The sequence below is a fragment of the Gorilla gorilla genome, chromosome 18 (assembly GCF_029281585.2).
Source record: "Gorilla gorilla gorilla isolate KB3781 chromosome 18, NHGRI_mGorGor1-v2.1_pri, whole genome shotgun sequence".
NCBI classification, from domain to species: Eukaryota; Metazoa; Chordata; class Mammalia; order Primates; family Hominidae; genus Gorilla; species Gorilla gorilla.
The window spans coordinates 19,035,201-19,136,416 of record NC_073242.2 but is presented as its reverse complement, the minus strand read 5'-3'; the positions used below and the strand labels follow the sequence as shown (position 1 = coordinate 19,136,416).

The 101,216-nt window shown below is 44.9% G+C and overlaps 2 protein-coding genes and 1 non-coding gene across 5 annotated transcripts; 1 reads left to right on the top strand and 2 right to left on the bottom strand.

The window, feature by feature from the left end:
- Nucleotides 1–787: 787 nt before the first annotated feature.
- TMC5 (transmembrane channel like 5) lies at nucleotides 788–90,076 on the bottom strand. Of its 3 annotated transcripts, none has more exons than XM_055365366.2 (22): nucleotides 89,431–90,076; nucleotides 69,653–69,880; nucleotides 59,857–60,723; nucleotides 56,429–56,601; nucleotides 51,018–51,107; nucleotides 40,300–40,399; nucleotides 36,311–36,398; nucleotides 35,654–35,902; nucleotides 33,444–33,595; nucleotides 29,857–30,001; nucleotides 27,456–27,611; nucleotides 25,431–25,582; nucleotides 22,181–22,259; nucleotides 20,177–20,274; nucleotides 18,245–18,340; nucleotides 12,678–12,753; nucleotides 12,372–12,505; nucleotides 9,208–9,381; nucleotides 7,603–7,681; nucleotides 5,469–5,573; nucleotides 2,989–3,031; nucleotides 788–2,232 (listed from the first exon to the last, which is right to left on the bottom strand). In XM_055365366.2, exons 3-22 carry the CDS (start codon nucleotides 60,642–60,644, stop codon nucleotides 2,186–2,188), a joined length of 3,024 nt encoding a protein of 1,007 aa, XP_055221341.1. In that variant the 5' UTR covers nucleotides 60,645–60,723; nucleotides 69,653–69,880; nucleotides 89,431–90,076; the 3' UTR covers nucleotides 788–2,185. The 3 variants fall into 3 exon arrangements, with proteins under 3 accessions (XP_055221341.1, XP_030858924.2, XP_030858928.2); XM_031003064.3 differs by having other exon boundaries at nucleotides 89,028–90,036; XM_031003068.3 differs by lacking the exons at nucleotides 51,018–51,107; nucleotides 56,429–56,601; nucleotides 59,857–60,723; nucleotides 69,653–69,880; nucleotides 89,431–90,076 and adding an exon at nucleotides 43,619–44,174.
- On the bottom strand, nucleotides 1,403–1,542 carry LOC115931173 (U4 spliceosomal RNA). Its single transcript, XR_004067715.1, has one exon. It is a non-coding gene; the product is annotated as a U4 spliceosomal RNA (small nuclear RNA).
- Nucleotides 88,177–90,303, top strand: LOC129527583 (uncharacterized). Its single transcript, XM_055365367.2, has 2 exons — nucleotides 88,177–88,290; nucleotides 88,906–90,303. Exons 1-2 carry the CDS (start codon nucleotides 88,253–88,255, stop codon nucleotides 89,624–89,626), a joined length of 759 nt encoding a protein of 252 aa, XP_055221342.1. The 5' UTR covers nucleotides 88,177–88,252; the 3' UTR covers nucleotides 89,627–90,303.
- The last annotated feature ends 10,913 nt before the right edge of the window (nucleotides 90,304–101,216 follow it).

Sequence of the window (101,216 nt, the reverse complement as noted above, 5' to 3'; positions counted from 1 at the left end):
CGGATCATCTGAGGTCAGGAATTCAACAGCAGCCCAGCCAACATGGCGAAACCCCGTCTCTACTAAAAATACAAAAATTAGCCGAACCTGGTGGCACGCTCCCGTAATCGCAGCTACTCGGGAGGCTGAGGCAGGAGAATCACTTGAACCCAGGAGGGGGAGGTTGCAGTGAGCTGAGATTGTACCACTGCACTCCAGCCTGGGAGACAGAGGGAGGCTCCAACTCCATCTCAAAAAAAAAAAAAAAAAAAAAAAAAAAAAAGCAAAGAAAAAAGCACAAACAGCACTAAGATGACCCCAAGGGGAATAAAATCACTTCCATGGGTTGCCTGCACCGACCCCACAGACAAGTCTCCCTTAGTCCCTGTGCTTCTTCAGAGCACCTACTACAACTGTAATTAATTATTGCTTAAGAATTAAATTCATGTCTAAACCTGCTAGACAGGCAGCACCATGAATTGTTCACCATCTTGCTCACCACTATTTGGTCCATATTTGTTGAATGAAAGGATGGATGAATGGATGGATGAACACTACATACAACTGTTACCAAACATGACACCAAAAGAAATTAATTCCTCCGATGAAGTGAATTAATGAAAAAAATAAGTGAATGAAAAAGTGCGTGGTCAAGTGCAGTGGCGTGTGCCTGTAGTCCCAGCTACTTGGCAGGCTGAAGTGGGAGGACTGCTTGACCTAGGAGTTTGAGTCAAAGCTGGCAACACAGCCCAGCCTTATCTCTTAAAAATAAAAAAAAAGGGAATAAATGACAGCACTGGTTGGGTGCTTGTGTTTCGAATGTATCTTAACTGCTTTCTAAATTCAGTTCCAATTAGGTTTTATGCGAGTGATTACTAAAGAGGAGGCTCCTCTCCCCTGAGTAACTGCACCTTTCCGCTGGACCTTTCAGTGTTAAGAACAGCCACGTGGCTTGTGAATCATTTGGCAAACCTGCAAAAACATTATACACACACGTATTCATTACATATGTGCACACACACACATTCCACACATCACCACCAGTTTCATATTTGGTTTGAATAAGACTTTTAATTTACTTAATTAATTTATTTATTTTTTTGAGGCAGAGTCTCACTGTTGCCCAGGCTGGAGTGCAGTGGTACAATTGCACCTCACTGCAACCTCTGCCTCCCAGGTTCAAGCAATTCTCCTGCCTCAGCCTCCCGAGTAGCTGGAATTATAGGCATGTACCACCACACCCAGCTAGTTTTTTTATTTTTAGTAGAGACGGGGTTTCACCATGTTGGCCAGGCTGGTCTTGAACTCCTGACATTAAGCGATCCGCTTGCCTCAGCCTCCCAAAGTGCCGGGATTACAGGCATAAGCCATTGCACCCAATTAATTTCTTTTCTTTTCTTTTCTTTTCTTTTTTCTTACTCAGTCTCCGTAGAAACTGTCAAAAATTGCCAGCGCTGATTATATTTCAAGTCATCACGGTGGGGTATTGGGAAAGTTTCCAATTAGCAATAATCGCGTCTCGGATAAATCTCATTGGCTACGGTACTGCCACTGTGCAAAGCTAGCTTGACGTAGGACTTTGATGGTCATGTATAACACCTCACAGGGGCAGAACCTCCTCCATCCCCGACTCCAAAGACTCATGTAATCAGTACGCAAGAAAGTTCAGAGATGAGACCTCTGGTTGTATTCCACCTTTGGGACATGGGGGATGTCTTTAGTTCAAAGTCACAAATAAATGCAGGTTCTACAATTCAGAGGCTTCATATCCCTGCTGGAGTATTACATGTTTATTCAGGATGGACCACTTTTCTTAGCAACAGTTTCTAAACCTTTGCCAGGTCTGGGAAGGCTGGCAGGAGAGATTTCTAAGAACCAATCATTCATGCACACATTTCTTGAAGATAATATACATTATTCCCTAGTTATCTCTTCCTAGGTTTTTGTAGGCTTATTTCAATATTACAACAATCTTTATTGGAAAACCCCAAGTATTTTGTCTTGAAAAATCAGCAATCCAGGTATTGAAAATAGCATGGAATGCCCAATTTTACTTTGATAATTACATGGTAGTCAGTTTCCGCTCCTGGCTAAAGCCTTGGATTTTCTTCTGGGCAGTTCCTAAAGGCACAGGTGGCATGGAAGAAATCATTCCATTTTCATCTCCTCTCCTTATTTGATTGGTGTCTGGTTACCAAAACAGTCATCAGGCCCTTGGATTACCTTCTTGAACTGATCTTCTAAATCGCAAGTCTAGGTTTGACACAGGAAAGAGAAGTTAATGCAGGCACACTCTGCCCCATCTCTACAAGGGAAAGACCAACTTGCCTTCAAGATTCCATAGCTTCTCATGCCTTCTTTGCCTCCTCCTTTTAGTTTCTATAATCCTTCCCTTGAACTCCCATCACTGGAAGTCATCAGTAAATGCTATCCCCCAAAAATAAATGGGTTTGCTTGTTTGTTTCCTGCCCAGAATTCACTCTCCTGGCATCAGCCCCAGATTTTCTTTAGGAAGTCACCCTTCCCTACTCTCGGTCCCTATGGTCTTCATGGTTGCACCACCTGCATCTACAGATGAAATCATGTGATCAAGGGAACTGCCACGTTTTTGCAGCCACAACAATTGGTTCATAGACGGGGACATCACCCAGTCAGATCCTATGAAACACCATGAGAATCCTGGGTGCCTCAGTCTTTCCCACCAGACTGACTCTGAGAAGATATAAGAAGTTGATAAAGCTGTCTTGCACTTATTAGGAAGAGTCTATTGCAAAAGGAACTAACATGGGTAAGAACGTAAGTGAAAGAAACCGGGTTCTGGTGACATTGTGAGTTCCTGCGTTAGGCAAGGCCCAAAGCAAGAATTATTCTTGGAATTTTGCTTAAGCCAGTTTGGATCCAATTTGCAACTGAAAAAGTAACGGACACATGAGCAATTCTTACACTTGTTTTAGGATATTTCACCGGAAATAAATTAGTGTCTTATTCTGTCCCGGTTTAATTACTCACCAAGACTGCCATCATGTTCCCCCAAATGCAAAGAGCCTTGTTGCTGAAAAAGAAAAATACGAGCAGCCACATCACGGAGGAAGAATGCAGATTCTGGGTCTTGTCGCATATTTGGCACAATTTGTGAGACCCCCACCATTTTAAAGAAGTTAAGGGATGATAGATTAAGGCCAAGTCTCTGCCATAGAAATATTGAACATGTTTTGTTTTTTAGGGAGAGTGATTCCATTCATTCATTCCACAGATACTCTTTTTTTTTTTTTTGGACAGAGTCTTGCTTTGTCTCCCAGACTGGAGTGGAATGGCATGATCTCGGCTGACTGCAACCTCTGCCTCTCAGATTCCAGCGATTTTCCCGCCTCAGCCTCTGGAGTAGCTGGGATTATAGGTGCCTGCCACCACGCCCAGCTAATTTTTTTTTTTTTTTTTTAGTAGAGACAGGGTTTCACCATGTTGGTCAGGCTGGTCTCGAACTCCTGACCTCAAGTGATCTGTCCACCTCGGCCTCCCAAAGTGCTGGGATTACAGGCGTGAGCCACCGCACCTGGCCGTTCCACAGATATTCACTGAGCATTCATATTATGCCAGGTAATAAATTAGGACCTGGGGTGACAAGTGCACAGACGTGGTCCTCACCTTCAGAGAATCTACCTTTAGACCTCTAGATCCCTTACCTAAATTGTGCTGACAGTATAAATTTGCACAGATGGTAAATTACTTGTCAGTCACTTCTGTCAAGATCACAGTTTCCAACATGAGTGGTATTTGCATTAAGGTGGACTTACTGTTCATCTGTATTTTCAGGACACTCAGGAAGCAAGCAAGGCTTTGGAATTAGAGCAGGGTTTCATGTATCTTTATATTCTCTTGGTAAGAATGAAATTGATTAAATCTTTTTAAGGGAATGATATAGCAATATCTATTAACATTGTCATGTACGTGCTTTGTGGCAGAAATATTCACAAAAAATAACTTTTTAATTTTTTTTTTTTTTGACACGGAGTCTTGCACTGTTGCCCAGGCTGGAGTGCAATGGTGTGACCTTGGCTCACTGCAATCTCCACCTCCTGGGTCCAAGTGATTTCCTGTGCTTCAGCCTCCCAAGTAGCTGGGATTACAGATGTGCACCACAACACCCAGCTAAGTTTTCTTCTTTGTTTGTTTTTGTTTTTTATATTTTTACTAGAGATGGGTTTCACCATGTTTGCTGGGCTGGTCTCGAACCCCTGACCTCAAGTGATAAGCCCGCCTCGGCCTCCCAAAGTGCTGGGGATTACAGGAGGGAGCCACTGTGCCCAGCGTAATTTTTTTTTAGAGAGAGGGTCTTGTTCTGTCTCCCAAGCTGGAGTGCGGTGATGGGATCATAGCTCACTGTAGCCTCAAACTCCTGGGTTTGAGCAATCCTCTCACCTCAGCTTCCTGAGTAGCTGAGGCTACAGTTGCGTGCCACCGTGCCTAATTATTAAAATTTTTTAAGGGATGGGGTCTCGCTATGCTGGTCTTAAACTCCTGGCCTCAAGCAGTCCTCCCCTCCCACCTCAGCCTCCTGAGTAGCTGCGATTATAAACGCACAAAAAATAATTGTAACAAAATGTTTCATTACCTACTGTTTTAAGTATTTAAAAACATAGAAACAACCCAAATATCCAAATATGTACAGAATTAAACATCGTTCAAGATATAGTATTTAGTGGTGGGCTGCGGGGGAGGGAAGTTATGATACTATTTGTATAATATAGCCTCACTTTTGTAATAAACAAGTAAATTAAAGTGTTGGTAGATACAGGTATGTTTGCAGATGCCTAGGGAAATAGATTTGCAAGAATAGACACTGAAGTATTCATAGTGAGATGAGATTTCAGGGCCCTTTTCATCTCAGTGGGATCTACTTCTGTATTATCGGGGTTGTGAAAAACAAGCGTGCAAGTTCCATGAGGGCGGGGGCTTTGTTTTGTTCACCGTAACCCCAGCACCTAGAAAAAGTACAGGCATGAAAAGTGCTGAAAAAATGAATATTACCTTTTTTTTTTTTTTTTTTTTGAGACAGAGTGTCACTCTGTCACCCAGGCTGGAGTGCAGTGGCATGATTTTGGCTCACCGCAACCTCCACCTCCTGGGTTCAAGCGATTCTTCTGCCTCAGCCTCCCAAGTAGCTGGGGCTACAGATGCGTGCTGCCACACCCAGCTAATTTTTGTATTTTTAGTAGAGACAGTGTTTCACCCTATTGGCCAGGCTGGTCTCAAACTCCTGACCTCTTGATCCACCCGCGTAGGCCTCCCAAAGTGCTGGGATTATAGGCGTGAGCCACTGCACCTGGCCATGAATATTACTTTTTAAGTAAAAACCACAGAAATACTTAAGACAGAGAGTGAAGGGCCCTTCCATGATCCCAAGAGCTTGGTCTGTAGTTCTCTGATGCGCTTTTTATATGGAGGCAAGCTCGTGTCCCAGGGGTCCCCAAGGCAGCCTCCAGACTCACCTCCACCTCTCTCCTTTCCAGAACAAGTGAGCTGGGGTTTGCTTTCTTCTCCATATCCTGCAGCTTGATCAATTTTTCTATCAGGAACATTTTATCTTTGCCCTCCTACCAAGAAGGAAAACAAAACCAGAAAGAAACAAAAATATGAATGAATGATGGTATGGAATTGAGAAAGCAATTGATGGGAAGAACGTCGGTTTTCAGGCAGCTAGGATCCTAGAAGTTGGATGGAGGTTACTGCCATCTTTTGGTGAAAGAAAAGAAACATTTCACAGTAAAACCAAATTATCCCCCAGAGCCTTCCTGCACTGTAATATTCTCCTCTAAAGCAATTCCCCTAACAGGCTTGAGAAAGTAGCCTCCAGAAGTCGGCTGCTGGAAGCAACTTACATGCCACGTCTCAATAGCCAGGAAAAATGGTTTCCAGTATCCCCCATAGGCACGTGCCCCAGAGCGAGACTCCATGTCAAAACAAAAAAAAAAGATATATGTAGGATATGGAAAATATGAAACAGATGACCTGCATTCTTTAACAATAAAAAGAAAAGAGGAAGTGGGGAGGGGAAGTGGTAAATGGTTATAGAGTAAAAGAAAGTTAGGCATATTGGCTGGGCGCAGTGGCTCACGCCTGTAATCCCAGCACTTTGGGAGGCCGAGGCGGGTGGATCACTTGAGGTCAGGAGTTTGAGACCAGCCTAGTCAACATGGTGAAACCCCATCTCTACTAAAAATACAAAAATTAGCTGGGCGTGGTGGCACACACCTGTAATCCCAGCTACTTGGGAGGCTGAGGCAGGAGAATCACTTGCACCCAGGAGGCAGAAGTTGCAGTGAGCCAAAATCATGCCACTGCGTTCCAGCCTGGGGGAGACAGTGAGATTCTGTCTCAAAAAAAAAAAAAAAAAAAAAGAGAGAGAGAGAGACATTAACCAAATGCAACATGTACCCCCTTTTCAGATCCTGATTTGTGCAGTTCTAGTATAAAAAGACACTTAAGGGGACAATTGGGGAAATGTAAACATTGGATATAAGATGATAATAATAAATTATTGGTGAGTTTTTTAAGTGTGATGATGATATTGTAGTTATTTTTAAAAGTCTTTATCTCAGCTGGGGGCGATGGCTCACACCTGTAATCTCAGCACTTTGGGAGGCCAAGGCGGGCGGATCACCTGAGGTCGGAAGTTTGAGACCAGCCTGACCAACATGGAGAAACCCCATCTCTACTAAAAATACAAAATTAGCCGGGTGTGGTGGCGGGCGCCTGTAATTCCAGCTATGCGGGAAGCTGAGGCAGAAGAATTGCTTGAACCAGGGAGGTGGAGGTTGCAGTGAGCCAAGATTGCTCCACTGCACTCCAACCTGGGCAACAAGAGTGAAACTCTGTCTCAAAATAAATAAATAAATGAAATAAAAGTATTTATCTTATATATAGAGAGATATATATATAAGTTTTAATAGATAAAAAATAATATAAAGCCTAAGATTTGTTTTAAAATAATCCAGGGAGCCAGATGGAGTGGCACCTGCCTGTAATCTCAGCTACTCCGGAGGCTGAGGCAGGAGCCCAGGAATTTGAATCCAGCCAGGGCAACATAGCAAGACCCCCACCTCTAAAAAAATAAAATAAGGCTGGGTGTGATGGCTGTAATCCCAGCACTTTGGGAGGCAGGTGGATCACCTGAGGTCAGCAGTTCGAGACCAGCCTGGCCAACATGGTGAAACCCTGTCTCCACTAAAAATTCAAAAATTAACTGGGCATGGTGGCAGGCACCTGTAATTCCAGCTACTTGGGAGGTTGGGGCAGGAGAATCGCTTGAACCCTGGAGGCAGAAGTTGCCGTGAGCCGAGATTGCGCCACTGCACTCCAGCCTGGGCAACAAGAGCAAAACTCTGTCTCAAAATAATAATAATCATCATCATAATTAAAATAAATAAATACTAAGAATAAAAATAAGGGATTTGCTAGGAAGAGAAAGTGTAGATGAAATAAGAATATAAAAACATTGATGGTTATTAGGGCTGAGAGCAGGGATATGAGAGTTCATTGTAGTATTCTCTTTATTTTGGAGGATGTTTATACAGCGTTTAAAAAGGGTGAGGGCGGACATCAGAGGGATCCAAGGGGACTTACATTAATGATCTGCTCATGGAGCAGCCTTATCATAATCTTCCTTCCCTCTGTGATCTGCCAGTAAAGATAGGTGATGATTCTGGAAGAGGAGAAAAGAAAGAATGACACTCTTGCGAATGTTTTGCAGGCTCTGAATTTCCACTGGATGCAAAGGAACTGGAATCTGTGCTTGCAGATGGATTTGGCCCAAACGTGTTTCTGAAAAGTCATGTCAGGGAGAGTTATAGGTTAAATACATTGGAACAATGGTTCCTGAAGGGGGAAATAAGCCCATGCCACAGCCCCTCTTCAGACCAATTAATTGAGCATCTCTGGGCATGTCATCTCCTTAAGAGGAGAAAAGCAGGTATTGCTTTCTTAATAGAATAAGTTAAAAAAAAAGTCCCTAAGATGACCTGGCGTGGTGGCTCATGCCTGGAATCCCAGCACTTTGGGAGGCCAAGGCAGGCGGATCACTTGAGGTCAGGAGATCGAGATCATCCTGGCTAACACAGTGAAACCCCGTCTCTATTAAAAATGCAAAAAATTGGCCGGGCGTGGTGGTGGGTGCCTGTAGTCCCAACTACTCGGGAGGCTGAGGTAGGAGAATGGCATGAACCCAGGAGGCGGAACTTGCGGTGTGCTGAGATCGCGCCAGTGCGCTCCAGCCTGGGTGACAGTGTGAGACTGTCTTAAAAAAAAAAAAAAAAAAAATCCCTAAGACAAGAAGATAGTATATATAACCTTTCCCCCCTTCCCCCAGTGATGGGGTCTTGCTCTGTTGCCCAGGCTGGAGTGCAGTGGCACGATCAGAGAACACTGCAGCCTCAAACTCCTAGGCTCAAGCAATCCTCCCATCTCAGCTTCCCAAGAAGCTCGGACTACAGGCACAAGCCACTGCACCAGGCTAAGTAACTTTCAAATAAACTATCAATGCAAGCTTGGGCAAGGTGGCTAACACCTGTAATCCCAACACTTTGAGAAGCTGAGGCAGGAGGATAATTTGAGGCCAGGAGTTTGAGACCAGCCTGGGCAACACAGGGAGACCCCATCTCTCCCAAAAATTTAAAAATTAGCCAAGCGTAGTGGTGCACACCTGCAAGCCCAGATACTTGGGGGCTGAGATGGGAGGATGGCTTGAGCCTGAAAGGTTGAGGTTGCAGCAGGCCATGACCATGCCGCTACAGTCTAGCCTGAGTGATAGATCATGACCCTGTCTCAACCAAAAAAGAAAGAGAGAAGGAAGGAAGGAAGGAAGGAAGGAAGGAAGGAAGGAAGGAAGGAAGGAAGGAAGGAAGGAGAAGGGGAAGGGAAGGGAAGGGAGGGGAAGGGAGAAAGAAAGAAGGAAGGAAGGAAGAAAAAATGAAGAGGAAAGGAACGGAACTGAAAGGGAAGGGAAGGGAGAAAGGGAGAAAGAGAGGGAGGGAGGGGAAGGGAAGAGAAGAGAAAAGAAAAAAGGGAAGGAAAGGAAGGAAGGAAGGAAAGAAAACTACCTATGCAAGGGTAGAGTCACCCAGAACACTGAGCTATGCTATAGCCATTTGCTTTCCAACCAAACATCCCTACTGCTGTTTCCCCCGAGAGCTCCTGGCTTTCCCTGCTAGATTCCCCAAGTACCACACTCACAGCACAATGAGGGTGAGGATGAAAAAGAAGTGCACACTTCCAATGAGGTTCCGATAGATCCAAACAACCCACAGGTAGCCAGGCCGTGTACTTAGGGTGTCGATCCAGCTGTAGATGGAGTGAATGAAGAGAGGCAGACCTCGAAAAGGGCCACAGTCAGCTGAAGGCTTCAATCTGGTAAAACAAAGATGGAAGAACATCTCTAGCACAAGACTCAGGGATGGTTATTCTAGAATCAGGGTGTCCCTTCTGGGCTCTGGGCCTGAAAACATCAAGTCTTGCCTGATCCAATCACACCCACTTCCCAAAGAAACCCTCTTGCTCTCAGCCTTGCTGGGGTGACCTATACTCTAAGGACCGGCTCTCAGATCAGAGCTGACCCAACAGCAGCCAATCCAAAGGCCAAGCAGTGACTTCTGCAGTAACTTGGCTCAATGATATGAATGGGGGCAGTCAGACTTTTTTTCTTAAGAAGTTGAATTAAGGCCAGGCACTGTGGCTCATGCCTCTAATCCCAACAGTTTGGGAGGTCAAGGTGGGAGGATTGCTTGAGCCCAGAAGTTCAAGACCAGCCTGGGCAACATAGTGAGACTCCGTCTCTACAAAAAAATAATTAGCTGGGCATGGCAGTGCATGCCTGTGGTCCTGGCTACATAGGAGGCTGAGGTGGGAGGATCACTTGAGCCCAGGAGGTTGAGGCTATAGTGAGCTGTGATCACACCACTGTACTGCAGCCTGGGCAACAGAGCAAGACCCTGTCTGAAAAAAAAAAAAGAACTGAAATTAAAGACAAGTATGGTGGCTCGCCTGCAATTCCAGCACTTTGAGAGGCCAAGGCAGAAGGATCTCTTGAGGCCAAGAGTTCGAGTCCAGCCTAGGCAACATAGCGAGACCCCCCCCCCCCCATTTCTAAAAAAAAAAAAAAAAAAAAAAAATTAGCCAGGCATGCCAGGCGCGGTGGCTAACGCCTGTAATCCCAGCACTTTGGGAGGCCGAGGTGGGTGGATCACAAGGTCAGAAGATCAAGACCATCCTGGCTAACATGGTGAAACCCCGTCTCTACTAAAAATACAAAAAATTAGCTGGGCGTGGTGGCGGGCGCCTGTAGTCCCAGCTACTCAGGAGGCTGAGGCAGGAGAATGGTGTGAACCTGGGAGGCGGAGCTTGCAGTGAGCCGAGATTGCGCCACTGCACTCCAGCCTGGATGACAGAGTGAGGCTCCGTCTCAAAAAAATAAAAAATAAAAAAATAATTAGCCAGGCATGGTGATGTGTGCCTATAGTCCCAGATACTCGGGAGGCTGAGGTGGGACAATCACTTGAGCCCAGGAGTTTGAGCTGTGATTGCACCCCTGCACTCCTGCCTGGGTGGCAGAGCAAGGCCCTGTCTCAAAGAAAGAAATTGAATTAAGAAGCATAAAGAGGGAAGCCTGTTAGCTATGGAGGAATGAGCAGAAACTATAGGGCAACAAGGAACTGGTGAGGAAGAGAGAGAAGAGAGTGGATATGCCAAGAGGAGCAAGGGCGTTGTGGAGCAAGGAACTGAGAGCCCCAGTTTCACGTGTGTCCTAAAAATCATCTCCCTTGTTCATTAATTCATTCAATTATTCATTCAACCATGGTTTATTCTGGTAAGCACTGTTCTAGTCAGGCTCTGGGGACTTCATATTAAGCAAGTTCCTGCCCTATTGGGATTACATTCTGGTGGGAAAAACAGACAATCATTGAGTAACAATTAAAGACTCACACAGAGGCATTCCTGATTATGAATGATAGAATGAAGGAAAGAAACTCAGGTCTGAGAGAGAGAAGCAGTGGGGAACTGAGAGCAGACAAGGAGGGCTGTGAAGATCAGATCTTGGAGAGGGCCTTGGAGCTGAGAATCAGAGGGTGGAGAGGAGGCAGCCAAGCAAAGGGAGTGGGAAAAGGACTTCACTCAGAGGACTCTGCCCATGTTGGGAGGGGCTTGCTGGCTTCCAGGAAGGGGGTAAGGGTGGTGGGGCGGGGAACAGTGGAGCCAAAGGCAGGTGGGGTTGGAGAGGTGGGAGGAGCCGGATCAGTCCTGCCTTTCTGTTAATTTAGATGAAGTTCTGTTCCGGATGTGGAGGAACGGGGTGGGGGGGCATCTCCCCATTCTGGGAAGCTTCAGCTCTTGGCTGAAGTGAGAAAGCTACTCCTGACCATGGGCATCGGATGGGTGGTGATCAAACTAGGATGTATTCCCTCCCTGGCTTTTAGTGTCTGTTGGTTAGCCAGGGAACTTAAGTTAGGCACTGTATTAAGCATGTCTTTTTATTCTGATGTTTTGACATCTGGGGTCTTACTGACTCCAGCTCCCAGGGCTAGCTGCCCTTCCCTGGGCTAGCTTACAAAGCACACCTTTCAAATGCAAACCAACCAATCCAGATCCCACACCCGCAACCGCCCCCTTTATCAGGCTCTCACACTCTGGGCCACCACTCCCCTGCCCTAATCACCCCAGGGCCAGGTGCCAGACAACTCAGGGCGGATCCATATCCCACAGCCTACTGACAAACCAGCCAACCCTAAACCTGCTTCCCCTGCCTTGCCCATTCCTTACCATAGAAAACCACAATAAAGGCTCTAGCCCACATTTCCCCTCACTCCCTCTGCCTCCTGAACAACCCTGATGCTTCCCTGTGTGGTCCCTTGTGGCATAGAGTGCCCCCTCTTCTCAGGAACTGTGAGTAATAAACTATCTTTTTAGTGATGGTCATTCCTGACCTGTTGGGCTTCACCATACCTACATTATTTATTTATTTATTTATTGAGACAGAGTCTCACTCTGTCACCCAGGCTGGAGCGCAATGGTGCAATCTTGGCTCACTGCAACCTCCACCTCCCGGGTTCAAGTGATTCTCCTGCCTCAGCCTCCCGAGCAGCTGGGATTACAGGCATGCACCACCACACTTGGCTAATTTTTGTATTTTTAGTAGAGACAGGGTTTCACCATGTTGGCCAGGCTGGTCCTGAACTCCTGGCCTCAAGTGATCCACCCGCCTCGGCCTCCCATAATGCCAGGCTCATAGGCGTGAGCCACTGCGCCTGGCCTCACCACACCTGAATTATAATAAAACCTATGTTTTAAAACACACACCCATCCACCCAGTCTCTAAAACCTCCCCCAAGGCCACCTTCTCCTACCTCCAGATGGTGATGGCCAGGGTGCACAAGACCCCGGTGAAGGATGGGAAAAAGAGCAAGAAGATGAAGAAAGTCATCATCTGTGAGGCCCGCCAGGCTTTGCTCGGAGGCTGGAAATTCATCATCAGGCTGATCTGAAGAGAGAGAGGCAGCCACCTCCCATCTGCAGCCGGAGCAGCGGCAGAGGGACCCCAGCCAGGCCCGGCTTCCTGACACCTTTGCAGAGCCCCCTTCCCCAGCTTTAAGTGCCACCAGGTCACAGGCGACTGAACAAAGCTGATTGATGGCAATGTCAGACTGACTCACATTTTTGGAGTAGAACATGATGAAAAGCATAATCATTTGGATAAAGGGCAGCAGGGGGCAGAAGAAGATGCCAATCCTGTGAGGGAGAGAGGGTGAGTGTCAGAGGCTGGCAGAGACACAAGGAGTCGGGGTGAATCTGGGATGGTTGCGGGGAAGAGAAAGAAGATATTGTGGCCTGGATTATGTGTCCCCAAAATCCATATATTGAGGCCTTAACCCCGAATATCTCAGAATGTGACTGTATTTGGAGACAGGGCCTTTGAGAGGTGATTAAGGTAGAATGAGATCACTGTAGGAGGCCCTAATCCAGTACAACCGGTGTCCCTAAAAGAAGAGATTAGGAGGCCAGGAACGGTGGCTCATGCCTGTAATCTCAGAACTTTGGGAGGCCAAGGGGGGTGAATCACCTGAGGTCAGGAGTTCAAGACCAGCCTGGGCAACATGGTGAAACCCCATCTCTACAAAAAATACAAAAATTAGCCAGGCATGATGGTGTATGCTTGTAATCTCAGCTACTTGAGAGGCTGAGGCAGGAGAATCGCTTGAACCTGGGAGGCGGAGGTTGCAGTGAGCCGAGATTGCGCCATTGCACTCCAGCCTGGGTGACAGAGCAAGACTCCATCTCAACAACAAAAAAAGAAGAGATTAGGGCATAGACACACACAGAAATGAAGACCATGTAAAGACATGGGGAGAATATGGCTGTCTATAAACCAGAGAGAGAGGCTTGAGACAGATCCCTCCCTTATGACCCTCAGAAGAAACCAAACCCACCCGCACCTTGATCTTGGCCTTCTGGCCTCCAGAACTGTGAGATATGAAATTGATGTTGTTTAAGGCACTCAGTGTATGGGACTTTGTTATGGCAGCCCCAGCAAACTAATACAGAGGGGGCCTGCTTCCATCCCAGCAAATTAGGCAGATTCCCACCATACCCAGTATCCTCAGCTGCCTTCTTCCCAGCTCTGGAAAAGAGATTTTATAGAGAAATCACCCACCCAACTATTAAACCAACAGATGGTATTCAGCATGCCCTAAGCTAGCATGTCCCACATGCCTTGCCCCTCTCCTTCTTCCTCCCCCACGGTATTCAAGGTCTGAGGTCCTGTAGGGACAAGGCATTGAATGGCACTGAGTTCCAAATGAGAAAGGCATTCCCTTTCCAACCCTCCCGCGGTGCTCGTGAGCAACAAAAAGGAGAAAATCTCAGTGTGGTTCTAGAATGCCGTAACTCCTAACACATGCCAATCTCCCATTTTTTAACAAGAAAGGAGTAGGCTTCGGGCTGAGAGCCTTGGCAAACTGTAACATCTCGCTAGAATTTAATGACTTTTTGGAATGGGATTGCTTTTATTTTTCCAGTTATTTGTGATTTCTTTCAAATGGCACTGGTTTTCCATTTATGACTGTAAATAAAGACTCCCTTAAAAATATATGTGAGAGGCCAGGCGCGGTGGCTCACGCCTGTAATCTCATCACTTTTGGAGGCCGAAGCGGGCAGATTACCTGAGGTCAGGAGTTTGAAACCAGCCTGGCCAACATGGCAAAACCCCCATCTCTACTAAAAATACAAAAATTAGCTGGGTGTGATGGCAGGCACCTGACGTTTTGACATCTAGGGTCTTACTGACCCCAGGAAGATTGCCGATGTTGGGAAAAGCAGTCTGGCCATTTACAAAGGCCTTTCTTCTGCATTATTTCAACTAGGATGCCGTTGGGCAAGTTACTTAAACTCTCTCTAAACCTTAGTTTTCTAATCTTTAAATGGTGGACGTACTAGTACCTACTCACAGGGTTTTTTGAGAGGAATAAATGGACATGGTGGCTCACTCCTGTTATCCCAGCACTTTGGGAGGCTGATGAAAAGCGGTTATCATCTACCACGGCATTAAAAAAAAAAACATATTTGAGTAAAAAAAAAAAGGCAAATAATAAAAAAAATTAAGTAGATAATGGTACAGGTGAAACGTCACTATACCAAAAATAGGCAGGCTAGTGTACAATAGACTAAAACTTGGGAAACATGTTCCTCACTTCATCGCTACCACTGTCCCTAACATATATCCTTTTCTGTCATTATATTATCTTCTTGTAAAACTCATCATCAAAGGCAATATTCTCCTAAAACCCGCAAAGGTTAGAACTGAAATAACCATGGAGAAAAAAAAAAAATGTGTTTTTGATGGTGCTTATTCATGATTTATCAACAAAAATCTCAAAGGCCCAGAAGTCATAATGGTAATTTCTTTTTTTTTTTCTTTTTGAGACGGAGTGTCGTTCTATCTCCAGGCTGGAGTGCAGCCAGTGGCATGATCTCGGCTCACTACAACCTCCGCCTCCCTGGTTCAAGTGATTCTCCTGCCTCAGCTTCCCAAGTAGCTGAGATTACAGGCATCTGCTACCACAGCCAGCTAATTTGTATTTTTTAGTAGAGTCAGGGTTTCACCATGTTGGCCAGGCTGGTCTCGAACTCCTGACCTCAAGTGATCTGCCTGCCTCAGCCTCCCAAAGTCCTGGGGTTACAGGCGTGAGCCACCATGCCTATTTAATCCCCTCGAAAACCCTGTGAGTAGGTATCTCTACCATTTAAAGATTAGAAAACTAAGGTTTGGAGAGAGTTTAAGTAATTTGCCCAATGGCATCCTAGTTGAAATAATGTGGAAGAAAGGACTTTGTAAACTGCCAAATTGCCAGCAGGTGATCCAGCAGCATGCAAACACATCACCTAAACTACCAAAGAAAGGTCCTCACTGTCTCTAAAAAATAAACTCATTAACTTTGAGTTATTTGCAGACAGCCAAATCACCCAGGGCAACTTTAAAGAGTCAGAAAATAAAACACTTTCCCGTTGTATGACATATTGGTGTTTGCAAAGCGTTTTCATCTACCATGGCATTTAATGCTCAACATGATTCAAAGGCAGCTATTCTTTTCTTTTTTTTTTTTTTTTTGAGACAAAGTTTCACTCTTGTCGCCCAGGCTGGAGTGCAATGGCATGATCTCTGTTCACTGCAGCCTCCACTTCCCGGGTTCAAGTGATTCTCCTGCCTCAGCCTCCCGAGTAGCTGGGATTACAGGCACTTCCAACCACGCCCGGCTAATTTTTTGTGTGTATTTTTAGCAGAGATGGGGTTTTGCCATGTTGGCCAGGTTGGCCTCGAACTCCTGGCCTCAGGTGATCCGGCCTCCTAAAGTGCTGGGATTACAGGCGTGAGCCACCGTGCCTGGCCTTTTCTTTTCTTTTTTTTCTTTTTTTTTTTTTGAGACAGAGTTTCACTCTCGTTGCCCAGGCTGGGGTACCATGGCATGATCTTGGCTCACTGCAACCTCTGCCTCCCAGGTTCAAGCAATTCTCATGCGTCAGCCTCCCGAGTAGCTGGGATTACAGGCATGCACCACCACGCCCGGCTAATTTTGTATTTTTAGTAGAGATGGGGTTTCACCATGTTTATCAGGCTGGTCTCCAACTCCTCACCCTAGGTGATCCACCCACCTCAGCCTCCCAAAGTGCTGGGATTACAGGCATGAGCCACCGCACCTGGCCTTAAAGGTAGCTATTCTTATATGCATTTACAGATGAGTCTGAGGCTCAGACAAGCACAGTGATCTCCATGAGTGGCAGAGCCAGCCTCAGAATTCAGTTTATCCAGTTCCAAATCCAATACTTTCAAATTAGCAACACCCCATCAGATGGAACCTGGGAATGTGATTCACCACACAGAATTCCAGCATTAACTGCATCATGTTAAAATAAATAAGGAAAATTAAGGCAGGAAGATTGCCTTAGCTCAGGAGGTTGAGGCTGCAGTGAGCCATGATCATGCCACTGCACTCCAGCCTGAGCAACAGAGTGAGACCCTGTCTCAAAAATAAATAAATAGGCTGAGCATGGTGACTCACACCTATAATCCCAGCACTTTGGGAGGCTGAGGCAGGTGGGTCACTTGAGGCCAGGAGCTCAAAACCAGTCTGGCCAACATAGTGAAACCCTGTCTCTACTAATACAAAAATTAGCCAGGTGTGGTGGCACATGCCTATAGTCCCAGCTACTTGGGAGGCTGAGGCATGAGAATTGCTTGAACCCGGGAGGTGGAGGTTGCACCACTGCACTTCAGCCTCAGCAACAGAGCAAGACTCTGTCTCAAAAAAATAATAAGAAAATAAAAAATAAATAAATAAATAAGGAAACACAGCCACTGGCTAATTGTTTGCAGTGTCTAGGTGAGTTTGTAAAAATATTTGCTGCAACCAGTTGGCTATTCTTAATGCACACAGAGTTTCTAAAACAGATGTCACAAATCCTAAAAACTATAGAGAACCCGCCAAATGGTGTATCAAATATAAGAAACACACAGCCCTCTCTGTGTGTTTCTTTATTCTCCCATTGCTGTGGAGACATGGATGCAAAGTAAAGTTTGCATTGAAACAACCTAAGGGCAATGCAAAATGGCAAATCAATGCTAACAGACAACAGTTAAAGGTGGAGATTGTGACAAACTGGAGATGCTCAGTTTGCCACAGATCTTTGTGGAGAGAAGCCACATGTTTCTGGAGAGAAGTCAGAAATTTAGGTGTTATGTGAGATCTCCTGAAGTTTAAATATAGGTGGTGTGTTAGTCCATCAGGCTGCTATAACTATAACGCCATAAACTGGGTGGCTTATAAATAGCAGAGGCTGGGTGTGGTGGCTCATGCTTGTAATCCCAACACTTTGGGATCCGCCAAGGTGGGCGGATCACCTGAGGTCAGGAGTTCAAGACCAGCCTGGCCAACATGATGAAACCCCATCTCTACTAAAAATACAAAAATTGGCTGGGCATGGTGGCACATGCCTGTAGTCCCAGATACTTGGGAGACAGGCAGGAGAATCACTTGAACCTGGGAGGCGGAGGTTGCAGTGTGCCGAAATCACACCACTGCACTCCAGCCTGGGCAACAGAGGGAGACTCTGTCTAAAAAATAAGAATAAATAAATAAAACAGCAGAAATTTATTTCTTATGGTTCTGGAGGTTGGGAAGTCCAAGATCAAGGTGCTGGTAGATTCAGTGTCTGGTGAGGCCCTGCTTAGTGATTCCCAGATGTTGCCTTCTCTCCAGGTCCCCACGTGGTAGAAGGGGCAAGGGGTCTCTCAGGCCTTGTTTATAAGGGCACTAATCCTATTCCTAAGGGCCATGTCAAAGATCAAATCACCTCCCAAAGACTCCACCTCCATCACATTGGAAGTAAGTTTTCAACATATGAATTTGAGGGGAGACCCAAACATTGAGACCATAGCAGTGGTTAATTCATATTTTTAGGGACAAAAGAAACACACCTGCAAAGCTGGACACGACCTGTGGGCCTCCAGGTTGCGATCCCTGCTCTATGCTGATTCTTGTCTGAAGTCCTTAAGCTCTCATAAAGGAAAATGATAGTCTAAATGCTAAATTCATGGTTCTCAGACTGGCTGGATGGGGTATCACCCCTGCAGCTTTAAAAACAACAGATTCTGGGACTCTGCCACCAGAACACCAGCTCCACAGTCATGTGGGAACCACTGGGCATTTTGCTGAGTCACAAAACTTACCACACCAGAGTTTGTGCATAGATCAGTTCTAGAACGTTCCTGGCAATGTCAAACTCCTGAAGGCCAAGACTTGTGATCAGTTGCATCCCAATGATTCTGTGAAAACATACTGAGTTTAGTACCCAAACCATAACTCCCACTTTCAGAAGATCCCCCACAGACTAGGACAATCAACAAAAGAGACCCTCCCCAGCTTGAAATAAAGTCATAAGTTCCCTTGAAAATTTTTCAAAAGTTCTAAATCTATAAGCATGTTTTTGAAGAATTAATTGAAGGGATTGAGGGAAAACTAATTTAACACAATGCAGTCTAGTGGGGGTACTGCTAAAGTGATTTAAAAAATTCTAGAGAACATTTGTTACCCTGAACATTTAAATTATCCCACTATTATCTTATACCCCTTTGCTAATTAAACCTTATTTTTTCATGAACCGGATGAACTCAGCACCTCTCAACTCAAATAAACATTTTTAAATTTTTGGTTGCTGCTATCAAATTATGTTTCCCTGTGTTCTAAATCCACAAGAAGGAAACCAAGTTTCCATTTACTCTGGGGAAACTTGATTTCATATTAATTTATTCATAAAGATGAGTTGCCAATTAAAAAAAAAGATATGTCAAAAAAAAATCTTTTCACTTTTTTTTTTTTTTTTGAGATGGAGTCTCGCTGTGTCACCCAGGGTGGAGGGCTATGTCACCCTCTCAGCTCACTGCAACCTCCATCTCCCGGGTTCAAGCGATTCTCCTGCCTCAGCCTCCCAAGTAGTTGGGATTATAGGCACACACCACCATGCTCGGCTAATTTTTGTATTTTTAGTAGAGACAGGGTTTCACCACATTGGCCAGGCTGCTCTTGAACTCCTGACCTCAGGTGATTCACCTGCCTTGGCCTCCCAAAGTGTTGGGATTACAGGTATGAGTCACCGTGCCCGGCCAAACCTTTTCACCTTTATGTCCAGGCCCTCGACAGAGGCTAGAATAAAAGCACATTTTGGCAAAAATGAATGAGGAAATTTGGCATTGAATCTATCCACTGAGAAAATAATCAACATCAGACCATCTTATTACTAGAGCAGCTTGCAGAAATACATAAATGTCTATAAGGAATGAGAGGCTCATCATATTATTAAAAAAATGAATTACTAAATTTAAAAAACCAGACATGGGACAATGACAGCGCCTCAATTCTGTATAGATAGATAGATAGATAGATAGATATCTAATATAAAATTAATACATTAATTCAATTAAAACAATGAGATAAATCTACATGTACTGACATGGAAAGATGTCAAGGCATAGTGACAGATTAGTAAAAGCAAATTCTACAATATGTTGCAGTGTGACTCCATTTTTGCTTTTGAAAATTATATAGCATTATATAGTAAAGACACACACAGAGCAATGTGTGCATAGAAAAATCTGGAGGAATATATACTAGAATATTGAAATTATCTACAGTGGATAAGATTTCTTTTTTTCTTCTTTCCTTTCTTTGCCTTTTTCCTCTTCTTCTTTTTTTTTTTTTGGATAGAGACAGAGTCTTCCTATTTTGCCCAGGCTAGTCTCAAACTCCTGGCCTCAGGTGATCCTCCTGCCTCGGTCTCCCAAAGTGTTGGGATTACAGGCGTGAGCCACTGCCCTCGGCTGGATAAGATTTCAAATGGCTCAGTTTCTGTCTTTTATTTTTAGAATTTGTTTTCAAAAGGTTGTAAAAGGTCAACTGAACCAAGTGAACTATGACAACAGAACTGTCAGGTTAAGGTGAAATTTTAGCTAATTTAGAAGTGAACAGTATCCCCAAGGACAACAGGCAGACTTGGAACAACGCACGCTTTGAGTATGTCAGGGACCTGTATGTCCCACTCAGCCAGGAATCAGGTTCTGGTTACAGCATCAGGCCCTAATTACTTAAGAATGGCAAATATTTACCTCCTCAGAAACTCCCCCAGGAAGGAATTGACTAAAGAGAATACAAAATCCATCAGAAGGAGCCGGTAGATGTCCTGCCCAATGAGGGTTTCCCAACACTGGAAGGCAAACAAGAGTCAGGATGTGGGAAGGGGCTGTGGCCTCAGCTTAATTCTCCTCTGTTCCTGGCTCTATGTACCCATTAGAACATAGCTAATGGTTGGGTTTGACCAAGTCCTTGTGTACTCAAAAAAGTAGACCCACTCTGAAAAAATGCAGCTGAGTTTGTTCCCAGGGATGTTGTTCTCTTTTGGGTTTCCTTCTTTCCCCCATTAAAGCTTGCCTTCCACACATACCCAAACTTTCCCTGTTCATTATCTCTGCCCGTAAAACTTTTCTTCCCTGCCCTATCCCCTCTGGATCCCATTTCTCAGCCAAGGGTAATCAGTTTCTTCAACAGAGCCAGAATTGCCAATGGCTAAGAATGCCTTCACTCTTTTTGCTTATTTACCTTACAAAAAATCAATTAATGTCTGCTTGATTAAGAAAGTGGCCTAGAGGTTTAGTAGGCTAGTGTAAACTGGAAGTTCAAATTAGTCAGTTTATGAAACTAGTGGCTAGGAACTTCTGCAGGAAGTCAGTGCTATCAGCTGATAGACTGGGAGCTTTTAGATTTGGCTGAAGGAGGAGAGGAAACTTTTGGGTGCACGGCCCAAGGATGGATGGATGATGGATGGGTAAATGGATGGATGATGGATGAATGGATAGATGGGTATATAGATGGATGGATGAATGGATGGATGAATAGATGGCTGGATGAATACATGAATTGATAGATAGATGGATGCATGCATGAATGAATACGTGGATGAATAAATGGATGGATGGTTAGATAAATGGATGGATGAATACGTGAATGAACAGATAAATATATGGATGGATGGATGGATCCATACATGGATGGATAAATGGATAAGTGGATGGATGTATGAATGGATGGATAGATGGATACATGGATGGACGGATGAATAGATGCATGGATGGATAAATGAATGATGGAGGAATGGATGGATGGACGCATGAATGGATGAATGCGTGAAAGAAGAATATGGTATCTGCTCTAACCATACTAACTTGGAGGGCTGATTTTGAATCTCTTCGACAATTAGGGAGAGAAGTTGAGGGTGCCATGTTCATGTAAGATGGTTTGAGTCTAGACACAGCAGAGCTATTTTAGGGCCCAGGAATAATGGGTGACAGAGAAATAGAGACTCCTGATTCCTGACTCTACTTCCAACCCCGGGGCATCCTGGGTATCTGAGAGCTCACAATGACCATCAGCTAAGGATTGCTGTGTGATGTGAAGGCACATTCTCATGGGGGATGCAGTAGCAGGGGCAGAGGCATCCCAATGAGAAGGCCAGGGAGGCTGGCTTGTTCCTAAATCCACATGGGACACCACCCTCAGGCACCCATTCTCTGAGGTCAGTGAAGACTAGAAACTGTAGTTAAGTGAAGGAGGGCCAGAAACAGTCAGCATTAGGACATAATTGTTACTGCCAGCATTTATGAGTTTACAGATTGGTAAAGCCCAGGGTATCTAGGTTACAGGAAAAATAGAACATCAAGGATCAAAAAGAATTTTGTCCAACCCCAAAGCTGTTAGGACAGACTAGCACTAAAATTACTAGTGTCCACTGCATATGCTGGGCACTGAACTTATACTACACATGATATCGTTTAATCCCAATTTTACAGATGAGAAAACTGAGGCTCAAAGAGATTAAGTGACTCGGAAGATGACACAGCACAGCTGGCCTTCGAATCAGGTCCTCCTTGCTCTAGAACCTGAGCTTTTTTGTTGAGACCCATTTTGCATTATATTGCTTTCCAGATTAGTTTTCATTCTCTTCCCACAAGGGATTAATACCAAATACGGAGTGTGATGGCTCTTGAGAAACCCATCCTCCCTGTTGGTCAAATGCTAAGAAACCAAACTTAAGGCAGAGAAGCGTAGAATCTCACCTCTTCACCAGACAGGGCCACGGTGTTGAGCCAATAGTAACAAAGAATGCCAATGATTGATATTTTCAAAAAGATGTTTCTAAACAGAAGAGACAACATTTATGATTACCTTCAATGGCAGTCTTTCATTCTGTCTGCAAATAGCTCCTTTGGGGCACATGGTAAGATAGAAATTCCTGGCCCCTGTGATTGGAGGGGGGCACATGGCTAGTTCCAGTGAATGAATTGTGAGCAGAAGCAATGTGTGTCACTTCTTTTTTTTTTTTTTTTTTTTGATTCGGAGTCTTGCTCAGTCACCCAGGCTGGAGTGCAGTGGCGCGATCTCAGCTCACTGCAAGATCCGCCTCCCAGGTTCACGCCATTCTCCTGCCTCAGCTTCCCGAGTAGCTGGGACTACAGGTGCCCGCCACCACACCTGGCTAATTTTTTTTGTATTTTTAGTAGAGATGGGATTTCACCACGTTAGCCAGGATGGTCTCGATCTCCTGACCTCGTGATCCACCCGCCTCAGCCTCCCAAAGTGCTGGGATTACAGGCGTGAGCCACCACACCCAGCTAATGTGTGTCACTTCTAAGCTGGAGCACTTAATGCCCCTGTGAGACTCTCCAGAACCCCTCATCTTCCCTTTGGAATGGCGATCAACGATATTCAAGATGGCTGCTTCTCTCTGAGCCTGGATCCCTCAGTAACTAACATAAGAAGGTCCCTCCTGCTAATCCACACTGTGTATGTAACACTAGCAAGAAATAAACCTTTGTGTTCCAAGCCACTGAGATCTGGGGGGTTGTTACTGCAGTATAACCTAATTTATTCTGACTGATACATTCTCTTTTGTTGCATCTCCAAATGATCTGATTTCACTTCCCATTATAATGATAGTAAATGTACATAATGTTTATTGGGTGCTGACCCAGCATACACTGCCAACCTCTTTATTGAATCATCCCCCTCAGTCTTTACAATTCCATCATCTAGTAGATGGTATTTTATGCCCATCATACTCAATATGCAAGGTTATGGGGTGCAGTGAGACCTAACATTTCCCCTTCTATACGAACTTTTAAAAGTGGCACCATGGATCGGTGGCTGGGATGTGGGGAATAATGAGGGCATAGGAATATGGTCAGAGTTTTCTTTCTTTCTCTCTTTCTCTCTTTCTTTCTTCCGACAGTGTCTCACTCTGTTACCCAAACTGGAGTGCAGTGGTGTGGTCATGGCTCACTGCAGCCTTGACCTCCCGGGCTCAAGCACTTCTCCCACCTTAGCCACCTGAGTAGCTGGGACTACAGGTGCAATCCACCATGCCTGACTAATTTTTAAATATTTATAGAGATGGAGTCTCACCATGTTGCCAAGGCTGGTCTTGAACTCCTGGGCTCAAGCAATCCTCCCACCTTGGCCACCCAAAGTGCTAGGATTACAGGCACGAGCCACTGCACCTGGCTGGAATTTTCATAATATGAATTGGATATAATCGACTGACTGACCAATTTGCTTATTCATTCACCAATCATTCTTGGACACCTATGATATCCCAGACACTGTGAACAAGGCAAAGATTTCCCCATAAACTGTGGGAGAGGAAGATAATAAATAAATACAAATATGTCAGGAAGTGGTAAGAAAATTATACTGCAGAGATCATGCCACCGCACTCCAGCCTGGGCGACAGAGTGAGACTCCATCTCAAAAAATAAAAAAAGAAAGAAAGAAAATTACACTGCAGAGGAGAAAAGGTGGTAGGGAGCTGTTATTTTTAATGGGGTGTGCAAGGAAGAGTGCAACACAAGGGTGATGTTTGAAGAATGCAAAATGCAGTCAAGAAGCAAGCCATGTGGTCATGTGTGGGAAGAACATTCCAGGCCCACGCAAAGGTCCAGAGGTGGGAATATGGTTTGGCATATTTGTGAACGCTTAGGAGGTCTGTGACGGGGACAGGCAGTGAGCAGGAAGGACAGGGGGAGAAAATGAGGCTGGAGCACTGGCTGGGAGCCGGATCTCACAGACCATGATCTCACAGATCATCAGTTCCAGGCAAGGGCTCTGGAACTGATCAGCAAAACTCAGTCTGCATTGTACAGACCTACACTTTTTTTTTTTTTCTGAGATGGAGTCTCCCTCTGTCACCCAGGCTGGAGTGCAGTGGCAGGATCTCAGTTCACTGCAACCTCCGCCTCCCGGGTACAAGAAATTCTCCTGCCTCAGCCTCTCAAGTAGCTGGGATTACAGACATGCGTCACCACACCCAGCTAATTTTTGTATTTTTAGTAAAGACGGAGTTTCACCATGTTGGCCGGGCTGGTTTCAAACTCCCAACCTCAGGTGATCCACCTGCCTTGGCCTCCCAAAGTGCTGGGATTACAGGCATGAGCCACCATGCCCGGCCTATAGACCTGTACTTATAAACCCCACCATAACCAGGAACGAGTCAGGGAAGAAACTAGAAGGACAAAATTTGGGTAGTTCCAGGCTTTGTGTATCAAAACTCTGGGATCACTTCTAGCACGTATGATGCCTTTGTGGGAATCACAAAAAGGCACCCCGTGGGTGCCAGTGAGTTGCCCAAAGCACTCCTCCCACCTTTGTTTGGGTGGTGGAATTACAAAAATGGGCCCTTCCTCCCACCTGAGGCAGTGGGTACCAGGACTCACAGCTTGACTAAGGGGAACGCTGGATGATTTCAGTCCCGTCCTCAGCCCAGGAGCCTTTGTGCGTGCACTGCCTGCCCATCTGTACATCCCATACTTGAGAACTACATCAATCCCCTGCTGGTAGCAATTAGGAAAGCAATCAGGCCATGACTTTGAGCAAAAGCCCACACCACACAAACACACTTCACTCTTTTGTTGTTGTTTAAGACAAGGTCTTGCTCTGTCGCGCAGACTGGAGAGCAGTGGTGCAATCATAGGTAAGCTCAAACTCCTGGGATCAAGTGATCCTCTCACCTCAGCCTCCTGAGTAGCTGGCACTAACAGGTGCATGCCACTGCATCCAGCTTTTTGTAGAGCCAGCATCTGGCTATGTTGCCCAGGCTGTTCTCGAACTCCTGGTCTCAAGTGATCCTCCCCACTCAACCTCCCAAAGTGCTGGGATTACTGACATGAGCCACCACACCCAGCCACACCTTACTTTTGAAATTCCTCCTCTCTGGAGAAAAAACTTTGATACTAAAGCATAATCCTTTCTAGCTACCATCCCACTTCTCTCCGTGGAAATAGAGGCTGGTGTTGGGCGTGACACATCACCTACCGGATCAGGAGAACGTAGACTTCGTGCCGCGGCATCTCGTACCTCTCCACAAGCCTGAACGTGGAATAGATGCATGGCACGGCCAGATTAATGCAGGACACAACGAAAGGCAGTAACAGCACCGCCCCAGGGTTACTGTGTGTCTTCAGGAACTGCAGGGGATGGGGGAGAGAACGGAGGGCTGACTTGTACACTGTACCCCTTTCTGCTTCACTCAAAAGTCTCCCATGATAGAAAACCCAAGAAGTAGCTTCTCTGCTTTTAACTATTTATCTATTTATTTATTTTAATTTTTTTGAGATGGAGTCTCTCCGTGTTGCCCAGGCTGGACTGCAGTGGCGCGATCTCAGCTCACTGAAACTTCCACTTCCTCGGTTCAAGCGGTTCTCCTGCCTCAGCCTCCAGAGTAGCTGGGATTACAGGCACGCACCAACATACCCAGCTAATTTTTGTATTTTTAGTAGAGATGGGGTTTTCCCATGTTGGCCAGGCTGGTCTCTAACTCCCGACCTCAGGTGATCCATCCACCTCGGCCTCCCAAGGTGTTGGGATTACAGGCATGAGCCATCGCGCCCGGCTAGGTTAACTATTTTGTTAAGCTACCATTAATTTGCTTACCCCGTGCCAAGCAAACTGAGGCTCAGGGAGGGGAAGACACTTGCCCAGGGTCACCCGGCAAGGAAGTGGCAGATTGGAGCCTAGGTGCGTCTGACTCAGGAGCCTGAGCTCGAACAATCATTCTGTGGCTTTCCCTTTTTTACCAAGATGACTGGGGCAATGAGGATGTGCTCCCTCCTGTTTAGCGTAAGTGGCCTTGTTCATTTTCACCAGGCTTCACCTCTCTCTGAGTTCTGAATTAGGGGGTTGGCGTGTCTCTGCTAGCCTGTGCTGCCGTTTTTTGTTGTTGTTGTTTTTTTTTTTTTGAGCCGGAGTCTCGCTCTGTTGCCCAGGCTGGAGTGCAGTGGCATGATCTCGGCTCACTGCAACCTCTGCCTCCGAGGTTCAAGTGATTCTCCTGCCTTAGCCTCCCAAGTAGCTGGGATTACAGGGGTGCACCATCATACCCAGCTAATTTTTGTATTTTTAGTAGAGACGGGGTTTCGCCATGTTGGCCAGGCTGGTCTCAAACTCCTGATCTCAAGTGATCTGCCTGCCTCAGCCTCCCAAAGTGCTGGGATTACAGGCGTGAGCCACTGTGCCTGGCCCTGTGCTGCACTTTTGTGTGAGGCTGGGAGAGGCACTGGGCCTCCAGGAGGAGGCAGCACTCTGGCATTTGGCTGGGAGTGGAGCCGGGACTGCACGTCTGCTAGGCATCCTTCCATGGGCCTTGGAGTCAGGGATTCCAATGAATTTATCTGATATCTCACATTCCCACATCCTCCCTGCATGTCCTCACCCTACCTCCATCTACCTCTGGATGGTTCAAAAGCACCACTTGCATTTTTGGTGGTAGTTTTGGAGCCAGGGTAACCTGGGTTCCAATGCGGCTCCCTCCCCACACGTAAGCTGCAAGGTCTGGGGCCAGATCCTTAGCTTCTCTGAGCCCCTTTTCTCCATCTGTACAATGGAGAGATGATCACATGACTCAGAGAGATGTTGCAAGAATTAACTGAGATCAAACAAGGCAAGGCCTGGCGCCAGGGCTGTGAAACAACACAGCTAAGCTCCATTCATGTGAAACTGTAGTCACCAATGAATGACCACCACTGTAGCCAGAACTACAGGTGCACACCGCCGTGACAGGCTAATTTTTAAAATTATTTTAGCAATGAAGTCTCCATGTTGCCCAGGCTGGTCTCGAACTCCTGGGTTTCAGGTGATCCTCCCGCCTTGGCCTCCCAGAGTGTTGGGATTACAGGTGTAAGCCACTGTGCCTCACTCCTGCATTTTTAACAAGTTCTCTGCTGGTGCTGATGCTGCTGGCCATAGATCCTGGGTTGAACCGTGGGCTGCACACCACCCTTCCCCTCCAGCATCTCATCCCTTCACTTTGTTCTCTCTGCCCTGGACCCTGGTGTTGGTTACCTCTAAGTTGTACTCAGCCAGGTAATAAACGGCTGCACAGCAGGCTATGGCCACTCCTGTAGAGACAACCCAGGCCACCATGTAGGCAGAGAAGCGGGTCAGCTGCTGATTGAACGTCAACTTGGAATTCTCCTGACGGAGCTCTGACAGGTTCTCCTAGAAACATAAGAAAGTCAAGTTTATGGCTGGGCATGGTGGCTCACGCCTGTAATCCCAGCACTTTGGGAGGCCAAGGTGGGTGGATCACTTGAGGTCAGGAGTTTGAGACCAGCCTGGACAACATGGTGAAACCCCGCCTCTACCAAAAATACAAAAATTAGCCAGGCATGGTGGTGCACGCCTGTAATCCCAGCTACTCGGGAGGCTGAGGCAGGAGAATCACTTGAACCCGGGAGGTGGAGGTTGTAGTGAGGAGAGATCGCACCACTGCACTCCAGCCTGGGCGACAGAGTGAGACTCTGTCTCAAACAATAAATAAATAAATAAAAATAAATGAAAGTCAAGTTTATCCAGAGATCCCTCTCCACTGCTAGCAAAGATCCCCAGGGAATGCTTGCCACATCCAGAGACATGAATCCAGCCCAAATCCACAGGTGAGAGAGAGGGGGAACATTCATGATGAACATGGATTATGGGAGACCCATAGCGGACTCTGAAATGGGCCAAGAATCTCCAAACACTGCTTCCATCTTACAGAAACAGTTGGAATTAATAGATTGGGACCATGTTCTTGAGAAAAGCACAGTGAGGTCACAAAATTCTTTCTTGAAGAATAAGGTTGGGTATCTACACTGAGAAAGAAGCTCACATCTGCAACCCTCTTGTCGAAGTCCCTTTATTTGGCTGGGTTTGGTGGCTCACACCTGAATTTCCAGAATGTTGGGAGGCCGAGGTGGGAGGATCACTTGAGCCCAGGTGTTCAAGACCAGCCTGGGCAACATAGTGAGATTCTCTCTCTACAAAAAATTTAAAAATTAGTTAGGCATGGTGGTGTGCACCCATAGTCCCCGCTACTCAGCAGGCTGAGGTGGGAGAGGCTAACTGGAGCCCAGGAGGTCGACACTGCAGTGAGTTATGATTGCACCACTGCACTCCAGCTTGGGTGACAGAGCAAGACCTTGTCTCGAAAATCATAAAAAAAAAAAATTTAAAGCCCCTTTATTTATAAAATCAGCTTGCTCTTTTTTTTTTTTTCTGGAGATGGAGTTTCACTCTTGTTGCCCAGGCTGGAGTGCAGTGGCGCGATCTTGGCTCACTGCAACCTCTGCCTCCTGGGTTCAAGAGATTCTCCAGCCTCAGCCTCCTGAGTAGCTGGGATTACAGGTGCCCGCCACCACACCCAGCTACTTTTTTGTCCTTTTTTTAGTAGAGATGGGGTTCCATCATGTTGGCCAAGCTGGTCGTGAACTCCTGACCTCATGATATGCCTGCCTCGTCCTCCCAAATTGCTGGGATTAGAGGCATGAGCCACCAGCTGCTTTTTTTTTTTTTTTTTTTTAATAAGTTTGTGTCTATAGACCAGGGTTTCTCAACCTCTGCACTATTGACATGGTGGGCTGCATAATTCTCTGTTGCGGGTGCTGTTCTACGCATTGTAGGATTTTTAGCAGCATCACTGGCCTCTACCCACTGGATACCAAGAGCACCCTCTTCCCAACTGTAACAATCAAAAAAGTCTCTAGAGGTTGTCAAATGTCCCCCTGAGGGGCCAGATTTCTCTGGGTTGAAAATCATTGCCCTGGCTGGCTCACATCTGTAATCCCAATACTTTGGGAGGCCAAGGCGGGTGGATCACTTGAGGCTAGGAGTTCGAGACCAGCCTGGCCAATATAGTGAAATCTCATCTCTAAAAAATTCAAAAATTAGCCAAGTGAGGTGGCAGGTGCCTGTAATCCCATCTACTTGGGAGGCTGATGTAGCAGAATCGCCTGAACTCGGGAGGCAGAGGTTGCAGTGAGCCAAGATCATGCCACTGCACTCCAGCCTGGGCGGTGGAGTGAGATTCCGTTAAAAAAAAAAAAAACAGCTGGGCGCGGTGGCTCACGCCTGTAATCCCAGCACTTTGGGAGGCTGAGGCGGGTGGATCACGAGGTCAGAAGATTGAGACCATCCTGGCTAACACAGTGAAACCCCATCTCTACTAAAAATATAAAAAATTAGCCGGGCATGGTGGCGGGCACCTGTAGTCCCAGCTACTCGGGAGGCTGAGGCAGGAGAATGGCGTGAACCTGGGAGGCGGAGCTTGCAGTGAACCGAGACTGCGCCACTGCACTCCAGCCTGGGCAACAGAGTGAGACTCCAATTCAAAAAAAAAAAAAAAAAAGAAAAGAAAAGTTACAGGTATACTGGAGAAGGGAAGGAGACCAGCCGATGGCAAATGAGTAAAGTGAGCTCGCCTTACCCTTATCTCAGTGCTAAGATTCTTCTGTTTTAGCTTCACAGCTTTTTCTTGAGTGACAGTGAAGTCCCAGCAAAAGATCAGCTTGGTGATCCCTCCGGAGTAAATGTGGGGATTAATGAAGTTGTTCCGGAAATACTTGGCCATGCTAGAGAAGGCAGAAAGCAGAACACCTGAAGGTTATTATGGACGTCACTGGGAGTGCAGGGCTTCAACAAAGGGCAGCCCTATTATTAATGGTGAAAGGCAACGTGAAGACTTAGCCCCAAGCTGTTGGCCTGGAGGAGTGTGGTCACCACACAGTGGTTAAACAAGCACTGGCTTTGGGGCCGCACAGGCCTGGCTTGCAACCCTGGATCTGCCAACTGGGGGATTTTTGTCTTGTGAATGGTTCTGATTCTCAGCCTCAGTTTCCATATCTGTAGAGAGGGAATAACAATAAAACACCTCACAGAATTTTTTTTTTTTTTTTTTAGACAGAGTTTCACTCTTGTCTCCCAGGCTGGAGTGCAGTGGTGTGATCTCTGCTCACTGCAACCTCCACCTCCAAGGTTCAAGCGATTCTCCTGCCTCAGTCTCCCAAGTAACAGGGATTACAGGTGTCCATCATCACGCCCGGCTAATTTTTGTATTTTTAGTAGAGGCAGGGTTTCACCATGTTGGCCAGGCTGGTCTTGAACTCCTGACCTCAAGTAATCCACCCAGTTCCCTGTTGCTGCTATAGCAAATGACCACCAACTTAGCGGCCAAAAACAACACAAATTTGTTCTTTTACCCTTCTAGAGATCAGAAGTCAGAAAATGTTTTTTCTTGTTTTTGTGTTTTTTGTTTGTTTAGGGACGAGGTCTTGCTGTGTGGCCCAGGCTAGAGTGCAGTGGTGTAGTCATAGCTCACTGCAGCCTCCACCTCCTGGGCTCAAGGCATCCTCACGTCACAGCCTCCAAATTAGCTGGAACTACAGGCACATGCCACCACACCCAGCTAATCAGAAAATGAGTCCACAGAGCTAAAATGAAGGTGTTGGCAGGGCTATGTTCCTTCTGGAAGCTCTAGGGAAGAATCCATTTCCTTGTCTTTTCCAGCTTCTAGAGGGTGTCCTCTTTCCTTGGCTTGTGGCCACCTCCTCCAACTTCAAAGCCAGCAGGGTAGCATCTTCCCATCTCCCTGCTACTCTCTGACCTCCTGCCTGCCTCTTATAAAGACCCTTGTGATTCCATTGGGCCCACTGGGATAATCCAGGATAATCTCCCCATTTAAAAATCCTCAGTCACATCTGCAAAGTCCCTTTTGTTATGCGAAGTTACATATTCACCAGTTCTGGGGATTAGGATGTAGACTTCTCTGGGCGGGGGTCGGGGGAGATTATTCAGCCTTCCAAAGAGTCTATGCAGTGCTTACAGCAGCAAGCACTTGATGAAGGCACTGTTATGGTCATGGGCTGTCTCAGGCCCAGGAAGCCCTGAGCACACACACAAAAATGCTGCACAAGATGGACGGATGCTGCTGTTCTGAAATTTGCCACCACTCAGTAACAGCAACTTTAGAATCATTTCTGGCCGGGCATGATGGCTAACACCTACAATCCCAGAACTTTGGGAGGCCCAGCAGGGGGGATTACCTGAGGTCAGGAGTTCAAGACCAGCCTGGCCAACATGGTGAAACCCTGTCTCTACTAAAAATAGAAAAATTAGCTGGGTGTGGTGGCATGAGCCTGTAATCCCAGCTACTTAGGAGGCTGAGACAGGAGAATCACTTGAACCCGAGAGGCAGAGGTTGCAATGAGCCAAGATCACACCACTGCACTCCAGCCTGGGTGACAGAGCAAGACTCTGTCTCAAAATATTAATAATAATAATAATAAAATCATTTCCTACTTTGACAGAACAAAACAAAATCTCACTTTAGTTTGAATTAGTATGCTGGCAGTCAGGTTGCTATGGGTTGGACTGTGTACTTCCCAAAATTCGTATGTTGAAGTCCTAACCCCCTAGTACCTTAGAATGTGACCGTATTTGGAGGTAGGGTCTTTAAAGTGGTAATTACAGGCTGGGCGCAGTGGCTCACGCCTGTAATCCCAGCACTTTGGGAGGCTGAGGCGGGTGGATCACTTGAGGTCAGGAGTTTGAGACCAGTCTGCCAACATGGTGAAACCCCGTTTCTAATAAAATTACAAAAATTAGTCGGACGTGGTAGCGCATACCTGTAGTCCCAGCTACTAGGGAGGCTGAGACAGGAGAATCCCTTGAACCTGGGGGACAGAGGTTGCAGTGAGCTGCGATCACACCACTGCACTCCAGCCTGGGCAACAGAGTGAGACTCCATCTCAAAATAAATAAATTAATTAATTAAAGTGGTAATTACATTTTTAAAAAATGGGGTCATTAAATTGGGTCCTAATTCAGTAGAAATGGCATCTTTATACGAAAGGGAGATTAAGACACAGAGGGATAACCATGTGAAGACACAGGCAGGAGACAGTGGCCGTCTACAAGCCAAGGAGAGAGGCCTCAGAGGAAACCAAGCCTGCTGACACCTTGATCTTGGACTTCAGGCCTCCAGAACCATGAGAAAATAAATTTCTGTTGTTTAAACCAATGGTCTGCTGTACTTTGCTAGGCAGCCCTAGCAAACTAATACAGAGATTGCATGTTGCTTTTCTTTCTTTCTTTCTCTCTCTCTTTTTTTTTTTTCTGAAACAGGATCTCCAGTTGCTCAGGCTGGAGTGTAGTAGACTGATCTCAGCTCACTGCAGCCTCGACCTAATGGGCTCAGGTGATTCTCCCACCTCAGCCTCCCGAATAGCTGGGAACACAGGCGTGAGCCACCAAGCCAGGCTAATTTTTTGTATTTTTAGTAGAGATGGGGTTTTGGTATGTTTCCCAGTCCAGTCTCGAACTCCTGGACTCAAGTGATCAGCCTGCATCAGACTCCCAGAGTGCTAAGATTACAGGCATGAGCACCGCGCCCAGCCTTTCATATGTGTATTTTCCATTTGTACCTCCTCTCTGACAGTTATCTATCATGTTCTTCCCTTCATATCATTGCTGGGGTAACTGCACCCTTATTATCAGGCTGACCAATTTCTTTAAAAGCACAGAAAAACCTCTCTTCCTCTGTCCAAGCTCCTATTTTATATTGCAGGACAAGGAATAATTGGACAGCAATAGAAAGTCAAAACAGCAGGCTGGGCACGGTGGCTCATGCCTGTAATCCCAGCACTATGGGAGGCCGAGGCGGGTGGACCACCTGAGGTCAGGAGTTTGAGACCAGCCTGGCCAACATGGTCAAACCCCATCTCTATTAAAAATACAAACATTAGCGGGGCGTGGTGGCAGCTGCCTGTAATCCTAGCTACTCGGGAGGCTGAGGAAGGAGAATCACTTGAACCTGGGAGGTGGAGGTTGCAGTTAGCCCAGATTGCGCCACTGTACTCCAGCATGGGTGACAGAGCGAGACTCTATCTAAGAAAGAAAAGAAAAGAGAGGAGAGGACTGCAGAGAAACTGTTACCTGGGTAATTTTTGAATTTCTTGGATTTTTGCAGAAATCTAACATGACCCTCAGAATCAGGAAATGCAGATGCTTCCATACCTGAACAGCAAACTGAAGAAGCAGGTGGTCAAGCATGCTCCGATTGTGAAGATGTAGGCCAGCTGCATGTTGTAGGATGCCCCGCTGTTCCCGTGCTGGATGGTGGAATTGGTGTAAAAGCCATAGTACATCACTGTGTCCCTAAAATAACCCTGAAAGGTACAATAAACCATAGGTCAGGTGGATCTCCTGAAAAAAAAAGGTAAACGATTATGGTCATGAGAGTTGACCTCTCCTGAATACAAGAAGCCTGGGCGAGTCAGTTTAGACATTTTGTTTTCCAGGAAAGGGGCACTGAGAATTTGGACATTGTGTCACTGGGCTCTCAGACTTGAAAAGAAATCCAACGTAACTTTACAATGGGGACACTGAGCTGTTACCACCTGGCCCAGTGACCAAGTGAAACATAAGAAAGAACACGACAGCCAGGCCTCTCGTGTCACCAGTATTATGTGCCTCTGTCACCAGTATTATGGCTAAACATGCTTAATAGGAAACAAATCAAGCCTTTAGGCCTACATTTCAGTGCACAGGAAATAAGAAGCCAGAGAAACAAATTCTAGAAACCACTAGGAAATCATCAGACAATTCCAGAAGGTAGGACATTGGAATCTACATAGCAGTAGGCCCAATTTCTGCAATAAGCCAATGTCAAGAAAAAAGGGGCTGGGCTGGGGAGATTTATTTATTTATTTATTTATTTATTTATTTGAGATGGAGTCTCCCTCTGTCACTCAGGCTGGAGTGCAATGGCAAGATCTCAGCTCACTGCAACCTCCTGGGTTCAAGCAATTCTCCTTCTCTCAGCTTGCCTAGCAGTGGGGATTACAGGCTTCCGCCACCACATCCAGCTAATTTGTGTATTTTAAGTAGAGATGGGGTTTTGCCATGTTGGCCAGGCTGGTCTCCAACTTCTGACCTCAAGTGATCCACCCGCCTCGGCCTCCCAAAGTGCTGGGATTACAGGAGTGAGCCACCGTACCCGGCTGATTATTTTAGATTAATAGAGATTTAAGGGGGGAAAAAACACAGAATGTAAAATCTGATTGTTGACTGAATCCTAGTCTGAATAACCAAGTTATGAAAGACATTTTGGGGTCCAGGGAGGGAGGGAGGAAGGAAGGAAGGGAGGGAGGGAGGAAGGAAGGAAGGAAGGAAGGAAGGAAGGAAGGAAGGAAAGAAGGAAGGGAAAGAAAGAAAGAAAAAGGAAGGAAGGAAGGGGAAGGGAAGGGAAAGGAAAGGAAAGGAAAAGAAAGAAAGGCTTGTAGTACAATCCTATCCTCTGTTTATTTTTAAAAGCATAATAATCTATGTGCCTGTCATCTATTTGGTTTTTTTTATCAAGTATGTATCTATCAACGTTTGTACAGGAAGAAAAAAACAGTCTACAAAGATATATCTCAAAATGGGGAGTTGGACAAATAAAAAAATATAAAATGAACTTTCTCTTAGTTTTCTTCTATAGTAGGAATTTTTCAAAAGGAACATTGTATTTTGTAGAAATAAAAATAAAAAAGAAAGAAAGCATAGATCTATAAACACCAACACAAGAAAATGCGCACCACATATTGCTAAGTAAAAAAAAAAAAAAGCAAGTTGTAGATAATATACAATGAATAATTCATCTTTTGTAAGAAAAGAAAAGAATGCCTCTGTACGTGCACAGAAGTGTCCGTATGTTTGCCAAAAAAGTGTGTGGATAAAAACAAACTGTTCAAGATGGTTGCCTCTGGAGACAGAAATTCCACTACGATGTGTGTATGTTACTTTGCAGGAAAACACTTGATTGATTGATTGATTGATTGATGATTGAGACAAGGCCTCGCTCTGTTGCCCAGGCTGGAGTGCAGTGGGGGAATCTTGCTTCACTGCAATCTCTGCGTCCTGGGCTCAAGCAATCCTCTTACCTTAGCCTCCTGAGTAGCCAGAATTACAGGTGTGTGCCACCATGCCCTGCTAATTTTTGCATTTTTGTAGAGACGGGGTTTTGCCATGTTGCCCAGGCTGGTCTCCACTGCTTTGGCCTCCCAACTTGCTGGGATTACAGGCATGAGTCACCACACTCAGCCAGGAAAACATTTCAAACATCCACTTTCCCCATCAGTTGACCCCCAGGCAAAATGAGAAGTGTGAGTGGGTGACTGGCAAGGCACGTCCCTGGGTTTCCGAGGTGATTGGTGCACTTGGGGTAGGGGAAATGGAGGACTTACCACCCCAGTGAAAAACTCCAGCCCAGTGAACTGGAGGGTGTTCTTTTCGGCCACGGTAAACTGAGGGATTATGATGAAGCTGAAGTTCAGGATGAATGAGAAAATGTTGAACTTCAAAAGCCATCTCAGAAAGTTGAAATAGGAGAGGACACTGGTTCCAAACTTGCCTCCAATGATCTTCAGCGTCTTCTGCCACAGGCTGATGGAATTCAGAATTTCCGACAGGCTGTTCTTGGATCTCCGATAAGCCTGGAATCAGGATTCAAAGCAGGTGTGGCTTGCTGTTGCCTCAACAAATATCGACTGAGCAGGTGCCATAAAAGCAGAAACAGCCACCACGTCTGGAGTATTGTTAAGTGCAGGCACCATGCTAGGCATGTTTACAAATGTTATGTCAACTCTAAGGTGGAGCTATTATGACCTTCCCAGGTTTGCTGTTGAAGGTGCCACTCACAATGGCCAACTTGGCCAATGAACTCAGCAACCTCTTAGTTCTTCCCCATGCCCACCTCGCCTTCCCACACCTGTACTAACCGTTGGCTCTGGGCAATGAAATCGCTCTGATTTTTGGTTCGTCTTCCCCTTGAGTCCCCTTTCATCCTCACTCTCCTCCCTCCCTGTTTTCACCCTCTTGCTGTGCCTGTTTTACTGACTTACCCGGGAAATGGAGTTCAGACACTGAATACAGCAATTGAGCTGAAGGATACGATGGGTCTGTTTGCTTTTTTCTTGGTCAACTATTTTCCTGTAGGGAACAGCAAGAGAAAATGAGAGATACAAATGTTGTAACTCATTCATTAAAAAAATAGTTACATGGTGGCTCATGCCTGTAATCCCAACACTTCGGAAGCTGAGGCAAGAGGATCACTGAGGCCAGGAGTTCAAGACCAGCCTGAGCAAAATAGTGGAACCTTGTCTCTATTAAGAAAAAAATTAACAAAAAATAGCTGGGTGTGGTGGTAGTGCCTGCCTGTATAGTCCCGGCTACTCCAGAGGCTGTGGTGAGGGGATTACTTCGGCCCAAAAGTTTGAGACTGCAGTGAGCTATGATCACACCATTGCAGTCCAGCCTGGGCAACTGAACGAGACCTCATTTCTTTCTTCCTTTTTCTTTTTTTTTTTTTTTGAGATGGAGTCTCACTCTGTCACCCAGGCTGGAGTGCAGTGGCCTGATGGCGGCTCACTGCAGCCTCTGCCTCCCAGGTTCAAGCGATTCTCTGCCTCAGCCTCCTGAGTAGCTGGGATTATGGGAGCACATCATCATGCCCTGCTAACTTTTGTATTTTTAGTAGAGACGGGATTTCACCATGTTTGCCAGGCTGGTCTCGAACTCCTGGCCTCAAGTGATCCACCTGCCTTGGCCTCCCTAAGTGCTGGGATTACAGGTGTGAGCTACTGCACCCAGCCAAGACCTCGTTTCTTAAAAAAAAAAAAAAAAATTAGTTATTAAACTCCTATGATGTGTTGGACATCATCCCATGTGTTAAGACAACAATTTCCCTGGTTTATAGAGCTGACATCCTAGTTGTAAGCGAAAGACAGTAAGCAATAAATATAATAATAAAGTAGGGAAACTATGTAGTATATTAGAAGGTGATTTGTATTATAGGAAAAGAAGAAAAAACAGAGTGGGGTAAAGAGATGGGAAGTAATGGGGTGGGGACAGTATTACAATTTGAAATAGGGTAAAATCTGAGCATCACCCTATTTGAAGGAGAGGAGGGATTCATATAAAAATGTCTTGTGCATGGGGAACAGCCAGCACAAAGCCCCAAGGTAGGCAGCATAGCAAAGGAGGCCAGGGTGGCTGGAATGAAATCAACAAAGGGAAGGGAGGAGGATACGAATAACATGCATGGGGCAAGTGTTCCTATATGTCAGTGGTTCTGATATGGCTTGGCTCTGTGTCCCCACCCAAATCTCTTGAATTGTAATAATCCCCATGTGTTATGGGAGGGACCCAGTGGGAGGTAATTGAATCATGGGGGCGGGTTTTTCCCATGCTGTTCTCATGATAGTGAAAACGTCTCACGAGATCTGATGCTTTTTGTATGTGTTTTTTGTTGTTGTTGTTGTTTTTTTTGAGATGGAGTCTCGTTCTGTTGCCCGTGCTGGAGCGCAGTGGTACAATTTCAGCTCACTGCAACCTCTGCCTCCCAGGTTCAAGCAATTCTCCTGCCTCAGCCTCCCGAGTAGCTGGGATTACAGGCGCCTGCCACCATGCCCAGCTAATTTTTGTATTTTTAGTAGAGATAGGGTTTCCACCATGTTGGCCAGGCTGGTCTTGAACTCCTGATATCAGGTGATCCACCTGCCTTGGCCTCCCAAAGTGCTGGGATTACAGGCATAAGCCACCACACCCAGCCGATCTGATGGTTTTATAAAGGGCAGTTCCCCTGCACATGTCGTCTTGCCTACCACCACGTAAGATGTGCCTTTGCTCTTCCTTTGTCCTCTGTCATGATTGTGAGGCCTCCCCTGCTGTGTGGAACTGTGAGTCCGTTAAACCTCTTTCCTTTATAAATCACCCAATCTCGGGTATGTCTTTATTAGCAGAGTGAGAGCAGACTAATACAGGTTCTCAACCTAGGGGGATTTTGCCCCCACACAATTGGCAATGTCCGGAAACTTTTCTGGTTGTGAAACTAAGGAGTGGAGAGGGGGTGATATTGGCATCAAGTACATAGAGATCAGAGATGCTGCTACACACCTTACAATGAAGAAAACAGCCCCCCACAACAGAGAAAGATCCAGCCCTCAGATGTTACTTGTACTGATATTGAGAAATCTTGCTATAAGGTCTTTGGAGCCCATATTCAGTGACAGAGGCAGCCATACAGAGTTCGAAATGGAAGTGTTTTCAGAAAGACACAGTCACAATTGGTCTCCTTACCCTTCCATGAACTCACCACATCTGCTTTGTTCTGGTTCTTTCCTAGCTTTCTTTGGTCCACCTCGAAGGCCCATCCCAATGTCATGGTCAATTGTCTTTCAAGGCCCAGCTCAAATGCCCCCTCTCTCCATTTTCCCAGCAAAGTCAGGGAGGGCAGACCTTTCTGGTCCTCCCATTGCAATCTCTATTTTGACTTGGCCTGATTTACTTTCTGCCATTTGTAATTTACTTGTTGACAAATCTATTCCACCCTGCCAGGATTTGAAATTTGTCTTTGAAACCTCAGAAAATCCTACATCCATGAATCACTTACTAGTAATTGTTGTTGCATCCACTCTATTACTTTCTGCCAACTATATCAAATTGAAAAAAAGAAAAAAAAAGATTAAGCAACAATTAATGTAAACTCTGAAGGCTAAAACAGCCCTTACCCTCGGGTTTTGAATTCCTGAGCTTATAAAACTCCTAAGGTCTTTATGTATTTTTTCTTTTTTATTTTAGTTTATTTTTTTTCCGATACAGAGTCTTGCTCTGTCACCCAGGCTGGAGTGCAGTGGTGTGATCTTGGCTCACTGAAACCTCTGCCTTCCAGGTTCAAGCGATTCTCCTGTCTCAGCCTCCCCAGTAGCTGGGATTACAGGCGCATGCCACCACACCCGGCTAAGTTTTGTATTTTTAGTAGAGACAGGGTTTCACCATGTTGGCCAGGCTGGTCTCGAACTCCTGACCTCATGATCTGCCCGCCTAAGCCTCCCAAAGTGCTGGGATTACAGGCATGAGCCACTGCACTAGTCTGATCTTTATTTTTTAAGTAAAGATTTTATTTAGCATAGTTTGAGATTTACAGTAAACTTGCAAAGACAGTAAAGAAAACTTCCATATACCACTCGCTAATTTCCCCGTTAATATTTTACATTTCCATGGTAGGTTTATCAAAACTAAGATACCAGTACTGGTACGTTACTATTACCTAAACTCCAGACTATTCAGATTTTACCAGTTTTTCCACCGATGTCCATTTTCTATTCCAGGATCTCATCCAGGATACCACATTGCATTTACTCGTCATGTCTCTCTTTTTTAATTTTCATTTTTTGTAAAGATGGAGTCTCACTATGATGCCCATGCTGGTCTCAAACTCCTGAGCTCAACTAATCCCACCACCTTGGCCTCCCAAAATGCTGGGATTACAGGCGTGAGCCACCACACCCAGCCTGTCATGTCTCTGTAGAACTTTCCACTCTATGATAGTTTCTCAGACTTTCCTTGTTTTTGATGACTTTGACAGTTTCAAGGGGTACTGGTCGAGTATTTTGTAGAATATCCTTCATTTGGGATTTGCCTAATGTTTTTCGCTGTTTAGACTGGGGTTGTGGGTTTTAGGAGAGAGTAGCACAGAGGAGACGTGTTTCCCCCATCACATGACTTATCTTTGGGGATGTTAACCTTGAGTCTTGGCCAAGGCAGTATTAGGCAGACTCTCCACTGGAAAGTTACACCCCTCTCTTCCTTCCACGCCCTACTCTTTGGAAGCAGCTCACCAAGCAGAGCCCACACTCCAGCCCAGGAGCAGGAATCAAGCTGTAGCCCCTGGAGAAAGGAGTACCTACAGAGGGCATTTGAAATTTTTCTGTCAGGAAGATTTGTCTCTTCTATTGTGCTTATTTATTTCTTATCTTTTTGAGATGGGGCAAAAGTAGAAGATTGAGGTTCACATGAAATCTGAGAAAGAAGAAAAGCCTTTGGTCCATACCTAAGGTTCCTTTTCTCTTCCATGGTCCTTGGCTGGTTCCTGATGGCTTTAATTCTGTCTCTGGACGTCATGGGTATAAGAGATGCGATTAACTTCTGTCCTATGAAAGAAATTAATGGAATTTAATTTCTTTTTTCTTTAACAGAATCGTAACACTGAAATGTGGTGCTGAAGTCAGAGCACGTAACACAAGGGAAGAAGTTTATGGAGTTGGGGATCTCAAAGATCACAAAGGAAAACAACAAAAAAACACATATATGTGTTAAAGCTCAAAGTCAGAGCAAATGAATAATGGCTGCACTTTATTCCAATTCAGTGTTTTTCTCTTTCCTGTAACAAAAAACATTTAGCAAAGTCAATAAGATCCTGCGTGTTTGGTCACCCTACCTCTTCTCTCTTTTTTTTTTTTTTTTTTTTTGAGACAGGATCTTGCTGTGTCACCCAGGCTAGAGTGCAGCGGCACAATCACAGCCCACTGCAACACTGATCTCCTGGACTTAAGCGATCCTCCCACCTCAGCCTCCCAAAGTGTTGTGATTACCACAATGCACCACCATGTCTGGCTAATTTTTTAATTTTTTTGTAAAGCTGAGGTCTCACTACATTGCCCAGGCTGGTCTTGAACTCCTGGGCTCAAGCGATCCTCCCACCTCAGCCTCCAGAGTAACTGGGACTACAGGCACACACCACGACAACCAGCTAATTTTTTAAAATTATTATTTGTAGAGATGGGGTCTTGCTATGTTGCCCAAGGTGGTCTCAAACTTCTGACCTCAAGAGATTTCCCACCTCAGCCTCCCAAACTGCTAGGATTACAGGTGTGAGCCACCACGCCTGGCTCTCTTGCTTTAATATCCCACATCACTTCCTTTTGCCCCTGACCCCAGGTTCAAGAGACTTCTCACATTCCTTGACTATTGCTGAATGCCCTTCCACCTCCCTAGAAGTACACCCTCCTTTTCTCCTGCTAACTCATATTCACATTTGCAGTCAATGTGGCAGATGCTATTGATTGTCTACCCCAAATTCATTTCCTCCTTGTTAATGGAATTCCAATTGTGTTTAGGAATCTACCTGCCTCCCTCCCTCACATGGCCCTGAGCTTCCTTGAGGTGGAGCCTATCTCTAGGCCCAAAGAGCAAGTTTTAGTCTGAGTGAACCAATCCTCACGGTCCTGTCCCCTTGCAGGTGACTGGTTTAAGCACAGGCATGTGACACAGCATTAGCCAATGTCCTCTGAGAGGTGGTGTGCTGAGAAATTTCTCGGAAAATATTTCTTCCTTCTCAAAAAAAAAAAAAAGGCAAAAAACAAGAAAAAGACAGATGCCTCTTCCTCTGATTATTGTTGTGTCTGCATGTGATGTGAGAAGTGCTATTGCTATCCTGTAGCAAAGAAGCCAGTAGGCGGGGCAGCGATACCGTGCTGAGGGTGGCTGAGGGATGGAGGGAGCAAGCTGGCTCCTTGGTCACAGCACAGGGTTAGAATGGCCCGCGGGGAAATACAGTGTTCATCGTAATGACATAGTTGAGGTGTAAGGGGAATTCCCAAAAGAGGACCACCAAGTCTCTCTGCTGAGGATGAGGAATTTGTGTCTCTCCTGGGTAGGAAGGGTGAGTAGATTGAAAGGAAGAAAGATGGAAGAGGAAAACATACAGAGATCCAGGGAGCCAGCAGTGTGAGAGGTGATGCCCCAATCTTCTTCAGTAAAGGGGCTAAACCTACTAAATGCTTTGTGTGAGTAAAGGGATATTTTTCTTCTCCCTGAAATCATTGAGAGCTGCTTGACTTTATGCCTGGAATACTGTGGGGGTGAAACAGAAACAGCATCTCTGGGCCGGGCATGGTGGCTCACACCTGTAATCCCAGCACTTTGGGAGGCCAAGCCAGGCAGATCACTTGAGGTCGGGAGTTCAAGACCAGCCTGGCCAACATGGTGAAACCCTATCTCTACTAAAAATACAAAAAAATTATCCAGGCGTGGTGTCAGGTGCCTGTAATCCCAGCTACTTAGGAGGCTGAGGCAGGAGAATTGCTTGAACCCAGGAGGCAGAAGCTGCAGTGAGCTAAAATCATGCCATTGCACTTCAGCCTGGGCAACAAGAGTGAAACTCTGTCTCAAATAAATACATTAAATTAAATTAAAAGAAACTGCATCTCCATTGGCCTCAGGAGCAGAGAGGCTGGAAGGTCTCAGCTAAGATCTGGTTTCCTGATGATCTTGCCAACAAGAGACATCCTATCTGTTGCCTGACCAGGGTGAGGAGGAATTAGCCCCAAGTGAGACAGTGTGGCGATTAAGGATGCAGGCTTGAGGCTGGATGTGGTGGCTTACACCCGTAATCCATCCCACCACTTTGGGAAGTCAAGGTGGGCAGATCACCTGAGGCCAGGAGTTCGAGACAAGGTTGGCCAACATGGTAAAACCCCATCTCTACTAAAAATACAAAAATTAGATGGGTGTGGTGACATGCACCTGTAATCCCAGCTACTCAGCAGGCTGAGGCATGAGACTCACTTAAACCTGGGAAGCAGAGGTTGCAGTGAGCCAAGATTGTGCCTCTACACTCCAGCCTGGGCGACAGCAAGACTTTGTCTCAAAAAAAAAAAAAAAAAAAAAAAAAGAATGTAGTCTTGGGAATCAGATAGACCTGTATTTGGGCCCCAGATCTTCCAGGTCACTAAATTTATCTGAGCTTCAGTTTCCTCATCAAGCAAATGGAAATGCCACCTCAAAGGTGTGGAGTGCAGGGAGTACATAAAACTCAATTCGATGGATAACAAAAAGCAGGTGCTCTGCAGAGCACAAGGCATACAAAATAAGCTTGATAAAAATAAGCTCTTGTTAGGGATGTCTTAAATTGATCCCTTCCTTTGTCCTTGGCTTCCTTAGTTCAACCACAAAACCTTCCGCCCTTCCATATTACTCAATGTCCTTCTTTTAGAGACAGGATCTTACTCTGTCACCCAGGCTGGGTTGCAGTGGTGCCATCAGAGCTTGCTGCAGCCTCCAACTCCTAGGCTCAAGTGATCTTCCCACCTTAGCCTCCTGAGTAGCTGGGACCACAGGTGTGCACCATCATGCCTGGTTATTATTTTTTAAATTTTTTTGTAGCAATGAGGTCTCCCTTTGTTGCCCAGGCTAGTCTCGAACACCTGGGCTCAAGCGATCCTCTTATCTTGGCCTCCCAAAGCAGTAGCATTATAGGTGTGAGCCACCATGCCTGGCCCCACTTGGTATCTAAAAAGTAAAATATGCTGTGGACAACGAGGAAGCCTTTTTTCCTACTCCCCTACTTCTCTTCCCCAGCATTTCACTACCTTGAACAGTTTCATGTGAAGAACCAGGAGTGTCTATGCCCATGCATTCTAGGCTATGAAGGGTCTGAGACATCGATTCATTCAAAGACGTTGAAAACCGCAGCACCTGGTTACCCTTTTGGTCATTCCTTTTGCTGACTGTCTGAGAGTCTATCACATCAATGTCAGATATTGATGAAACCATGTTGATGCTTGAGTCTAGCAGCACCTTTTCTTGAAAAATCTGATTTGAGGATGGGTGGCTTTGGACCCCAGAGGAAACATTCTCAACCTGTATGATGATTTCATTCACGTGGTCATCGGACAGCATCTCCTGCCTCCTGCAAGCCTTCTTCTCCACTGGGGTGGGCTTCCTGAGACTTCATACAGCAGTCACGCCCGCACTGATTGGGACTCGCAGGGAAAAAGTGATGATGATCACAAAGGGATACACCATTCACATTATTTTTAAAATGCCAGGATGAGCTCACCAAAGCCACCCCTACACAAATCACAACATAACTCCCTGCATCTAACCCCTGAGGAGTTTTCTCAGGAGAAGGAGTGTTTTCCTGCAGAGAATTCTGTCTTGGTAGCTAGGCAAGAAATCAAAAACAGAATCTTTCATTTAAGACAATGGGATTCTAGAAACAGAAGGAAGATATTTTTCTAAATGACTCATAGTCAAAGGGCAAGATTTTTTTTTATAATTTAGTGCCTCTGGCCTAGAACTTATATATATACATATATATATATGTTCTAAATATACATATATATGTTCTAAATATACATATATATATATTCTAAATGTGTATATATATATATTTTTTTTTTGAGATGGAGTCTCGCTATGTCACCCAGGCTGGAGTGCAGTGGCACGATCTCAGCTCACTGTAACCTCCACCTCCCAGGTTCATGCCATTCTCCTGCCTCAGCCTCCCAAGTAGCTGGGATTACAGGCGCCCGCCACCATGCCCGGCTAATTTTTTGTATTTTTAGTAGAGACGGGATTTCACCATGTTAGCCAGGATGGTCTCGATCTCCTGACCTCGTGATCCTCCTGCCTCGGCCTCCCAAAGTGCTGGGATTACAGGTGTGAGACACAGCACCTGGCTGAACTTATATTTTATATCTGTAGTTTTATCTGCCATGTAGAAATCCACATGGGTTTACAGTGATACAATTATTATCTCCGGATGCCTTAGGTAGTGGACTCTGCTATTTGTCCGGCTCTCAGTCTCTAGTCTCCTTCTTTCTCAAACCAGCAAAAGCTCCATTTCCTGTGCAGACATAGTGCTCAAAGTCTCCCAGTGTTCTTTGCGGCTAAGGGTGGGCCTGTGACTCAGTTTTAGCCAATGAGACTTGTGGCTTCCAGGAATGCTCTTTCAAAGGGGACAGTTTGCCTAGGTTCACAATTTGCCTTTCACCAGTCTTCCTCCAGACATTTTGAAAAGAAGAGAATGAACGTTCACCTGCTAAGGATGGTAGAGAAAAAGGCTGCAGAAGGGGCTTCAGTCCTTGAGGGCATCATGGGTGGAGCTGCTGCACAAACTTTGCACTTCCTCCTTCCATGCTTCTTGTTTTTTTACTTTTTAAAAATTTTTATTTATTTATTTATTTAGAGACAGAGTCTCGCTCTGTTGCCCAGGCTGGAGTACAGTGGCATGATCTTGGCTCACTGCAGCCTTTGCCTCCTGGGTTCAGGCAATTCTCCTGCCTCAGCCTCCTGAGTAGCCTGGCAAATTTTTGTATTTTTTGTAGAGACGAGGTTTCACCATGTTGGCCAGGCTGGTCTTGAACTCCTGACCTGAAGTGATTCGCCTGCCTCAGCCTCCCAAAGTGCTGAGATTACAGGCATGAGCCACCGCATGTAAAAAAGAGTACAAATTTTTAAACATTTTTTTTAGAGATGAGGTCTTGCTCTGTCGCCCAGGTTGGAATGCAGTGGTGTGATCATAACTCACTGCAGCCTTGACCTCCTGGGCTCAAGTAATCCTCCTGCTTCAGCCTCTTGAGTAGCTGGGACCACAGGGGCACCACCATGCCCAGCTATTTTTTTTTTTTAAAGACATAGGGTCTCACTTTGTTGTCCAGGCTGGTCTCGAACCCCTGGTTTCAAGCAATTCTCCCACCTTGGCTTCCCAGAGTGCTGGGATTACAGGTGTGAACCATTGCACCTAACCCACACTTCTCAGTACATGAGAAAAATAAACCCCTTTATTGCTAAGCCACGTTTCTGTTCCAGTGCCAGGCACATAAACACAATTCCTATCCAATAGATCTAATTTCAAATCACCTAGGTCTAGTTGTTTATTTAATAGTTGTAGAAATTGAGGTGCAGAGAGCTGAACGGACACTGCTCCTCCTCATCACACTTTCATTAAATGTCAAAATTGAACTAGAACCCATGTATTCCTTCTCCCGACAGTGATAGTTAACAGTAATGATACCTGCCATTACTGCAGGCCAAGTACTTTAAATAGAGCACAACATTTACGCTATGAAGTAGATATTAAAATCAACCCCATTTTATAGCTAAGAAAACTGATGCTCCATGAAATAATTTGTCTGTCACAAAACCAGCAAGCAGTAGAGCTGGGGTGAAATCCGGAATGCTCTGAACCCAAAGCAGAACTCTTAGTCATTTCACTCTGGCCCCTTCCTGTAACAAGAGGCTGGTATATCATTCATTCATTCTTGCCAGGTGTGGTGGTTTATGCCTCTAATCACAGCACTTTGGGAGGCCGAGGTGGGTGGATCACTTGAGGCCAGGAGTTCAAGACCAGCCTGGCCAACATGGTGAAACTCTGTCTACTGAAAATACAAAAATTATCCAGGTGTGGTGGCAGGGGCCTGTAATCCCAACTGCTTGGGAGGCTGAGGCTGGAGAATTGCTTGAACTCAGGAGGTAGAGGTTGCAGTGAGCCAAGGTCACTCCACTCCACTCCAGCCTGGGGGGCAGAGTGAAACTCTGCCTCAAAAACAACAACAAAAAAGATGCTGGTGTATCATTCATTCATTCTTGCCAACTGAGATGGTGGCTCACACCTGTATTCTCAGCTACTTGGGAGGCTGAGGCGGGAGGATTGCTTGAGCCCAGGAGTTTGAGAACAGTCGGAGCAATATAGTGAGATTCCATCTCAAAATATTCATTCATAAATGAATGAATATAAGCACGCACACTATGTGGCAGGCGCTTCCTAGGGACACAGCATAATTAATTCATCAAAGCTATGCTTTATCAGGCTATCTTTTGTTTTTCTTTCTTTCCTTTTTTAGGCTAGGTCTCACTCTGTCCCCTAGGCTGGAGTGCAGTAGGGTGATCTTGGCTCACTGCAGTGTCTGCCTCCTGGGCCCAAGGGATCTTCCCATCTCAGCCTCCAGAGTAGCTGGCACTGCAGGTGCACGCCACCAGGCCTGGCTAATTTTTCTTTTTTCTTTTCTTTTTTTTTTTTTTTTTGAGACAGAGTCTCATTCTGTTGCCCAGGCTGGAGTGCAGTGGCATGATCTCAGCTCACGGCAACCTCCGCCTCCCGGGTTCAAGTGATTCTCCAGCCTGAGCCTCCTGAGTAGCTGGGATTACAGGCATGTACCACCATGCCCAGCTAACTTTTGTATTTTTAGCAGAGACGGAGTTTCACCATGTTGGGCAGGCTGGTCTCAAACTCCTGACCTCAAGTGATCCACCCGCCTAGGCCTCCCAAAGTGCTGGGATTACAAGCATGAGCTACCATGCTTGGCCAAATTTTCTATTTTTCATAGAGATGGGGTTTCACTGTGTTGCTCAGGCTGTTCTTAAACCTCTGAACTCAAGTGATCTACCTGCCTCAGCCTCCAGAAGTCCTGGGATTACAGGTGTAAGCCAGTGCACCCAGCCTGGGCTATTATTTAATTGCATGTGGTTTGTGAATCAGATTCAACACAAAGCAAAATGATGAAGACAGCCAGGTTCATCTTTTGGTCCTCTATTTCTTTACTACTCTCTGCCTTTTGGGGACTCCTCTTCTACCAGGGTTCCTGTGATATATATATATAATATATATATATAATTTTTTCCCACCCGTGGTTCCTGGCTCATAACTACCATAGCCCTTGTTATAATGTTAGAATTTTAAGCCTCAGAAAACAGAATCTCTCTCTCTGATCTCCTGCCTCTTTTCATTTGCTCTATTTTCTCCCCAAGGCAGGATTCCAGTCTTTCCCCACCTTTCTGTCTTGGAGTTGGCCATAAAGAAATTCTCCCTCATTTCAGAAGGGGTCCTGCCCCAAACCCTGGAGGAAGGAATGCTGCACAGAAAGCCCAAGAAGGATCTGAACAGACACGGCTTTCTGGGTTTCCCCAACCTGTCTATTAGTATGAGATCATACACCCTTTGATCTCGGCTCACTGCATTCTCCGCCTCCTGAGTTCAAGTGATTCCCCTGCCTCAGCCTCCCAAGTAGCTGGGACTACAGGCACATGCCACCATGCCCGGCTAATTTTTGTATTTTTAGTAGAGACGGGGTTTCACCATGTTGGCCAGGCTGGTATCGAACTCCTGACCTTAGGTGATCCACCTGCCTCGGCCTCCCAAAGTGCTGGGATTGCAGGTGAGAGCCACCATGCCCGGCCATCCAGTCTCATTTCTACATGCTTGTCAATCATGTCTATGTAATGAAGCCTCCCAATAAAAGGCCCAAGAGGACTGGGTTCAGGGAGCTTTCTGATAGCTGAAGATGGGGAGATTCCTGGAGGGTGGCTCACCCAGGGAGGGCATGGAAGCTCTGTGTCCCTTCCCCTATACCTCACCCAATGCATCTCTTCATCTATGTCCCTTGTAATATTCTTTGTAATAAGCCAGTAAACATAAGTTTCCCAAAGTTCTGTGAGCTGCTCCAGCAAATTAACCAAACCAAAGGAGGAGGTCGTGGGAACCCCAACTTGAAGCTGGTTGGTCAGAAGTTCTGGGGCTGGGTGCGGTGGCTCATGCCTGTAATCCCCAGCACTTTGGGAAGCCAAGGTGGGCAGATCAGTTGAGGTCAGGAGTTTGAGACCAGCCTGGCCAAAATGCCGAAACCCCGTCTCTACTAAAAATACAAAAATGAGCTGGGCGTGGTGGCGCATGCCTGTAATGCCAGCTACTCAGGAGGCTGAGGCACAAGAATCGCTTGAACCTGGGAGGCGGATGTTGCAGTGAGCTGAGATGGTGCCACTGCACTCCAGCCTGAGTAACGGAGTGAGATTCTTAAAAATAATAATAATAATAATAAAAAGAAGAAAAAGTTCCGGCGGCCTGGACATGTGGCTGGGGTCTGAAGGAGGTATATAGTCTTGGGGACTGTGCCTTTGTCCTTTGGGATCTGACACTATCTCCAGGTAGATAGCGTCAGAATTGAATTGGAGGACACCCAGCGATGTCCGCTGTAAAACTGATCGCTTTCTTGGTGTGTGGGGAGAAACCCCCACCCATTTGTTCACAGAAGCCTTCTGTGTTGATGGTTGTTGAGTAAGAGAACAGAAAAAACACTCTGAGTGTGTTTTTTTCTATACAGTCTCCAAACCTCATGCTGGCAAGACAGAGCAGTCATGACATTTAAACATATTTATTCTCCCTGATGATTAAAGCCATTCTGTCCCCCAGTGGGGACCAAATAGACAGTGTGATCATTTATATCCCAACGGTTTTCCCTTCCAAGTAGCAATATCTAACCCTCCCTGAAAAGGCATACATCTCTTGAAGGATGAGGTTAACGGTTATCTTATAGGCGATGGGGCTGAAAGGTGAGAGTTCTAAGTGGCTTCTCTCCACATGCATCATTGTATAGAGGACCTCATTACTTTATTCCTTGTTGCTCACAGATTTGCCTTGTGGCTCCAGCATTCCCTAGTCTAGTCTCTCTCCTCTGTTGCTTCATTTTTTGTTTTTGTTTGTTTGATTTTGAGACAGGGTCTCACTCTGTCACCTAGGCTAGACTGCAATGGCGTGATCACAGCTCACTGCAGCCTCAACCTCCCAGGCTCAAGCAATCCTACCGCCTCGGTCTCCCAAAGTGTTGGGATTACAGGCATAACCCCCGTGCCTGGCTTGTTGCTTCCTTTTTATTTTTCAGTCTCTGCCTCTGATTCAACCTTCATCACCACACACAGTGATCCTTAGAGAGCTTCCTAACTGATTGCAGTGCCTTCTATCTTTCACCAGTCCGACTGCTTCCACACTCCATTATCATAATAATTATATGAATATTCACAAAAACTTTGATCAATGCATCTTGTCCCCACCAACACAGACATTAGCCACAGAATAGACAGGTGACCCAGTCTTGTCCCCTGTGGTAAAAATGATTGGCTCAAGTGTGGGCATGTGCTCCAGTTAGACTGGCCAGAGTCCTTCCCCCGCATTAGAGATGGACCCAGGGAGGAAGCAAGACTTCCTAATGTGGTGGCTAAGCAGAGGGCTCACGTGGGCCTGCTATTGGTCATGTTCTCTGGCCTGTGGACAAGTCCTGACTCTGATGGAGATGAATGAGGTCTAACTTAAAGAGGAGCTGAGGATCCAGGACATACCTATACATACAGAACTGAAAAGCAAGTTTTACAAAGATGAGAAATGGTGGGAAACCAGAGTCCAGGTGACATTGAGTTCCCTGATGTCAAACTGAGGTCCTGATTTCTGTACTCATTCAACAAATTAATCTAACAAATATCCCTAAAATACCTACTACGTGCCAGGCACTGTACTAGGTGCTGGAAGGTACTAATATTTCTACTTTCATTTCTTTAAGTTTCCCCCATACGCTTCTACCACATGAGCCAACGAATTCCCCCTGGGCTAATGCCTGTTTGAGTTGGGTTTCTGTCACTTGCAACCAGAAGATTCCTAATGAAGACACCCTGATCCCCAGAAGACAACAAACTATACATCTAAAAGAAAACTCCATTATGATATGTTAAGCAGGTTCTGCATTAGTAACCACACTGGAGGTCAAAGGAAATGGCAATGGGTGGATTGTCTTGGACATGTTCCTTCTCCAGGGTTGACTTTTTGGTCACTGTCCTTTAAGTCTTACTGTATTAGTCTGTTTTCACACTGCTATAAAAATACTGCCTGAGACTGCATAATTTATAGACAAAAGAGGTTTAATTGTCTTACACTTCCTCATGGCTGGGGGGCATTTCTCAGGAAACTTACAAACGTGGTGGAAGGCATAGGGGAAAGAAGGCACATCTTATATGGGGGCAGGAGAGAGAGCGGGTGCAGGGGAAGCTGTCACTTTTAAACCATCAGATTTCAAGGGAACTCCCTCACTATCATGAGAACAGCATGGGGGAAACCACGCCCATGATCCAATCACCTCCCACCAGGTCTCTCCCCCGACACATGGGGATTACAATTTGAAATGAGAGTTGGGTGGGGACATAGAGCCAAACCATATCACTTACCTTGGGGTGACTTGTGCCAATCACATTCAGACAATGGTGGGTTTCCATAAGCATGGACAGGACCACTTTCACCTACATAAGCAGGGTTCACTGGAGGGAAGAGGAAGGAGACATTGCCGATTAGTCTCACCACACTAGACATTCCTGGCATGCAATAGTTATGATGTGCTAATAGTGGTTCGTAACGGCTAATAAGACTGAGACCTGGTCTTTGAGGTTCTACCAGACTACTGATTAAGAACTTGGGTGGAAACTAGGACAAAAATACAAAAACAGTACTGTTAAATATAATCAGCCTGGATCAATGGTTTTTCATTTGACTAAGCCATAGTTAAAAATAATTGTTGGCAAGGTGAGGTAGCTCACGCCTGTAATCCCAGTGCTTTGGGAAGCCATGGTGGGAGGATTACTTGAGCCCAAAAGTTCAAGACCATCCTGGGCAACATAATGAGACCCTGTCTCTAAAAATATATGTATATGTGGCCGGGCGCGGTGGCTCACGCCTGTAATCCCAGCACTTTGGGAGGCCGAGACAGGTGGATCACGAGGTCAGGAGATCGAGACCATCCTGGCTAACCCCGTCCCTACTAAAAAAATACAAAAACATTAGCCGGGTGTAGTGGCGGGCACCTGTAGTCCCAGCTACTCGGGAGGCTGGGGCAGGAGAATGGCATGAACCCAGGAGGTGGAGCTTGCAGTGAGCCAAGATCACGCCACTGCACTCCAGCCTGGGCAACAGAGCGAGACTCTGACTCAAAAAAAAAAAAAGAAAAAAATACATATAAACTACATGATATAAAAATAAATATATATTTTATACTATATATTTTATATATTTTTTGTATTTCTAACATATTTATATATTTTTATATGTTACTTATAATCTATATTTTATATGTTATATAATATAAAATATAATATATTAAAATATAATATATATTATCTATAAATATATATTTTAATATAATATATAATATAAAAATTACATTAAATATATATATTAATATATATTTTAAGACAGGTTCTCACTCTGTCACCTAGGCTGGAGTGCAGTGGTGCGATTTCAGCTCACTGCAGCTTTGACCTCCCAGGCTCAAGCAATCCTTCCACCTCAGCCTCCTGAGTAGCTGGGACTACAAGCATGCACCACCATGCCTGGCTAATATTTTGTATTTTTTGTAGAGAGGGGGTTTCACCATGTTATCCAGGCTGGTCTCGAACTTCTGGGCGGCTCAAACAATCTGCCAGCCTTGGCCTCTCAAAGTGTTGGGATTACAGGCTTGAGTCATGGAGCCCAGTAAAAAAGTGTGTGTGTGTGTGTGTGTGTGTAAATAATGGTTGCACTGAGATCCAGGACACACCTATACATATAGAACTGAAAAACAAGTTCTACAAAATAATACTTTGTTTGACTATATAAACTGCACTCTAACATAGCCTTACTCTAGTCCACTCTTTTTTTTTTTTTTTTTTTTGAGACTTGCTCTGTCACACAGGCTGGAGTGCAGTGACACAATCTCGGCTCACTGCAACCTCTGCCTCCCGGGTTCAAGTGATTCTCCAGCCTCAGCCTCCCAAGTAGCTGGGAGAAATGGAGAAAATGGAGCACATTTTAATGGGGACAGTATGCAAAATTACATTGCAAGACCTTCTGGAGCTTCTTGCCTGGGAATCAACTCCCAGCCCTGTTACTTCCTAGTTGTGCGCCCCCTGGGTGTGTGTCTTAGCATCTCTGAGTTTCAATATCTTAGTCTCTAAAATAGGGATAACAGGCTAGGTGTGGTGGTGTATGTCTGTAATTTCGGCACTTTGGGAGGCCAAGGTGGGACAGTCGCTTGAGCACAGGAGTTTGAGACCAGCTTGGGCAACATGGCATAACCCTGTCTCTACAAAGAATAAAAAAATTGGCTGGGCATGGTGGTAGTGTGCCTGTAGTCCCAGCCACTCAGGAGGTAAAGGCTGCAGTGAGCTGAGATTGCACCACTGCACTCCAGCCTGCGCGAAAGAGTGGGCATTTTGTCTCAAAAATAAATAAATAAATAGGGATAATAATAGGACCTTCACATAGGATTGTTGGGGGAATTGAATCAGTGAACACGTGAAATGATTAAATAATCCTCGAACATATTAAACTCTAATATATATTAACTGTTATAGTAGATTAATTGTTATTCAGCAAATATTACACTTCCCCTACCTTGACTACCTCCATTGATATTGGGCTTAGTCGTGTGACTTGCTTTGAACAATGGAATATGGCAGAAGTGACAGTGTGCCAGTTCCAAGCCAAGGCTTTTAAAGATATCGTGTGTTTCTGCTTGCCATTTTGAGAACTTTCAGCTTACGGCATGGGAAGACATTGCCCTAGGTCGCTCAGTGGTCCAAGAAGAGGGACACTAGAACTAAATAGAACCCATGACGTAGAGCCAAGCACAACAAACTCAGCGTAGTTCAGCCAAATGCCAACCAACCTTGCAGACCCGTAAGAAATAAATGCTTGTTTATTGTATGACTCTGGATTTTTGGAGTTGTTTGTTACGCAGCATTCCTGTGGCAATACTAGCTGATACAACTCTTATAGTTGTTGTTGTTGTTATTAACTCAGTTAATATTTTTCAAGCACCTACTGTGGGCCAGGCACTGTGACACTAGGAAGAGCACCTAGAGCCTTGGAGGGTACATAGATGAATACAGGTTCTCCTTAAGGAATGAACACTTTATCAGCATGGGGTGACACTGGACAAGTGATTGCCAAGGGCTGCAAACTTTGCCCTATAAAAGATCCCAGAGAAGTGAGCTATACTGACCTGCTTTTTTTGTTTTTTAAGTATTTTATCTTCCAATGTTCTATAGAGCTTTGTGGTCGGGAATCTGTTTGTGTTTGCCCTGATTCAACCTAGCAGTAATGCAGGGTAAATAAGAGGTCAGGTTTTGGGTAGAGAGATGGGATTCAATCCTGGCTCTGTCAATTTAGTGAGTGAGTGACCTTGTGCATGTTTCTTTCTAAGTCTTAGTTTTCCCATCTGTTAAAACAGGGAGAGTGGCAGTGCCTGCCTGAAAGGCAGTTGTACAGATTAAATGAGATAATAAAAGTCAAGTGCGGGACAGAGACTCCAGGGCATAGGAAACACTCAAGATTTGCTTGCAGTTATAAGTTCCACTTGCACTGGAGTAGCTCAGTATGTCTCAATCTTGTTTCATTATCAGCCCCTTAAGCAGGGGAGACATTTTTTCCTCATTGCCGTCCTCTAAGAAGTTTTAATACCAAAGATATACTGTATCCGTTTGTGTACTACATGTGTATCCCTGCTTTATACATCAAAAGAGTGAGATTTTTTTCTGGCCTTTCAAGAGCAGATATTCCCCCCTTGGGATTTCTATTGTCCCTGTGGAGGAATGCATGGAATAAAGGTTTGGAATAGCCCTGGGCTATCTGATGTCTGTGCTCCCAAAGGAATATTCTCTTTTCTTTTTCCTTCCTTCCTCCCTTCCTTCCTTCCTTCCTTCCCTCTCTCCCCCTCCACCTCCCCCCAACTCTTCCCCTCCCCTCCCCTCCACTCCCTTCCTTTCCTGTCCTGTCCTGTTTGGTCCTTTCTTTTTTTGCGACAGGGTCTCGCTTTGTCACTCAGGCCAGAGTGCAGTGGTACAATCATGGCTCACGGCAGCCTCAACCTCCCAGGCTCAAGTGATCCTCCTGTGTCAATCTCCCAAGTAGCTGGGACCCCAGGTGTGTGCCACCACGCCCAGCTAATTTTTAAAATTAGGCCCGGAATGAAAATTTTCTATGTGTTAACAGTCAGTGTTTTCATTAGTACACGGCTACGCATCCTGTCCCCTCCTCTCTGCCTTCTTCCAGACCTGCCCCATCTACTCCTCAAGGCTCATCAGTCCTCCATCTGCACCTCCCAGCACTTGGATCTCTTGTTCTCTTCTTATTGGCTGAACACTTTCTCCCTTTTCTGACTTCCACAGGCTCCAGATTCCTTTAACATGGCCTGGATTTTTTTTTTTTTTCTCTTGTGCCATCCAACGGCTTCCTGGAACACGTCTCTTTTTCCTCCTAGAAAGTAAGAACTGTTCAGAATTGGCCCAGGCTCAAGCCTGTAATCCCAGCACTTTGGGAGGCCGAGACTGGAGGATTGCTTGAAGCCAGGAGTTCAAGGCCAGCCCAGGCAACATAGCAAGACCCCATCTTTCTCAAGCATAAAAAAAGTGCCAGGCATGGTGGCATGCAACTGTAGTCCCTGCTACTGTAGTCCCAGTTAGCATGGTGGCATGCTAACTGTAGTGGGTAGGCTGAGGTGGGAGGATTGCTTGAGCCTAGGAGTTTGAGGCTGCAGTGAGCTATGATCAGCCTGGGTGACAGAGCAGGACACTGCCTTAAAAAAAAAAAAACTGTTTAGAATTTCCTTTGCCTCCTGGAGCTAAGCATCTTACCTATACACACAACAAATTATGAGGACAACATGATTTTTCAAATTTTAATAGTTTGCTTGCTAACTTTCTTTAGTCTTTTTTTTGTTTGTTTGTTTTTAACAGAGTCTTGCTCTAGTGCCCAGGCTGGAGTACAGTGGTGCGATCTTGGCTCACTGCAACCTCCGCCTCCTGGGTTCAAGTGATTCTTCTGCCTTAGCCTCCCGAGTATGGCATTACAGGTGCCCTCCACTGTGCCTGGCTAATTTTTGTATTTTTAGTAGAGACAGGGTTTCACCATGTTGGCCAGGCTGGTCTCGAACTCCTGACCTCAGGTGATCTGCCCGCCTCAGCCTCCCAAGTGCTGGGATTACAGGTGTGAGCCACCACACCCAGCCTTTTCTTTAGTCTTGATGTGGCACTTTTGTTGACCTATTTAGGCTTTAAATAACATGAGGGCAGAGCTACCTCTTAACTCCCTTTTCCCCCAGTAGGTTCTGAACACATACGTGCTGACTGCCTGAATGCCTTTAGGATATGCTAAACTACAGGTGGCCACTGGCAGCTAACAAAAAATGTGGTTTTGTTTGCCCAGCTCACTGTTTTTACTTTTAAAAATTATTTTGGAACAGATCAACATCAGGTTTCACATAAAACCCCAAATAGATGGCTTCTGAAAAATATGACGATCTTGCCACATTGAGCCCACATTGCCACATAACCACCATGGACTGAGCTTCACCAACTCTGGTAGGAACAGAGTGCACAGGTCCCCATTTTCCACAACTCTTACCTGGCATTTTTTTTATAACTGATGACGATTAACTTGGCTTCTCTAAACACTGAATTCTCAACTTTTGTATGTTAAAAAAAAGGGTCTCTGAGATTGGAAGGATACACCAATTCTCCTATTGCCAAGTCTCCTTAATGATTGTACCCCTAAATCCAGTGATTTTAGTTTTTTCCCAGGATATGATCCTGGCTTAACAAATGCTTACCATAGCCACTTCCAGGAGCACCTGGCAGAGAGTGGCCATATGAGTTTGCCATCTCCATGGATGCCATTTCAATGCCTTCAGGGTAATCTTCATTCTCTCCCCAAAGGTTGCCCAAGGGGCCATCACTCCTGTGACGAAATGAGGGCTGGATTGAAGATGTTCTGCTGAGCACCCTAAAATCCAAAATGATGGATCACTATCCAACCAAGAGTATAGTAAGGATTGTCATCCATCCATCCATCCATTCAATCATATATTCATCCATTTATTTATCCATCCATCTGTTTATCCATCCATACATTCATCCATCCATCTATCCATCCATGTATCCATCCATTCAATCATGTATTTATCCATCCATTTATCCATCCATCCATCCATTCATCCATCCATTGATTCATCTGTTTATCCATCCATCCATGTACCCATCCATTCATTCATGTATTCATCCATCCATTTATCCATCCATCCATTTACCATCCATCCATCCAACCATACATACATTCACCCATCCATCTATCCATCCATGTATTCATCTATCCATCCATGTATCCATCCATTCATTAATGTATTCATCCATCCTTCCATTCCATTCCATTCCACAAATGCAGACTAAATGCCAACCCTGAGTTAGGCATGGGCTAGAAGGTGAGAATACAAAGAGGAAAACATGGGGTATCTGCCCTCAAGAAGCTCACAGTACAAGTTGGTACAGCTTCTTAGACACAGCTATGAGCAATTATACTACAAGTAGAAACTGGTGAGTATCTGAAGACAGGCCCAAGGAGTTCGGAGGAAAGAGAATTCTTGCTGAGAGTTTTGGGAGAAATCTGCATGGAAAAGATACATCTGAGCAGGGATTGAGAAGACACATTCATACGTAAAGAGAGGGCATTCCAAGGATGAAGAACAGCATAAAAAAAGGTGTGAGGCCAGAAAGTGCTGAATATATAAAGGAAATGCTATGAAAATCAACTGATGAGTAATGATTCTCAATTTACTACATACACCACTTCCCAAGCCTTGTCCTGGAGAATTGAATCAAAAGTTCTGAAGGTTTGGCTGAGGCATCTGTATTATTTTTAAAGTTCCCCAGATAACTGGGTAATGCTAAGGATCAGCCAAAGTCAAGAACCACTGACCTAGAGTATAAGGTCAAGGCAGGGGGCAGACAGGAGACTTAAGAGGAGATCAGTCAGGCTGGTCTTTGGCTGGCATCTTACATTAACACGACGTATCCTTATTCATAAACATTCTATAAGTGAAGTTGGGTGGCCTTTCTCCAAAGGTTATGGGGACCCATGGAAGATGAAAAGCAAAGGAGTGATAGGATCAAAGGTGGGCTTTGGAATGATGAATCAGGCAGTGGGTGATAAGACCAAGGAGGACATTTTCACCTGGTCCTCTTAACCCTACTATTTGGGTTCTAAAGACATCAGGACTGCTGCAGGCCCAAGTCCTATATCCTTGTTCCTAGAGATAAATACAAGCCACCAGTTTTTTATCAAATTCATAAATATTACTAGTAGAAACAGTAAATGCAACATCAAACTCATATTGGTTACAACTTCACATGACAAACATTGTTACTGATTAAACCACAAACTGACTTTAAAAAATCACATCTTAGACTGGGCACAGTGGCTTATGCCTGTAATCCCAGCATTTTGAGAGGCCGAGGCAAGCAGATCATTTGAGGTCAGTAGCTCAAGACCAGCCTGGCCAACATGGTGAAACCCTGTCTCTACTAAAAATACAAAAACTAGCTGGGCATGGTGGTGTGTGCCTGTAATCCCAGCTACTTGGGAGGCTGAGGCAGGAGAATCACTTGAGCCTGAGAGATGCAGGTTGCAGTGAGCCAAAACTGAGCCACTGCACTCCAACCTGGATGACAGAGTGAGACGCTGTCTCAAAAAAAAAAAAAAAAAAAAATTACATTTTGTTGGCAACATGAACATGAAAAAACTTAACCCAGGAAAAATTAGATTTGGTAGAACTAAGTAACCCAGACTAATGCTGTCGGTGTCCAGAACTGCATTTGGTAAAATTTGTCAAGGAACAAAAATTGACAGAAGATCAAAATCTTTTAGACAAAATTTAGATCTACAGAATCTAAACCTGGAAAAACTGGACTTACTACTTAAAAATGGCCTTAGGCCAGGTGCAGTGGCTCACGCCTGTAATCCCAGCACTCTGGGAGGCTGAGGCAGGTGGATCACCTGAAATTGGGAGTTTGAGACCAGCCTGACCAACATGGAGAAACCCCGTCTCTACTAAAGATACAAAATTAGCCGGGTGTGGTGGCGCATGCCTGTAATCCCAGCTACTCAGGAGACTGAGGTAGGAGAATCGCTTGAACCCGGGAGGCAGCGGCTTTGGTGAGCTGTGATCATGCCATTGCACTCCAGCCTGGGCAACAAGAGTGAAACTCCATCTCAAAAAATGAATGAATGAATAAATAAATAAGTAAAAAACAACAACAACAAAAAAACGGCCTTAAAGGAATACTGAAAATGGTGAAAACTATAATTGATAAAATTAGATTAAAATAGTGCAGATAATCAGTGAATCAAATCTGCAGTAAAGTTTTGGTGAAAAGTCATCAATTCTGATAATCTCAGTAAAACAGAAATAAAAGTGTAAAAATCAGAAGTGGTGCAAACATGGCCGGGCATGGTGGCTCATGCCTATAATCCCAGCAGCTGGGAGCCTTCTTCAAGACTAGCCTGGGCAACATGGCAAAACACCATCTCTATAAAAAAATAAAAAATTAGCCGGGCATAATAGGTGCACACCTGTAGTCCCAGCTACTTGGGAGGCTGGGGTGGGCGGATCAATTGAGCCCAGAAGGTTGAGGCTGTGGTGAGCTATGATTGTGCCACTGCACTCCAACCTGGGTGACATAGCAAGACCCTGTCTCAAGAAAAATAAAAAAAATAAGAAAAAAAAAATGACCAAAAAAACAAAGAAGTGGTGCAAACATCTCATATAAAAAACTAATTGACTTCACGGAGTTAGATCTCCAAAAGATTTTCTGGATAACAATTCATTACTGTTGATGTAATTTTGATTAAAGTGTTTGGATTTATGAGTGTCAAGCCTTAACCTTGTTGGCTATGTAGCAGGGTCAAAACAGTATGGATCTAGATGTCTTACAGGGATTGAATTAGCAAGAGGTGGGATAATGGGAAGGTGATCCAAGGAAGAGATGGTGAAAGATTAAGTTCAAGTAAGGGCTTGAAGCCTCAAACTGAGAGTCCATGGCCCAGGTAAGGTCTACAGATAGGTATGCGCATTTCACCACAACTTCAGGTCATGGAAACCATCATATATATCCCTAATCTAAACCACGCCAACCAAATTCCATTGACTTAATGATTCAGCACTCAGCATCCACTCCCAATGAAGGGATATATATCTGAACTTACCCCCTGGTCATCTTTGGGGTCTCAGAAAAGCCATAATCATGACCATTCTCAGCATCTGAATAATCAGGTTCTCTCCAAGTGCTTGGCAAGTTCTGATTGTCCTCAGCACCGGGATAGTCTGGATCCCCAAAAAAGGGTGGAGAGTTAGGTTGAATGTCAGCGCCTGGATAATCAGGCTTTCCCAGAGAGTCTGCATATGGATTGATTCTAAAACTTGTATGTTCTAGATTCTTTCTGGATCCTGGATGGTTCAAATTGGCTCTGGGTCCAGGATGATCAGAGTTGCTCTGAGCTCCAGGGTAGTCCGGTTCTAAGGAGCCAAAATGATCTGGATGTGTTCTGGAGCCTGCATAGTTTCCACTGCTGCTGAAGCCTGCAAAATCAGGATTTCGTTGAGATCCAGGGTAGTCTGGTTGTCTGGATGATGCTCGGTGGTAGGGATGACTCTGAAATTCACTATAATCTGGCTCTGGTAGAGAGGTAGGATGGTCTGGGCTTGTTCTAGAGGCTGCAGAGTATGCATTGCTTCTGGTGCCAGAATAGTCTGGATTACTCAGAGATCTAGGATAATTTGGTTCTGCCAGAGACCCAGGATAGTCTGGACGTGTTCTGGAGGCTACAGAGTATGGATTGCTCCTGGTGCCGGGGTAGTCTGGATTGTTCAGAGGACCTGGAACATCTGGATAACTCTGAGTTTTCAGATACCCCTGCGTACGGTTCTGAGACCCTGAATAGTCAGGGTAATCTGGGTCTTCCTCAGACCCGTTATTCCTGTAGTAGGCAGACATGTTGGTATGGACTCTTCACCCTGGAGTGGTAAACTGTCCCAGCATTTGCAATTACTCAGGGATCTTTTTTCTTTTTCACCTGAAAAACAAGAAGAAAAGAAAAAGTCAGATTTTTTTCCCTTTCTTCCCTGCAGAGATTGCTGGTTATCTTCCAGTATCTGTTCTCCTTTCATTCGTAGTCAGGTACACAACTGCCTAGAATAAAGACTATGTTTCTAGATTCTCTTGCACCAAGGTATGAACATGAGGATGGTCAATGGGATGAGAGCAGCAGTGATACCAGTGATACACACAACTTCCCAGCTGTGCTGTTAGAGGAAAGAGGTTATTTCTCCCTTTCTCCATCTTGCTTCCTCTGGGCCGGAATGCGGAAATGACGGTGCACCATCTTGGGTCATGCACACAAAGCCAAGACCTGCATTTGGAATAAATGCACAACAGAAGAAAGGATGCTGGGTTGCTGGTGACTTCACAGAGCACAGCCATTGTATCAGCTAAGACTATTATGTGAGAGAGAAATAAAATTATCTTGTTTAAACCACTGTTTTTGTGGTCTTTAACACATGCAACTAAGCTTACATCTTGAACAACATATTCCCTTGGTTATGGGGGAGGGGACCAGTGAACCAAAGGATTGAAAGAAACCAGGACTTTTTGTGCTTTTTGATTACACTTGAGGTTCTAGGGTTCAAAGCATAAATTAATATAAGTGCATAAAAGAAGAACGGTTAATGGAAACTAGAGGACTAGGGTAAGTAGACAATTGCTATGACCCCTTCCAGTTTGAAAATAAGATTTTATGAGCTCCATAAGCTCTGATCCACAGACCACAGCATACTTTTGTCAAATTTAGCCCAAAGCTACCTCCTAACATATTTTAAGTTTGGCCTAAAGATTTCTCTGTACATAATGAACTGTGACCTAACTAGAGGTGTCAACAGACTATAACCTACTCTTGTACCAATCACTGAATTTTGGCCAATCACAGGCAACGAATTGTTCAAACTGTGTTCAAATAAGGCAAATGCTGAGCTGTAACCAATCCATTGTTCCTGAACCTCACTTCCATTTTTTCTATGTCATCTTCCTTTTCTTGTCCATAAATCTTTGACCCAGCATGTGGCAGCACCTAAGTCCCTCAGAACCTATTCTGGCTGGGGAGGCTGTCCCATTAGCAAATCATCCTTTGTTTGATTAAACTCTGTTACCTCTAGTTTGTCTAAAGTTTTTCTTTTAACACTTTGAAATAAGAGGTGATGCAGTTTTAATTTTCTTTTCCTTTTGTTTTTCTTTTTTTGAGATGGAGTCTCACTCTGTAGCCTAAGCTGGAGTGCAGTGGTGCAATCTCAGCCCACTGCAACCTCCGCCTCCTAGGTTCAAGCAATTCTCCTGCCTCAGCCTCCTGAGTAGCTGGGATTACAGGCGTGCACCATCATGTCCAGCTAATTTTTGTATTTTTAGTAGAGACAGGGTTTCACTATGTTGGCCAGGCTGGTCTCAAACTCCTGACCTCAGGTGATCCACCCATCTCGGCCTCCCAAAATGCTTGGATTATAGGCATGAGTCACCATGCTTGGTTGAGTTTCTTTCTTTCTTTCTGTCTGTCTTTCTTTCTTTCTCTTTCTTTTTCTTTTCTTTCTTTCTTCTTTTTTTTATTTTGACAGGGTCTCACTCTGTCACCCAGGCTGTATTACAATGGTACAATCATAGCTCACTGCAGCCTCGATCTCTTGGGACTCAAGCGACCCTCCCATCTCAGCCTCCTGAGTAGCTAGGACCACAAGCATGCATCACTATGCCCAGCTAATTTTTTCATTTTCTGTAGAGATGGGGTCTCCCTATGTTGTTGCCCAGGCTGATCTTGAACTCCTGAGCTCAAGTGATCCTCCTGCCTCAGCCTCCCAAAGTGCTGGGATTACAGGCGTAAGCCACTGCACCTGGCCTCCAGTTTTCATTTCTAAGTGTGCTGGATATCTGTTGTTTTTACTTGCCTACTCTCCCTCGCTCTTGGTCCAGGTGATTCAGGAAGGGCTGACTGCACTCCTAACCGGCTGGTCAGGATGGTCACATGACTCAGGTGTCCACCATCCCCCTGGCCACAGAGTTTGGCTCAAGAATGGGCATGCAAACCCAGTCAGTCCTCCAGGACCAGGACAAGTCTTACTGGGAAAGAGGTGCTCTTATTTCACTGGGGTGGCTAAGGGGATAGAATATATACATAAGCCTGGAGCTTCCGATGTCATGTCAGAGGGAATAGAGAAAAAGAGTAATTAGTAGGGCAGAAAATTTAAAGAAAGAATCAATAGGATTTGTTGGCTGATCCAATAGGGAAAGGGCGAGAAGGAAAATAAAAGACAAGCATATCTCTACAGTTTCAAGCCAGCATGATGAGATGAACGGCAATATTTTTGAAATAAGGAAGTAGAACATTTTTAAAGCTCAGCCAACTTTTACAAGTTTATCTCTATGTAAATGACAAGGGTTAGATTTGAGTGATCAGAGCTATGATAATATTAACTTTCTGCCAACACCTACAGTCTCAGAATGTCCGTGTGCCAACCCACATCCAAATTTCTCAGCATAGTTGACATCTGTGTTTCATTATTGTGTCCCTGCACGGCATTCATTTCTCGCTTTTGTGGTTAACACTTTTCCCTGGGTAACACCTCTCCCACGCAGTCAGTCCCTGTGGGCCAGGTGTGGAATATGACCCATCAGAATTATTTTCTTCCTGGAGACGGTGATTCTGTCAGAGCATACAACCCAGTTAAAGCCAGTGAGATTCAATTCTGGGAGTTTTATCAGAACTGTAGGGAAGAGAGAAGCTCTGTCTTCTGCCGGCCTTGGAGCTAGGAAATTTTACTTTATTTTATTTTTTGAGACAGGGTCTCACTCTGCCATCCAGGCTAGAGTGCAGTGGCATGATCACAGCTCGATGCAACCTCGACCTCCCAAGCGTAGGTGAGCCTCCTCCCTCAGCCTTCTGAGTAGCTGGGACTACAGGTGTGCACCACTATGCCTGGTTAATTTTTGTATTTTTATAGAGACACGATTTCTCTATGCTTCCCAGGCTGGTTTCAAACTCCTGGGCTCAAGCGATCTGATCTCGGCCTCCCAAAGTGCTAGGATTACAGGTGTTAGCCACTGCAACCGGCCAGAGTTAGGAAATTTTAAACCTGAAGCTGCCAGTGGTCACCAGTAGAGAAGGGCCTAAGAGTGATGCCAACAGGGAGGAGAACAGAACCAAGAGATAAACAGAAAGAGGAGCCAGATGTTGATGACATTGTCAGATGCTGATGACATCATTTAAACACCTGAATCCAGCCAAACCTGAAGGCAGCTGGATACTTGAGTCATTACATTCTCTTTTTGACTAAAATTGGTTTGAGTTGGGTGTCTGTCATTTGCAAATGAAAAAAAAGAATTCTGACAAATATGCCAGTTTTGCAAATAAGAACACCTATATAAATTGTAGTGCTAAGAAGACTAAATGCTGTGCTTTATTGCAAATTACTTTTCCTAACAAGAAAAATTATCCGATTTGTTTACTTTTATTCTAAGACTAGAAAGTTACATTTATGCTCCAGAAACTTCCATAGCCTAACAAAGCCCAAAGCTATTACATCTAACCAGCTAAACGATGCCTAGTGTATTCAAGAAATTGAAAACAGATACAGCTGTATTGGCCTAAAATAAATGAGTATTTCTACCAAAAGATAAGAAACATGTTCACAGAAACTGTTTTTCTTTTTCTTTTTTCTTTCTTTCTTTTTTTTTTTTTTCTTTTTGAGACGAAGTTTTGCTCTTTCACCCAGGCTGGAGTTAAGTGACGCCATCTTGGCTCACTGCAACTTCCGCGCCCTCATCCCCGGGTTCAAGCAATTCTTTGCCTCAGCCTCCCGAGTAGCTGGGATTACAGGTGCCCGCCACCATGCCCTGCTAATTTTTGCATTTTTAGTAGAGATGGGGTTTCCTCATGTTGGCCAGCCTGGTCTCGAACTCCTGACCTCAGGTGAAACACCTACCTCGGCCTCCCAAAGTGCTAGGATTACAGACGTGAGCCACCGTGCCTGGCCAGAAACTATTTTTCATAAGAGCCAAAAGTTGAAAACAACCTGAATGTCATTCAACAGTGGAATAAGTAAATGAATTATGGCATATTCATCCCATGAAATACTACAGAGAGGCAACAAAGACTGAACTGCTGCTGCATGCAGCGTCATGGATGAATGTCACAGATGCAAGGATGAGGAAAAAGAGTTGGACACAACAGAGTTCATACTGCATAATGTTTTTACAAAGTTCAAAAGCAGGCAAAGTAATACATGGTGACAGAAGTCAAAATAGTGGCTACCTTGAGGAAGGAAAGAGGTGAGTGATGACCAGGAATTGCATGAGGGAATCTCTGGGTTGCTGGCTGATGATCTTGAGTGGTGGTTAAAGGGAGGCATATATGTATGTGTGTGTGTAAAAATCCATCAGGTTGCACATTTAAGAGTTGTGCACATCTCTGTAAATACATACTCCTAAATTTTTTTTTTTTTTTGAGACAGTGTCTCACTCTGCCCCCAGGCTGGAGTCCAGTGGCATGATCTTGGCTCACTGCAACCTCTGCCTCCCGGGTTCACGCCATTCTTCTGCCTCAGCCTCCCCAGTAGCTGGGACTACAGGTGCCCGCCACCATGTCCGGCTAATTTTTTTTTTTTTTTTTGTATTTTTAGTAGAGACAGGGTTTCACCGTGTTAGCCAGGATGGTCTCAATCTCCTGACCTCATGATCCACCCGCCCTGGCCTCCCGAAGTGCTGGGATTACAGGTGTGAGCCACCGCGCCTGGCCTATACTCCTAAATTTTAAAAAGAAAATGAGAAATCAGAAGCTGTAACATAAAACCTTCTGATTCTCCCAGGAGCCATTATACCAGTCGAAAAAAGCGGTAGGGTTTTGGCTCACAAATATTTCCGATTTTCTTATACATAAATCAAAGAAAATTGGAACCAATGAAACAAAACCTACGTGAAGACAGGTCTTCTAGGTGAATATACGTTACCTGAATGGAATCATCTGTCTATGTGATGCTATGAAATGAAAGTGGTTGGGAACCCAGCCCTTGGTGTCAGATAGAACTGGGCTTACTTTCCATTTGCTGGCTGTGTGGACTTGGGCAAGTCACTTAACCCCTCTGAGTCTGTTTCCTCAACCATACAATACTGACAATAATATCTCATAGGATTGTTGTAAGGAATGAACAAGATAAGGCACAGAAGGTGGCCAACATCAAGGAAGCAGTCACTGAATGGAAGCTATTATGTGATATTATATTTATTTATGTACAATGTAAACCCTGGCAACTTCCAAAAGAGATAGGAGTGAGTACACAGTAAAAGTCACACACTCAACCAGGACATGATTAAAGAAACAGGAAATGGGCCAGGCATGATGGCTCACATCTGTAATTCCAGCACTTTGGGAGACCAAGGCAGGAGGATTCCTTGAGGCCAGGAGTTTGAGACCAGCCTGGGCAACATAGCAAGACCCCCATCTCTCTCTCTCTCTCTATATATATATAGATAGATATCTATATATCTATATATATATCTATATCTATATAGACATAGATATATAGATATATATATAGATATAATATAGATATAGATATATATAAAAATTAGCTGGGCATGGTAGTACATGCCTGTAATCTCAGCTACTCAGGAGGCTAGGCGGGAGGATCGCTTGAGCCAAGAAGGCTGAGGTTGCAGTGAGCTATGACTGCACCATTGTACTCCAGCCTGGGCAACAGAGTGAGACCCTGTCTCCAAAAAAAAGAAAGAAAGAAATAGGAAATGTCTTATAATCAGGTAGAGGAAGGAGCAATCCTGCAAAATTCCCAGGCCGACATAGTGACTGTAACTGAGAACTAAATTTTGCCCTGAGCTTCTTATTAGCCAAGACTAAAAGGGAATCATGACAAGTTATCTAATACTCACTATGTGTGGGAATAAAAAGGAAGTATACCAGTTTTTCAAGAGGACTACACTTCCTCCCAAGATCAATTTCTGAAAATAATTTATCATGAGAACTCTTTCAAAGGGATCGAATAACAATGTAATGAAAGCCAGGACTCAGGGTCACCAGCAAACAAAGCACTCAGAAGCTCTAACTTCAAGAGGGGCCGCAGGAGTGGAGTTGGGGAGAGACTCTGGAGTCCCCTCCAGGTCATTGTGATGCAGGAAGACAATCGCATATGGCTATCTTTGGCCAGTGGGCTGTGAGCATAAGTGACTGTGTCACTTCCAAGAGAAAGCATTCAAAAGCCAAAATGAGACCCTCTAGCTCCCCTTCCACTGCCATGGGAACCAGTGATATTCCCAAAGGGGACCCAGTCACCAGCCCGGGTTCCTGCATGACTGCATGGCTCACAGCCCACCTGCACCTACCCACAGTAGCTTTTCATGAGCAAGAAACAAACTTTTATGTTTTAAGACATTTAGATTTTGAGATAGTTTATTTTGATGCAGCAGAGTTTAGACTAGCCTGACTGATACAAATCATTTTGGTCTTTGTTTTGAATCTTTGACAAATTTATATATATGTATGTATGTATATAACTTCATATTGTATGTGTATATGTGTATTATATGTGTATATTATACGTATATACACAAAAAGATATGCATACAATTTATGTATATATTTATTCATATCTACATATATAATAGACCTACACATATAATATACATTATATATACACATTCATAGAACACACATACAAAAACACACATAGATTAGATAGATAAATAGATAGATAGATGGGTAGATGGATGATAGATAGATAGAAAGATGGATGTTATATGTGATCAGGCAACAATTAGCTTCAAGTCTGTTGGACAGTTCTCTGTTCCATTGCCATTTGACAAGAGCTTGTGTATTGCACATCTGTTTCACAGTTGGGAACAAATGCTGTAACCATACCACCTGCACTGCAACAAATACCTAAACAAACAAAGAGCTAAACCCACAGAAAAGGATTGGGAAAGAGAGAGGAGGAAATGGCCATAAGGAAATAGTCTCTCACACTGATGTCACATGAAGTGGGAGTGGCCTTCTGAGAACCTTACCCTTAGCTTCCTGTTAACTATTAGAGGAGTAAATGAGATATGCTGCAGGTTCAAAGGAATGATACTGTTTCCTGTTGCCTTGGAAAAAGCACAAAGAGGGTACTATCCTACTTTCTTTCTTCCTTCCTAGTTTTTGTTTCTCTAGCACCTCCTCAATAAGGGCTATTGAACCATCTATTTCAAGTCCTCCTTTCCATATCCCATTTAGGGTTTCTCACTTCACCATTTGAATGGTTTTCAATCACATGCCCAAGCAATGACATGTCTTCTAAGGCTGTTAATTGAGGACTCCTTACTTGATGTTGCAAGGCTTCCTGGTTTGAATGGGTCATCTAAGTATCTTGTGTTTGTCATTCAGCTAATTCAGAAATCTTCAAGGGATCAATTACATCCTAGAATATGGATGAGGTCACAGTCAAGCTATTTACCTGGCTCTCTGCCGCCTCCCACTTCTCCCCGCCTCAAGCTAACATAAGGCCAGGCCAGCCACCCACAAGTTCTGTTCTGCACCATCAAAATGATCTCACGAAACCCAGACACTCAGCCAGAATCGCTAAGGATTGTCAGGCCAAGCTTTGTGTATAATGACAAAAAACTGGGAGCAATTCAAAAATTCATCAACAGGGGATGGGCTGAATCAGTCACAGGACATCTGCACAGTGGAATACCATGGAACCGTCACAAAGAATGCTTTAGATCTACAGGTGCCAGCAGAAGATGGCCAGCTATGATTCTTGTCTTTAATCTCCTTTTCCCATCTCCTGCCCCGGGCCTGGCTAGAACATGCGATCATGAAGCCTGTGAATTGTCCAAAGGTTAATTTTTCTAATTGAGGCCATTTATTACCTGAAAGACAGGAAAGAGAAACCAGGGCCTTACAAAACAGCAAATTGACCAGCACCAAGAGCAGGAAGTTGCCCCGAGAGAGGCAAAACAAGGCCACAAAGTCCAATTTCAGCCGTACATTTTGTCTTCTTCTTCTTTTTTTTTTTTTTTTCTGAGATGGAAGGTCCCTCCTGTTGCCCAGGCTGGAGTGCAATGGCGCGATCTCGGCTCACAGCAACCTCCGCCTCCTGGGTTCAAGTGAGTCTCCTGCCTCAGCCTCCCAAGGAGCTGGGATTACAGGCACCCGCCACCACGCCCAGCTAATTTTTTGTATTTTTAGTAGAGACGGGGTTTCAGTATGTTGGCCAGGCTGCTCTCGAAGTCCTGACCTCAGGCGATCCACCCACCTTGGCCTCCCAAAGTGCTGGGATTACAGGTGTGAGCCACCGCGCCCGGCCCCCACGTTTTATCTTCTAATGGGGTGAACTTTGTCATGAAAACCCATGATTAACCTCTTAACATAAATGAAATCAATGTTCTATATGCTAGTAATGATCCTGTAAATAATATAAGATCCCTACATACTTAAGACCCACAGTTAAAATTATGAAAATGATTCTACAGAAGTTTTTAACTAGTTCCAATGAACCATCATTTATTTGACTTAAAACAGACCAACTAATTTTTAAAAAATTGTTTTTGTTGTGGCGCGTGCCTGTAATCTCAGCTACTCGGGAGGCTGAGGCAGGAGAATTGCTTGAACCAGGGAGTCGGAGGTTGCAGTGAGCTGAGACTGCGCCACTGCACTCCAGCCTGGCAACAGAGCGAGACTCCATCTCAAAAAAAAAAAAAAGTTTTTATTGCAGAGAGTGGAGAGAAGGAAAGAAATTAGTCCCACTAAAATTCTGTTTTGCCATCTAAGGATATTAAAGGCAACGGCAGCTATCACAATTGACTATCACCATTATCTCATAAAACATTTTATGGACTTAAAAGAGAGGGAGACCCCATCTCAAAAAGAAGGGTAGTTTATTTAACTGAATAAATTCAGCTGTATGAAAACTTACTTTTTTGCCCTTATTGTTCTTGCTTTGTCCCAATTAGATGCAAACGTTGTGCAAACCAACTTGATCTTAAGATGTTGTTGAGAACACTGGAGTCACGTGTCCGTGGGTCTTTCAGGCTGGCTTTTGATGGGAGCTGGGATGCAGGTGATTTACGGAGGGTTATAATCTGTGATGCTGATCTGAAGTCTGAATATTCCAAGTTGCTGACTGCAGGCAGAGCCTCATGTCCTGAAAATCAGAAGACAGAGGACTTAAACTTCCATAAAAGATGGGCTCATACTGTACAACCCAATTCTGTGCATTTGGAAGCAGAAAACACTGCCTCAAATGGCTTCCTGTTTTCTCTTCTCTTAAAAACATGAAACATTAGACTACAGTGAAGCATAGAGAAGAAAAGGTCAAATATTAACTCATACTAATCTTTTTCATATGAATTCCAGACTTGCATTTGTTTTCTTAAGGAAATAAAACATTTCTGGTGAAGCTCTCTAATACCTCTTCCTAATCCAATTTTCCACAGTGTCCTCTTCCCTGTCTGGAAGGTACCACTATCATAAATGTGGTGTGTGACTTTCCAGGGCATGCTGTTCATACCGTGACCACTGTTATGAGTTGAGTTGCACCCCCTCAAAAAGGTATGTTCAAGTCCCAGTCCGCAGTACTTCAGAATGTGACCTGATTTCTAAGTAGGATCTCGGTGGAGGTAATCAAGTTAAAATAAGTTCACTGGGGTGGGACCTAATGCAACATGACTGGTGTCCTTATAAAAAGGGGAACTTTGGGCCAGGCACAGTGGTTCCCGCCATAATCCCAGTGCTTTGGGAGGCCGAGGCAGGTGGATCACCTGAGGTCAGGAGTTCAAGACTGGCTAATTCTAAAAATTCTTGAAAGGCAATGAAAAAGAATTTAAAAAGAAGAAATCGCTCATTCCCAGGCATCTCATTTCAACCAAAGTTTCACATTGGCAGTTCTGGAAGCTCCCATTCTTTTTGCAGGCACCTGATCTTGGACAGACAACTCCAACACAAGGATGATGGCCCCCACACATGGACGAGTGGTTGCCAGAGCACCAGGTCATGGGACACTCACACACAGGCACATTTCAGCAGAGACATTGATTTCGTTTGCTTGCCTGCTCTTGATTGCTCTTTCTGGGTTTGCGTATTAGTGTAATGATTACTTTGGCTGTCAGCCTCGATGCCATGACAAATAAATGCCAGGAACTCCTTTATCTGCAGTGTGTAATGTTTAGGACCAGGAAATAAAGGTAATGTCAATAGTCTCTAAATAGCAAGTGAGGGCAATAGCTTCCATCACTCAGTTAACAAAGCCTTCCTGTAAATAAACATTTATTAGTGTTGAGATCCGTGTTGGCTTTTCAGAGTGTCAGGCACATTCACAGCCATACACTTAGACTCCTTAGAGCCTAAGAAAATGAGGTCTATGCTTAGAAAATAAGGTCTATGGTTTCAAGACAGCAAGATCAAACCTATGAATAGGAAAATAAAAATACTGGTCGGGCATGGTGGCTCATGCCTGTAAACCCAGCACTTTGGGAGGCTGAGATGGGCGGATCACTTGAGGCCAGGAATTGAAGACCAGCCTGGCTAACATGGCAAAAACCCATCTCTACTAAAAATAAGAAAATGAGCCAGGCGTGGTGGCTCGCACCTGTAATCCCAACTACTTGGGAGGCTGAGGCACAGGAATTGCTTGAACCTGGAAGGCGGAGGTTGCAGTAAGCCGAGATCATGCCACTGCACTCCAGCCTGGGCAACAGAGAGAGACTCTGTCTCAAGAAAACAAAACAAAAAAAAAAAAAAAAGGAAAATATAAATACAGCAAAATAGTCATCCTCTTGTCCTTTTTGTTTGTTTGTTTTCCCTTCTGTAAGGAATTTACTAAGTTTTCAAGATATTTATTCAATTCTCAAGGAAAGGTAAAGTAAAGCGAATGTAAGATTTTTAGCTTGTTAAATGAGTGAGAAAGAGTCAGAAGCTAGAAAATGAAAAATGAATTTTAATCGCTTGAAAGTCATCACCTAAACATGGCAAAAAATCCTTCAAGGAAATGGTCTAAGGTATAGTGTTTACTACTGAAGTAACAAATGCCTCTTATAACACTGAATTAACATGAGTTCTAATGTATTTTTAAAATGAGAATTGGGGCTGAGCGAGGTGGCTCAAGCTTGTAATCGCAGTACTTTCAGAGTCTAAGCCAGCGCAATCGTTTGAGGCTGGGAGTTCGAGGCTGCAATGAGCTATGATCATGCCACTGTACTCCAGCCTGGGCAACAGAGCAAGATGCTGTCTCAAAAAAAAAAAAAAAAAAAGAATTGGGAAATTTGGGAAGAAAGAGTTGGCAAATGTCACCAATTCATCTTCACAAGTCACCAATTAATCTTCACAAGTAAAATTTGTTTTTAAAAAAGCTAGAATGAGAAGATTATTTTATTTTACATGGATGTTTGAAGCCTATCAAATCTCTTTCCGCTAGCTAAGATTCCTCCTCTTTTACCATGATCCTTTCTTGGAAGGAAGTTCATGGACTAAACCCCTCCCAGCAGTTTTACCCTAACAATAACTCTAAGCCCACTTGATTAATGCTACTTTGTAGCAAGACTTTCTTTCTCCTAAGACAGTCCCCAAGGTGGGTGAAGCTCACAGGCCTTAGATGTAAAGCTGGTGGATGCAATTGAATCGCAGTACAATGTTTGCATTTAGGGTCTGATGTTCTGCTTGAAGTACGCAGTGTCCGGCTGGCTTTCATTCTATTTAAGAAAGAGAGTGGCAGAAACTATGGATCTAGAGCAGTGGTTCTCAAGTGGGGGCGATTTTGCCTCTGAGAGCACATTTGGCAATGTGTGGAGACATTTTGGTTTGTCACAACTGTAGCAGGGGGTGTGACATTGGCATCTAGTAGGTAGCTGCTAAACATCCTAAAATGTACAAGACTGGCCTCCCCACAATAGAAAATTATTTGGCCCCAAATGCCAAGAGTGCCAAAGTTGACAAAACTTGATCTAGGGCAAGGCTGTCCAACAGAACTTTCTATGCTGATGGAATGGTTCTCTACATGCATGTCCAATATGGCAGCCACTAGCCACATGTAGCTATGGAACACTTCAAATATGGCTAGCTCAGGAACTAGATTGAGAAACTAAATTGTTTGTTTTTCTTCTTTCAGAGACAGGGTCTCGTTTTGTCACTCAGGCTGGTGTGCAATGGCACGATGATAGCTCACTGCAGCCTCGAACTCCTGGACTCAAGTGATTCCTGCGTCTCAGCCTCTTGAGTAGCTGGGATTATAGGTGTGAGCCACTGTGCCCAACTATTAAATTTAATTTTAATTAACTTTAATTTAATTCACCATGTTGCCCAGGCTGGTTTTGAACTCTTGGCCTCAAGTGATCCACTGGCCTTGGCCTCCCAAAGTGCTGGGATTACAGGTGTGAGCCATTGTGCCCAGCCGGAACTCCAACATTTAAAACATTATTGATGAGGGTGCATCTGACAACATCAAGCTTGGGTGCCCATGAAAGTCACTTGGGAGCCTGCTGGAGAGGGGGGCACATGGATCCTCAGGTGACCAGCTTGTCCCAGTGTGCCCAGGACTTCCCCAGTTTTGGCACTAGAAGTTCTGTGCTAAAACCCCATCAGTCCCAGGAAGACCACCCCAGCCCAGGTCCCATTCCCAGAAGTTTTCATTCACTAAACCTCAAGTGGGACCTGGGAATTTAGCTTTTTATCGGGTTTCCCAAGTGATTCCTTTATGCGCCAAAGTTTAAGAATCACTGCAGATCAGCCAGCGAGGAGCAGGGAGAGAGGAGGGAAGAAAAAAGTTGATGTGTTACCATCACAGAGAAGTTGAGCATTTAAAAAAGAAAAGAGAAGCAATAAAAAATGTTTTAAGATGATTAAATTGCTTTTTAAAGCAAAACAGAACAAAAAGTGGGTTTGTGGGTTACTTGTGCTTCAGCAGTTTCCCCCTTCTTGCTTGGCTGGATGGCTGGATCCCAACCCAGAAGAAGGAGGACGCCCGTCTCTGGGACAGATGGAGACAAGTCAAGGTGCACATCCTGGCTCTTGCACCCACTGAGATCTACTAGGAGTGGGCTCCTCTGCTATCCAACAAGAAAGGATGCTGCTTACTGGAGACCCGTAGGCTACAGAAACATGTCCTCTTCCCTTCCCCACTGTCAGTGTGCTCAGAATCCTGCCAGGAACAGTGAAAAATGATAAAGTTTAATGCTCCCTTTGGCTAGGGATCCTCCCTATTCTCTACCACCGGGTCTGGGAAAGGTGGCAGGAGGCAATGAAGCTGGGGTGACTTTTATGCACCCTGCATGTATGGGTCTGCATCAAGTCTCCCTCTTTTAGAGGAAAAAGAACCTCCTTCTGGATCCACCTTGGAGGTCAGAAGCGTAGCTCTTTATAAGACTAATTCGGATTCTTATAATAGTCCTATAATGCTTAGTTAAACAAGTATTATATAACACAACCCAAGTATTATTGCTTGGATTTGCAGACAGCAAAACACAAAATAGAAATCAATGATAACAAAACAACTTATATATCAGTGCCAGGCACTGTTATAAGAACTGGACAGGCATTAACCCATTTAAATCTTACCATAGCCTTAGAAATAGGTGCTATTGGCTGGGTGCGGTGGCTCACGCCTGTAATCCCAGCAATTTGGGAGGCCAAGGCGGGCAGATCGCCTGAGGTCAGGAGTTCGAGATCAGCCTGGCCAACATGGTGAAACCCTGTCATCACTAAAAATACAAAAATGAGCTGAGCGTGGTGGTGCATGCCTGTAATCCCAGCTACTTGGGAGGCTGAGGTGGGAGAATCACTTGAACCTGGAAGGCAGAGGTTGCAGTGAGCTGAGATCACGCCACTGCACTCCAGCCTGGATGACAGAGTGAGACTCTGTCTCAATAAATAAACAAATAAATTGCTTGAGGAAAAGCTAAAGCAAGATGAAGAAGGTATTTGAGAGAAAGGGAGAAATGATATTCAAGAGACAATGGAAAGAAATCCCAGGATAACAGCTGTGCCCCAGCTCTAGAAAGCAGTCGGTCCAAATTACACCACCCAGCAAAGAGAATGAGTAAGAACTGGGGTGATCTCAGAGACACAGTAAAGCTGTGTATATTTTCTCTGTCAACAACAAAAAAACAAAGACAAATAGAAATTCCAAAACAAGCAATCCTCTAAAAGCTGTAAAGAAAGTCAGAACCAGATATGAATAAACTAAACTCTGGCCTCTCTGTGAGCAGTCAAGGGTGCACAGGAAAAAAAAAAAAAAAGCAAACTCAACTCACCTGGACCAATGGCTCAGATTAAGTGACATAAAGTGACATAGAATTAGATGTCCCTTTCTAGGAAGTCAACTTCTCTAATGCACACATAACCAAAGCTTTGAAGCCAGGTAGTTTTCATCTTTTATAATCTACTTGTGATATTGTGATTTGTGATAAGAAATATATCTTTGGTCTTTATTCCAGGTTTCCGGCACAGGCTCCTAAAACGTTGGAATTTCCTAGGTGATGGGAGTGTCTTTTGTTCTCGTATTTGGTCTTTGGTTCCGGTTCCTAAAACAGAGCTCCTAATCCCTTGGAAATTCCTGGGTGACGGGAATGTCTTTTGTTCCAATGAGGCAGCTTTCAACAGGGGTTCCTGGATGGAGGCTGCTCACCAGAAAGACCAAGCCAGGGTTAGAAGCTTGCAACTTTCGGCCTTGCCCCTCATCCTCCAGGAACGAAAGAAGGACTGGAGATTGATTTAATAATCAATGGAACCTCCATAAAAACCCTCAATGAAGAGGTTGGAGATCTTCCAGGTCGAACACATCCACATTCTTAGAGAGTGACACACCCCAACTCACTGAGACAGAAGCTCCTGAACTTGGGACTCTTCTGGAACTTACCCTGTGTACCTCTTTACCTGGCTGTTCACCTGTATCCGTTATCATATTCTTTTTTTTAAGACAGAGTTTCACTCTTGTCACCCAGGCTGAAGGGCAATGGCGCCATCTCGGCTCACTGCAACCTCTGCCTCCCAGGTTGAAGTGGTTCTCCTGCCTCAGCCTCCCTAGTAGCTGGGATTACATGGGTCCGCCACCGTGCCCGTCTAATTTTTGTATTTTTTGTAGACGGGTTTCCGCCATGTTGCCCAGGCTGATCTCGAACTCCTGACCTCAGGTGATCCACCCGCCTTGGCCTCCCAAAGGGCTGGGATTACAGGCATGAGCCACCACTCCCAGCATATCATATTCTTTATAATACACAGGTAAACCTAAATAAAGGTTTCCCTGAGTTGTGTGAGCCATTCTAGAAAATAATTGAACCTGTGGAAGAGTCACAAAAACTTCTACTTTACAGCCAGCTGGTCAGAAGTTCCCAAGGCCAGGACTTGAAATTGATATCTAAGGTTGGGAGGCAGTCTTGTGGGGCTGAGCCCTTAACCTGTGGGTTCTGACACTAACTCCAGTCACATTATGTTAGAATTCAATAAAACTGTGGTGGCAGGTGTGGTGGCTAACACTTGTAATCCCAGCACTTTGGGAGGCTGAGGTGGGCAGAACACCTGAGGTCAGGAGTTTGAGACAAGCCTGGCCAACATGGCAAAACCCTGTCTCTACTAAAAATAAAAAACAATTAACCAGGCGTGGTGGCACATGGCTGTAGTTCCAGCTACTCAGGAGGCTGAGGCAGGAGAATCGCTTCAACCTGGGAGGTGGAGATTGCAGTGAGCCAAGATGGCACCACTGCACTCCAGCCTGGGTAACAGAGAAAGATTCTGTCTCAAAATAATAATAATAATAATAATAATAATAATAAAATTGTGGGGCACCCAGCTGGTGTTGGAGACTTGGTCAGTGTGGACCCCTCAACCTCCGCCAATATCTGATCACAGAAGTGTTCTTTGTTGAAAGTACAGTGGGAAAAAAACTTTTTTTCTAGTGTTCAACCTACAATGCAAGAAACATATAATTGTAGTTTATAAGACACAAAACACAAGCTTATAAACCACAATATGTAAAAAATAATTTTTAGAAGTGGGAAATGCAGGGGGTAGAACTTTATTAGAGGAAAATGTTGAGGTGCTAAATTCCTTCTCTTATGAAGTGGAGAGTCAGCGACGCCGTCCAAGTTTAAGGAACTGTAAGCACATCATCACTGGCAGTGGTTCTCAACTGAGAGTGATTTTGCCCTCAAGGGACACTGAGCAAAGTCTGGCAAACTTTTGGTTGTCACAACTGCAGTGAGTGTGCTACTGGTGTCTAGTGGGTGGAGGCCAGGGATGCTGTTAAACATCCTCTAATGCACAAGACAGCCCCCACAGCCAAGAATGATCTGCTCCAATGTGTCAGTCATACAAAAGTTGAGATATCCTGATTTATCGCTATGAAGGAAACAACGAAATATAAATAATGAAACAAAATTGGGAGAGAAAAGAATGGGAGAAGGAAGAGAAAGGAAAAGGGGTAAGTGCAGTGGTGCAACCACAGTTCACTGGAGCCTCTAACTGCTGGGCTCCATCGATCCTCCCGCCTCAGCCTCCTGAGTAGCTGGCCAACACAGGCACATGCCACCACGACTGGCTGAATTTTTATTTTTTAATTAATTAATGTCCAGACTGAGTCTCGCTCTGTGGCCCAGGCTGGAGTGCAATGGCGCAATCTCAGTTCACTGCAACCTCCGCCTCCCAGGTTCAAGCAATTCTCCTGCCTCAGCCTCCCAAGCAGCTGGGATTATAGGTGCCCACCACTACGCCCAGCTAATTTTTTTGTAGTTTTATTAGAGATGGGGTTTCACCATGTTGGCCAGGCCTGACCTCATGATCCACCCACCTTGGCCCCCCAAAGTGCTGGGATGACAGGGGTGAGCCACTAGGCCCGGCCTATTTTTTAATTTTTTTTGTAGAGACATTGTTGTACCCAGGCTGATTTCTAATGCCTGGGCTCAAGAGATCCTCCCACCTTGGCCTCCCGAAGTGCTTGGGCTACAACAGACGTGAGCCACCATACCCAGCTGCTTACAATGTTTTGAAAATAAAAAATGTGATTTCCAAATAAAAAAGATAAGTAAGTACTTAAAAATGCAAACATATGATTATGGAGGTTCTCAAGCAATCCAGGTCCCTAAGTAAACGGAGACACCTGGAAAGTGGTTTGGAAGCAGGGCATTGGAGTTTCCTTTGAAATACAGTATCCTAAATGTCCCTCTTTTCACCCCATTCAGGGAAGCAGAAAAGCAAATTCTTTCTCTCTCTCTTTTCCTGCCTTTAAATATCTTTGAGTCATAGCAAATTCTCTCTTCTCTCTCTCTCTTTTTTTTTTTTTTGAAATGGAGTCTAACTCTGTTGCCCGGGCTGGAGTATAGTGGTGTGATCTTGGCTCACTGCAACCTCCACCTCCCAGGTTCAAGCAATTCTCCTGCCTCAGCCTCCTGAGCAGTTGGGACTACAGGCATGTGCCACCATGCCCAGCTAATTTTTTTGTATTTTTAATAGAGACGGGGTTTCACCATGTTGGCCAGGATGGTCTTGATCTCCTGACCTCGTGATCTGCCCGCCTCGGCCTTCCAAAGTGCTGGGATTACAGGCGTGAGCCACCGCGTCCGGCCCTCTCTCTCTCTTTTTTAAGAGATGGAGTCTCACTCTGTTATCCAGGCCAGAGTGCAGTGATGCAACCTCCTAGGACCAAGCCATCCTCCTGCCTCAGCCTCCTGAGTAGCTGTGACTATAGGTGTATGCCAACCACACCTGGCTCAAATTTTCTTTTTTCAACTCTGATTTGTTCCACATTCACCTCTTGAATTCTGCTACCTTTTCTCCCATGCTGGGTAAGTATGACATCAAGCTTGGGAAGTTTCTAGATTCAATGCTGTTTGCAGCAGAGCCAGGACTAGGGTGAGGGAGTAACATAAGTGCTGAGCTGAGATGCAAATTTAAAGGGGGCCAAAAATCCCAGTAATCAAGTGTATCATCCATTTTCATACCCGAGACTAGGTAATTTATAAAGAAAAAGAGGTTTAATGGACTCACAGTTCCACGTGGCTGGGGAGGTCTCACAATCATGGCAGAAGGCAAAGGAGGAGCAAAGGCACATCTTACATGGCGGCAGGCAAGAGCACGTGTGCAGGGGAACTGCCCCTTATAAAACCATCAGATCTTGTGTTCCCATGAGAACAGCATGGGAAAAACCCACCCCTCTGACTCAATTACCTCCCACAGCGTCCCTCTCATGACATATGGGGATTATGGGAGCTATAATTCAAGATGAGATTTGGGTGGGGACACACCATATCATCAAAATAAATAATATTTTAACGTGATACTTTTAAAAATAAGTGCAAAAAACCCATGATGAAAAAAAATCAACAAGTTCAAAACAGACAGGATCAGAATTACTGCTTTGTGCTTTTGGCTCCAGCTCTGATCTTCCTCAGTGCCACACTGACTGACAGACAGAACCTTGCGATCCAGGTGTCCATGAGTCTCATACTGCCAGGTCCTGTTATCTCACCTCAGGAATGACAATTCTTGGGGTGACCTAAACCATTTTCTTGGAGATCTCCACTCACCTCCTCTCATTTTAATTTCTTTCCTCTGATCGTATAATTTATAACTCAAGTCTCTGACACAGGATAAAATTGCATTTCTCCTTTGGAAAGCCACTATTTTGCATTGGATGAGGGTGCTAACACATCAAAGGCTGGGAACTGTAACTATGGGCTTCCAATTCTTCTGGTGAATTCTAAACACAGGACTGTCTTTTTTCTCTTTTAAATTATACCCATGTTCAGCCAGGCAAGATGGCTCAATCCTGTAATCCTGGGGCTTTGGGAGGCTGAGGCAGGAGGATTGCTTGAAACCAGGAGTTGGAGACCAGCCTAGGTGACATAGCAAGACCCCGGCTCTACAAAAAATTGTAAAAATTAGCTGAGCACAGTGGCATGCAGCTGTTAGTCCTAGCTACCCAGGAGGCTGAGCCTGGATGATGACTTGAAACAAGGGAGTTGAGGCTGCAGTGCACTATGATCATGCCACTGCACTCCAGCCTGGGGGACAGAGTGAAACTCTGTCTCTACAGAAAATTTTAAAATTAGTTGATTTTTTATTTTTTTTTATTTTTTATTTTTGAGACGGAGTCTTGCTCTGTTGCCAGGCTGGAGTGCAGTGGCATGATCTCAGCTCACTGCAACCTCCGCCACGCGGGTTCCAGTGATTCCCTTGCTTCAGCCTCTCCAGTAGCTGAGACTACAGGCACGTGCCACCATGCCTGGCTAATTTTTTTTTGTATTTTAGTAGAGACAGGGTTTCACCATGTTGGCCAGGATGGTCTTGATCTCCTAATCTCGTGATCTGCCCTCCTCGGCCTCCCAAAGTGCTGGGATTACAGACGTGACCCACCACGCCTGGCCTAAAATTAGTTGATTTTTAATCATTCATGGTGGTGCACGCCTGTAGTCCCAGCTACTTAGGAGGCTAAGGCAGGAGGATCACTCAAGCCCAGAAGTTCAAGGCTGCAATGAGCTATGATCACACCACTACACTCCCTATAAATATTCCTTTCCCTATGAATGCCTTCGCAGAAATGACCATATCTGATATTAGCATTCTAGCTGCTGTGATTTATCTCTGGGAATGATGAACGTTGGGTGACTAGAAATAACCTGAGCAATAATAGCGTCACCTCCTGCCACGTCATCCTGAAAAATCTTGGCAAATATGATTCATTGCGTTATTCATTAAGTGTTTATGAAGATGTTCTATAGCTTGAACTTGACCCTGTCTTCTGGGGACAGGACCTTTTCTGGCAAAATATGACAATAAACCCTACTTTTAACATTAGTGGCCCGGCGCAGTGGCTCACGCCTGTAATCCCAGCACTTTGGGAGGCCGAGGCGGATGGATCACGAGGTCAGGAGATTCAGACCATCCTGGCTAACACGGTGAAACCCCGTCTCTACTAAAAATACAAAAAATTAGCCGGGCATGGTGGCAGGCGCCCGTAGTCCCAGCTACTCGGGAGGCTGAGGCAGGAGAGTGGCGTGAACCTGGGAGGCGGAGCTTGCAGTGAGCCGAGATCGCGCCACTGCACTCCAGCCTGGGCGACAGAGCAAGACTCTGTCTCAAAAAAAAAAAAAAGCCAACACATTCATTTCCACTGAGCTTCTCTTCCCCTCTCTAGTGTAGAAAGAATCTAGTTAAACAATAACAATAATAATAAGTTAATAATAATAACAGCAGTAATAAGCATGAAGACAGCACTATTTATTGAGTGCTGACATGCATGCCAGGCACAGGGCTATGCCCTTCACATGTATTAGCAACTGAATGCTCAAACAACTTTATGGGGAGGTGTTATTATCCCCATTTTATGATTACATTGAGACCCAGAGAGGTTAAGTAACTCACTCAAGGTCACACAGCTAAACAGAGGCAGAATGGGATTCAAACCCATACCTCTCTGATTGCATATGCTGGGCTTGGATCATCATCATCAACAACATCATTGTTGGCAGTGCATGGTGGCTCATGCCTGTAATGCCAGCACTTTGGGAGGCTGAGGCAGAAGGATCGCTTGAGCTTAGGAGTTTGAGACCATCCTAGGCAATATAGTGAGGCCTTGTCTCTACTAAAAATGATAAAAGGTAGGCGGGCATGGTGGCATGTGCCTGTAGTCTCAGCTACTCAGAAGGCTGAAGCAGGAGGATTGCTTGAGCCCAGGAGATCAAAGCTGCAGTGAGCTATGATTTCACCACTGCACTCCAGCCTGGGCAACAGAGTGAGATACTGTCTCAAAAAAAAAAAAAACCAAAAAAAAAAACACAAAAATCACTTATCAGAGGAAGAAGAGAAGGATGAGAAAAATGAGAAGGATGAGAAAAATGAGAAGTTATTGTTTCTTGAACACCATAAAGAAGTAAATAGATTTTTTTTTAAACCCCAGAAAATGAAATACCATTGGGAGAGACCACCTGAATTCACTCATCCAACAAAGCATTCTTCTAGAACATGATGCTCCAGGAGACACCCCCAGACATAGAGGTCACATTTATTGCGTGTTTGTCGTGCACCGTAGTTTCTTATTAGCTCTGCTATCCACCTGTGGAAGTGGGAGCTTTTGGCATACTACCCATTCTACAAACAAGGAAACCAAGGCCAGAAACATACAATAACTGACCCAGAATCCCACAGTTAGACCTGGGGAAGCCCAGATTCCAACTCAAGCAGATAACCCTAGGGCTTGTTCTCATAATCAACACTCTCTTGCCTCCCATTTCCCCATGGTCATTCTTTCCTCTAACAAACATCTGTTGTGCCTCAATTCTGTACCCTCGTCTGGCAATAAGCAATATGACAGCCTCAGTTTCCGTCCTCCTTCCCTGACACATTCCCAAGCATTCCGCATTATTCCCATGACCTCCCACCCCTCCTTCAAAGCACCTTCACTTACCTGCCCTCAGTTCTACAGGAAAATCCAGATGAACTTCCCCTCCACTTTGTAGTTCAAAGCTAGAGGGACAGGCAACAGGTCCTCTTTTTTTCTTAACTAACCGGTAAGGCCTATCTTTTTCTGCCTCTCGGCCGTGTCGCCTTAAAGACTGCTCCTTGCTATCTTGGTCACACGTCTGGGCGGGAAGCCACGAAGATCACGGGGAGGGGGTCGTTTACTGAGCTCATTGCCGTTTTACGCCGCCCTGGCTATCATCTCTTTCCTCACCAACCAATGAATAACCAGGTCTCACCTGGTGAAAATGCAAATCAGTCTTCCACCTCTACCATCACAGCTGCACCTATGACCTCTGTCTACTGAGTCTGCAACGATGAAGGCCTAACTCAGGTCCCAAGTTGTGCATTTCCTTCTTCCTAAGCCCTAACTCCTCCCTCTCATTAATATTCTTTTGTTATCAGCTCAATAAAAATATCAAAGTCCTTTCTAGAGGTTATTTTATTTCTTGGACACCATAAGGAAGTAAATAGATTCATTTTGTGTTTTTTTTTTTAACCCTAGAGAGTGAAGTGGTGTGGGAAGAGACTATCTGAATTCATTAATCCAACAAAGAATGGAACGTGATGCTCCACTAGACACCCCCGGGCACTGGCTCCTTTTTTTTTTTTTTTTTTTTTTTTTTTTTTTTTTTTTTTTGAGACAGCATTGCCCTCTGTCACCTGGGCTGGAGTGCAGTGCCGCAATCTCAGCTCACTGCAACCTCCACCTCCTGGACTCAAGGGATCCTCCTGCCTCAGCCTCCCAAGTAGCTGGGAACACAGGTGCAAGCCATCATGCCTGACTAATTTTTGTATTTTTTGAAGAGCTGGGGTTTTGTCGTGTTGCCCAGGCTGGTCTTGAATTCCTGAGCTCAAGTGATCCACCCATCTGGGTCTCCAAAACTGCTGGGATTACAGGCGTAAGCCACTGCACCTGGCCTGGCCACGTTTTTCTTTTCTTTTTTTTTTTTTTAAGACTGAGTCTTGCTCTGTCGCCCAGGCTGGAGCGCAATGGCGCCATCTGGGCTCACTGCAACCTCCGCCTCCCAGGTTCAACTGATTCTCCTGCCTCAGCCTCCCGAGTAGCTGGGATTACAGGTGTCTGCCACTACACCCGGCTAATTTTTGTATTTTTAGTAGAGATGGGATTTCACCATGTTGGCCAGGCTGGTCTTGAACTCCTAACCTCAGGTAATCCACATGCCTCGGCCTGCCAAAATGCTGGGATTACAGGCATGAGCCACTGCATCTGGCCGCCTGGTCACATTTTTCTATAGATACATCCCCTTCGGCAACATGCGGACCATACAGGTTTAACTCTGTAGTTATGATCACCAATGGCATGTCCCTTCTGGAAACAAAGGACAGGCAGTATAAAACCAGCCCACATTTCAAGACAGTTGACTCAAATTCAAATGCTGACTCTGGCACTCTAAGACTGTAATGTCTCAACTCCTCTGAGCCTCAATTTCCTCCCCATTAACCTACAAAGTGGGAACTATATACACTCCCTCCTCCTAGTGTTGATAAGGGCTACATCAGTTAACATTTGAGAAAGTTTGGACTAAGATTATTTCTAGCCACCTAAGACTCACATTCCCAGGGATAAACCCCAGCAGATGGGATGCTAATCCATCACAAAGGGTTTTCTCTGAGAAGGAGATTTTATATTCATACAGAAATAAAGAAGGAGGTAGACAATTGAGGGCTGGATCAAATTTCTCTATTTTTACAAATACCAGAACAAACAAAATCTGTTTCCTATGGCATTTGCATTTGGGGGAGTATCATTTAAAAGAAAAAAAGAATGTCCTAGTTCTATAATTCACAGAAAGAATTGGGGTCTATAGTTACCGTTCCTCTTTTTTTTTTTTTTTCTTTGAGACAGGCTCTTGCTTTGTCAACCAAGGCTGGAATGCAGTGGTGCAATCATAGCTCACTGCAGCCTCTGACTGTTGGGCTCAAGCAATCCTCCTGCCTCACTCAGCCTCCCAAGGAGGTGAGACTACGGGTATGTACCACCACATTTGGCTAACATTTTAAGTTTTTATAGATATGGGGTCTCTCTACGTTGCCCAGGCTTGTCTCAAACTACTGGGCTCAAGTGATCATCCCACCTTGGCTTCCCAAGGTGTTGGGATTACAGGCATGAGCCACTGCACCCAGCCCCAATCTTTGATGTATTAGCACTAAATGCAAAACAGTGGCTTTCCAATGGAGAAATGGAATTTTCTCCTGTGGAAGAGACCTGAGTTATAAATTATATGATCAGAGGAAATGAGAGGAGGAGGGTGGTGGTTTCCAAGAAGACAGTTTGGTTTGCCCAAGAGCTGTCATTACTGGGGTGAAAGGGCAGTACCTGGCAGCATTTGACTCTAGGAACACCTGGATCGTGCGGTTCTGCCTGCCAATCATTGTGGAGCTGCGCCAAACGAGCTCCCGGCAAGAAGTCAAAGCAGTGATTTTGATTCTTTTGTAGCTATAAGTCAGGATTTCTCAACCTTGGCAGTACTGTCATTTGGGGCCAGACAACTGCCTGTTGTGGGGAGCTGGGGGGACTGCTCTGTGCATTGTAGGATGTTTAGCAGTATGTCTGGCTTCTATCTATTAGATATCAGGAGGACACCCCAACCCCACCCCATCTGCAAGCTATGACAACCAAAAATATCTTCAGGAATGGGCAAATATCCCCTGGGAGGCAAAACTGCCTCCCCCTGAGAACCACTGCTCTAAATGTTACCAAGTTCCATGGACAGTGTCTCCTTGCTCTCCATTGCGTGGGACAAGGAAATCAGCAACTCAGCATTTTCTCTAATAGAGTTTTCTCCCCTCTGTTTCTCCTCTTCTAGAAACTATACCATATTTTTACATATTTCGGTTTATGACACATATATGCCCTATAAACTGTAATTATACGTTTCTTGTCTGTAGGTAGATAGTAAGTTGGCAATACTGGTTGCTTCCAGAGTGAGAAACTGGGTGGCCAGAGACAGATATGGAGGGAGATACTTTTCAGTATTTGCTTAGATATCCTGTGGATTTTTTCCATTTTTCTTTTTTAGAGACAGAGCCTTGCTTTGTCGCCCAGGCTGGGCTCAAATGATCCTCTTGCCTCAGCCTCAGCCTCCTGAGCAGCTGGGACTACAGGAACTCACCACTATGCCCACCTAGTTTCTCTTTTTTGTCAAGATGGGGTCTCCCTATGTTGCCTAGGCTGGTCTCGAACTCCTGGCCTCAAGCGATCCTCCTGCCTCAGCCTCCCAAGGCTCTGGGACTACAGGAACTCACCACTGTGCCCACCTAATTTCTCTTTTTTGTCGAGATCGGGGGGGCGGGTCTCCCTATGTTGCCTAGGCTGGTCTCGAACTCCTGATCTCAAGCGATCCTCCCGCTTCAGCCTCCCAAGGCTCTGGGATTACAAGCCACTGTGCCTGGTCTCTTTGGGGTTTTATACCACGTGGCAGTGTAACTTTTTCAAAAAATAAGTTAAATCTTGAAAATTGTCTCCTGTGAATTGCACACAGTATGAATAGCACGGTCCCATCTTTTTAAAAGATAAGTAAAAATAATCTCTATTATTACACCCAGGAGGAGAGGGAGAAATCTGGAATAACACACATGAAACTCCAAGCAGCAGTTATCACCAGAGGGTGAGTTAGCAGAGTTTTTCACCTTCTATGCAAATATTTTTATAAATAAATTTTTAAAATAATTTGCATGAGTATTGTGTTAGTAATTGGAGAAAACAACAGGAACAGTCAAAGAAAAAGATCTATTTCCAAGGTCACTGGGAGCTCCTCAAGTTTGGGAAGTGAGAAAGAGGGAGAACCTTCTGGAAGCAGCAGATGTGGGAGCCCCAGACACAGAAAGCAGGGACCCTAGATAGAGGCTGATGATTGAATTAGGGGGTACAATGAGGGGGGCATGAATTAAGAGGGAAATGAAAATAAATGAGTAGACACTGGAATAGGAAGGATAGTTCCGTGTCATTGGATGGGTTATGAATTTCCCTGAGCCTGACTCAGTTTCCTCAGCTATAAAATGGAAGTCATTGTAATACGTAAGTGGCCAACATTTATCCTTACATTGTTCTGTCACCATCTATGTGTGGGTTGTATTTAATCCTCACAGCAGCCCTATGAGTTAGGTACTACTAGAATCATCCCAGTTTACAGATGAGTCATTTGAAGCACAGAGAGGTTAAGTAACTTGGCCCAAGGTCACACAGCAAGAAAGTGGCAGAGGCAAGAAAGTGGCAGAGGCAGGATTTTAACCCAGGAGTTCTGGTTCTGGAGCCTGAGTTCTATAGATGACTAGGGCTGGGATTTAGTACAATATCAGGCACATGGTAAGCAGAACAGGCATGAAAGACTACGATTATGTTAAAAGGCTAGGATTCCTCATCCACCAAGTACCATATTAAAGGATGTAGTGCCTCCCACTAAGAGGAAAGCACAATGCCCTTCCCATCCCATGCCAGCCTTACCGTCCCCAGAAACTGCCCTGGCCTTTTTTTTTTTTTTTTTTTTTTGAGGCAGGGTTTGGCAATGTCGCCTAGCCTGAAATGCAGTGGCGCAATCTTGGCTCACTGCAATCTCTGCCTCCCGGGCTCAAGCAATTCTCGTGCCTCAGCCTCCCGAGTAGCTGGAACCAGGGGCATGCACCACCACACCCAGCTAATTTTTGTACTTTTAGTAGAGACGAGGTCTTGCCGTGTTCTCTGGGCTGGTCTGGAACTCCTGGACTCAAGTGATCTGCCCACCTTGGCCTCCCAAAGTGCTGGGAATACAGGCTTGAGTAACCATGCCCAGCCTGCCCTGGCACACTTAAAGGCAGCATTTGTCCTACCAGAACACAGAACTCTCCAAAACTTTGACAGGTGGAGATCCCTGCAAGGAGACTGTCTGGATGAGAAGCGGGTGGTAGGGTGTGCCTAAAGTCCTAGCTACTTGGGAGGCTGAGGCAGGATGATCGCTTGAGGCCAGGAGTTTGAGACCAGCCTGGGTGACACAGTGAGACCTTGTCTCTACAAAAAAATTAAAAAATCAGCTGGGTGTAGAGGCGAGCACCTGTAGTCCCAGCTACTCAGGAAGCTGAGGTGGGAGGATTGCTTGAGCCGTGACTTTAAGGCTGCAGTGAGCTACAATTGTGCCACTGCACTCCAGCTTGGGCAACAGAGCAAGACTCAGTCTCTAAAACTAAACAAATAAATAGATGAGAAGGGGTTCAAGGGAAAAGTGCTTTATGGATGCAACTACTGTGCCATTCCCCCACTCCTGTAGAGGGCGGTCACAGCATTTACTGTAGCTAATGTTGATTGAGCACCTACTAAGTGCCAGGCACTGTTCCGAGTGTTTCATCTTTAATCCCCACAAAAGGGTGGGCTCGGGCTGGGTGCGGTGGCTCACGCCTGTAATCCCAGCACTTTGGGAGGCTGAGGTGAGTGGATCAACTGAGGTCAGGAGTTCAAGACCAGCCTGGCCAACATGATGAAAGCCCATCTCTACTAAAAATTAGCCAGGCCTGGTGGTGGGCACCTGTAATCTCAGCTACTTGGGAGGTTGAGGCAGGAGAATTGCTTGAACTTGGGAGACAGCAGTTGCAGTGAGCTGAGATTGCACCATTGCACTCCAGCCTGGGCAACAGAGTGAGACTCTGTCTCAAAAAAAAAAAGAAAGTCGGGCTTGGTGGCTCATGCCTGTAATCCCAGCACTTTAGGAGGCTGAGGCAGGAGGATCTTTTGAGCCCAGAAGTTCAAGGCTGGACTGGGCAACATAGTGAGACCCCCATCTCTACAAAAATTTAAAAAATTAGCCAGGCATGGTGGTGCGTGCCTTTGGTCCCAGCTACTCGGGAGGCTGAGGCAGGAGGATCGCCTGAGCCTGGGAGGTTGAAGCTGCATAAGCTACAATCACAACACTGCACTCCAGCCTGGGCAACAGAGCGAGACAACAATTCAAAAAAAAAATCCCATAAAAACCCTATAGGATAGGTGCCATTATTGTCCTCATTTTACAGATAAGGAAACTGAGGCACAGAAGAATCAGATAACTGCCACATTCACTGTGCTAGGAGGTGATGGAACCTGGATTGCATGTCAAGATCACACAGACTCCTCTACAGACCACCCAGGTAACATGGGGTGACTTATTCAACCTCTTTGAACCTTTGTCTCCTAATCTGCAGTCTGGAACTAGCAGGGGTTATAGAAAGGATAAAAGATAACACATGCCCCTTATTCATTCAACAAGTATTTATAGGACATCTACTGTGTGCCAGGCACTGGGGATGTATCTGCAAGCAAAACAAAAAAAATCCTACCCTTCTGGCATGCACACATTAGTAGGGGGACACATATGTGGGTTAGCTCAGTAGATCTTCACAACCCCATAGGCAAGCTACTATTATTGCACCTGTTTCACAGATAGGGAAAAGGATCCCAGAAGTGGCAAACCCAAGTTCACCCTTCTGAGAAATGGTGGGACCTGGATTAGATAATATTCAGTCTCCAGAGTTTGACTTCCTGAGTTCAAATCCCACAGTTTCCATTTAATTGCTGTGGGCAAGTTACTTAACTGTCTGAAACTGGATCTCCCAAGGGTAAAATAGGACCAGGAGACCCTATTTCGTAGATTACCCCAGGAGAAATAACAACATCTAACATTTAGGAAGCAAACAAGCCTCACAGAATCTCTGTGAGGGAAGTCTAATTTTAACCTTTCTTTTTCCTTTTGTTTTTTTAAACAGGTGTGGAAACTGGAGCCCAGAGAGCATAAGTAACCTGTCCAGAGACACACAACACACAAATAGTGCGCTTCCAAAGCTCATGCTCGCTCTGACCCAGGCCGCTGCTCAGATAAAAAACTTACCGGATGGGACATGGTGGAGTAAGCACCCGAGAAACGGGTGCGATTATTCTTTTCTTCCTGCACCTTCAGGGCGGGCTGCACGAAGGCGGCGGCCAGGCCGTGTGCATTCCCCGGAAGCTTTCTTAATGCAAAGGGTCAGAGCGCGGCGGTCTGGGGCTGGAGCCGCTGCCCCCTCCACGTGCTCCCCGATTCCCGCGCCTGGTGGTTCTCCCCGCACTCTGGCGCCGCATCCCGCTGGCTCTCCGCTCCCAGCCCGTGCTGCCACGCTTGGGCGCCCCGCACTGGGGACATCCCTCCCAGTTCTTCCCAGCCTCTCTGGGAGCCGGCGAGGGGGCTCCGCCAAGACGCCCCTGCTAGGCTGGCAGCCCGGGTGCTGGCCCCACTCCTGGCGAACCCGCCTCACCTCCTGGCGCTCCTGTTGCCGCTGCTTGCGCTGGCCCTCGGGTCGACCCCGGCCCGAAGCAGCCCGCAGGCGGCGCGCCCTGCGCCGGAGCCGGCCTTCCTGCCTCGGGGCCGATTGCTTTCTTCTGGGAATTGAGCCAGTTCCTGCTGGGTTGGGACGCCTGCTGGCATCGGAGACCTCTATTCACCGCCCGTAGTCTGCATTCATTCTTTCTTTCCATGACCCAGCCTTACCCGACGGCCACCAGACGCCGCGCAGGCCTGGGTGGGGCGGCGCTCGGAGGACCCCAGCAGGCGCATGGGCCAGGGCTGTGCTCTCCAAAACTGGCCAAGAGCCACATCATCTAATCCTAAGAGAGATGCAAGTCCTCTAATGATTATCAGTAACTACGAGATAAATGCAAATCAAAACCATAATGAGATATTGGAACAGGAATTAAAAGAAATTAAAGAGTGCATAAGCAGAAACTCAGTTGTATGTAAGAAAACTCAATTCCCCCTGAGAAAGAGAAAGAGCTGGAGTCCTTTTAAAACTAACTGCCTATTTTTCTGTGGCTAGTGAGCCTTCTCTCTCCTCCTTTCCCAGGCATTGTGAAGACCCTGATTCCCTAGCTGTGTAGCTGCAAGGTCACTAGACAGATAAACTCAAGTAACAAAACATGTTTTTCCTTGAAAAGTAAGAAATGATGTAATGCATGCCTCAATTGAATAACTGCCTTTGTTTCTCGCTTCTGTAGTATGCTTCCCCCTGCACAGATCTCCCTACCCCTACGAAATGCTTAAAAGTTAACTTAACTCTTTGTTCAGTGCTCAGTCCTTTGCATGTTAATCCGACTGGGCCGGTGCACCTAAATAATTAATAAATATCCTCCTGAACCCCGTCGGTCTCTGTGATTCCTTAAAAATCCTGCAACAGGCCAGGCGCACTGGCTCAAGCCTGTAATCCCAGCACTTTGGGAGGCCGAGGCCGACGAAATCACGAGGTCAGGAGATCGAGACCATCCTGGCTAACACGGTGAAACCCCGTCTCTATTAAAAATACAAAAAAATTAGCCGGGCGTGGTGGCGGGTGCCTGTAGTCCCAGCTACTCGGGAGGCTGAGGCAGGAGAATGGCATGAACCCGGGAGGCGGGGCTTGCAGTGAGCCGAGATCGTGCCACTGCTCTCCAGCTCTGGGCGACAGAGCAAGACTCTGTCTCAAAAAAAAAAAAAAAAAAAAAAAAAAAAAATCCCGCAACATTTCCAGCTCACATCTACTAGGCTGGCCACTATCAAAAAACAAAAACAAACAAACAAAAAATAAGTGTTGATGCGGATGTGGAGAAATTGTGCACTGTCAGTGGGAATGCAAAATGGGTGCCACCGTGGAAAACAGTATAGTGGCAAAAAAACAAAAACAGAAAGGTATATATCTAAAAAAATTCAAAGCAAGATCTCAAAATGACATCTGGGCCAGGCATCATAGCTCAGGCCTGTAGTTCTAGCACTTTGGGAGGTTGAGGCAGGTGGATCACTGCCCAGGAGTTTGAGACCAGCCTGGGCAGCATGGGGAAACCCAGTTTCCACAAAAAAATACAAAAATTAGCCAGGCATGGTGGCACATGCCTGTAGCTCCAACTACTCAGGAGGCTGAGGTACGAGGATGGCTTGAGCCTGGGAGGTGGAGGCTGCAGTGAACAGTAATCGTGCCACTGCACTCTAGCCCAGGCAACAAAGGAAGACCCTGCCTCAAAAACAAAACAAAACAAAACAACAACAACAAAAAAAGATATTTGCACACCCATGTTTATTGCAGCATTATTCACAATAGTCAAGCATTAAAAGCAAACTAAATGTCCATCAGCAGATGAATGGGTAAAGACAATGTGGTTATATACATACAATGGAATATTATGCAGCCTTAAAAGAGAAGGAAATCCCATCACATACTACCACATGGATGAACCTCAAGGACATCATGCTAAGCGAAATAAGCCAGGCACAGGAGGGCAAATACTGTATGATTTCAATCATTGGATGTACCTGAAGCAATCAAAATCATAGAAACAGAAAGGAGAAAGGTGGTTGCCAATGGCTTAGAGAAAGGAGGAGGGAGATAATTTGTGTGCAATGAACATAGAACTTCAGTTTTTCAAGGTGAAAACATTCTAGAGATCTGTTACAAAATGTGAATACTTCCTATACTTCACACTGATGAACCATACAGTTAAAAATAATTAAGACTGGTAAATTTAATAAGGTGTGTTTTTACACAATATTGAAATGTCATTATGTCCTTACAATGACATAAATGTAATTGCGATTACTGCAACGAAGAAGAGGCATGTAATGTTGTAAGAATTTATAATTAGGGGCATTCTCCCAGTGTCAGGGAAGGTTTCCCTAAGGAAATAATGCTTCAGTGAGCATCTGAGTCAAAGTCAAAGTGGGGAGGTCACATGGCAAGTCTAATTTCTTGTATATAATACAGTTATCTGTCCATTTGATCTTTTCTGCTTTGTAAATAGAATCAAGGATAATGGGGGCATGATGGCAGAGGCCTATAGTCCCCAGCTACTTAGAAGGCTGAGGAAGGAGGACTGCTTGAACCCAGGAGTTTGAGATTGTCATGAGCTATGACTGCACTACTGCACTCCAGCCTGGGCAACAGAGCAAGACCCTATCTCAAAAAAAATTTTTTTTTAATGTTAAAAGGTGAAAAAGAAAATAATAATGATAACAGCAACAGCCAACATGTACTGAGAAATAATTCAATTAATTACTTAATTAACATAGTAGTTAAGTGCAGGGATTCTGAAGCCATACTATTTGACTTTGAATTCCAGTTCTGCTATATCCTTACTAGCTTCATAATCTTGGGCAAATTACTTAATCTCTGTGCCTCAGTTTCTTCATCTGTAAAATGAGGGCAATAATAGTGAGACAGCCAGGTGGGAGGGGGTCCCTCAATAATCTCCAGCCTCTCCAACCTGCGTGCACACTGGGAGGAGCCACAGAAGTTTGTGCTGTTTGCAGCAGGGAGAAGCCTGGCCCCTCCTCTTTCTGTGTGGAAACTGGGATTTGAATGGCCAGATAGGAAGTGCTCTAACAGAGACTCTGGCCCAGTGAGAGTCCCTGTTTCCCCTTTTCTTCCCTTTTCACCCAATAAAACCCTGTCTTACCCACCATTCAAATTGCCTGTGAGCCTGAATTTTCATGATCGTGGGACAAAAAACCCTATCTTTAGCTGAACTAAGGAAAAGCCCTGCGACATTTTTGGCACCCAATGTGGGGCCCAAGAAGTGGTGAGTGAGATGCAAATCATGAATTATTTTTCTCTCTCCCTTCCGAGCCTTTTAATCCTCATGGCTTTTTCCTTCCTCTTTTGGGATACACCAGAAAGCAGCAGCTCCCCGCTGCTCCCCACTCCCTCATGGGGCTGGGATGCATGGCCCAAGGGTTCAGCTGGCTGGCTGGTTCCCAGCCACACGCCACCTGCCGTGGCCTTCCCTTTCCCTAGCCAAGGAGTTTAACTCTACCAGACAGTAATTAAGCTTAAACTTGTCTCCCTGGTGGAGGAACCACTTGCATAAGAATAAGACATTCTTCCCCAGGCATTTTTAAACTGTTTATTTTTCTTTCCTATTCTCCACCCTGTCAGCAGTTAACCTTTAAAGTTTTTTTTTCTTTCTTTTAGAAATCGTTTTTACTAGGCCAGGCCCCAAAGCTATCACTGTTTATATTTTCTGCAAAGTTTTAGTTGTGAAATCAAGCCTCCATCTTGTTTTACATCCCAAGGGCATGGCTTGTAACTGTGGTGGCAAGGCTTTGTTTAGCAGTCCTGCCTTAGGGAATAAGTTTCTTTCCGGTTTGATATTTGCATGTTTTCCTAGCCCTGTCTGTTAAAGGGCCCTACCCAGAGGACTGGGTTTTCTTCTGCCTGTCTGTGTGTGTATTATATGTGATGTCTGTAAAAGAGCTCTAATTAATTTGGCCTGAAGAAAGACAAGCGCTTGCATCTAATGTTTTTTAAAGGGGAGATAAAAGCTGTGGTACCTTTCAGTTCACATGACTTTAATCTTTGAGAAATAAAAACAGTCTTAAAGATTATTTGTAAAAAGCAGATGTCATTAAAATGTGAGTAGGTGGACAAAATAATGCAGGTCAAATGCTAGGTTTGCTAAGTGTTTTGAGGTTACAAACTGCTTTTTGGGTTTTGAGAACTATTTGACTTGCCAGCTTCACAACTGGTAAGGCCTGGGGACCTATGCAACTAACCACACACTTAATTATAGTGGAGTCAAAACTTGTCTGTACTTAGCACACAATTAAAACAACTTGCCAGGTTCTAAATTAAAGTTAAAAATTGCTAGGGGTTACCATTATAACATGTAATTGAAACTACTGGAAACAGATTTACGTGCAAGATGTGTAAGAACAGTACAATGTGGGTTTTTTTTGTTTTTGTTTTTTGTAAAAGGTTATAAGAAGGCATGGAAATATACATTTTTGCCTAGGGTTAAAGGATTGTTTTAAATTAGATAGGAAAAAGCTGAAAGTTCAAAGAAGTGGTGGAAGAATTGTAGAGATTAATCTTGCAGAAAAGTTTCTCTGTGTGAACATATTAATTCAATTCAAAAGGGTATTATATGGTTTTTCTGTAAATTGAGAATTGAAATAAAAACACAACAAGGTATTCTTAAAATGCCAATCTGCTCTTTGGCAAAATTCATAAAGGGTTATAAAAGGTTTTTGCTTCTTTTAAATTTCTGAGTCATTATTTTGGCAAAATAAATAACTTATGGTAACCTGGAATTCTATTTCATAATATCAAGTGCTTTAAACATATTTAAAAGGCATCCCAAAATCAAACTGAAGTTTCAAAATTGTCTTTCCTAACACCTGGCTTTTCAGATGTTTCAGAGGGCCCATAAGTGTCCAGAAAAGAGAGGTAAACAGGATTATTTGACATGTTTAGGTACATGGGATTGCCAAAATGATGTTCAATCTTCTTTAGATTATATTTTTGGTAAATAATGCTAATATATGTTCCAAAATTATATGGGATTTCTAAAATTCTTGTGTCCAAGTATATGCTATCAATCATAATTAAGGTTTTTATGTTAAGTTATTGTAAACCATGAAGGTAACCAAACTTCTTTGTCAATTTTGTTTCTAACTGTTAACTACCCTGGACATTTTGCTATTCACAGACATTTGTTGTCTTGTTTTAATCCTTTTCAAAGACAGTTTATAATGAGCTATAGAACTTTGACAGGTGCTCTCAAATACAAACTTCTGATAACTTTAGAGATTGTACCATTGGATAAAGGAAAATGTATAGGACTCATAAAGAGCTGAAATGTTCACAAATATCAAGCAAAACAAGAGTTAACTAAATGGACTGAACTCAAAAAGCTGAAGAAACCTTTCTGACTTTTGCTTGGAACATTGCTAATCCTTGTTTTGTTTTTCAGAGTCAAGGAAACTTATTTTGAACTATTTATGGCCTTTAATAATTGAGCAAGGTATACTCCTGGAAACAAAATTTGGAGCACGTCTGTTTCTCTTCACCTGGTTCCTGTAGAATTTGGAAACTATGTGTGAGTATTCTTAAATTATGGCAATATGGTTGTTTGCATCAGTGCAAATAAGAATCCAGTTTTCTTTTGCAACAGGACACAATTGGAGAAAGTGGTTATTTTACCAAGGCTTTGACTGGAAGGGTACGCTTCCCTTTAAGGAGTCAATCTCGACTTGCAGAGCCAATAAAAGCCCAGGGGGGAAACTGGCTTCCTACCCTTGCTTATGCAGTCCCTGTAGAGGGTTCCCGACTTGGGGTCAGTAAAGAATGTCACTTTCTAACATGTCCAGGATCTCCAACTTTATCTTGGGACCTTAAGAGGAAAGGATCACCCAACTCACGGGTATTTGAGGATAAACCCATGGCTAGCCTTGGCTTTAAAATATCTTCTTACCTGAGATTCCTGTGGAGCAAATTTCCATCAAAGCAAATCCAAAAGGCCATGTAGAAATAGTTATTCTTGCTACACTTTATGCAAATAATCAGGCCAAGTATAAGACTGAAGTCTATTTTGCAAACCACTCAGTCCTAGGATGATTTTTTTTTTAAACAAACATGTGGACTGGAGAGAGAGAAATCATGTGTCAAAACTTATATATTTGTCATTAAATTCTAAACTCACTAGTTGTTTTTAAGTTTTCACCTACATTTTAGACTAACCCTGCTTGTTCCTGTGAATCAACCAGTAATCTCCGACTGCAACTCAGAAAGAGCAAAAGGGATGGCTAATGTAAAAATCTGGATCAATATTCTAGTTCTGAGCAATTATCTCACAAATCCTGTCAGGTGATGGGAATAAAGAGGGTGCCCATCACCCAGAAGTTTCCTTTTTGGGAAAGTAAGACCAAGGGAGCTAACCAAAGTCAAGCACAATGCACCCAAATCCTAGCAAACATAACTATAGCCACCAATTATCTGGGCATGTCACAAGACATCCTTTTCTTTCCCTTGTTGGAGGAGGACTCAGTTCCACAGTTTCACCTTAGCATTCAGCTTATAATAAGGAGTCCATGCAATTCCCCTGAGACACATTTTTATCCCAAACTCAATTCCAAGCATCATGTGAAAGCCCTGGAAAGGAAAACTGAATCTGAGGAATCCAGAGTCAAATGACAACAGCAATTAAAAGGCACAGCGCAGGTGAGCATTGCTGATTCCTGACGATTAAGCCAACCCTGAGTTTCCTGTTTCATGGATAACGGCCACGTTAAAATCCATGGCATAAATGAGGTCTAGGGAACTCCAAGGCTACTGACAGTAGTGGGGATAGAGGCATAGGTGAGAGGGAATAATTCCTATTCTCTAGGCCCTCCCTGCTTCATGGGTGCAAACTGCTTTAGCACTCGTGGCCATGCCTGCCAAGGTCACAGGGACTCGGGAATGCAGGATGGAAGAGGAAAGAAGACGCTCTTCCCTCTCTCCCTCATGTACCCCAGGTATCTGCTAGGAAGAGAAGGGAACCAGGGATGACTTCTCCCCTCTTTCTAGATGGATAGCCATTCATCTTCAGTCTGTACCCCTTTCAAATGCATCCTGAAGCCCCCAGACTCCTTTGAAAAACTCCTTCTTTTTCCTTTCTCCTCCTCTCTTCTCTCATCACTGATAGGTAATTGTGTCTCCATAGTATGGGACACTCCCCTCAGATGCATCCTCCAAACTGGAAAGAGTTAATTTCCCAAACCTTAAACTCGTGGGCTTAGGATTGGCCTCAAGGGAAGGGAACCCAGAAGCCCAACATGCTGGCAAAAGGTAAAGTTTTTTTGCCGGTCAGGATTTTGGTCTCCCTCTCCCTGTGCAAACTGGTAAAAGGCTTTGAAATTTTTGAGCTGTCCTTCCCCTTCCCCTTGTTTCGTTTTGATACATATTTTCTAATAACCTACTTTGTCTGTTCTTGCCTTCAGGCCATCAAACTCCAAACAGTCATATAACTGGAGCCTGGGATGATGGTCCCTTCTGCTGGGAACCCTTAGATAGACCTCTGAGGGAGCTCTGACTGTCATTTCCCCAAAACAGCATCCCCTGTCAGCAGGAAGCAGTTAAGATCAGTCTTTGTCCTTTTCCTTAATCTAATGGCAGTTAGATGTACTTTTTTAGAGGTGGGAATGAGACAGCTAGGTGGGAGGGGGGTCCCCAGAGAACCTCCAACCTCTCCAACTGGCCTGCTCACTGGAAGGAGCCACACCAGTTTGTGACTTTGCACCTGGGAGGAGCCTGGCCCCTCCTCTTTCTGTGTGGAATCTGGGATTTGAATGGCCAGGTGGGAAGTGCTCTAGCAGGGACTCTGACCTAGCAAGAATCCCTGTTTCCCCCTTTTCTTCCCTTTCCACCCAATAAAACCCTCTCTTACTCACCGTTCAAATTGTCTGTGAGCCTGAATTTTTGTGGCTGTGAGACAAAAAACCCCATCTTTAGCTGAACTAAAGAAAAATACTGCAACAATAGGACCTATCATTTTGGGCTTTAATGGGGATTTAATGAGTAGCTTATATAAAGAGTTATACCTATAGTGCCTGCCACACATAAAAGAGTGTAAGTGCTTGTTAAATAAAAAGAAATTTGGTTCCATGTAATAACTGTGCTGACCATTTTACATGCTATCACAGAGTCCTCCCATCCCTTTAAACATACCCTTTTCAATGTGATCTTGCAGGATCAGAATCCATCACCCCACTCAAAAGTAGGGTGAATCTCAGAGTCTGGGGCAATAGCTCACTAATGTAATCCCAGCACTTTGGGAGGCTGAGTCAGGGGAAGGTTGCTTGAGCCCAGTAGTTCAAGACCAGCCTGGGCAACATTAGGTAGACCCCATCTCTCAAAAAAAAATTTCTCAAAAAATTAGCCATGCGTGGTGGCATGCATCTGTGGTCTCAGCTTGGAAGGCTGAGGTGGGAAGATTGCTTGGGCCTGGGAGGCAGAGGCTGCAGTGAGCTATGATTATGCCATTGTATTCCAGCCTGGGTAACAGAACAAGACCCTATCATAAAAAAAAAAAATTGGGTACATCTCAAATTTAACAAAACTAAAATTGACCCCTGAGGGTTACTCTTCTAACCTGCTCTTCCACAATTTCCCTGTGGGAAGGAGAGTTTCTGGGTTGCCAGTTGAGTTGGTCTCCCCTGTGTGAGACACCCATGGGAAGTCATGGGCGGCCTCTAAGGAGAAAAGTCTCCTTATTGCCTTCATGTCTTTATGCCCTGAGAGCATAACCGCTCAGCGGCATTCCACAGGTTGCTCAGGGAGATTACACTCCCTTGAAGTAATGGAGTATAATCAAACATCTTGGCTTCTCCTGGAACCCACTTCCACCTGTTTCAGTCCTGATAAGTTAAAGATCTTAAGTAGTTTAGACACACATCTTTGCTCAAGGAAATTCACAGAAACCACCACTGCTACACATCTTATCGAATGACTCACGAGTTCTCCTTCACTGATTAATCCTTTTCCTCATCCCTTCCTCCCCCTCCCATCTGCCCTAAGAACAAAGAGCTTGTAAGCTAATAAATTGGGTGAAGCCCAAGAGCTCTGGGCCCTGAGCAAGCCTCTGATGCTCTGGTCCCCTGAACCCACCTTTTAAATGCTTATTCTGTCTCTTACTAACTCCTTTGTGTCTGTCGGACTTGGGGTACCCACTGGGTGGTGTGAGGCTGGTTTCCCCAACATCTGGCGCCCAATGTGGGGCTCCCCATAATCTCTACAAATAATCCGGTGAAGAAACGCCAGAGCATGGAAAGTGGAGGATGACTGACAAAGGTTGCCCAAGTACGTTTTCACTTCAGGCTCTACGGGTAAGTAGGGTGCTTGGAGAATTCCAGAGTAACCTCAGGAAAATATGGGTCAGGCTGAAAGTAAGTTTGCAAATTACTTAAGCCTGGTGCAGCAGTTATTGTGCCACGGGGTGGGGGGGGGGTAATTGTGAGTACCCAAAATCTCACATCTTTGTTCCATCTCATAGAAAAGTATTCTCCTTTGTTCCCAGGATATGGAACCATGAATGTAAAAGATTGGGACAAGGTCAGATCAGACTTAAAAGGAGCAAAACAAGAGGGTTACGATATTCCCTTCTCCACTTGGTCTGTGTGGCCAGCAATTAAAACAGCACTGGAGCCCTTCTACACTGAGGAGGAGGAGTTTCAGGATGACATACAAAAGTTTAATAATCATGAGTCTGATGATCAGCAAAGTGAACCATCACAGTGTAATTTAAAAAAGGGGTAGAAACAGGAAGCTATATGGGCTAACCTCCAAAAACTTATGAAAGAAACAATTCCACCTACTGCAGAAACAGTGCCACCTACTGTGCCTTTAGGGGAAGGTCCGGAACAGCCACCCCTGCCTCAGCCTTATGAATTTTTGTAATGAGAGCCTGAGACGCAGCTTGCCACTCCCATTGTTGCACGCCCCACCATTAACTATGGCAAGGAGAAGCTTCAGTCTTGCCCAACAGCCAATTACAGTGAGGGAATGATCCAGGTTGGTCCACCTGTTAATTATGGTAGAGGAATGCTGTGAACCAGCCCAAATACATATTATGGCACAGGGACAATCCAGGCATCCATTCGCCAGGCATGAGAAATGGGGGATTTGGATGCTTGGCAGTTTCTGGTAATTATTTCGCCAGCTGAGGAGCCTGGAGAACATGCTCAAGCATGCTGGGAGCCATTTCCTTTTAAAATATTAAAAGACTTAAAGCAAGCAGTTGGACAATATGGGCCAAATTCTCCTTATGTTCATTCCTTGTTACAATCTGTGGCTTATAACCGGCATTTAATACCTATGGATTGGGAGACATTAGCCTGATCCACCCTGCTCCTTCTCAATTTCTCCAATTTAAAACCTGGTGGATGGATGAAGCAACAAATCAGGCATGCAGAAATGCTCAAGCCCAACCTTTCGTTAATATCACATCTGATCAATTGCTTGGAATTGGACAGGCATGGGGTACTCTAAATCAACAGACGGTAATGGGTGATGAGGCTGTTGATCAGCTCAGAACTATATGCCTAAGAGCCTGGGAAAAAATTCACTACCTTGGTACTACTTATCCTTCTTTTAACTCAGTTTGATAGGGTCGAAGGGAGCCTTATCCAGATTTTATCATTCATTTGCAAGATGTGGCTCAAAAGGCTATTTTGGATTCTCATGCCAGGAAAGTGATCATTCAGCTACTTGCTTATGAAAATGCTAATACAGAATGTCAGGCAGCAATTAGACCTATTAAGGGAAAGGCAGATCTAAATGAGGAAAAAACTTTAAGAGTATACATTAAAGCCTGTGATGGCATTGGGGGGCACTTATATAAGGCCAGCCTCCTTGCTCAAGCAATGGCTGGACTAAGGATAACAAAAAACATATGAGTGTGCCCTGGATCTTGCTATAATTGTGGACAGATAGGACATACAAAAAGAGAGTGTACAAAGAGCCAAAAAAGGCAAAACTCAGGAGGAAAAAGCAGGGAACCAAGTACCTTTCCTAGAAGTAAAAAAGGAAAAGACTGTGCTAATCAATGTCATTCAAAGTTTGATGACAGCAGACAGACAGCCCTTGCCAGGAAATGGACAGAAGGGCCAGCCCTGGGCCTCGATTCAAAATGGGGCATTCCCAATTCAGGATGGGACGTCCCCAACTCCAAACGGAGTGTTCTCAGCCCAGTCTATCCCTGTATGAATGTACAGCAATTGTCCCCCTCCACAGCTAAAAGTGGGGCAGTAGATTTATGCTGTACTGAAGCCATATCCCTCCTTCCTGGGGAGCCTCCTAGGAAGGTCCCAATGGGAGTTTACAGCCCATTGTGAAATGGCACAGTGGGACTTATACTGGGAACGTCCAGCTTAAACTTAAAGGGAATTCAAGTACATACTGGAGTAGTGGACTCTGATTGCCAGGGAGAAATTCAAATTGTTATCTCCTCCACTGTTCCCTGGAGTGCTAATCAAGGTGACAGAATAGCTCAACTCTTGCTTTTACCATATGTTAAGTTAGGAGAAAGCTCAGAAAAAAGAACAGGAGGATTTGGAATACAAATTCAGCAGGCAATGCTACCTATTGGGTACATCAAGTCTCTGACAATAGACCTATTTGTATGGTTACTATTCAAGGAAAACAATTTGAGGGTCTGGTGGACACAGAAGCAGATGTGTCGATCATAGCTCTTTATCAATGGCCAAAAAACTGGCCCAAACAAAAGGCCCCAGTAGGTCTTGTTGGGGGTCAGAATTGCTTCAGAA

Coding starts and splice junctions, on each gene's coding strand:
- LOC129527583 (XM_055365367.2), top strand. CDS start 88,253: ATGTCAAGATCACACAGACTCCTCTACAGACCACCCAG. Junction 88,291..88,905: donor CTCCTCTACAGACCACCCAG/GTAACATGGGGT, acceptor TTTTTTAAACAG/GTGTGGAAACTGGAGCCCAG.
- TMC5 (XM_055365366.2), bottom strand. CDS start 60,644: ATGTCTGCCTACTACAGGAATAACGGGTCTGAGGAAGACCCAGATTAC. Junction 56,602..59,856: donor ACCCCAAAGATGACCAGGGG/GTAAGTTCAGAT, acceptor TTTGGATTTTAG/GGTGCTCAGCAGAACATCTT. Junction 40,400..51,017: donor TTGGCACAAGTCACCCCAAG/GTAAGTGATATG, acceptor TTTCTTTCATAG/GACAGAAGTTAATCGCATCT.